Source organism: Lepisma saccharinum, chromosome 17, assembly GCF_977018435.1.
Source record: "Lepisma saccharinum chromosome 17, izLepSacc3.1, whole genome shotgun sequence".
Taxonomy (NCBI): Eukaryota; Metazoa; Arthropoda; class Insecta; order Zygentoma; family Lepismatidae; genus Lepisma; species Lepisma saccharinum.
In genome coordinates this window covers 2,940,079-3,056,062 of record NC_139245.1, presented here as the reverse complement: position 1 = coordinate 3,056,062, position 115,984 = coordinate 2,940,079, and the positions used below count along the sequence as shown (strand labels likewise).

Below are 115,984 nucleotides of genomic sequence, written 5' to 3'. Positions count from 1 at the left end.
CGCATTAACTTTCAAACTTCTGTGAAAATGCAATAAAACTTCGAGATGATATCTAATAATTGAATTTCAGAAGAAGAAGAATGTTTTTTTCTCTTTTTGAAATAATGAACATCGCTTAACCATTCCCGTATAGCGTCGTTTCTCAGCCTACGAGGCACGACCCACTGCTGGGTCCCGAGGGGGCATTTGGTGGGTCGCGGTACGTAGTCTAAACTCTTATTTCTTTCATTCGCGCTCTACCATTGCTTAGATTACATATTTACTTTTCTGAAATGAAGTATGTGTAATTTGTTTAAGCAAGCGTAAAATATATTAGCAAAATTATGATCATTAGGGAAAGAATTTTAAGGTCCAGAATTATGGTCGGGAAAGGGAAGGAAAGGTTCTGAAAATGTTTTCAAAATGGTGCTGATAAAATGCTCTTATTCAATGTTCTCTTTTTCTGCGCCTTCTGTATATAATTCGCGCGGACCGCAGAGAGAACGGTGGTTCTGACGAATAGGTTTTGTTGAAGTTTGTGTTTTCTCTCGCGGGTTTTGCTACATTATCTTGGGAGCTATTGGGGCTGCAATGATTATATTATACCATTTTATAGCTCTCATACTGATCTACAAAATGAGACAATAGGATTTTATGTAGCTGCTCAAGAAGAATGAAAATCATTTATATTTCTGTTCAATTTTCTTTAACAGGACCTGAAAGAAAAGGAAAGGAAAAGGTGCTGAAGCATCAAAGAGGGGGGGGGGGGTAAAAATGGAATAAATGTGCTAATCTCACGGAAAGATGCAAAAAGATGCAACAATGTGTGTTCATTTTACTTGATTTCATGTCCTAAAATACATATCTCAAACGAATTACAGGCCTCCCCTATGGGGCAGTGGTAGCGTCGTCGCCTTGTAATCAAGGGGTCGCGGGTTCGATTTCCGATGGAGGCACATAGTGGTTCGGATACCACTTTAAACTGTAGGTCCAGTCCCGATTAGCCTTACTGTGCACAAAGTGGACTTGAAACACTAAGTCAAACGATCGGCATGAAAACAGCTATATTTTTGGAAAGGTGTTGCACCTTAAAATCCGTTCCATAATGATTATAAACAGGGTACACACCCCTACAAGTAATTCTGCCGGCGCCCATGCTTACGGGTCCCATAAAGTGTAATATCCTTCAAGGTGGATCCCGGACTGAAAAAGGTTAGGAACCACTGCCCAGGCATTGCCAAGTGCCAACGAACGATCTTGATTCTCCGTTAGATTGTAGGATCTGTAATTACTAATTAGATACATGTTGAGTCTGCTGACAAGATTCTGGACGGTCAGCGTTGCCAACTAAGATTATATGCCACTAAAGTATCACTCTTTAATTTCTCTTATGAAATCAATTAATGAAGTCCTTCACGTGACCACTATTGGACGCAAATCATGATGAGCATAACACCAGTCACAAAACTTTTAATTATGGTCCAAAAGTAACATTTCGAGGAGAAAATATTCATTCTCACTTGATCTATTTACTAATTTATAGAATTTCCTGCACGGAGTGAACTTGCAACCAAAAGTATTTAAAAATAATATCTCAATGCGCGAGGCTTCATCATGCAGAAAACTCGCTAATATCCGTCATGGTTTTTTTGTTATAAGCGATCAAAGTTAAGGTTGCTGGGTTTGAAACACTTATTGTAGCTAACAGTATTACGAGTTAAGAAGACTGATAAAATTTATACAGAAAATAGTTACTCTACAAAAGAAAGTAATGTCAACAAGGTTCATGCAAGGTTTATAAAATAACAAAATGTTCTACAACACCTAGCTGAACGAAAGAGAAAAGCCTTCCTGCTCTGTTGTCGAACTTACAATCCTAAGCGAACGAAGGGTGATGCAATCAGCTGCTTGCCATGTAATCTGCCCATGCTTTGCCAAACTGTGCGGCGTTATTCAACACTTCGTCATCACCTTTCATTGTGAAGGGTAAAAACCGTACGCAACCATGGGCGTCCAGAAGGGGAGCGAGGAGGGGCCGTGCCCCCCCTGGAAAATGAAAGTCAACCAAAAAATATGTATTTCACACATATAATTTCATTTTAGCCACAATACTATGCGTTAATTATTGCATGAACACCATAAATTCAAATTTAAGCAATATTTTTTAGGGAACAACACTATTTTGGGGGAAAATTTGCCTTCGTTTGCTCCCCTGGAAAAAAATACCTTCCTTGCCCCTCCCTGGAAAAAATCCTGCGGACGTCCATGTACGCAACGGAGGCAGATACGTAATATTTAACGCTTTATATATATATATACACACAAAGAATGAAGCGAGGGAAGTTACGAATATGGCGGCACTCGGACAATGAATGTCAATGAAAGCAGAGATGAATATTTAGTACCAGGAATGGAAGATACAGAAGGTGTATTGTGTAACCAACTGTATATGGTAATCCCCAGAAAATGCAATGAGTAACATTCTGCTGAGCATTGTAAAGACGGAAATAAGTTCCACGTGACTTCCAGTGGTTACAAGAGAGAAGAGCCTATGCTGAGTCTGATGCAAGAACTCGCTTGAGAAATGAGAAATAGGTTCGAGTTGCGATTACGGCAGCAACTTCGAAACAATAGACTGTCCTGCTTTTCTTAGGGTATATCCAGTGAGGCACAGTGGCGTACGCAAGGGGGGGGGGTTACCGGGTTTAACCCCCCCCCCTTGAGCTTTTGAAATACTATGGAAAATGCTGTAGAAAAAAATTAAAAATGGCTAATTTACCACAGTCAAAGATCTGCGACAGTAATAGTAATAATAATAATAATAATAATAATAATTTGAATTATTATTCCCATGCAGCATTAAGAAAAACACAACATTCCAAACACAATCTAAGCAGCCGCAGAGTTCAATTTTGCAATTTTTTTTTGCAAAAAGTCGCGCAGTGACTCTCGCGAGAATTGTGAAAATTCCTTGCTTCGTCGCAGTGTGCCGACCTTATTGGAAAAACGTTCTTCCCGGTACTGATTTCACATCCCCTTGTGAACTCTCAAGTGATGCTGAGTCTACATCCACATCATTAAATAATGTTGAAGAAGTGCTTTGTGAATCACCTAGAAGTGATAAATGTGTTGGAATGTCTATAAACTTACTTTTCAACGAAAACATAGACTCAGTAGAATTTAGCAACATGTATTCTCGCGTTTCATCATCATCCTGGGCGAGTTCCATAGGTAAAGGTAATGTAAATTCCCCCGTGCATATAGCACCGTGCCATGAAGGCACACGTAGTGGTGTGATGGGCCCCAAAGATTCTCGATCTCGAACTATTTTGCAGGTGATGTGATCAGCACCATGCTCCGGCAGCCTCATCCCCCAGGTTTGCTCTCAGGTACCCATTGCTATGAGGCTGGGTGCGTAGACAAGGCTGGATAAATTCCAACCAATTCCGGGAATCTAACCCGGATATCCCACAAAGTTGTCACACTAGACCAGCGCGGCTCCTTGAATGAGTTTCATATTTCGATAAATTTAATATATTTGCTTGTTTTTATGGATTTTCTTCACACTTAAAATGTATCACTTATCATATACAAATAACAGTTGACTAGACAATTATTTTGTAACAAAGAAACAAAAGAAATGTAGTTTTGTTCTATTTCTTTCATAAATAGCAGCTGCATTAGTAGTAATTATTAGTAGTAATTAAACTAATTAATTAATTATAAGAATTATTAATTAATTTATTATTATTATTAATAATAATAATTAATTAAAGTATAATAAAACAATGGTAATGTGAATTTGTAGAAAGCTTTCGAAATAACACCCTCCTTGATGAAATCCTGCGTACGCTACTGGTGAGGCAACTGCCCACTCTTTGTCCGCCTTAAAAAAACGCTAGTTGAAAGAATATGACAAAATAAACAGTTGACTGACACCTCCTTCAACGAAAACTCTGGACACTCCGTTTTTAAAATCGAGGCCACAAATGAAATGTTTTACCGCAGCTTTCTCGCAGGGTTACTTGGCGCCAATTATCTACTTATATTCTCCTTTCATTTGTATCTGTTTTCGTATTTCGTGCTTATTTTCTTGTATATCCGTCTCTTTCTCCTTGCTTACCCCCTCTCATTTCCTTTTCTCTTTCCTGTCATCTTCCAAACACACTCTCGCCAATTCTCTATTTCTCTGTCCACTTCTTTCGTTTCGCTAAGTTTGCCTCATTTTTCTATCTCGATCTTACTTCTTCCATTTGGCTTAGCTTCTCTTTTCCTCTCATATTTTCTTTCTCTTTCTTTATCCCCCATTATCTTTCTCCTTTGAGTGTATTTCTTTCTTCTTTATACCCCATTATCTTACTTCTGTATTTCTTTCTTCTCTTCATTCGTTTCGCTTCGCTTCTCTTTTCCTATCTTTTTTCCTACATATCCCATTTTCTTTTCTCTCTCATTGTTCTATTCTCTCATTTCATTTAGCTTCTCTTTTCCTTCTATTATTTATCTCTCATTCTGTTTCTCTTTCTTTCTTCTTTGTTCATTTCTGTATCTCATCTTTCTTCTCGTTCTCTCTCTTGATTCTTTTACTTAGCTTTATTTATTTGTTTCTCTCTGAAAGGCAAAAAGAAACGGAAACCAACTATGGACTCCCCTCGCGCGGGGGGGGGGGGGGGTAAGGCAAGGGGCGCCGCGGGGAACGAGTTCCACAGGCTTCCCGCGACAGGTACCGCCTCGCCCCACTCCCCCCATCTCCTCCACTCCCGACGCCCATCGCGAACTTCACTTTCAAAGCGTAATGCAGAAAATAAATTTCATCATATTAAACACTCGCGCAATCTTGCCATTGGATAAAATTAGGAAGGCGTGTCGCGCGCGGAAAAAAATGTGAGTTACGTTAACATGTAAGTGGCTGACGATAGATGTCCTTCCATTGCAGCAGGCCAATAGCTTATCTTGTGCGTGTGTGTGTTTATGAAATGACGTTTCTGCGTTCTATGTTTTAGCCTCAGCCAAGGACTTCAGAGGCGGATCAAGAACGAAAAGGAGGGGCGGAGGTTGAAACCCTCATCCTTGGACATAAGAATGCAGAAAATAATTTAAAAGAAACAAATTATCCAAACTGTTTTCGTTATTTTGTTCTACATATGTTGAGTCATGTTGCAGCCATGTGGTACAGTCTCGGACACTTCTGGGTTGTAACAATCCCATTGAAAGTCACAGAGAAGTGTCCATGATTGTGCATGCTGCTTTTTTTTAAGTTCACGTAATGCACAGAAACGATAATCGCGAGTGGACCTACAGTATAAAGCTGGGCTCGAACCACGAACACGGGACCCCTTCATTACAAGGCGACGACGTTACCACTACGCCATCAGCATGGACGTCCGGAAGGAGGGAGGTGCAAGGGGGTGCCACAGCCCCCTGGGAAAATGAATGTCCACCTAAAAAGTATAGTTATAATTTCATTTCAGTCACAGTAATTTATGTTAGCTAATTATTATAAGGGTGTTGAAGGAACATGATAATTTCAGTCCGAAACCGTGTTTTTCGAGGGGGACATCACTATTGTGATGTCCCCTCCTGCAAAAAAATATCTTGCTTGCCCATCCATGGAAAAAAATCTGCGGACGTCCATGAGCATCAGGGAGGACAGGTTGACCACGGAGGACAGCGACTCGACCGAGTTGCTTCCTCCACCATCGATTTTTTCACTCGCGCGTAAACTCTACAGACCACTCGGTCAATGTAAACGCTTTCTGAGGACAGTACAGAGTCTGTGTTGTGTGAGTGTCCATGGAATTTGTGTCCTTTATAGGAACAAATAAAACAAACTACGGGCGTATGAGACATAAGTGTTTTTTAAAGATGAACTTGATGTATTTGAAGTAAAATTAAAAATAAAGAATTTACGTTCTACGTACAACCAAGAACAATTGAAAGGAAAAAAATCAAGGAAATTAGTTTTCTTTTCCGACATGTCCTCGTGCAATTTTATTCATTTCTCGTGGAAAAAAAATTGTGTAAACCGTTTCAGAACTTTTTTTTTTCAAATCGACAACGACGTCGATGGGTTCATTCTGTAAAAAGAGCACCAAACAGCTGCAGCTACTACCCCACTTAGCTGGAGCCGAGTAGAAAGTGTGTAAACAGCTACTCGCCATAGAAGGGTCGAGTCGAGGAGACAGGCCAGTAACTCTCCCCCTCACTCGACCAATGTAAACCAGCCTTTAAGTCTGTAAAATAACTGGTTGCACCAGATTCACCAGCCCAGTTATTTTCATTGAATGGGGCTGTTCATTACCAAACTTGTCCGGTGGCGGCACCACCCCCGTTGCGTCCCTAAATAAATTCGTTCGTCATTTGGTTGCCCTAAGCTTTACATTGGAGCTCGATGGGATGGCTATTCAAACTTTCAATGAAGGAAAGAAATTCTCGTGTAAATCGATAATAAAAATGGGTTTAGCAAAGCTTTAAGATAATGTATTTTTTCATAAATTTCGGAAAATTACATTCTCCTGAAGCTAAGAATTAATATATTAAAGCGCAACGGAATGGTTGAGAGAATGTGCAAAATATAGTACGTTTATGCACAAAGAACACTAAACCTGACGTCACTTGGGTCGTCTCTAGCTGCCATGGGTCGATAATACAAAAATTTAGATTTTTACGCTATGCTTTGCTTTTTTTCTGGTTGCGAGCATCTGTAATTCAACGGTGGGTAGGAATCGAAGAAACTCCCAACATTATAAAGAAAAAATGTATTAGCTAAGTGCGTAAATGCATGACTGGCATTATGCCCTATCCGATAATTTAATATTAACGTATGTTTTCATTGTATTAAGCAGATATTCTCCCCCTCGAATTTTCGTCCTTCTTTTTCTTGGTAAAAACAATTTTAAAATTATAGTATCTGTAAATAAGATAGCCTTAGAGGTTGCGAGACATGAAACAGAAGAAAAAAATATTTTATGTAATAACTAGTCTTGACGATAAATGTGTGTATAGGGATCCTTGAGTATTACCGTGCAAATTGTCCATGACTATTTTCATTTATTTTTTTCTCTTACATCCGATGTGTTTTTAAGCCATGGATTTTTATGTATGATGGTGCAGAAGTTGTCAATAGTTGGTTTTGAGTTTTCTTTTAATTCTCGAAGCTCTTTTTGGGTCAAATAAAGTGCACGAACATGGTGATGGACAATTTGCACGGTGATACTCATGGATCCCACTGTACTAGCTACGTGGAAAAGTATTATATCACGTGAAAAAAAGTCAATTATTAAAAAGAACTATAAAAATAAAAGTACAGTCGCGCGGAATTATTATGCATTATTCTTGACCGGATTCTTAACAATAGATCACTTAAATTGTGAAAATTGCAAGTGACGTAAACAAGTGCTGTGAAAATTTTAAGGCTTCTTTGAGTTCCGATATCTTTTCTGTTGTTGACGATTGTCTTTTCGTCTTACTCTTAAAGCACTGATTATTCAACTATCATGTTCAGACATCATTTCTGAGGTTAAGATGATATTGAACTTGCAATTTAATGTAATAGTAGCATGTTCGGCATCAAATTCCTCATGTATTTAAATGGGAAAACAATTGCCGATCAAAAGCGTGGGGACGCAACAGGGGTGCTGCCACCTACAATAGTCTGCTTTGACCAGGCCCATTCGTTCGTTTCGTTAACACTTTCGGAACGCACCCAATGTAACTGCCCCCTACAATATTTTCTCGCCCCTTCCTTCCTCCCCAGTCACTGGTTTTGCTGTGCATTTGCTTGCATGAACTGAGATCGGGAAAATCCCGAATCCTGGGTTTCTATATTGATTTCTGAAATGTAAGAGCCCGCCATGTCTGGCAGAGAAAGCGTCACAAGATAATGTGTTGCCTCCATTGAACTACATGTATGTATATGTATATATAAAGTGGCGGCCGGCGGCAAGTATGATGGGTAGTGCCAACGCGATCAAGAAATCGAAAAAAAAACAAAACAAAAAAAAAAACAACTCCGCAATGCCCCCTCCTTGAGGTTGCCCCACTGGCCAAGATGTTTATCCTCGTTTGGTAACGTGGAAAACAGTGTGTGTTTAAGTAATAACACACTAATACGATTCATCTTCACTCACTAACCTATCTTTATACACTACAGGACACTTCACTAAAAACACAATTACAAGAGGAAGGGAAAACAAATCACCTTCTCCTCCCCCATGCACACGTATTCCAACTGGATGTTGAAAATATTCTAGATATTTGATATAAAAATAAATTGTCGAAATGCTAAAGGAAACTCGCATCACCATAGGATTTTTTACTTTTATATATTTAAAAAGTCTGGATGGCCCTCTAGGCGCATCTATCTATTATCAAAATGTTCATTTAACTTTGGAAAAATACTAGGTTTGTTTCTCCGAAAGTTGGCAGAAAAGTAGATAGTACCTTTTTCACGAATTACTTCCCCAACGGGTCTTACAAATCCGTCGTATTTAGCGACTTCTCTCTGAAGATGGCAACTGTGTTAACACTGAGAAAGTTCCCTCGCTTTGCCAAGCGAAAACGGGCACGGCTGGTGTCTTATGGGCTAACACCACCCCCTGCCACCTTCTTCCCGGCTCATGGTGGAAATGTTCCTCTCCGAGATTTCTCCAACCCTCTGCACGTGTTTCAACTTCGTTACGCCAGCTCTTGGGTGGCGTGGATCGCTGCCTCGCCGAGGATACGAAACAGCTGGCGATGAAGAGGAGGTTGGGGCGGTCGTCACGTCAACTTGACCGATTGCAAGATTCGAATCTACTTGTCTGTAAACTATCAATTTAACAATACTTGGGCTAGGTATGCATTTCTTCTGAGGGTAGTGCCATGGCACGGCAACTCTCCCCCTTGAGCCGCCGCTGCGTATATAGTAGTTCAATGGTTGCCTCAGGAGACCAAGTACATAAATGAAGGGCTTGGGTGTAAAACATGCTAAGTGACATTTTGGTAACTTTTGAGTTACAAAGTAAAATGTGCCGTCCTTCAATTTTCGAGTGAAATTGCCATGTCATACAATTTGCATTGGACTCAGTGAAGCCTTCTGAAATTAGTAAACACAACACGAAAACAATTTATCTACAGTATAGCTTCTAACAACCTTTTTTCTTAAAAAAACTCGCAAATAATCAAAATGTCACTTACCATGTTTTAAACCTGAGACCTTCAAATATAATAATTACAAAAAGGACAGCAGAGGCAGACTTTTTTTTTTTTTTTTGGAGGTCCTCGCATAAACGACTCAATAAATTTCAGACAGTTATAGTGCAGAAAATATCAAGAATTAACCACTTTTAAATAGGCCAAGTCTGCTGCCATGCAGCAGATGAGAAAAATGCAAGTTTATGACTAATGGGAATGAATGTACAGGTAATTTAGAACTTTTTTTTTAAAGCATTTAGCGATATTATTTTCATGCTAACAGAACCTAACCTAACTACGAGAGCATTTAGGTTTGTTATTAGAAGATTGATAAGGGACCTAATCTTAAAACATTTTTGTGAAAGTAATCGCTAAAACTTCACAGTATGTGTTACAGATGTAATTGCATACATAGCATGATGAAATCACGATAAAACAAAGACTGAGTCTGCTGCCACACACAGGTCTCTTTTGGGTTCCAGCAGAAAAAAAAACGTGGCAGCAGATACTACCTTTTAAATATGATCCTTTGGAATTTGTCGACAGTTTGGGATGAACATCATCACCAAAGGGGGGGGGGGGGTGGGTGCATTCCCCCAATCGGACACTTGCCCCCTCACCCAAATGACATCGAATGATAAGGGTTTTCATTTCTAAGAGTATGGTGACTGTGTATTTTGCATATTATCACTTTTCCTGATTACAATATCAACTCGACTAACAACAATTCATTTTGTTTTAGTTATGTGTGTGTGACCTTCGTTCAAGATTCCAGCACCGACCTGGACATAGGTGATTTCTCATTTATTTATGTCCTGCAGTCCATCATGTTTAACCTAAGTTTCAACCAGTTTTAAGAACTGAAAAAAAAAAGGTCTTAAATATACTTAAAAACTAATGAAAATTCTGAGCACCACAAAACACCATCCATAGTACGGGCAAATAATTCTTCTATATTCTGAATATATATAATTCTGAAATATTCTGCGAGACATGATACAGGATACACGGAAATTTCAAAGAATGTTGAGGTGGGAAAGCTGCCGAGATATTTGGATATTTCATTTTAGGACACAAAGCAGCTTAAAAATAGATTAAGTGCAGTCAGTAGCGGTCTGGAAATAATGAGTTTGTAGTTGAAACGTACAAGGGATAGTCAGAAAATAAATTTTCCTAATTCTGCCATCTGCAGAGTTTTATTCTGGCGAAAGAACATGACACGAGGAGAAAGATACATCATTGAACTATTTTTCCACATAGTCCCCAGAGACAGTGAGGCACTTGTTATACCGTTTCACAAGTTTCAAGGAATACTGTTCATAAAACTGTATCCTGTTTAAGTTCAATTTTGAGAAAAATCAAAATTTTCCCTTTCATTTAATTTATTTGTCCATCACATGACGCACCGGAAGTCCCACCCATTCCTAGCAAACAACAGCTCACACTTCATCTTTGTCCACAATTGCAACACACCTCTGAACTCCATACCGGACGGGCACACACTTCTCAACTCTTCCAGTCTTCAACACAGCAGTATCCTGGAGCTCTCTGCCAGGAAAAGGTGGTGCGTCGGCCAACGAAAGAAGGATGATGCACATGTAACCAGAACATATTAACAACCCTAAATTTCCACTTTTTCCAGAAATACACATGCAGGAAACTTTTTGCGATTATCCCTCGTATATTTATACACGTGACAATGTGTATCATTATAGATAACCTTTGTATTAGTGTTGAGTATTACAACATATTGAAACCTGCAAACTATGTAGCAGAGTTTAATACAGGCGTGGACAGCATTAATTTTGCTTCTAGAAATGAACTTTGGTGGGTGTGTCAAAGCCAAGCTTTTTGCAATTTCCTTTATATGGCATGCCTTCTGCTGAGAGCTTTCAGAACTACTTCAAATGAAAAGTTAAGGGAAGTGGCAAATTTTATTCATGCAACGTCAGTTTCATCATCATCATTTTACATACAAATATGCATTATTCCTTAAACATTACGTTTACAGTAGCAAGCTCATGTGCTATTAGAAGATAACTTACGTTTCTAAGCATTTCTGTAGTTCCTTTATTACGAAGTTGGAAGGCAACATATCAGAGGCGTATTCTCCCATGTTACCTGGCTTACCGGCGGCAAACCAACTTTTCTAACATATATAGAAATTGCCGTAAAATTTGAAGTTGTCAGACTTACGTTTTTGTCATTGGTGTTTCATTACTATTATATCTAAATTAATGTATAATAAATAAGAATTATTGTAGTAAAACAGGTCAAATTTTCAGAGCAACATATAGTATATACTTTTAACTATAAAAATTTACATTATTCTGACTTAGGAAAATTCATATAATTCACATTTTTCACAGTAGCATTACTCTTTTCATTAAATTGGCCTAAATCAAGTCTGGGGAAAATGACCTGGAGATCATTGTAATGACCTTTCCACAAACAATAATAATAAAATGGGGGCTGTTGATTAATGTATGAACTAATTCTTTAACTTCAGCTCTAACTTGCTTTTCTTTCCCGCCTTGCGAGGTAAACCTGACATAACTTTCCTGAACAGACCATATGTTGCAATGTCTTCGCCTCTTACAATCATCAAGTTTCTTCTAAAAGTGCCCAACGTCTCCTGGCAAAGAAATCATTCGACTTGGTCATCCAGTAACAAATTTCAATCTGACAAAATTGTGGCACAAACAAATTCTCTTGCTACTGTATGTCAAATTGTTAGTAATAGGAAGTTTTCCTTGATGTTGACTGTGTCATCTTCAAAAATTGGCTATTTATTGTTGTCAAATGACTGCTGATCATCATCCACTGTTACAGATTGCCCCGTGGCAGAGTGATTAGCACATCGCGCTATGACGTCAGAGGCCCTGGGTTCAAATCCCGGACTGGGCATGGATGTTTGTAAGTGTCTATTCATCAATTTCATCATATCGTCACTCATCCCCATCTTCGCAAATTAGCCGAAAGTGGCACAAAAACCAAAGTAAAATAAAGCAAATCAATTAATCTTTCCCCTACTGTGTCAAAGGGGAAGTTGTCAGCTGCGATCATGTCACTGTCATCGGCTTTCTTCTTTATCTGTAAACTTCTGCTGCCTCTGGAGTAACGTTTTCTTCCACATCTGATGAATATGCAAGCATATGTAATGCTGGAGTGATTTTTTCTTTTTTACTTTGCTTTTCTGCCACTTTTGGCTAATAGTAAAGATGAGAATGAGTGACAATATGAACAAATTGATGAAGAGACACTCGCAAAGAACACACATGCCCAGGACAGAATTCGAACCAAGACTCCTGGAATCGTATCATGTTGTGCTAACCACTCCATCATGGAGGTCAGCTATTGCTTCATCAAATGTGATCACCCTTCCACAATACATAGTCTTTGTGTATCATACTTACTTCTATCAGAAACGCAGCATGAATGTGTTAGGACAGATTCCTAGATAGAAAGTTTAACTGATTTTTCTAAAGCCTGTTACGCTGACGTTGCACACATGGTACACTAATAAATATATCAAAATAACTGCAACAAATCAAATCAGCGGTGAATTCCTTGCAGTGTAGTTTCTAGCAGGATATGTGATGAACACAATGAAATGGAGAACAGTTTGAAATATGACAGTGTTGCCGGGTAAAAAAAAATGAAAGCATGAGATCAACAGAAAAAAATACTACTTTTTGTAGTGTAATAATACCAGCACATGAACACATTTTGTACCGTTTGAAGCAAAATAATGAAGAATAAGACTTCACTGATGTTAACAACACAAAATTCAGAAAAAGTTACCATCCTAATATGATTTTAAAAATATGTTTTGGGATGTTCCAGATCTGCAACATTAGCGAAAATGGAGCATAGGCATATATGGTAGAAGGTCAGGTGGTCCAGAATAGTAACTTACAATGGACCTTCTTCTAGTATTTATGAAACATAAGTGTTATGACAATGCTTGCAAAAAAAATATTCATAACAAATATTATAAGTAGATTTGTGATTGTGATTTGATTTTTTTACTTCGCCTTTTGTGCCACTTCTGGCTAATTTACGAAGATGGGGATGCGTGATGATATGATGAAATTGATGAATGGACACTCACAAATATCCATGTCCAGGCCAGGATTCGAACCCGGGACCCCTGGCATCATAGCGCGATGTGCTAACCACTGTGCCACAGGGGCCGCCTATTATAAGTAGAGGCACATACTTTTGGTAAATAGAAAAGCAAAACTATTTCAGGTTCAAAAGCGGTAAATAAAATAAAATTTTACTGTTATAGCGGTGAAAAAGCAATATATAAAATTACATTTTGGTTCTAAAATTGTGAATATACCTAAAATTTAAAAACTGCACTTACTACACAAAATAAACAAATCCCTTCTAATAACACATTTATGTCATCACCAGAATATTAAGTTTATTCATGCATGAAGGGGTCCATTTTTGCTTCTCACACATTTACAGAAGAATTAATCAATTTTCCGTGAATTGCATAACTAACAGGATAATTCTGACTTCAGAAAGTGAAGTGGTGGTAAATAAACTCTAAATTTCGTGTTTAGGAGTGTATTTCGCATTTTGCAGTTCATTTCGCATTATTTCGTGACAAAACAGGGTAGGAAAATGCACCTCCCACCTTTCAGAAACATGAAAAATTAACATTACAATGTATCATTTCACATTTAGTTTTTTCGCCAAAACGAAATATGCATGCCTAAGAGATATTACTTGGAAAAATGTGACTGATTGGTAATTGTATTGTATTAATAGCTTGTTTCATTGATTTCATTTATTTTACATCACTTTTCCCCCACTTTTGGCTAATCATGAAGATAATAATGAGTGATAATATTAATATGATGAATTTGATGAAAGGACAGCCATGCCCTAACTGAGATTCAAACCAAGGACCCCTACCACTCCATCACGGAGGTTGGCATGCATTAATAGTGTGTGCCCATGTACAAACCTCGGGGAGGGGTACAATATTTTGAACATGGAACATCTTAGTTTCTTTTAACAGGTGTAACAAAAAACACAGGTAATTTCAGAACAGATGAAGCTCTACATCTAATTCTAGGCTCATTTGAAATTTAATGGAATTGACAACCAGAAATCTGTATTATGGAAGTTGCGAGTAAACATACATGTCTTCCTTTTATGTCATGTCAGGCGGTTATATATTTTATATTTCTATCACATTTCTAGATTTAGAAATGGATAAATTCAAGGGAAACAAAGAAATGTAGGTCAATCAAGGAAAGTTCCTTGGCTGGATTTATGTCCGAAGAACAAAATGGCCAATTCACATTTCCAAACCATGCTCTTTAATAAATAAATAAGTTTCATTCAGAGTTTTTATTATGAAGAAATAATACATGCCATAAATATAAAGTAAAATAATGAATTACAATATGCATTTACTGATTCCCTAACAATATTTCTTTTATTTTTACTATATTCCATCACAAAATCTATGTTCTCCATAACAGGTTGCCTAGTTGCACAACATCTAACACTGTTGCACATTGTAACACACTCTTGGTGGCTAACATGATGAAGATTTTTTTTAATGTAGATTCTTATTATATACAGTAAATATAAAAAAAATATGTAAATCAGATTTGTGCAAAACATCTTTTTATAATCAATGAACCTCTTTCACAAACAGGATAAAAACTTAACTCTCATAAAAAATGACTTAAAGCTACTTAGCGATCACAAATGCATCATCAATATATGTAATACTGTGTATTGCATATCACCAAATGTTGATAACAAAGGGAATATAGTGTGTGTGTACACACACACACATACATACATGCACACACCCATGCACACACACATACGCACAAACATACTATGTTCATTTAGACTATGAAAAATTCAACAAACTTATTTTGCTTCACAAAGGTAGATCTTTTTTTCCAAACAGATTTAGTTTCCCAAGTAAATGAATGGTGATAAAATGACCCTCTGGTAAAAAAACAACAGAAAAGTAAACCATTTTCAACAAAATACAATACAAAATACATTTCCATACAATTGCAACTGGAGACTTATCTGGTAACAAAACACTTACCTCAAAAACTATATGCATTCTCAATTGATTATCAACCAAAACACAGAAAGAAAAAAAAATACATGCAATTGAAGACAATGCACAAAGTTTCATCATATCACAGCTAAGTTGATAAATTGCATAATGGAATTATTGTTTTCACTGAAAAGACTTTACTCTCCTGGCTTCCATATGATAACCTTGCGATCTTCTCCTCCAGTGACTACAAGTTTACCATCTTCTGGTACTGATATTGATGTTATAGGGCCTAAATAAATAAAAACAATAATAAATAAATATAAAAAAGTAACATTAGCAGAATGCCAAAAGAGTTTATTTTGAGATTGTATAAAGATATTACTAATACTGATCAGAGTATTAGATCTTTGTATGTAACCATGGCCATTTCATATTGAAAAATAATAAAAAAAATACCGTATTGGCCCGAATGTAAGCCGCACATTTTATCCAAATTTCAATTGTGAAAAATTAGGATGCATCTTATATTCGCGACCTTAAAAAAATTACGACATTTCGTCAAATCGCATGCTGTTAAAAATGTGATGATTTCTCATTTGAAATAATGGTAATGCAACATTAGCATTGTAGATATCATAATGTTATCCAACAATAGCATTGTTGTTTCTAACTGGGCATTGTAAAAACTGTCGACATTCTTGATAACATACTCTTTGATTTTATTAAGACTGTATTCGTTCTTCTGAAGTGCATCTACAGATTTGTCGCCAATATGAAGAATAAAGCATCATCAAGCCTGGGAATAACGCGTAGTTATGATGCAAGTTGTTTCTTACGCTAAAGGCACAAGCAACAGAGAGGCCAGAAGGAAATATGGCCTTGAAGAATCTAATGTGCGACGTTGGTTTGATGCTGAGCCAAAACTGAAAAATGCACTTTCAACGAGAAGATCTTTCAGGGGACCAATTTTCTTTTCTTCCCTCGGCTTATATTCGGGAATCATCTTTTTTTCTTTTCTTTCCACTCCTTCAAATTTTAGGGCACGGCTTATATTCGGGCCAATATGGTACTTTTGACAAAGATGATGCGAAGAGATTTTCTTCTTAGGAATGCCAGCATTACTGTCAACAGTGGAAAGCTGTTAAGTGTAAAATTATTAACATAAATGAAAACACCGACTGTTACGAATTAATAAATCCATTCATTTATATAAAATAAAAACACTGACCAATTAAATGGTGAAACAAAGTAGGGACAAAATTGACAAGAATTTTGACTTTATAAAGAGTTATTTTCATTGTTACATATTCTTATTACTGCATACAACACGAGTTGAATTTAAATTGTTAAAACAATTATCTTAGTAATTTAAATGTAATAGATTTTTAAGACAAAGTAAATAAATTTTAAAGCCAGACTTCGGAACCCACCAAACGTCCCCTTGGGACCCAGCAGTGGGTTGTGCCCCACAGGTTGAGAAACGACGTCCTAGTGCCCTTCTCTGCATGTGTTTATAATTCCAAGGATAACTAAACACTGCTCAAGCGTCAGGTGGTAATGATGCAGAGCGTGTGAGCAATCCTGACAGCAGTTAATACAGATTGATCGACATTAGTATAGGCTCAATCGTAAAAAGTACCTGGGGCCTCCCGATGGCATAGTGGTAACATCGTCACCTGGTGGAGGGTACATTGTACAGTGGTTCTGATTTCACTTTAATCTATAGGTCCAGTCCTGATTAACCTGTATGTGCACAAAGTGGACTTAAAACAACACATCATTATCTAAACAACTGACACACCATTATTATCCAGCACACGAATTAATAAGTAAAATCATACATTTCCAATTTACACTATTTTTGAAATGCTTTCCTTATTCACATGTATGAGGTGTGTCTGTAAAGAAAGGTTACAGCCCGTATAGGCCGAAAGGTGATGTTTTCGTCTCAGTCATTCGTCATTGTTACCTGGAGTCTAGTTCAAGTAACACGTACTAACAATGGCTGTGCCGGTTCAGAATCTCACCAAATGTGAAGTGCGCTCCGTCATACGTTTTCTTCATGCGAAAGGAGAGTGCCCAGCGGATATCCACAAAGAAATTATTCCCGTGTATGGAAACTTTATGAGTTGCCAACATGTAACGAAGTGGTGCCGTGAATTTGCTGCAGGCAGGACCAACGTTCTTGACAAACACAAGAGAGGTAGGCCGTCTGTGATCACGGATGAACTTCTCAAAAGGATTCAAGTGGGAAGTTTTGGTGAATGGCTGGTTGGGGATACACTTGCATTAATTAAACCCTACAACTTTGGACCATCTGCCATAAATCCCAGACCTTGCACCCAGCGACTTCCACTTGTTTCTTCACCTTAAGAAATATCTTCCAGGTCAACACTTCCAGGACAATGAAGATGTCAAGAACGAAGTTGAAATGTGATTCCAGCAGCAGGCGGCAGAATTCTACGACTGTGGAATACAGAAGCTAGTACCTAGACTTAACAAGTGTTTCGACAATGCCAGACATTATGTGGAGAAATAACTCATGTAACACTAAATAATCTGTAGTGGATGTGTTGTAAATAAATACTAGTCGTTGTAACCTTTCTTTCCTGACATGCCTCGTATATAAAGCTACACGTGGGAAATATATTTCAACCAAATATTTTTACTGCACCAACATTACCAACATTGAAAGAAAAATATTGACACTTATAATTTGTTATAAATAGGGACCTGAAAAATTTGATATCCAATCATTTTGACCCAAATGTATAAATAAAAATGTATGAAAAAAAAGCAACAAAAAATAAATCAAATTTACTGTGAAATATGGCAAGAAGGAACCCTCCAAAATCTTCTATGCTTTCGACACTCACTTTTTGTTTTATGAAATATAAGAAAGGAGATGCACAAAGAACACCTGTGCCCAGGCCGGAATTCAAACCCGGAATGCCTGGCATCGCAACATGCTGTGCTAACCACTCGCCTTGGAGGCTGGCATATATTTCCTTGCAGGAAAGCTGCTGTCGTATATTACAAAAGAAACACCTGTTTTGAGAAATTAAGTTCTTCATGTCTATTTGAAATGATATGCTTTACAATGGAATTCAATGATTCCATGTGAAAACTTGCACATAAGAATTTGACTTTCTGTGGTGTACATGTCACCTATGTGACCTTTCGGGGAAATCAGATTAGCTCACACACATACGAGGGGCATCCACGATGAATTTAGAAACTCACACAAAGCAGGTCAGGTGTGTACCGTTTTGCTGTGAAGCTGACGAAGCCATCAGACGGGTGGCGAAATCGATCGCGAGAAAAAAATTTACGCGGAAAAATGAAAAGTAAGCTTATCAGAGTAAATTACTAGTCATGCATATTTCGTTTTTGACGAAAACACGAAATGTTAAATAACACATTCTAATGTTAATTTTTCATGTTTCTGAAAGGTGTGAGGTGCATTTTCCTACCCTGTTTTGTCACAAAATGATATGAAATGAACTGCAAAATGCGAAATACACGGTTAAACACGAAATTTACCATTTATATACCAACGTGCCACTTTCTGAAGTCTGAAGTATCCTGTGAGTGATGCAATTCACGGAAAATCGATTAATTCTGCTGTAAATATTTGAGAAGCAAAAATGGACCCCTTTGTACAGGAATAAACTTAATATTCTGGCAACGATTTAATGTGCTATTAGAAGGGTTACGTTTCTTTTGTGTAATAGTGCAATTTTTAAATCAAATTTGGGATTATATTCACATCCTTTAAAACCAAAATGTCATTTTATATTGTGCTTTTTCACCGCTATAATAGCGAAATTTCATTTCATTTACTGCTTTTGAACCCGAAATTGACTGTTTTTGTACCGAAATTTTGCTCTTTTATTTACCAAAAATATGTGCCTCTATTAATTACCAATCTCCGCATGTAGATCATATTGTGCTAAAGTACTCAATTTTTTACATGGTGCTATATCTTTCCAGGTAATTGCTGGGACCATTGAAAGTTACCCTTGCGACTCAATTATGGCTGAACAGCAATTGAAGTATCAAGGGGTGATAGAGCTGGTTCATCTTGAATGGATTATATTCCTCCCTTGAACTCGTTAACCCAGTTGTAAACGGTGGCAAGGGAAGGGAAGTGTCTTTGTATACCTTGACCAAACGGGTGTGGATGGCCTTAGGTGGAAGCATCAAAAACTCTTATCACCACACGATACTTCAATTGCTGTTCAGCCATAATTTAGTTGCAAGGGTAACTTTCAATGGTCCCAGCAGCAATTACCTGGAAAGAGATAGCAGCATGTAAAAAATTGACTGAATGTGTAAAGGTGTTAACATTACATTAGCACAACATAATTGATCTGATAGTTTTTCTTGTATATACGTATTGCTTGCATTGTAGAATTATTTTCCTGTAGTTTACGGTTATTACAAGCAAAAGAAAACAGTTTTTCGTTGTGACGTTTCAGGAGAACACACGCTCCCTTCATCAGACATTTATTTTCATTTTGACTAAGATAGTTATAACAATGGTTAGCAATTTTTTAAACAACAAAAATCCGTTATATAATGGATGTTGTCAATGTTACATTGTTGTAATATAGCAACTTAACTGTGAAAAGAAGCAGTCTGTTTTATTTTTATTTCAGATAAAAAAATTTCGATCACATTATTTTTTATTTAAAATTATGAATCCCAAATATCATCAGGTAATTCAAATTCATCATTGTTTTCACCAAGTCTCTTGATGTTTTCTGTTACATTAAATTTTAAAGATGGTGGCTTACTCCATTTGTGAAAAAGAAAACTCCATACTGGATCTACGTTACCATTTTCATTATTTAATTTATTCCAGTGTTCTTCTGCAATGAACGAAGCTTCCCAGACATTCAACTCTATGTTTCCCGTCAATCTTTTTAAAACGCTTCTCTTTTTAATCAAATGCTTTTCTTCGATGATGTGAGCTGACAAACCTGTTCTTGGGTTTAGATTTATAATGTCCAAATCGTGTTCGTGCCATCTTATTGCCATTTTCCTTGCTGTTTGTCCTACATAATCCTTTGAACATGAACAACTTATATTATATAACCAGTGGTTTCCACATCTGGTAGAAAGTTTCTCATTTTGAATTCATTAAATGTACATTCCAAACTTCTTGGTGATCTAAAAACAATTTTGAAATTAAATCTTCTAAAAATTTTGGCAATTTTATATGAGAATCCCATGTAATAACCGTAAACTACAGAAAAATAATGATTGATCTGTCAGCATGGTCGCTTTGTGTGAGTTTCTAAATTTGTCTTGGACGCCCCTCGTATTTCTGAGACAGCTCAGGCAACCGTAGTATTGGGAAAAGAAATGACAACTGAATGCCCTGTTGTCGCTGAAGAGAAACTGGAAACTAAGCATGTCACCATCAAAAGAATGTAAAAAGAATCATACAGATCACTTTTTACACTAATTATATATAGCACATTAGGTTTTGAAGTTTTTCATGAGAATATACACAATGACACAAAACCACTTAGAATTTTGACCAGTATAGTTTCAACTGTGTGAGCAAACCTTTCAATAGGCCAGAGGAAACAAAATCTTTACATGCTAAGCTAAAAACTTCATAATTTGGTATATTAAGTTTAAAAACCAAATAAGGCACACATGTGTTGTTTATACTGTACATTCTGAAAGAGAAAAAAAAAACTCACCTAAATACAGGGGATAGGCCAACATGTAATATCTGCCTGAACATGGCTGTGCTTATATTTGCCCCCAACCCACCTCCAACAATACAATACAATTCTTTTCATCATGTATCCTTGTCCGGAATAACTTAGTGATACACAAAAGCTATGTAAAAAGGAAAATACAGGTCCCCATGCATAAATAAATTCTAGTATCTTACCACTGTGAGCTGCAATTGTTTTCAATAATTTCACATGGACAAGATCCCAAATGAACAAATTGCCTTGACTTCCACCCAAGAGTAGGGTAAAACCATCCCATGAAAGACATCTGTAAAAAGAACGTTCAACATAAATTTTTACACTAATTAGGTTTAAAGTTTTTTTGTGACAATATGCATAACGAAACACAACCACATACAATTTTGACCAGTAACATTTCAACAATGTTTTTTTGGGATCTTATTCACAAAACAACACAAAAATATCATTTTATGTATAAAGTTGGCAAACAAAATATAGTTCATTTTAGTATAAAAAAAAAGTATTTTTATGCATCACAAATATGAAGTCTGGTAATAACAAGTACAAAATTTTGGCATCATAAATTCTACTGCAAAAACCATTATTATTGCATACTCTAACAGAGAATCCAGCAAGTCTTGAAAGGATTTTTTTTATCTTGTTTTTTTCAGCATAAAAAAGAACCAAGTCTTTGCATTCGAGCCTTTACTCTTCACGGTTTTGGACTTCTGATTTCACTTTTTCTTTCTGCTTAGAAACCAACTATGAAGAAATCCTAATGTTCATTTTATTGTTAACCATCCTTACCTAAGCTCTTCTCCAACCCCTTTGCAGTACACCTGCATTCCTGTTGTCAGATCAAGAACCTTGAATTTTTGGTCATCCCCACAAGAAACCAACTTCTGCCCATCGGGATTGAAACTTACTCCATTAACTGTGCTTTCGTGCCCTGAAAATGAAAAAAAAAGGTTATTATAGATTCCTTTTGTTCCTTAACTTCTTGAATATGGTAGATACTGAATTGAATTCCCAGATATCACTTTCTCGCATTATACATTCAATTTCATGGCCCCAATGAAGCAATGCATCATAACATTTTCCTCGATTTTATATTTTATCCACATTTTAAGCTTATTCATCTCACCGAAAACTGTCGAATTGAAGTTTAACTAGACTTTACCATCATGTTTCCCAACAAGGACCTTGAAGGCTTTCCCGATGGTGTAATGGTAACATCATCACCCTGTAATCGAAGAGTCCCACATTCAATACCACTGTAGGTTCTGTCCCGATTAGTCTGTGCATAAAGTGGACTTAAACATCTTAATATTATCTTGCAAGTTAATTTGAAGGTTTCCATTGATTTAATATCAATATTATGTGGAAGAAAAACTGTATTTTGTGATTATGTAACAGGTATTCTTATATTCCAACATATTTTTAAAAAATACTTTAAAGCAAAATTCTGGTAAACTGATACTTATAATTGGAGTGGACTACTCAGTTAATAATTTTAATCAATATTTTGAACAATTTATAATTGTTTTAATCTCTCCATAACAAGTAACATTTTACAAACTTCTCGCTTGCATCATAAAATCAAGCCTTATGAGGCAAACAAGATGTTTGTGAAACATTATCCATTATACATAACTCTAAACTATACCCCAAGGCACAATAGTCCTTTCAGAGCCAAGGCCTCACGTTGGATGATGCATGATCAGCACATCGAGTACCATCGCTATTGTTTTCTGGCTTTTGAGACAAAGCGCAATTGTCCTTGTGATGCTGGATCAAAACAGATTTTTTGAGCTCTCACTGGGAATCAAACCTGGGACCACATGGCGAGACAGCTAACCATACGGCTAAATGGGAGCCAACTGTTTGTAAATATATAGTGAATAATAATATATGGATGAAGGAATTGGGAGCATAAAAATCGAAATATCCATTTTGTTAAAACATTGCTCTGAAGTTCGCCTGTTGAACGCAGATGCAGAGCCAAGCAACAAGAATTTTCCACTCAGCTCTGCACAGTCAGCAAGGCAACGACCCTTACCAGCGGTGAGTGCACCTCCACTGTAACTTTCCACCAGCACCAAGGGATACCCCAGGTGAACAGCTGGAGGTGCAAAGACCACCATGTCACGAATAAATTCTGAAGTATAAAAAACCCTGGAGATGGTAAATCGATACCACATCATCTACAACATGATCAACGCGACCACTCCGAGAGATAGCAACATCATGAGCCGGAAAGAAGCGTACATTACGATTGCAGCGGTCAGGACTACAGAGGGCCAGAAGCCAAGAAGCAGCCCGTGTCCGGTAAACTAACGCTCCTACGATAAAGCCGCTGAATTTCCTGCCGTCTCATATCGCCGTCAACGTCTAGGCCAGCAGTCTCTCCGGCATCTCCAGAGTACCCGTCTCTGTCCAACTATCGACGATGCCAGATGCCGAGGGCCAGATCATCGAGCAAGGGGTGAGTAGCGTTCAACCGACTAAGGCTCCCAACACCCTTCATCCACACCATTCAGGGTAGAGGTGGCCCAGCAAGAATAAAATTGAAACTTTAGCCCCGGTAGCTCAGTCATTAAGGCATCTGACTACCATGCGAGAGACCCGGGTTCAATCCATGGCGGTGGAGAACCAGGATTTTTTCCACCTGTTCATGTGGCTCCGGCACCCACCCAGCATCCTATAAAGTGGGTACCTGGAGGAAACTCTGGAGGGTAAAGGCAGCCAGGGGCATGATGCTGATCACATCACCCCATCTTCGGTCATGATCAAGAAAGTGTGTGGCCCTCACTCCTCACCCTCTATACGCCTTCATGGCATGATGCAAAACACAGGGGAGCACTTTACTTTTTATAAAAATATATAATTTACACCAGCTGAAAGAAATTATAAATATGACATTTTTCTATTCTATATACTGTATGCACAATATCACATTGAATCCCCCTCCCCCAAAAAAAGTACATTTTTCTTTGATAATTAACTGCATGAAAATTAGCACTATGATGTTTTCAAAGGACTTTTATGTTCTTACCTGGCAGCTGCTGAATGAGCCTGTGTGTGTCCATGCACCACAGAAACATGTCGCCATCTTGAGTTCCTGACACTAGCTGATTATCGTCCCTACAACAAGAAGCTTTGTTTCAATTCATTATTAAAATGTAATTACCAAATATCACATACCTTATCATTTATTAAAATTAAGCAATCATTCTGGGATACATTGTTTAAAACTAACAATAACCCTTCAATGAACATAACGTGCAAGAAATAATAAAGTCACCCAAATCCACAAAGAGCTAATTAATCTGTTACTGGTGTATACAGCTATGTGATAATTGCATGAATAAAACTTTTTTTTAATGCTGCTATCTGCAATCTATACTCTTATAACATATTACTGATCCACATTAACCTTATATATACAGGATGTCGGAAAAAGAACTTGAGGGTTTTGAATTCAAGTTATTTGAATACATTGTGAATCATTCGTGTATGTAATGTATTAGATGGAAGCACAATGTTCAAAGTTTCATTACCTTTAGTGTAATTCAATGTGTGAACCATTTACAGCCATACATACATCAAGCCGATACTCCACTTTGGTCCACACTTGTGAGAGCATATCTATAGAAATGTCTATGGTTGTGGTTATTATTTGGTGCAGGTGGTCAAGTGATTGGATTGTTTCTTGACACAGAATCTCTTTTACGTAGCCCCAAAAGAAGAAATCCATTTGTGTTAAATCGTGACTTGCCGGTGGTCAAGGAATGGGACCTGCTCAGACTATCCATTTCCCTGGGAATCGGGTCAACAGCTTGTATGAACAGCTTAGCCATCTGGTGGGGAATGTGTGAAGTAAAACTTGCTTATTGTTGCTTCACGATTATGCTCAAAGCACCATTGTATGTTACAACAAAAATAACACAGTTGTATTTGAAACACCGGAGTTCTCATTTGAACACACTGTACAGATTTCAATCTTTGCCACTGTATACTCTTCACATATTTCTGAAATATACAGTGTAACAGACAATATATACATTTATTATTCAGAGGCCAAGCTGAAAAATGTAAAATACGGGAGTGTAAAATTGGGGTATAAAAAAGAAAAGTCCCATCTAAAAATATCAACAGGGTTGGCACCAGTGGCACTGTAAATAGTACATCATGCTGCAAAGGCAGATTATGATCAGTTTAAGTCACAGAATAATATCACCATGACTGTGCAGTCGTTATGTTCCCACGACTGTGGAGTGTGATTGGCTCGACACTGTATCTGTAGACACACAGAGTTGCAGAAAAAGTTAATTTCCCTCAGCTCCTGTAGTCAGCATCATGGGAACTCCAAAGGTCCTCACTGGAACCATCTCAGGTGGGCAGAAAGAACGACTCGAACCACCGGATATAGGTTTTATATCGATTTATTAGGGTAAGACAGTTTGTGTACATCGGGGTAAAAAGGAGCGCAAGATTCAGAAACTGGGTAATTACAGATTTAAACACAGTAACTTCTTAAATATCCACCTGAGATCGTCCTTATGAACTTTACTCAGTATAAAAACCTGCGGGGTGTGAGCGACCCACGCAGGCACGAATACCAAGATTCAACTCCTTTAGCAATGAAAATTCAGCGTATTTATACCCATTTTCTTTAATCTCGAAGCCCTGTCTAGCAAGTTACGAAGACAACATCTTTCTCAATTTACAATAAAATGTGCAGTTAGCTTTGATAAATTATCAAAAAGGTTCTGATATATATTTTCGAGTTAACAAATATTTGCACATTGATAAGTATAAAATTTAAACATTCTGCCATTAGTTTCATACATAAAGGTTAGTACAGCTACTTCTTTCTCATTTATAATTAGGCGTTCATTCGATTACCTAGCAAATCGGAACAATCAACTCCACCCTCTTGGTCATAACATAACTTTTAGTTTTCAACTTTTAACCTTTGAACCTTATACATTTTTTCTTTCTTTCTTTATAAATGATCTAACAAATTTATCAAATTAAGCAGGGTATAACACGGTCTAAAGCATCATGTTTTGGGTTGGTTCCCCCTACGGGACACACACAGGCTCCGAGGGAAGCGTAACAACTTTTCTCCAGATTTCAGTACGGGACAAGTGGCCACCCACCATCGTGAGGAAATTGAGGAGCTACGGATGAGTAGCATAACTCAGTAATGAAAACATACAGCAACAGCTGGGGGTTCATTGTGCTGACCACACATCACCCTGTAACTGCTTGGATGTTCTTCCACCTTGGCAGATGGGGGTGAGGCTGTACAAGAATTATGAGATGACTGAAAAGTAAGTCTGGTCCTCACATCAATAAATAGTAACTTCACAACTACCTCTGATGAAAAAGTTAGTTAACAATTATAACGTAGGTCCTGGCCCTCATGGGCTGTTGCACCATGGGTTAATTTTATTTATATTGCATCATTATTTCTTTGTGTTTGTCCTATAATCCATTCCATACATTCATCTTTCGTCTCCATTACTACAACGAAACTACATGCACATGACAAAAATACACAAGTACAATTTAAAGAAGGGCAGTCACATTACATACCTGCTGAGCGCAAGACACGTAATATGTGCATCGTGATCTAACTCTGCAGCCAGTGATGATGCCGGCCTAATTCTATTCCAATTAGCGTCTTTGCTCTGCCAAACCCTCACGGTGGAGTCCCAGGATCCAGAAATGAGAATCTGCCTCCTTGATCCGTACACTAAGCACGATACAGCATCTTCGTGTCCACGTACTGAATCTACTATACGGCCAAATTCCAGATTGTACAATGTGCTGCAAGAAAAACAACAATGATTACATCCACATTAGGACTCCTTGTTCACATGGGCCTATGGCCTATAGACAAAATTATAAAATTTAAAGCCTGCAAGTATTGGTTACGGAAAGGACAGGAGGATAAAATACAGGAAATCTTAGGGACGCACATACCCATAATATTAGATATCAAATGAATAATTATACAACAATGGCACCAGGATGCAACTCGGCACCACAAGCAAGAAGTGTGGTTCATTTCATACCAAATATCCAAGAAAGACTTGATACAACATTCTTCCAACTAACAAAGGGACTGATCCATTTTATTACAGGCCATGGGCCATATGGGGTCCACTAACATAGGTTCAACCTGAGGCCGTGTCCGAAAGGCGCAAGACCGTAATTGAAGCGAGCATCCTCTGAGTATGGTCTTGGAGTGCGGTCTTCAAGTCGTGACCTGGAAGTGAAAGTCTTTCGAATTGCACTTCAACTGCAGTGCCAAATACGATCAGTAGATAAAACTGAGTACTCGTTTTCCCCACGTTTTAAATACTTGTTTTTCACCATAGAAATCACATAGCATTTTAAAATGTTCGTACACATACACTTCCACATATTAGAAGAACTTTAACCAACAACTTGCTGGACCATAACGTTTATTTAACCTGTGTTGCTGGCTTTCTACTTCCATGATTTTAAACAAATGAACAACGAGTGCGAAGTGACCTAGTCAGCAACCATCTGTACTGTGAGCTGTGCACTTGCGTGCTTCTGTTCTTGGCACTTTCGAACTGTACTAGGTAACATCACTTCCATCAAGACCATACTTCAAGTTTGTACTTAGTACTTTCGGACAGAGCCTGAGATGAAGCGAAACATGTCCATCGTGCAATAACATCGACAACTCTCCGGAACACAAACTCTTTCATTGTCCTCATACCAACACCCTCAACACTTAATTAAGAGATTTCTTACAAATCTTCGACACCTCAACTCACAAGATCCAAAAACTTCTACCAACCTAACCAATTAGTGGACCTAATCTCAAAAGAGGAAATCTAACGTTTCAGAAACCAAATTTCTAACCCTCCCCATATTCCACCCATCATACCCAACCAACAAGAAGATCTGAATGCTAAGAACACAGAAAGAAACCGAGATAAACCCTCCATAACCCCAATACGATCCCGTTGAGGAAGACGTAGAAGCACCAGAGGAACCAACGTGCAGAAGATTCTTCACTGTTTTATTCAGCAGGAAAAGAAGCATGAAATAGAGGACAAGCAATGAGACCAACCAGGCTCCCTAATAAAAGCCATGCAGCTAACACGGCCATGATTCTACCAAGAGAATAGGCTAATACAGGATGCGCAGAAAACCTTCCCTGACCCTCCCCACAATTTCTGCAGTTCACATGGTTCGTGGACGTTCTGGACTCTTTCTTCTTGCTTGTGGCTGATGTAGTTATTCTCAAGTTCCTTACGCAATTCAGAATTATCTGTCGTGTCGGCACTTTCCAATTTCTCCCAATGCTGAAGTGGCACCTGGATCTACTTTGCGTTATAGTGGCAGAATCAGTTATTCTCAAAGTACCATTCCACTGTGAATGCACAATGCTCACTCGACCAACGCTCCATGGCTACTGAAGGCTATGCACTGCTGCACACAATGACACATGAATTTGCGCGACATGTGTCTGGAGATTCTGGTCGTGCAAGTTTTAAATCATCTAAATATTTTGGTCACACCCTGTATCACAACCAATAACATTAACCCCTCGTAATACTTTTTGAGAGACTCACTCCTCACGTATCTAGGTATTCCCATTCATCTGGCCTCCAGGAGGTTCTTCTCATACTAATGTCATCCAGTACCCAACTCTCGTATTGTGACACCAGAAGACACCATCTTCTATTTTTTTTTTCAACATTTCTTAGTCTTGTATTCATTCATCTCCTGACTTCTTTCTAGCCCTTATACAAGGTGTCTACCAAAATAACAAATCCAAAATTCTTGACTTTTCCATGACATTTTCTTGACTTTTTTTTTCTTAACATTTATCAAGCGCCCCCTACTTAGGTATAATTGGAAAACGTGTACAAGAATGTAATTCTTAAGAAACAAAATGAACAAATCTTAATCACAATTCAATACAATTTTAGATTTCAAAATATTCAATTTTATCAAATCCAAGTACAGGTATATAATAATGTAAATTCAATGTACTGTAAAAAAAAATAGCAAAAATTCTTGACCACAAGCATAATTTCTTGACTTTCTTGATATAACTGTTGATTTCTTGACTTTCTTCACTGCTAGACACCATGTTAAACAAACTCTTGTAAAGTAGAACTTTGAATAGTTACAAATTAAGAACTAATATAGGCTTATACAATACGTATCATACCCAATTAAAGCTTTATATTAAACTTCAACCCCTAACCCAGTATATTTTATTTAATATCATATCCACAATACTCTTATTAATCTTACTCTTACTAACTTGTCCCTTCTAATTTTAAGACCTAATGATTAATCAAATTTAGACAAAATACTTCCAAGCTTTAGTCTCTATTACACAGTAACCAAGATTAAATGCAAAAATATTAACCCTACTCACACTTTCATTTATCGTGGTTTTATATTCAATCATATCATCATGTATAAAAAATGGAAAATTGCAAATAAAGGATAAAAGAATAGAGATAAATGGGAGAATCTGGTAAACACTTCATGAAACTGACGTTCTGGTATAATTTAAGGCACAGGGACAATAGTGATTACATCCCAATATATGCAGGCAGAGGAGGGCATTTTTGGAGGGTTCCCCCCCCCCTTAAATGAGATGGAGTAAATTCTTCAATAAAGTGTTTTAGTGAGGTGGTGATTACAACTCCTTTGTCTGTAGAGGATTAACAACGCAAACAAGTAACTGAAGAGCAATGTGTACACAGAATAAAACATTAGCACAACATTTATAATATTACATACATGCTATTGTCCCATGATCCTATGATTAGCAATTTTTCATCCGGCATTGCTATACATGATGAAAGTGCCATTGAAGATATATTCACACTTCTCACTTGTCGGTTCTCCTCCAATGAATACATCTTCAGCAAAGAGTCCTGAGACACAGAAAACACGTAATTCTCTCTTTTCGACACAGCTACAGAAGTCACAGCCTCTTTGTGGGCCTGAAACGTCCAACCAGCTTTCAACGAGTCAAGTTCTTTCCACACAGGGTATTCTGATGCACTATACACTCTCTCTCGAAACCTGTCCCCTGCCTGATCTGAAAATATAAATAAAAAACAAATCTTATTACATAAATCAAGGAACTTATAATTAAAAATATACTGAATAAAACACAAAAAGTAAATTATCTAGTTCTAAACTACTAATGGGTGATCCATAAAGAACGCCGGATTTGAAAAGGATGCCAATTTTTTTTTTGTTTGGTTGGCAGCATTGTTGGTGCGATTGTTGTCATCAGTTGTCATTGAGTTTTTGTGTTGAGAAGCGTTTCAGTTGTTCTACTGTTTGTGTGTGTTGCTAACGCCATGGAAAGGTACAGTAAGAAACAGCGAGTTTTGATTGTCAAAATGCACTACAAGAATGGTGAAAGTTTCGCGGTGACTGTTCGGAAACTCCGTACGATACTTGGTCATCTTCATGCACCGAACGAATCAACTGTTCGTAGGTTGATCAAGAAATTTGAAGAAACTGGATCAACAGAAAACATCAAAAGCCCTGGATGCCCTCGAAGTCGCCGGACTGAAGCAAACGTTGCTGTTGTGCGTGATTCTGTTGCTGTGAGTCCTGCAAAATCGTATCGCCGTCGTGCTCAAAAACTGCACATGGTGCCAACAATGCAAAGAATCTTGACGAAAGATCTGCACTTGCACGCGTACAAAGTGCAGTTAATGAAGGAACTGAAACCAGCGGATCATGGAAAATGATGGCAATTTGTTGACTGGATCCTTGAAAGGGAACGAGAGAACAGGGTTTCGCAAAGCGCATCATTTTCAGCGATGAAGCTCATTTTCATTTAAACGGGTTCGTAAACAAGCAGAATTGCCGAATATGGGGATCTGAGAACCCAAGAGTGATTCAGGAAAAGGAAATGCATCCTCAGAGAGTTACGGTTTGGTTTGGGATTTGGAGTGGGGGTTTGGTCGGTCCTTACTTTTTTGAAGACGAAGAAGGAAATGCTCCGACAGTGAATGGAATTCGTTACCGTGCAATGCTAACTGATTTTCTTTGGTCTCGTTTGGATCAAATGAACATCGAAAATGTATTGTTCCAACAAGATGGCGCAACTTGCCACACTTCAGAAGAAACAATCAATCTGCTGCGTGAGAAGTTCCCGGACAGAATAATCTCGTTGCGAGGAGACCAAACCTTCCCACCTCGGTCTTGTGACTTGACACCATGTGACTTTTTCTTGTGGGGGTACACCAAGTCACAAGTTTACCAGAACAAACCCCGAAATTTGTTGGAACTTAAGCAAGAAATTCGACGTGTCCTCAACACACTTGATGGGGAAATGTGTGATTGGCTCATGGTGAATTTCATGGACCAAGTGATTGCGTGTAGGGCTAGTAGGGGGGGTCATATGCCTGATATTGTTTTCCATGTTTAAACCTTAATATCTCCTGAAGAGAATGGTATGTGTTTTGTGCTTTTTTTCCAAAAATAAATTTCATTTATAGCAACTTCAAATCTGGCGTTCTCTATGGATCACCCTTTACTACCAAGGGCATATCCAGGGGTGGGTCCAGGGGGTCCAGACCCCCTCAAATTCGTTTATTTTTTGTGGATTCTGAAAATAATATCCACTAAGGTTTTTTTTTAACTGTTTGGTACAGTAAGTGAAGTTGATGTATTTTTTTTAATAATACATGCAGAGCTGAAATACTAAACAAATACATTGCATTATGTACCAGAAAAAAAAAAAGTCCGAGTGAACCATCCCAAGCAAGTGATCTTCAAGCCGCAGTTGAAAAGAGGACTTTCTTAATTGTACTCTTTATCTGAGAAAAGTTTTTCAGATTTACTAAACAGTTGTCAAAGTATTTAGAGCAATCATCACAATTTAGCTTCTGCTTTTTCTTAGCCAAGAGATGTCACAGAACTGCTCCAGAGAATTCGGAAAATTTCAGATAAAGAGTTCAGTGAAATATTTCGTACTGCTTCTGAAAAATGCCAATTGACATTCAATTCTGAAATTACGATTTGAAGAATAACAAAACACAATAATAATAATAATAATAAATGAGATAACTATCATCATATTATTATAGAGGGGGACACATTATTGGTCTTGGAGGATGGGCAGCCCTGGCTGGAAACCCCCCCCAAATTTTCTTTCTGAATACGCCCTTGACTACTACATCATATTTTTACGGTTTTGGGGACAGGACTTGCCAAGAAAGAGACTTTTCATTGGATGACATGTGTTCAGTGCATCCAGGTCCCATCACTACTCTTATCTGTCTATACCAGAGAACTTTTACTCTGCTTCACATAGCTCTGCTCCCCGCATGTTCTCACGATGCTTGGTCAACATAAAAAATATTTTGGTTGTATTTTATTATTTAGTTCCACATATTTGCTAATTACACACATTTTTATATAAATTTACCATTTTTCCACTTAGACACACTATTTTCTTTGCAATAACATGTAAACACTTTTTCACGGTACTAAATTTATAAAAACCTTTCTACTAAGCTTACCATCATTTGTCCAGTACTGACTCTCTGTATCTGTCGACAGCAGTGGTGGAAGCCCCATTATTCTCTGAGGGTGGGGAAGGGTAAATATTTGTTTTGGAATCTGACCAAACTCCATAATCTGGACTTCAAGAGCATGCCGCTGGTTGAGGTCAGTGACAGAATCTAAATCCACCGAGCCCTCGTAGCAGAGGTAATAAAATACTGAAAAGAAATGGATTAAAATTATTCCACGATTTTACTGAACACTTCAGAAGAAATAGTAACAGGAACAGTATAGTCGAAGTCCTAATTCGAATGCGTTCGGTATATTTGACAGTCATCCAGTTTCTAGCCAGCACTTGTTTTTCTGAGAAGCACTGTTGGCACTTTACCTTTAGACATCCAACATGAATGACATTACACTCCCTAGGTCTCACCATTGTATACATAAAAAAATAGCATAACCTAGCGAAGATAACCGCAACCTCACGTTATGAAACTGAGTTGGCAACATTGCATTTACTCAACGTGGACTGGGCAAGTACTGTCATTTCCTAAAACAAATGCTATTGGTGGGTAGATTTTTTGCTCATAACAATATTAGTTTACTTCATTGAAGAGAAGATAGTTTCAACAAAAGAGCGTCTCATTAACATCATCTTATCACGAATCCAATCTGCTATAAACTTAGTACGCATGATTAATTCTAAGGTGAGAAAAACCAAGCAATGAAATATTTTATCTTAATAGCTTTGTACACATCAGTTCGTAAAGATAACAGAGTTTCTTTTTAACCTCTTTCTTGGGTTACAATACGTGAAATTATGCCAAATCCTGGTAAAATTAGGATTAGTAATGTTGCTGGAGATATGATGAAGTATGTAAAATATATGATTGTTAATACTTGCCCAGGAAAGGTTTGAGGGGAGGGTATACTGGTCTTCAATGGACTTGACATATGGTTGTCAGAGGGAAACTGATCTTTCGGAATTTTCTTTGAAGTAAAGTGGCGTTTGAATCAGGACTTCAACTTTAACACCAAATTAAGTTAAATTTTCCCTCGGGTATTGTTCTGTGCCATAAGGACACACATATCAGGTGCATTCAGCTACACACTCTGACTGCTGCTCACCACTCAGGTGAGGACATTAATATAAAAAACTAGCATCTTGATTTTGCCCATCTAGGGCATCAAAATCTGAATCTCTTATGTGGCAATCAGATAATATTTGGTAATCACTCTGGTTAGGATTTTCATGACTTGGCATATATTTTTTTTGATAAGGGTAATGTGTTCCCTAAACTTATAGAAATTCATATTGTGAAGAAACTAATTAAGGTTGAAATTTTGCATTGTGCAAAATACTCACTTTTAGCAAATAAAAAATATATAAAACCCTAAATTACTTACGACCAGCGAGTATCATCCGTCGAAAAATGCGAGGGAGTTAGGACGGGGTTTTTCCATAAAGCACTAACTGGGGATATGTATATCAGGAATGATTCCGAACATGCGGAAAGAACAAAAAAAATAATGTATTTTTGAATTTCTACATTAGGATGAATATGCAATCGGAAGGAGGAACTGGAAAAAGAAGAAGAATGGATTATGAGGATAGGCAAGAAGAATGGATATAGAGAAAATGAAATGCGAAGGATACGAAGGAGAGCTTATAAAAATTGTAAAACGGAAAAAAGAGGGATTTTCAAGAAGGGAGGAAGTGTTGAATGGGAAGGTGGAGGAGACGAAGACCAAAGGAAATATAAATACACGGGGATCCCATATTTTAAAAGTGTTTCAGAAAAAATCGAAAAAGTAGTAAAATAATATAATATTTAATGTGGAATGAGGGCCCCACGTAACATCGAAAAACACTTCACGGAATACAAAAGGGCAGCAATGGAAGGAGTCAAGGATGAAGAAATGAGGGGAGTATATAGAATTAGGTGTGTCTGTGATAAGTAGAGGCACATACTTTTGGTAAATAGAAAAGCAAAATTTCAGTACAAAAACAGAGTCAATTTCGAGTTCAAAAGCAGTAAATAAAATAAAATTTTGCCGTTATAGCTAACTAACTAACTAACTCCCTAGCCTTAAACCCGAAGGTTCATGGCTGCAGCAACACAGGCCTTCCATCTTTCCCTATCTTGAGAAAGATCTATATACTCTTTTCCATCCATACTGATTTCCCTTAGGTACATCTCAACGTTGTCCCTCCATCTTCGTCTTGGCCTTCCTACAGGTCCCTTACCATCAGGTTTCCCAACAAGAATCCTGTCAACTCCTCTTTCCTCTCCCATTCGTGCCACATGGCCTGTCCACCTAAGTCTTCTTGGTTTAATTATTCTAATAATATATGGACATGAATACAAATTATGTAGTTCTAAATTATGTAACCTTCTCCACACACCTGTGTCCTCATCCGTTTTAGGTCCAAAGATTTTCCTAAGGATCTTATTTTCAAATACTCTCAATTTATGTTCCTCTTTCAATGTAAGGGACCAAGTTTCACATCCATATAATACTACAGGCAAAACTACTCTTTTGTATATTTTAACTTTTAGTTTCTTAGATATTAAACGAGAAGACAAAAGTTTATGAAGAGAGAAGTAACATGCATTTCCTGAATTAAGCCTACTTTTTATTTCCTCTTTAATATAATTTTCATTTGTTAATATTACTCCTAAGTATTTGAATTTGGAAACTGGTTCAAACGAGTTGTTATCAATAATTAGATTTTGATTATTACCTAACACTTGGTTTCGGCCTGTAAGCATATATTTAGTTTTCTCTTTGTTAACTTCCAAACCTATCTCTTTAGCAGTTTTGAAAAAATATTTTAGCATTATTCTTAATTGTATTCACATCATCCCCCAGTAAGTCTACATCATCTGCATATGCTAACAACTGAGTCACACCATTTAATTTTAGTCCTTCTTTAGTTTCTTTTACCTTCCTAACAGCATATTCTAAGGCAAAATTAAAGAGCAATGGAGATAATGCATCTCCTTGTTTTAACCTATCATGAATTGTAAATTTGTCAGACATATTAATACCCACACGAATTTTACTTTCTGTTTCACTGGTGCATATTTATATCATAACAAGCTTCTTAGGTATTCCAAACTCTACTAATATATTATATAATTTATCTCTTTTGACCGAATAATATGCTTTTTTGAAATCAATGAATAGCTGATGGACATTTTGATTATATTCCCACTTTTTTTCAAGTGTCTGTTTGATGTGAAAAATGTGATCTGTAGTTGATCTGTTACGTTTAAATCCACATTGATAATCACCTATAATTTCATTAGCATATGGGGTTAGTCTTGTTAAAAGAATGTTAGACAATATTTTATATGTTGTTGAGAGTAGAGAAATTCCACGGTAATTATTGCAGTTCATTTTATCACCTTTTTTAAACACAGGAACAATTATGGATTCTTTCCACTGTTGAGGGATTTCTTCTTTATTCCATATTAAACAAATTAATTTATGAATTTGACATATTAATGAATTTCCACCATATTTAATTAACTCAGCTGGTATTAAATCAATGCCAGGTGCTTTGTTATTCTTTAGCCTTTTAATAGCATCTTTAACTTCAGTCAAGTTAGGTTCTGGAACTAAAGGTTCTGCTGTGTGTACTTCATTCACTTCTGATTTATCTCCTACATGAACATTTAAAAGGTCATTAAAGTAGTTCTTCCATCTATTTAGAATATCGCTTGGGTCAGCTAGAAAATCACCGTCTTTATCTTTTATCAAGTTTACTTTAGGTTTCCACCCCTTTCTAAACTCATTTACACCTTTATATAAATCTCTGATATTTTTATTTTTGCTGTTTGTTTCAATTTCGTTAATTTTGCTTTTCAAGTAATCTCTTTTTTTTTTTACTTCTAAATGTGTGGTTAACTTCTTGCTTTATTCTATTATAATTGTTTAGATTTGTATCATCAGAGTTATTTAACCACCTAAATCTAGCCTGATTTCTTATTTCTATTAGATTATGACATTCATTATCAAAGCATGGCTTACTTTTTCTCGGTGTATAGTATCCTATACTTTCTTTAGCTGCTGATTCTATTGCATAACGTATGTGCTCCCAATTCTTATTTACGTCTGTTTCATTTATATTTTCATCATCATTTAAATCCTGCAAAACATCAAATCTATTTGACAGTTTAATTTGGTAATCTTTCTTAATTCTTTCATCAGTAAACTTTCCTGTATCAAATTTTAGAACTTTTAGATTTTGTTGCTTATGATTTATCACTGAAAGTGTTTCTCTTAATTTAGCAATTACTAAATAATGGTCACTGGCACAGTCAGCACCTCTATGTGTACGAACGTCAATTATACTAGTATGCCTTCTCTTATCAATGAGAATATGATCTATCTGATTATGAGTTTTACCATCTGGAGAAGACCAGGTATATTTATGGATATCTTTATGTTTAAAAGTGGTACTTTTCACAATTAAATTCTTTGAGGTTGCAAAAGTAATCAATCTTATACCATTATCATTACTTAATTCATGAAGACTTTCTTTACCAATCCTGGGTTTAAATGTCTCTTCTTTGCCAATCTGTGCATTACAGTCACCTAACAGAATTTTCATATCATACTGAGAAAATTTATCAAAATCATCTTTAGTATTATCATCTTTATCTTCCGTTGGTGCATGTATGTTTATTAAAATAATTTTACACCACTTACCCTGTAAAACTGCATATGATATCCTATCATTAATAAATTCTACTGTTTTAAGAGCCAAGATAATTCTATTATTTATGAAAAAGCCTGTTCCAAAATTATGATTTTCAGTACCACCGTTATAGCGGTATATAAAATGACATTTTGGTTTTAAAATTGTGAATATAACTCTAAAATTTGATTTAAAAACTGCACTTACTACACAAAATAAACAAATCCCTTCTAATAACACATTTATGTCATCACCAGAATATTAAGTTTATTCATGCATGAAGGGGTCCATTTTTGCTTCTCAAATATTTACAGAAGAATTAAACAATTTTCCGTGAATTGCATAACTAACAGGATAATTCTGACTTCAGAAAGTGTCGTGGTGGTAATTAAACTCTAAATTTCGTGTTTAGGAGTGTATTTCGCATTTTGCAGTTCATTTCGCATTATTTCGTGACAAAACAGGGAAGGAAAATGCACCTCACACCTTTCAGAAACATGAAAAATTAACATTACAATGTATCATTTCACATTTAGTTTTTTCGTCAAAAAGGAAATATGCATGCTTCTAGTGATAAGGAATACAGGGTGGGAAATAACCTTTTGCTAGGGGTCTGCAGGAAAAAGTAACAACAATTAAGAAATTATGGTAATACCAAATGTTTACTACGACAATTGTGGTTACAAAAACAAAATTAAAAGTTAGTTCACGACAAAGCCCCTTGCTTCAAGGCAAATGCTAAAATTAAGACCTTCTTCGGTGAAGTGGTATTGACTTCTTCAGCAGTTCTGAATGGCCGGGTGCATCACCGGACCTGAATGCAGTGGAGCATAATTTAGGGCTATTCTGAAGGACGCATATGAGTCCTTGATGATAGTGGAACGCGGACCGGACCGCTATTCCCGGCCAACACTCCTTGCACATCTGGAACAAGTCCTCCGTGACATGGAATGGAATACGGACTGTTTGCGAATCTTCTGAGCTCCTACCCTGATTGTTTTCGTGCTGTGAGAGAAGCAAATGGCGGACATATTAACTTTTAATTTTGTTTTTGTAACCACAATTGTCGTAGTAAACATTTGGTATTACCATAATTTCTTAATTGTTGTTACTTTTTACTGTGGACCCCTAGCAAAAGGTTATTTCCCACCCCGTACGTTGGACAAACGGGAAGAAGTATGAAGGTGAGGTGGAAAGAACATGATAAAGACATTAGTGAAGCAGTACCTAGAACTGGATTATCCGAGCATATCATAGAAATTCAACATGATATTAAGAAAAGAGAGGTTATTAGAAAGGAAAATAAAACCATTAATAGAAAGAAACGTATATGAGGTCGCCAATATTTGTAAGGAAAGAAATAAGAAACTTAATAGGGAAACGGGAATTTAGATGACTTCTGGATTAGTATGTTTGAAAGATGGGAAACAGGTAAAAATAAAAATAAAATAGGTTCCAAGGTACACCACAGGTCGTCCGCGCAGCACAGAAAATACAAGATTTTAACTCAGAAATGACTTAATGGAGAGGCGAGGTGAGCTAATTGGGAGGGAAATAGTCTGTTGCAGGTTCCTGCATTCTATAAGGAAGTAACAGCTGTTGGCCACACGGCCATGTGGGGAACTGGAATTTTATAGTTTTAACTGCTTTTATACACTCTAGTGTTTTTTTTGTTTTTTTAAGTGAGATGGTAAGGGATAAGGTCAATATATTTGAGTGAAGACAAGTTTTATCAAAATTTGCTTTACCACTTCAACTTGCACCCTTTTCCTTGTTTGATACAACTTGACGTGGCATGGTGGCGATTCGTGCCTAAGGAAAGCCTGAAGAAGGGGGCAGTAAGACCCCCCGAAACGTCACACTTTTTGACAGATGATACTCACTGGTTGTAAGTAATTTAGGTTTTTTATATATTTTTTATATTTTTATTAATATAAAAACATTTTAACATTAAACTAAAGTGTTTTTGAAGGGCATATTTGACCATTTCTGCATGATAGAGCACACTTGGATGGATTTTCGGTCATATTCAGCATATTTTCGCTTTTCAAAGAAATATACAGTCATTTTCAAAGTGGATTTGTTCTTACCATGTTCACTTGAGGTTTTCTATTTGGACTGCAGCAAAATCTTCTTCATTTTCATTTGAAAATTTAGAGAAAGTATTCATTGTGCATTGCAACTCAGGGCAATAAAGTGAACTAAAAATAGTATGTATATGAAAATATCTCAGCATAGGTTAGATATTAATGTTTGAAACAGTCCAGTTATAAGGAAAATATATTATTTTAATTTGACCCACAATACAGTCTTTCATAATTCTCTGAATGTTAGTGACAATGGTTCTACATTAGCATGCAATGTTAATTGGACATTATCCATTTACTACTACTTTAAACTGTATTTGTCTAACACATGGAGAAGTAGAATAAGTATAATTAAAATGTACTAGACAATGGATAATGTTGAATTAACATTGCATGCTAATACATACAGTCTTTTTCTAGAAAACACCTTTTATTCATTATTTAGATTCAAATATCTAGGAAGCATAATTGAGAGAAGTGGAAGAATAGATGAGGAGGGTAACAGATGAGGACAAATGGGTGGTGGACTGTATCAAAGTGTTCAAAGATTAATATGGAACAGGGATGTATCTATGAAATGCAAGAAGGTAATATACAACACATACTATGTGCCGATAATTATGTATGGAGCAAAGACTTGGACAATGACAGAGAGACACAATAGAAAGATGCAGGCAATGGAGATGAAATTTTTAAGGAGTATATTGGGGAAGACTAGAAGGGATAGAATAAGGAAAGAGGAGATCCGACAGACAGTACGGATAGTGAAGCTTCAGGACAGAATAGATCAGGCACAGATGAGAGGATGGGTGCAGAAAGAATGCCAGTAAGAGCTTACAATGCACAAGGAGTGAGAATAGGACCAAGGGGGAGACCAAGATGTTGCTGGAAAGCGCAGCTAGTGAAGTGTTAGGAGAAGAGGACAAGATTGGAACACCGTGGAAAGAGAGGAGTGGTAGAAGACTAGGAAAAACTGAAGAGGCTTGACTTCTATGCTGACCCAGCCAGAGGCAGGAAACTGCAAAGAATGATGATGATTTAGCATCATAATAGAGCATACTTTGATTTACAACAGTTGAGTTCATTCTTGGATTCAATCCCTAACAGATGCACATTGCAAAGTGGTTCAGATCCCTTTCAAACTGCAGGTCTATTGAACTACTACTACAGTCAACTCTCGATTCTACGACCCCGGGTATAACGACCCTCTCGAAGTAACGACCCTTTTCCCGGGAACCGTGAAAAATTTAGAAAAAAATAGAAAGATTTGGTGAAAAAAAGTTGAAAAATTGAAGAAAATCGGCCGAAAAATGCGTTGTTTTTTCCTCCACTCATTCCCTTTACGAGCGCTCTACCGCTCACAGTTAGGTCTGAACTAAAAATAGACACCACCACACCATGCTTGAGTGATATCCAATAGAACTTGACCTCTGCCCTCCCCTCCCTCAAGGGCACCAATGTTACCCCGCACCCAACTGCCGCTACCCAAAGCGCTAGGCTTGTTTTGCCACGCTTGCTCTTGGATACGCGAGAAGAGAAGATCGAATGTGCTTGGATGTTATTTTAAATCAACTTGACTTGTTTCCTTGTCCTAAGAGCTGCTGAAAACTTGCGGGGGAGGGTGGGAGCACCCCGAAATGACTGCTGGACTTGCAGTCTTTGCCAATGTGTATGGCAGGTCAAGCTCTTTCATCGATAAATACACCACCTTGAGAGATAAGATCGCAGGAATGTTCGAAAATACAGATGCGTGGCGCCTGGAAGTGTGGCCCATCTGTCCAGCTCTGACCTAGAGTTCAGTAGGTTCCCGTGAGTGAGCAACTTTCGGCCTTGTAGCCGACAACTTCCGGTAACCGCTTTCATTCAAAACGTGCTCTTTGTTCCCTGCAACACTTCATAAAAAAGCGAAACTGTTAGAGATAATCAAAACCACATAGGTGAACTAAAGATCGTCAACCTGCTTAATGCGTTGTCATCCAGGTTTGCACAAAAGTTTACTTCGATCTTACGTGCATCATAACTCCCGTTTCCCACTTCATACGTTTTCCTAATTGTGTCGATGTCGTAATATCTGCCAAAAAAGTGTTCCGTTAAACAACTGACTTCTCCCTCTTTTCCTGTCAGCAAACGTAAGGGGGGGAGGGGGGCGATGCAGATTGTTTCAGCCAGGATTGTCTTGCCGATGCGGGCTGATTACAGACGAGGGTGGAAAAGGAACCACCCTCTTCCTTTCCTTTGACGTCTAAGATGGGGCAACCAGTTCTGGTTATATTCTTGAAAACTAACAAAAACCATAGAACAAGTAAAAAAAAAAAAGTGACGCTCTACCCTTCCCCCAGCTCATTCTCCGCCACTGGTGTGCACGGCAATGTTGATAATTGCAGATTTCAGTTTTATTTATTTATTATTATTTTTTTTTAATGCTGTTGTCTGCATAGGAAATATTGCCCGTATTATTGTCTGTTGCATGGTAAAATGTAAAGCAAGGGTAATTTCTTTCTTCTTTACACTGCTGTTAAAAGTTCCGTCTTCGACAGTTGCCTTATCTTTAAAATGCTGGGACTTTTCTCTTCCGCCACCTGTTGCTCGAACTTCCAGCCGGTCTCCTTGTTTTTACGATGCAGCTGGCGCCAGTGTTTTGTCTAGCGTCTGCAAAGCTCTTGCTTGCCGATAACAGCAATGACTCATCCAGCGCGAAGGCAAACATTATTGTTTTGAATCTCGCAAAGCTGTTTTGATTTGACGATAACGAAATAAAACAAGAGTTAAAATAACTTCATGTTCTGCGCCTTCTGATAAGCAAATCTGTAAATTTAATTTGCATCCGCTTTTCAGAACCATTGATGTGGAGGAAAAAAAAGTGTGTTCAATGTAGGAATGGTCGCTGAGACTGATTAAAAAGACATTATTCAAGGGGAAAACGTTTGGAAGGGTGGGTGTTTGACATCGAGAATACTCCTAAATCCAACATTAAATGGTCGACTAACGTGAGAGTAAATAACGATCTACCATTTTGATATGTGAAAATGCGCAGTTTCCTAAAGCTTGTTTTCAGTTCATTTTATGCTGATGGGCTAATCGGGACTAAATAAACAGTTTAAAGTGAAATTCAATTCCAAACCCGAATGATTATGGACTGCCACGCTGTTTAATGACTTGTCCTAGAATACGCATTGGGTGAAAACAGATCGCAAGTTGCACGTTTCCTTTTCCACGCTTGATTACAATGCAAGTCAAGGAAGGAGTTTGGACTGCTCCCTTGAATGGGAAAGGAGGGTGAATGAAGTTGGTTGAAGCAAAGAAAAGTGACTTTTTTTTACGATGTATTTTACACAGCCGAACCAGAACGAAAATTACAGCCCTGCCTTTATTTTTTTTTGTCTGGTACCTAGAGAGGTTGTGTTGTTTCTCCCGAGAGATCTAATCTTACCAGTTAATCTTGTAACAGACAATGCTCCAGTAAACCCGTATAAAATCCAACATTCATTCTGCCCGATTATCTCCCGACTTTTGCTGGCATCAGTCTGACTGGTGTCAAGATTCTTCGAGTTTCGCTTGCAACAAGCGAGAGATTGTTTTCCTTTCCATTGGTCTCAGTGCAAACGGGTTTGTCATGAACTAGAATTGTAAGAATTTCCTGGAAAAGCAACGACTGTGCACAATTGAAAGTAACATTATTTTAAATTATCTTTTGTGAAAACTTTTTCATGTTCTATTTTCCTTCTCACAACATGCATCCTGTGCATAACAGGTTGTATAACTACCAGGATAAATGGTGTTACCATCTCCTAGGCATCTTTGTGTCCGTTTGAGCTCCGTTTAAGCTGAAAATTGGTGCAAATTCCAATAACGACCCCTTCGAAATAACGACCCTTTTCCCGGGAACTGTGAAAGGTCGTTGAATCGAGAGTTGACTGTACTGAACTATTGGAGTCAATAAAAAAGTTCCTTTCAATCTAGAGTAATTTGCAGTACTTACTATTGTCAAATTTATGTGATGCCTCTCCTGACTGCTTGTAACCAAAGATTAAGTCTATCCAGTGGTGTAGATTTGTGGATACATAGTCAGATTCCAATGCATCTCTCAGCTTTCTAACTAAATCCTGAGGACCTAAAAATGTATGGTCAATGCATAAGAGTATGCAAGCAAGGTGGATATTATTTTTATTTAAATTGATTTTTTAAATATTTTTAAAAACCACTTGCATGGCTTAAAATAGCTGGCATGGTTTTTGGCACCATATAAAGATATATGTTTTTCCTTGTTTGTAGAAAGGCTTTTTTCAATGAATGGCTCTGTCAAATATTTCAACAGTTTGGTTAAAGCAAATAACAAAATTATATGTAAATATACATTTTCCTGTTTCTGATACAATATATATGAAGCTAGTATGGAAATGTTTGTTGAGTGTGTTAATGAAATCATAATACATAATTTCAGTAACTTTTCTTCTGGTGAAAATGAAACATTCTGGATGTACTCCATAATTGTAACTTAAAATATTTTTTAAAGTCTTTGTAGGCGAATTTTTTTAATGATAGATTGCCAAAATATCAGCTGCCATGCTTATTTGCAGTTTAATGATAATGACACTATTAGCTATATCAAGATCAAACCAACGTCACGTTAAATATATTAAATTAAGAATAGAAAAAAATATAAATTAAAACATGCTCCTTATATTTTTTTTAAAAAAAATATTCTCTACAATAACAAATGGTAGAACCTAAATTCTTAGGGGTTTGTGACCAAAGAACATAAAATGGAGGAAAATGTAAAATCTGGGAAAGAATTCTAACAGTTTGTAGCGTTGTGATTGGGAAGATTAAATACATTATGTGGGAAAATAAAAATCTGGCAAATAAATACCAGGGTTCCACTACAGTTTTGTGTAAGTAGGTCATTATTATTTCTCTTTTTAAGTTCATTTGATGAAAATCAACATTCTCATTACAATCAAGTCTACATTACTTTAAATGTGTACTTGCTAATATTGTTCTATTTTCCCAAATCTTTCTCTGATATGCCAGCATAAATAAAATGGAACTTTAAAGCAGAAATATGCAAAATAATTTAACATGAACAATTACCGTTTGCCCATGGTGGCAGTTCCACATCTCCAACCTTTTTGCCATCGTGCCTGTATCCAAAGTTGATTCCATACGAGTTGACTAAGAAATCTCCTGCCTGTTGTACATCATAGAATTCTGGTAACAACTCTTTGAAGTCAGACATATTTACAGTCACATTTTTCCATGTGTCGGACATACTGAAATAAAAATGTTGGAAGTATTGTCAAAAATGACACTTATGCTATTCAAATTTCTTGTACAACTAAGTTTTAATATGCATTTTTATGCTGTATTTCCTTTCGTTTCACAACTCGGGTAGACTGATACAGCACAGCATTGCCTATTGCCTAAATACATTACAGTATTTACTTATGAAATATAGACTGACCTGTTAAACATTCGGTCTGGATGATCAAATCTTCCATTCTGAAGGCACAGCATGTAATGTGGATATTTTCTCACAAGATAGAATAACACAAAGCCAGGAGCAGAATAATGAGAGCCATACAGAAACTTTGGAGGTGAGATTTCTTGATACCTTTCCTGTATAAAGTAAACATCCATAATTAACCAAAATTAAAATAACATGTAACATGACCATTACGTTATACCACTGCAAATCTCTGAACAAATTACAAATGGGTGTTACAAGATGTAACCATAATCTCATTAAGTAGGAGATCTAAGTTCATAGCACAAATGATACACAATGAATAAAATCTTATAGTCTGTTGAAATCTGCAAGCAACCTGTACCATGAATGGCCAAATATTGTAAGGATAAAATATTGATAGGATATTATGATATGGTGAGTCTGGATGTGAAAATATGAGGCAAATAAATCAATTGTTTTCACTCTTTGCAAGAACTGTCAAAATCAAAGTGATGAGCACAGGTTCATTTATACCTCAACAATATTATGAGAAAGATAAAGATCAAATTTGTTTGACATGAATTTTGTTTTTATAGTAATACAAACAATACCAAAATCAAATAATTACATAAGCTACTTATAGAAACATTAGGCCAGTAAAATTTATCAGCAATTTTTACCAAGGAACTGAGTAGGGATTGACCAATAAGAATTTTTTGCAGATACTGATAAAGCACCAACACCAATATTTTACCGATCCAATATAATTCGTGGTGTAATTCGCTTTTTGCAGGTGAAAGGCCATAGCACAGCCGAAATCCAACGCAGTATGGGCAATTCAAAACAAGAGGCACCTCAGGCATTGTTTTGGTCCATGATAATGCATGCCATACACAGCCGGACTTCCCGCAAGTGTTACTCCAGAAATGTTGATGGGCGGTGTGTGACAACCCTTTCTACAACCTGGACCTTGCTCCGGGCGACTATTATTTGTTTGAAAAGATGAACGAATGTGTCGTTGGGGTCGCAGCAATTTGAGAGCAATGAGGAGCTTATGGACGGTGTTTGGGAGTGGCCGAGTTCCCTGGCAGTAACATTCTTCAACAAAGGGTATACAGAAGATGCTGCAACACCATGACAAATGCCTGAATTCAGGTGGAAATTATGTTGAAAAATAGTTCATGTGTGAGTACAACTTTTGTGGATAATAAATGTGAGTTCTCCGTATTTCTGTTTCATTTCATGCCTCTCGGAGGTTGATTTTTGAATAGCCCTCGTATATTGGATCAGTAAAATTATTGGTAATTTTACTAATAAACTGATATGTTCATATTGACCGTGAGCACCAATTAATCTGTCCCTACCAGCAAAAAAATTGGTTCCGTCCCTAAACCACATACTCACACATACTAAGCTTCACTCTGAACTATTGTCAAACTTCTTGATATGACATTGACATTTCATGATACATAAACTTCTGGAATGGATGAATTAGCTTATAGCACACAAGCACCAACTCACAAATGACCCACCTTCAATCGTTTTAATCTTAGCTCGTTCAAAGCTCCCACTGGTTTTGTCAGATCTCGAAAGCTCCTATGGTTGCTTACATCTAACTCCTGTGACGTGTAGTCTGATACCACCCAAGGGAATACTGGATACTGCGTCAAATCATTGAAGGTCCTATCAGCCAAACTAAAACAAAATATATATAATTAACAGGCTATTTCACTTATTGTTGTCAGTGTGTTCATAAGCATGTTCTCTTAAATGGCTATTACCCATTGCCTATTTTTCCTTCTTTAACTATTCTATACAGATATTTAGAATATCGCTTGGGTCAGCTAGAAAATCACTGTCTTTATCTTTTATCAAGTTTACTTTAGGTTGCCACCCCTTTCTAAATTCATTTACACCTTTAATAAATCTCTGATATTTTTATTTTTGCTGTTTGTTTCAATTTCGTTAATTTTGCTTTTCAATAATTACAGTGGAATTTCTCTACTCTCAACAACATACGAGGGTCACTATTTATATTTTGAGCCTAACAATGAAAAAACAGGAATTTGGCATTGAAAACTGCTTTATTGTTTTTTGAAGTATTCTCCTTTATGGTCAACACACTTTTGCATTCGTTCGAACAATTTTGTCAAAGCAGTTTTTCCAATCTTCTTGAGACACCTCCATAATATGGTTTTTGAACGCATGAACGGCATCTTCCGCCTACGAAAATCGTTGTCCACGCAATTTATTCTTGACATTCGGGAACAAGAAGAAGTCATTGGGTGCCAAATCAGGACTATACGGCGGATGACCCATCAATTCGATTTTTTGACTGTTCATAAAGTCGGTTGTGTGACAGCTGGCTTTGTCTTGATGAAGAATGATCCGACGGCGTTTGTTTGTTTTCCGTATTTGACCGAAGACCTCTGGAAAACAAATTGTTGTGTACCATTCAGAGTTAACCGTTCTACGTTCCTCTAAAGGCAAAGTTGCAACACGGCCAGTTTTCCAGAAAAAAACAGGCGACCATTTGTTTCGATGTGCTTCGAGCGCGAACAACTTTTGTTGGATTGGGTTCATCTTGAAACACCCATACAGTCGACTGCTGTTTACGTTCCGGCTCATATGCATATATCCATGATTCGTCACCTGTTACAATCTTATATACGTCTTTTGAAGCACTACGATTGTATTTATTGAGAATTTGTTTGCACCAATTGACGTGAGCGTCTCTTTGAGTTTTTGTCAAATTGTGTGGGATCCAACGAGAACATACCTTTCTCACAGCTAAATGATCATGTAATATTTTATATATGCTGGTGGAACTAATGCCTATGGTTGCCTCAATCTCACAGTATGTCACATGACGATCTTCCAGTATTAGGTTTTGCCCAGCATCAATGTTTTCTTGAACAACTGATTTTGGACGACCTTCGCGAATCTCGTCGATGAGCGAATGGCGGCCACGATTAAATTCGTTATACCAGCGTTTCACAGTGGCAAAGGATGGGGCTTCATCGCCAAATGTGGAAGTAAGTTGATCGATGCACTCTTGTCTTGATAATCCACGTCGGAAATCGTAAAAAATCATCACACGAAAATGTTCACGAGTTAATTCCATTTTATGGTTGTCGCGCAATCTCCAAGGTAATATAAACAACACAAATGAAGCTATTGCCTAAACATTTGAAGTACGTTATGGTCAATAATGCCAGACGATTCCGTGCAAACGTCAAATCACGCCTAACTTCAATCAGTGTTGCCAAGGCTCAAAATATAAATAGTGACCCTTGTATAAAATATTATCTAACATTCTTTTAACAAGACTAACCCTAAATGCTAATGAAATTATAGATGATTAACAATATACATAACATAAAACACGACATAAAACTTTTTGAGTTTGTCTTATCTGTCATTGTGTCACGTACACAAACTGCATTGTTATTCTTTGAAATAAAGGATCATAGATGGCAGCATGCAAAAGGAACAACGGTTATATGAGGTGATGCATAAAGCAGTCTAGAAAGTGGGTAAGAGATGGCACCACCCAGGAGAACTTGTGCGATTGTAAATGGAGACAACGGAAAGAGCAGATATGATGAAATAGTGATTGTATATATTAATACTAATTATGAGGAAATAAATAAATAAATTTAACATAATAACAGGATATAAATAAGGAGAAAAGGGGAATTATCATTCAGTAATGGCATAAGTGATTAATATACAAAAGTAATGAAGTCGAATTGTAATTTCAATTTTGCGTCTTTTTCGGTTCCCACGAACTTAGAGTTTCGTGTGGCTTTTGGGTTGTTTTGTCCCAGGTGTAGCGCCATCTCACGGCAGCACCCAAGCACTTTTGGAAGCGCATACATTGTAGCTCCAAGTTAAGGTTAGCGCCGGCCAGGCGGCGATCTTTAACTAACCCCTTTCTCTTTGTTTGTCTGGGAGATCGATTTTATTAAGATTTACGTCAATTTGAAAGGGATCGATAAAGAAAAGAAAGAAGAAAAGTACACAATATGTATTAATTGCAAGAAGAAGCAGCCTCAGCAATTATAAAAAGAAGAATCATTATTAATTATAAGAAGCAGCAGCATTATTAAGAAGGCAATTTAATTATAAATTGCAAGAAGAAGAAAATTCATTAATCAGAAGAAGTAGATGCCATATTGATCAGAAGAAGAAGATGCCATATTAATTAAGAGGTTGTAAGAAGAAGATGCCACATTAATTATAAGAAGAAGATGCCATATTAATTAAGAGGTTGTAAGAAGAAGATGCCACATTAATTATAAGAAGAAGATGCCATATTAATTAAGAGGTTGTAAGAAGAAGATGCCACATTAATTATAAGAAGAAGATGCCATAAGAAGAAGAGGCCATAAGAAGAAGATGCCATATTGATTATAAGAAGAAGAAGCTCGAAGAAGATTGGTTAGAATTAATAAAAAATAAAATTAGAAGAAAATTACTGTATGAAAAGACTTCAAAGATATTTAATATTTGTATATAATTAATCAAGAATATAGTACGAATTGTACCCTCAGTAGTGGGTTAAATCTGTTGTTTCCTTTCATATATTCTTAGCGTTGGTAACCTTGGTCTGTGCCCAGAGGTATCTCATTGTCTCTCCCCTGTGCTAAGCTGGTAGGTGCTTACGTGAGAGGACGTGGCACAGTTTAATGGCGACCAACGTGTGGGGCTCGATACAGACCAGAGGTTGAAATAACGCAAAGAATAAGATTTTGGAAACATAAGTAAAACAAAAATGGAAGAAGGAAAATATATATGTTGTGGCGAAGATGGAAATAAGGAAGAAATAATACAGTGTAAGATATGTGAAGAAATGAAACACTGGTTATGTGAAGGAATCCGCAAAGAAAAATATGAGAAGATATGTGAAAGGGGAGAAGGATACGAATGCAAGGAATGCAGAAAAGTAAAGTTAAAGGAAAAGGAAGGAAAGAAAGAAGAACAAAATACGATGGAGATGTTGATGAAAATGATGATGGAAATAAAAGAAAGTCAAGATCATAACAGCAAAAGGTTGGAAGAAAACAATCGAAAAATAGAAGAAAACAGCAAAGAAGTTAAAGAAAGATTGGAAGAAGTGGCAGAAGTATGCGAAGAAAACAGGAAAACATTTGAAAGAAATATAGAAGAAATGATGAGGATGTCAGATAAAAGATATGAAGAGACTAATAGAAAGATCGAAAGGGAAGCTTCAAAGGTGAATGAAGAATGTCAGCAGAGGAGTACAGGTTTAGAAAACAAAATTTTAGCAAATAAGATGCAGATAGATATTAACATCTGCAAAATAGAGGAAGTAGAAAACAGAGTAGAAGAAATGAAAATTGTGACAGAAGAAACAATAGTAAAAGAAACTTTGAAATTCAGAGAAATGATAATTAGAGAACGACAAGAAGTTAGGGAAGAATTGGAGGAGAGTAATAAGAAAATACAAACCCTCGAAAGTAAGATCGACAAAGGAAAGAAAGAGAGTAAAGTACAATGGAGAGGAATAATCCCTAAAATAGAGGATATGAGAATACAAGATAAGCTAAGAGGTTTCAATCAAGAAGGAAATGATGGAAAAGAAGAGTATGAAAAGATCAGAATAAAAAAGGAAAGTAGTAGCGACGAATCGAATACAGAGGAGGAAATAAAGCATAAAAGGAATCATCAGAGGAAGAAAAGGAAATGGAAAGGTAGTGAAGAAGGGAGCGACAATGGAAGATGGTTGGACAAAGTAAACGGAAGTAATTTGGAAGAGGAAGGATATAAGACAAGAATCCCTAAACCTAATGAATTACAGCACTTGCCCAAGTTTAATGGAAATATATCTGACAAGTGTCCACGAAAATTCCTGAAGGAACTAACTACTAACGTGAAGCTATTGAGGATACCAAGAAATATGATACTGGACTTAATCGAAGGATGTTTTGAAAAGTCTGCGGCAGGCTGGTATCAGTTAAATCAGCACAAGTTTGGAACATTCGAAGAGTTTAGTAAAAGATTTTTGGAATATTATTGTAGTGAGGAAATTAAGGAAAGGCAATTGGAGACATTAAAAAGAAAATATATAGATTGGTCCAAGGTTGAGAGTTTGGAAGCACATACATTGGAAACGTTAAGGAGCTTCAGAAATTTGAATGAAAAGTGGAATGAGGAAGAGTTGGTTAGGCAAGTGATACAAACACTACCAATATGGACGCAAAGAGCGGTGGCTGTAGTAAAAATAAGGAAGGTGGAAGAATTGATGGAATACCTTAGGACAGATGACATGCTGAAAAAGACTCAAAGGTCATGGGATAAAGAAAAGGAAGGTAGATATTATCCTAAGAGGCATTATCCTGAAGAGGAACAACGTCAAGAGCAGAAATTCCGAAAACAAGAATTCGGGATTAGGAACATAGAAGTCAGAAATGCATATAGAGGCAGAGGAAGAGGATTCTTAGAAGATAACGGAAACGGCAGAAGGCGAACTAATGTTGAGGAAGAGCAAAGAAATTATGATAGAAGGAATACAGGACCGTGGAGAGGAAATCGCGGATATAGAGGAAGAAATGATTATTGGCAAAATGTGAATCGAAGAAACTCAGAAAGAAGGATGGAGATAGATGAAAGGCAACATAGAGGAAACAATTACAACGACAGGAACGAGATGGGAAATCCTGAGATAAATGAAGAGCGAAGAGAAGCAGTGGAATTAGTCAGAAGCCAAGTGCAGAACGAAGTAGGAAATGCTGGATGGCAGCAGATAAATGAGGAGTCGAGGAATGTGGAATCGGTCGAAAGGCTAAACTTGTAGAGCTCTCGCAGCAACTCCCAGGTGTGAGAGCAAAGGAAAATGATGAATATATGAAGGGAGACCATACGATAAATGAAGAAGGAATTCTGAAGTTATTTTTAATTGGAGAGCCGAGTTTTGAAAACCTAAAACCTGGAAGATCATTATATGTGGAAGCAGAAATAATTGAAATTAAGGTTAAGTGCCTGATCGATTGTGGGAGTGTCGTCGAAGTAATGAGCTATACATTTTGGCAGAGAATTAAAGAGAAATACCCACAAGCAAAATTAGACGCTTCTGAAAAAGACAAAGTCAGATTAGTTATGGCTGCGGGAAACGAAGACTACAAAATTCAGGGCACGGTACGCATCATGATGAGCATCAAAGGAGCGAATTTCGAAGTAAAATTTTTGGTGATAAAGGGTTTGAGGTGTGATATAATCCTAGGAGTACCATTCTTAGAAAATTACAATGGGCACATACACATAAAAGAAAAACGGCTAAATCTAGAATCAGTGGAGAATATGAAAGTAGATATCCCTATGGAAGATGAAAGAAAAGGTTCTGAGAGCAAAATAGGCATTAGGAAGCAAAGCCTTGTATATCATAAACATGATGCAGTATATAAGAAGAAAGACTACGATGATATACTTGAAAATGAAAATATAAAAGGTGAATATGAAAAAGAGGTCGAAAGAGAGGACCATAAATATAATGCATCGAAAGAAGAAATACAAGCCAAAGTGGATGAGTGTCATTGGATCTCAGAAAATGCAAAAGAAGATTTAAGATATATTTTGTTGAGACATAGGGGAATATTTAGCCAGCGCCCAGGGGTGACGGATGTATACACCTATAGGATTGAGGTAGACACAGCTAGTCCAATAGTGTCAAAGCAATATCCTATACCCTTTGCAAAGAGAGAAGCGGTAGAAAAGGAATTGAAGAAATGGTTAAGTTGGGGGATAATAGAGAACTCTAATAGCGTACACGTAAGCCCAATGCACGTGGTAGACAAACCGGACGGAGGTGTGAGGCCCGTACTGGATTTAAGGGAGCTAAATAAACACGTGCTACTCCCCAGAAATCAAGTAGAAAGAATAAATGAATTACTACACACTTTTTCAGGCAGCATATACTTCACATCATTTGATTTGACTTTGGGATACTTTCAGGTAGAAATAGAAGAAGAGTCTAGAAAATATACAGCGTTTCGATATGGATCAAGGTTATTCCAATTTAGAAGGCTCCCATATGGTCTAAATTCATCAGTGTCAGCTTTTATGACGGCTCTAAATAGAATATTTAGTATAGAAACGAGAGAATGGCTTGCTATATATGTTGATGATATGTATATACATACGAAAGATTGGGAGACACACATAGAAAAAATAGATTGGGTATTAAGTAAATTGGCAGAAGCAGGATTAACTGTCAAATTGGAGAAGTGCTCTTTTGCAAGGAAGGAAATACGTTTCCTAGGACATGTACTATCTGGAGGTGAAATAAAGATGTGTCCAGACAAAAATGATGCTATAAGCAAGTTCCCAAGGCCAAACACAAGGAAACAACTCCAAAGATTCCTGGGAGTATGTAATTGGCGATCAAAATTTATACACAATTTCGCAAGCAAAGCCAAGCCATTGTACGAACTTCTAAGAAAACATATAAAATGGAAATGGGAAGAAAACGAAGAGGAGGCTTTCCAAAGACTTAAGCAAGACCTTATACAAGCACCAGCTATAAGCCAACCTGATTTCGGGAAAATGTTCTTTTTAGGTACCGATGCATCAAACATTGGATTGGGAGCATACTTATTTCAGAAGAACGAATCCAATGAGGATAATGTGATACAATATGCTAGCAGAAGCTTGAAGAATTTTGAAAGAGCATATACGATAAGTGAGCTAGAGTGTCTGGCGATAATATTTGGAATAGAAAAGTTCTCGGCATATCTGAAAGGCAGAAGATTCAAGGTGGTGTGTGATCACAAGAGTCTAGTTTGGTTAAATTCTGCAAGACAGTGGAATGCAAGGCTTACGAGATGGGCGATCTTACTGCAACAGTACAGTTTTGATGTTATAGATATAAAAGAAAAGGAAAACCATGTTGCAGATACTCTAAGTAGAGCACCTTTGAAGAGAAATCAGGAACCAGAGGAAGTTATTAGGCTGGAAATCAACGCTATCGCTGAGGAAGAAGTAAATGGTATCAAAGAAGAGGAATGGCGAGTTGGAATAGAGGAAGATGAGGAATTAAGGGATATTATCAAGGTGTTGGAAGAAGAGGAAGGAAACAAGAAAACCAGGATGTCTAAGATAAAGAACAGATATAAAGTTACAAATGGCATCGTTTTCCAAGTCAGTTATGAGAATCCGAACCAAGTAAGGATAAGGGTACCACGAACCTTGATAAGAAGAGTACTCGAGGTCGTGCATGAAGGATCTGGCCATTTCGGAGTTGACAAAACGTTGAGATTAGCTAGAAGGTTTTACGTATGGAAGACTATGAAGAGTGACGTTGTTAACCATGTGAGAAATTGTACAGTTTGCGTACAAACTAAACCTTCAAAGATAAAATTTAGGAAAGAAGAATTACATATTATCGCTAAATGGCCATTAGACATGGTTTCTATAGATCTAATTGGACCATTACCTAGGTCTAAGGGATTTTTGTATATATTGACATGTGTGGACATATGTAGCAAGTTTATCATGTGCTATCCTTTAAAGAAAGCCACAACCAAAGAGATAGTCAAGAAGTTGGATGAAGGATTCATCAAACATTATGGTAGTCCAAAGAAAATGTTGACAGACAACGGGACTCAATTTACTTCAGAGTATTTCAAGGAGTATCTATATTTTAAAGGGATAAAATTGATTAATGTAACAAGATACCATCCAAGTTCAAATCCAATTGAGCGTTACAATGGAGAGATTGTGAGGTTACTCAGAATGTACTGTCATGATCATCATACAAGATGGTATGCAGTAATTAACAGGATAGTTCTATTATTAAATAACTCTATATCAGCTGAGGCAAATATGAGTCCGACAGAGATTTTCTTGGGATATGAAGCAGAGCCGATGATTTTCGATGACTTAGAATGGCCAAAGAAGGTTATGGAAAGAGGAACAAGGAAAGAATTTTTCAATGACCTGTATAACAAAAGAAAGAAGAGGACGTCAAAAGAGGAAGCGAAAGGAAAGAAGATAGAAGTAAAGAGGGGTGATATAGTTTATTGTAAAACACACCCAATAAGTAAGGCCATTGACCGCACAATTAAAAAACTGTTTTTCAAGTACGAAGGTCCGTATATGGTATTAGAAACGTTTAGGAACACTATAGTTATACAAGATATGGTGACAAAGGAAGTAAGAAGAGAAAACTTAGATAATGTAAAAAGATATAATTGTACGGAAGATGTTAAACAAATGTTGAAAAGTACACATGAGAAGTGAATAGTAAGAATGGATGTTGAAGAAAATTTTTCCTTGCATACGAAATTTCTCAAAAGGAAAAATTTTGCCCAGAGGAGGGGAATTTTGTGTCACGTACACAAACTGCATTGTTATTCTTTGAAATAAAGGATCATAGATGGCAGCATGCAAAAGGAACAACGGTTATATGAGGTGATGCATAAAGCAGTCTAGAAAGTGGGTAAGAGATGGCACCACCCAGGAGAACTTGTGCGATTGTAAATGGAGACAACGGAAAGAGCAGATATGATGAAATAGTGATTGTATATATTAATACTAATTATGAGGAAATAAATAAATAAATTTAACATAATAACAGGATATAAATAAGGAGAAAAGGGGAATTATCATTCAGTAATGGCATAAGTGATTAATATACAAAAGTAATGAAGTCGAATTGTAATTTCGATTTTGCGTCTTTTTCGGTTCCCACGAACTTAGAGTTTCGTGTGGCTTTTGGGTTGTTTTGTCCCAGGTGTAGCGCCATCTCACGGCAGCACCCAAGCACTTTTGGAAGCGCATACATTGTAGCTCCAAGTTAAGGTTAGCGCCGGCCAGGCGGCGATCTTTAACTAACCCCATTCTCTTTGTTTGTCTGGGAGATCGATTTTATTAAGATTTACGTCAATTTGAAAGGGATCGATAAAGAAAAGAAAGAAGAAAAGTACACAATATGTATTAATTGCAAGAAGAAGCAGCCTCAGCAATTATAAAAAGAAGAATCATTATTAATTATAAGAAGCAGCAGCATTATTAAGAAGGCAATTTAATTATAAATTGCAAGAAGAAGAAAATTCATTAATCAGAAGAAGTAGATGCCATATTGATCAGAAGAAGAAGATGCCATATTAATTAAGAGGTTGTAAGAAGAAGATGCCACATTAATTATAAGAAGAAGATGCCATATTAATTAAGAGGTTGTAAGAAGAAGATGCCACATTAATTATAAGAAGAAGATGCCATATTAATTAAGAGGTTGTAAGAAGATGATGCCACATTAATTAGAAGAAGAAGATGCCATAAGAAGAAGATGAAATATTGATTATAAGAAGAAGAAGCTCGAAGAAGATTGGTTAGAATTAATAAAAAATAAAATTAGAAGAAAATTACTGTATGAAAAGACTTCAAAGATATTTAATATTTGTATATAATTAATCAAGAATATAGTACGAATTGTACCCTCAGTAGTGGGTTAAATCTGTTGTTTCCTTTCATATATTCTTAGCGTTGGTAACCTTGGTCTGTGCCCAGAGGTATCTCATTGTCTCTCCCCTGTGCTAAGCTGGTAGGTGCTTACGTGAGAGGACGTGGCAATTGCCACCAGATTATTTGAATCTTCATTAGTTTCTGATATATTAATGATTAAAATGTGTCAAGGCACTTTGTGTGCACCCTGTATATTTATATTAACAAAAAAAAATATTAATAAAATAGCAGAAGTTTGCACCAATTTCAAGACTATTTACAGAAATATCAGATAGGTAAAATTAAAATCAATTTTACCAACAAATTGATATGCCTATACTGGCTGATATCAATTAGAGTACCAATTAGTCTGTCCCATCTCTAAAATCTATTAATTTTATGTTTGTTAACAGCATCAATAAATTACCTGTTGAGGTACAAGAGATACTCAAAATTCGATATTACACCATTCTGCCATTGCAAAGTCATCATCTCTTGCTCCGTATTCTCCAACTTCACAGCTGGCTGGTCAATGATGCCGTTGTATAACTTATCCCTCTCGTCTTGACTCTTCAGTGATAAATACAAATGGTTTAAAGGCCTCATGTTATTGCAACATATTTCCAAGCCCTGTGATCAAAGAAAAAACTCGTTAATCCCACATGTAATAAATGAGCAAAGCCAGTTGCTACTGTCTCATCTGCAATGTACATACAAGATTATAACAGTTTCATTTTCCTTTCGCTACGAGAACAAGTGAAATAAGAACTGTGAAAGATTTTTTTAAACATATCCGCGAACATGTATTTTCCCTCACTGCCACAGGCAATGCCATAGTCGAGAAATGGCGACTCTCCAGCAGAAAGCAGTGGCCCCCACGTTCTCCTGACCGCACCCACGTGATTTCTTTCTTTTGGGATTGCCATGTTTATGTGCCACCACTACCGACCGATCTGTCTGAATTGAGAAACCATATTGTTTCAGCCATTCAGTCCATCACATCAGACATTATGGTACAATTTGAATTTGAATTTAAAATTTTGGGTGCGTCAGCACTAAAGCTATTTTGCACCCGTCACATTATACGGGGTCCAATCCCTTATCGTTTCACAGAACAACTCTAACGTTGCATAACTAAAATCATAAAATATTAAAATCTTCTGACTTTTGTTAAAAGCTGAGGCTGTAATGGAGCACTCAGCACAAATAAGGACAAAACACAGGACAACACAAACAAAATTATACTGGCCATGGGGCCAGTCGCCAGAGCCTCGTTAGTCTGCAGTCTAGGGTGTACTATGTGGAAGGAACACCCCTTACACCTCCATTATGGTACAAGTGCGGCAGGAAATGGTCTTCCGACTGGATGCATGACATGTCAGCAAGGGATCACACATTAAACACTTGTAATGTAAGTTGCACAACCTTGGACAGTTCTTCTTTCATCCAATGTATAACTTCAATTTTCACACATTAAAAGTAGTAATGTAACAAAAGAAGCAACTGATGGGTTCTGTTGTACTTGTTGATTACCATTCTCTTTCCAATATTTAAACAATTTAAACACAAAAAAACACATTTTGTTCCAAGAAAATCCATATTACAAATTAAAGTTCATTTATGTAAAATATTTATTACAACTAAATTTGACTACAGCATGGTGCTCATTACACTGGGTAGCAAAATCATTTTCTTTTTTTAGCATACGACGAAAATTCCTGATTTTAAAGAACATTTTGTGCTGAATTCAAATATGTAACTAGTTTTCCATTACACACCGATATTTTAAGTAACACCAGGTGAAAAATGAAAGAACGACCCATAAAATGTCATAGATGTTGCTTTTCTTCTGTTTGGCACCTGAATATCGTAGCAGGAAAAATAAAACACTAAAAATATTGTTTTATACTATTTTGTATCTAGCCGAGTTTCAACCTCGCAAACAATGCAATGACTTTATCTTTCAACAGGATTTTCAAATTTGCATATAATTTTTTCATCTTAGTTGCATTAGATGATGTCACAAAAGAAAATTTCTTATGGAACACGACAGCCTTCAAAATAGTTTTGGGGGTCAACGAATAGTCTCCACTCCATTATTTTTATGTTTATAATCAAGTTCATTCGCTTCTGCACAAATATTTTTACAAGAGAATTATCAGAACCATCAGAACTGAAATCTTAAAACTCTTCCTGGAATTTACAAGAGACAGAGAGTTTTAGTTTCCTGCTTAAGTAGCCTTTCAGTTTAGAACACAAAAGTTTCATCCATTTGTTTATACACTTTAAAATCCTGAACAACTTCGTTAGTGTTCCAACTATAATGGCTGTCGGGTATAATCAGATGATTTTGTGTTAAACTTTGGTGGTACAGTCAGTAGGGTGTCTGCCTGCCATGTAGGAGACCAGGGTGGGTGATCTGAGGTTGGAATGTTTCTGGCCTTGTCACCGCATAAAGCAGCTCCGACACCCACCCAGCCTTAAATCAGTGGGTATCTGGGGGCAATCCAGGGAGTTAAAGGTAGCCGGAGCATGGTGTTGATCACATCACCTACAAAATGGTAGCAATTGAGAATGTGTATGGCCTTACCCCCACATCCCCTAAATGTGCCTTCATCGCATGGTGCTATATGTACTATACCTTTGCCTAGGTGAAACATGAATATCCAATTATCATGCAATGTTGGGCAATACAAAAGTAAAAAAAAGCTTCATCACAGAAAAGCCATGGGCAACTGAAAAATTCTAACTGCATTTTTGAATCCAGCATGAAAAGCTTAAACTAGATACTCTCTCTCTCTCTCTCTCCCATGTACCAAAAATCATATTAATGAGAAGTGGTTGTACTAAAATAATATTAAACGCAACAATTTGATGCATTTGCTAAGACATAACTGCAGGGACGCCATTATCCTGTCTTTAATTTTAGAGCTTATCTTTAACAAATGTAACAACTCTAAAGAAAGTGGGACTGTACTTACAACTTGTCTCAACAGAAATCTTCTCTTTATTACTCTTCGAATATCTTGCAATCTTATCTTTAATACAGGATACTGAAAGAAAAATACCACAATGAAAAGAACACAGTGAAAATGTCAAAGTATTATAGGATGCTGAAAACTAGGGATGCATGATAACGAAAATTTGATATCACGATATATCGTCAAGAAAATATCGTTACAGATGATACGATATATTTTTTGGTATCTTGATATCAGCGATATATCATATATATTGCCAAATATCATGATGATATATCATTTATGATATATATCACTAAAATATTGTGCCAATATATCACCAACATGATATATATCACCAAAGATCATGACGATATATTGCCATCATGATACATATCACCTAATATTGTGATGATATATCACCAACACAATATATATCATCAAAATATCGTGATGGTATATCATCTAGTTAATATCGCCAGGACGATATTTTTTCAATCGTCAACCCAACAATACTGATAACTCTGTTATGCACATTCTGAAGAATGAGACGACTAGTTAAAATTTACAAATAAAGCAGTCATCATTCAAACTACTCTGGCAAAACACTGTTCAAATTCCAGGTTAGATTAGGTTCAAACATAATTTTCACATAATTATAATTTTTTAAATGTTCATATTGTTTATATATTGTTACATGATCTATCTTTTTAAAACTCATTGCCTTGCATTCAAATTATTAACATGTTTTCATTCTGTACATTAATTCATGATGAAATAAGGTAGGAAAATACATACCATACCCTTTGGAAAACAGCATTAACTGGCTATTTTTATATTGTGATTCTGTTATATTAAAAAAAAATGTTTCTCTTGGTTACACTTCCAGAATACCTTATTGTCACATCAAATCCTTTTCAATCCTGGTAAGAAAAATCCTCGACTTTTCGAAGTTTTTGAAAGTTTTTACAATATTTCCTATTCTTTTTAAAGCGATTTCTTCACTTGTAAGTTGATTCAAGCTTTTCGTGATTTCCAAATCAGTGATGACTCTGTACTGAGATGTACAAAAAAAAAATAATGACCACAATCTGTCAGATGGTGGACTGAGCCAATACTCCCTCTCTCTCTCAGAGGGAGAACCACACTTAGAAGTTGCACTGAATTAATTTATAACACACACACACATACACAAAATATTTAAATTGCAATTATACATCAACTAACAACAGTTCTGCTTTGAAATATAAAAAGAATTACATCACAGTTGAGACTGCTTTATACTTAACTCAGTTCTGCATAATTCTGTATTATATGTAAATTACAGTTGGTCCCGGCAAAATATAATTTAAAGACATGTTAATTAAACATTATTTGTATGTAATGTATTTCTACTAATTTGCATAAAATACAGTTGACTTGTAAGTAACCAAGCTACAAACGTGACAGTTCCAACTGGTCGGTACGCCATGGAGAACAGAAAGAGGAAAATTTACATGCTTGACCAGAAAGTAAAATTTATGTGGGAAATGGATACTAACCCGCACAAAACTAAAACTGAAATAGCTGCAGATTTAGGCATCACTTATACCACACTTTGAAATGTTGTTTTAGACAATTTTTTTAAAATTGGGCAGTAAAACTATAGTGTCTACTGTAGTAATTCACTGCTGAAGTGTTAGCTAATAAAGTGGCAAATGTAATGTATTTAAGAATCAAAGTTTTATATTCGTTAATTTACCACTTTATGACATAAATAACCTGTATTACGTATATCTTGTTCCTCAAAATAGACACATTACAGTATTTTAATAATGATATGACAGGGTATCTAAATCTGATTTGTAAGCAATTCTCGGTTATACATATTATTATTTTCTCTTCACCTTGACATAAGTATAACTCAGGTTCAACTGTATTAAAATAGCTGTCATTTAACTACAAAATCAATTTTTACACCAACTGACGCAAAATACAGTGGAACCTCGATTTTATGTTTTTCAGGGGACCAAGCTGAAAGAACTTAAAATCTAGGAAAATTTTGTAGCATTTTCCTACATTGGGACCATCAAGATTGAATGCATAATGCAGGAAGATGTAAGATCTGGGAATTTAACATTGGGGTTCTACTGTATTTGGCAATTTTGAATGTTGCATAATTTTCAGGATAATTAGATGCTGAAAGTGTTGTGCAGTTCTTGCAAGATGCCCAGACTCTAGAAACGTACTGACAGGTATTGGTGATACCACTAATACTAATACACCAGCATCAAGTCAGTCCTATCCAGATTATTAACACATTCATTCAAGTAAGCCTATTATTTAATTACCGTTCAACTCACAGATTCCAATTTGTTGTACGGTTGAAAGTACAGCCTTGATGACGTGAGGAGAATTCGTCCTGGGTTTATTACCAATGGTGTTACCTTGCTGCCCTGAGTTTCTAAGATGACCTTCTCATAGAGGTCTTCCAGCCACATGGTATCGAAACTGACTCTTGACTGTCTTGAGTGCACTATTGCTGCAATCTATAATAATAATAATAAAATTGTATAATACATTAATACCATGAAAAAGCATATCAGCAACTCCACATTACATAATCACAATGAGAATTTGCCAGTTCAGTGGGCGAAAATGTTGAGGCTCGACTGGACCTTTGGCAGCTGTAAGGGTGATTTTTTTCAAATTTTCCTCTTCATTCGAAAAACTGCTGTGATATTCCAAACTATGAAAAAATACATAAGCTTAAAATTCCTTTTAGAGCACTGACGTGAAATTTTGTGTAGTTTTCTTTCACTGTTATCTAGATATTATCAATAGTTTCGTGATTACGTAAATCTATTAAACTATGTAATTTTTCATATTTTGGCACAGCGGTTTTTCGAATGAAGAGGAAAATTTGAAAAAAATCACCCTTGCGGCTGCCAAAGGTCCAGTCGAGCCTTAAGTGCTCGACTTGCGATCTCACCAGCAAAGTTCCCAGGTTCAAATCCCAGTAAGTGCTTGGGTGTTCTTTGCGAGTGTCCTTTCATCAATTTCATCACATCAACACTCATCTTTATTGTCGCAATTAAGTAGCAAAAACCTGCTAAATAACAAGAAAATGAATCCCAAATGATTGGAATAGTAATCACTAGTGCTTTTTTTCTGGTGGTACGGAACGGTACGTCGTACCGGAACCTTTCTACAGGTGTTTATTTATGATCATACTTCAGTGTTTTGAGTAGTTCTTATGAATAACACAATAATATTAAACCAACTTGAGGAGTACTTTTCCTCCTAGAATAAAAGCACCGGTTATCACTAAAAGTTACTCCAAGAAAACACAGCAGATGTATCTGCAAAACATTACAGATATCTTCAGACAACAGTACATTATTATTTTTAAAAAATAATTTGAATGTTGAAATGTAATTTTGCCTATAGTATTATATGGATGTGAAACTTGGTCCACTATATTAAAAGAGGAACATAAATTAAAGAGTATTTGAAAAGAAAATTCTTAGAAAAATATTTGGATCTAAAAGGAATGAGGAGACAGTTGAGTGGAGAATGTTACATAATTTAGAACTGTATAATATGCATTCACGTCCTGATATTATTAGGATAATTAAATCAAGAAGACTTAGGTGGGCAGGCCATGTGGCACGAATGGGACAGGAAAGAAGAGTTTACAGGATTCTTGTTGGGAAACCTGATGGTAAGAGACCTGTAGGAAGGCCAAGACGAAGATGGATGGATAACGTCAAGATGGATCTAAAGTGAATCGGGAAGATGGAAAAGATTTGATTGATTGATTGAGTTGGTGTTTTAAGTAAACTTTATGCACAGTAAGGCTAATCGAGACTGGACCTACAGTTTAAAGTGGAATCCGAACCACTATGTGCCTCCACCGGATATAGAACCCAGGATCCCTTGATTACAAGGCAAGGAAAGATTGGATTAATCGTGCCCAGGAGAGGGACAGATGGAAGGCTTGTGTTGCTGGAGCCATAAACCTTGGGGTTTGAGAAGGCTAGAGAGTTAGTTAGTTAGTTGAAGCATAAAAGATGACATGTCAAACATCTAAAAAAAAAATAATAATAATAATTAAAGTGGTGCCTCATCTACATAATATTATTTACTCAAAACTGAGTTTCAGAGTTTTCAATGGTAATTATTTAATCTTCTGAAATGAATCTGATCATTACATAGTTTATTTGCATTCCAAGTTATATCTGATTATAAAGAAAAAACTAAACACAGAATAAAATTATAACCAACAAACAATTAACCATCTTCCATTTGATCAGCAAACTATATAATATGCAGCATTGTTCTTTTCCTTCAAACTCTAGTGCATCTGATTATGCAAACAAGACATCTGTAAAACATTGATTGTACATAAACAGAGTGGCCACTCTAGTGACATGAAAAAATTCAAGTATGTATAATTCCCAGTTTTCAAGGCGAACTTTCCAAAAATTCAAGGGTACAAGCAGATATTCTCTCTATTTCAGCTTTACGTATTACTGCCTCTCACTATACACACAAACTATTACCGCCTCTCACTATCCACACACAAACATACAAAAATATATTTATCATATAAATGGTCTGTGTGATTCCCATGCATCCCTAAATTCTAATTCAATTCAATTAAATGGTACAGATACTTCAAATATTTAATTTTGGGTGCGGACTTTACATTTGCCATTTCAGACACTCAGACTCGAAATATGTCTACAAACACAAGTCACAAATGTTACGGGATATACTAATCTACGAAAGATTATTAATTGTATAAGAATTTCAAACTCAATTTAGCTAATGAACTTCAGGATGTTTTATCTTGCAATAATCTTCCGTTTATCAGATTGTCCTGCAAAGGACACTAACAAAGCAAACGGATTGAGATAATTCTGTTTCATTTTCCAGACAACTTTACATTCCTTCTACCATAAAAATAAAGGCTAAACTGCGAAAAGCTTCCCTCAGGGAATTTATAAATATGTATAAATTCAATGGCATTTTGAATAAATAAAATTTGCAATTTTTCACATCTATGAAGACAAATTCACGCAGAATTCATGTATAATTCCCGGAGCCAATAATTCATGCATAATTCCTGGAATTCCCGGCGAGTAGCCATCCTGAAAAACAGCGAAAAATAAAGAAACTCATAGTTACCATGGTGTTTTGTTCAGCGGCAGGCAGTGTTGAAGCTCGATGTAATTGACATATTTGTGGCAAACAGTCTCCAACTCGAGCATAATTCAAAAGAAATAGGAATCTTCGCTTCTCCTGAAATGAGAGAGAACAGTTGCAATTCAACATTTCTCTAAATAAAACTATAATTGAATCAGTCACACCAACCACGTTGTAACCAACATTTTTGCCGACAGAGACTTTAGGTTCAAAAAAGTAGTGTCTTTGGTTTTGGGAATATAGCAGCGACACGACACGTTTTATGAACAGATGGAAGATTTCTCTGCATCGTAGAAAAATGTATAAGAACAAGCAACAGGGTTACAATTTTTCCTGTTTGTGTGGCATTTCGTTTTTGTCGGATACAACAATGTTCATGTGACAGGTTCAATTCATCAAGTTTTCACAATTGCAATACAGAGGAAAATAAAGATTTTTAATAATGTTTTATGTCATAAATTTCAGTGTAATATAATTATTTTATACAGTTAGTGTGGAAAATCATTTTTATGTTCCTGGACTTTACATTTTCCCTGCATTTTAAGTTTTTATTTTAATCCTCCGAAAAACATAAAATTGGGGTTCTTCTTTACATAGATTGCTAGTGATGCACAGGGTTGGCACTGATTTTGCCAAAACTGGCTTTGTTTTAACGTTTCAAGGTCTTCCAGGTATCCAACAATTCATCAAACACTGATGTTAAAAGTGCAACAGGGTGACCAATTGTTGAGACACCCAAATGTGAACCTCCCTTCCACCCTGAGCTGCATTTTACAGAATAGCAAGGCTCTGGTATCTAAGCCTACAGTCAGTATAATCCTTTGTGGAAATTGCGTTGTGTTCTATCCATGTGTATTTGTTTCACTTTTTGTTGCAAGTCCAAATTTTGCAAAGAAAAGCTAATCAGGGCTGGACCTACAGTTTAAAGTGGGATCCAAACTACTATGTGCCTCCACCAGGTAATGAACCTGAGACCCCTGGGAAGCCTTTCCAGAAACTGTGTGTGTGTTTGCAATTGTTTTGAAGGTTTCTTTAACAAACGTTTGAAAGGAAGTATTTTAAACATTTTTTTTTTAGATTTGTTTAAAACACACTTTGATACTTGAGAGTCTGTGGTTATTTGTGGATTTGGTAACTTGGTCTTTTTATTCAATCCATGTAATTTTGTATATTGCGGCAAAAATGTATATTCAGTTAACAAAGAAACATATCATAATGAGTAGCTGTGGGTCATATTTAAAACACCTAGCTATGTTTTTTACAAGTGTTTAAATCATTTTAAAAATTGAATAATATATGGAAGGACTGTTCTGCACTTAACGTACTGTACGTAGTTGTTAATGTCAATATTTTGTTGCATTCACGATCCGGGCTGGATTGAGACTAAATTGGGCGATCCTTGAAATCTTCGGTGAACAATAAACACAACGACGTTATAGTTACGTCACAGTGCAAAGAATAATAGTAACTGTATAATAAGTAACGCTGTGTCTAGACGTCCGAAATTGGGGCTCCAAATTTCATTCTAAGATTTATTTTCAGGTTATTTTCACCGCACATAATGCTATGCAGGAAGCGGGTATTTCAGGATCTAGATTTCCTATTATTATTGCCAGTGACTGTACCTATGGAGCAGAGACGTGGACAATGAAAAGAGGGAGATAAAAGAGAAAATAAATTCTTATGAAGTATATAAAAAGGGCAGGGACACCCCCTCCCGAAAAATGCCCAACCTCCACCCACATACACTCAGGGGTATGTGCTTATCGCCCTGGTGTCCCTTTTGATCAAAACCAGGGCAATATCTGCTGTCTGGATTGCTGTAACAACTAGGAATTGTCATTCCCCCATTTTTATTGTGTTCTTTATTTATTTCATTTCTTATTAAGTATATTAGGGAAGACTAGAAGAGACATAATAAGGAACGTGCTAGAAGGACTAGCAGTGAAAGTATACTGCCCGAGAAGTGGAAGTTCAGAAAATGAAGAGGCAAACCCACAGCAAGCTGGAAACAATGATGAAGGATGATGACTTCATCTGAATTAGATAATCCTACTTTTGTAGACAGTCTAGTCGAAATATTAGAATGACATAGAAGTGATGCACAGCTTCAGAGAAAACTTCTGAATAAAAGCATTAGTAGGTTCTCACGTTTTCTGCGAAGCTGTTTCGGTAGCCACTGCCACTCGAATTCCAACAAGGATCATGGCAGTGGCTTCCAAAATTAATAGAAAATTACTTAAAACAGCTTCACGGAAAACGTGAGTATCTGAATTATCTATTACCGCATCTCTCATTCCAATAATACAGCGTGTTCCGCTTAGGAGGATAATAAAAGAAAAATTCATAAAACTGTAACAAATAGTTGGAATGATGGATAGTTGGCAACATTGTGAAGAGTAACTGAAAACATTTTAAATGTAACGTGCTGTGGCAGATCTTTCAAGCGCAGAAGCTATAGGCTCGTTCAAACTGCTGCGAAGACATCATTCGTGATTGGAAGGCACAACAGAAGGTGTTTTGTGTTTTGGCACTTGAAGAGTTCAAATCTGTAAAACGTGTGCAGCGAAGTTTTTGCACTCATTATAATGTTGGTGCAGTGGGTGATGTCCCAACGTATGTGTCCATTATGAAATGAGCCAAGCAGCTGAGAGAAACAGGATCTTTGTTGCTGATATCATATCTGGGATATGTGAAGCGGAAGGATTCTGAAGATAACGTTGAAAGGATTCGAGAGACATTCAGTAGAAGCCCTGGAAAATCAATCCGGCAAGCAAGTATGCAGCTTCAAATCCCACCAACAAGAGTACATAGGGTACTCTATGAAAGGTTGCGTTGCATGCATACAAAATATAAATTCATGAGCATCTAAACCCAAGTGATAAGATAGCAAGAAAATAATCCGCGGTAACAATGCTGGACAAAATTGACGAAGACAGTGCATTCCTGGACAAGGTGTGTGTTTTCCGATGAGGCGACATTCCACATGTCTGGATGTGTAAACAGACATAACTGTAGGATCTGTGAGTTGGGAAATCCACATGTTGTGCACGATGTAGAACGGGATACTTCAAAATGTAATGTGTGGTGTGGAGTCATGAAGGATAAAATCATCGGTCCTTCTTTTTTCTTGGAGCGCACTGTAAATTTACATTGACATGCTAGAGCATTACGCTGTGCCTCAACTTCCAGAAGGAACAATTTTCCAGCAAGATGGAACCCCATGCCACTTTGTCAAAGTAGTTCACCGTTTCTTACATGAACACTTTAATGCACAATGGAATGGTAGAGGATCGCGGTTCATAACGTGGCCACCAAGGTCACCGGACCTTACTTTACTGTGCTCAACTTTTTCTTGCAGGGTTTTGTGAAGGACGAGCTGCATGTTACAAAGATTCTAGATTTACGAGACTTACAGGAAAGAATTTGTGCTGCAATCAACAATGTGACACCACAAATACTAGAAAAGGTATGGGTTGAGGTGGAATACCGATTAGCCATTCCCCGCGCAACCAATGGTGTGCATGTTGAAAAGAAAATATGGTATTCTCTTTTATTATACTCCTAAGTGGAACACCTGGTATAAAAGCACTAGATTAAATAATTACTTAAAACTTACTCTTCTGAAATTATATGGAGCTATTAGATTTCCTTCCAACATCTCCACACATTGGTTACAATCAACAGCTATCACATTTCCCTCAGAGGACATCCTGTTGAAAAGAAAACCATACTTATTGAAATGAAACATTAAAGCAGTCAATCAATTCCCAGTGTGTACCTGAAAGTAATGCATTATGTAGCTCATATGAAACAATAGTTCACGTTATTTAGTGTTCCAGTATCTTACAATGCTAGTTTGGTCCCTGTCTTGGCAATCCCAGTTGTATCCATCCTTCTGTACATCAGTTCACTATCTCAGAAATAACCATTGATTGATGAAACATACATGTTCAAGTAACAAGAGTTGCTAAATTAAAGATACTGATCTTTCTTAGACGTGGCTTACAAGAAACTGGGAGGAAGCTTTGAAGGAAGGTTCAGTGAGCATGAAAAAGATGTAAAGGACCAGCCTGATCGAGCATGTGGTATTTATGGGTTATTCAATTGGGGAGTGCAATATACAAGAAAAAGAACTTGAAAGAAAAGTACTTGGAACCAGAATGATTTACAAGAACCGAACAATAACACTGAAAAGAGACAATTACAACGTCGGGGAAAAATGAATGTATTTAACCTTTATGTAGGTAGGTGGCCAAATTGTACACAAGTGGGTAGTGGGGTGCTCACGACACCCCACAGAAAAAATACACTTACAGTTATATTTCTAACAATTATAATTGTAATATATGTAATTTTACATTATTTGTACGGTTGTAAGATTGTGAATAATGAAAATAACTAAATTTGAAACTTTTTAAGGACATTTTTATAATTTTCCTTTTTCCTTCTATTTTATAGGGACAATTCCTTATTTTATTATATTTCTTTTCTTCTGTCCTACTAACCACGTCCAATAACTCTACTAGCTTTTTGACATGTTCCTGTTCTTTCTCGTATTCCATTTCGAAGAAAAGAAAAGCCACAAGTATAGCAACACTCAAGCAAAATAAAGGTAGGTGGGGTGCTGCTAACACCCCAGAAAGCAGAGCTCTTTGTTATTGTGGACCAGCGCACGACAATCAGGCGACTAAAAGACCTACCCCTCAAGGAGTAAACAACATGAAGGTAACGGAAAGATGAACAGTGTTGCCAACTTTTAAGACTATTTTTTTTAACAATATTTAGACCTGGGGTGTTGTGGCCACCCCACATACCCACTTAAGCGTTAACAAAAAAAAACACATTATCAATTCCCGATAAAATTCCAGCATTCCCCACCAAGTCTTAACCTTGAGAGGAAATTCAGTTTATCTAATAATGTAAGAAGGGGGGAGGAGAGTGCTGCAAACAGAAAGCAATGATGTGCATTGTTAATGCAAGACAGCAAACAACCATGATGCACTTTTTAATTAAGTGACTTAATCCTTTTATCCATTTTCTATCCGTTTGTAACTTTTCTACTTTAAAATGTGATTTTATTGGAGAGCTCTGAAGAAGGATTCGAAACTTCAACTTTGACAAGAACCTTGTAAGTCATGTAAGAAAGATCTGTATCTTATCTTTAATAGGATACATATTGTTGGACAAATAGATGAATCAAAAAGTACCCCACCATGGCATAAATAACTTGTTCACCCTGTCTGTCTGGGTATGTTTGTTTTATGATTTTTTCAAATTCTCCTAGTAGAAACCACTAATTATTGTAGAATTTTGGCAATCTTTGTCACACAAAATTTGAACTGTCCTTAAAGTAATGAGCATTGATTGTATTTTGAAAAAAAGTTATTTATGTTGGGTAAAAAAACTTGAAAATTACCTTATGCAAGCATACACGCTACCCATGGACAAGGCATCCTCCATTGATAGAAGGTAGAATTCAAACCTTTTGGCCGCGAACAGTGGTAGAAAGCTTTTAGTGATCTTATTGTAATGCTAAGTGAACTAAACCTGACCCACCTAACCTAATTACAAAAGGATTTATTGGGAAGCGATAAACCAGTGTCAAGGAAACATGCAGTAAGTAATCTCTAAAACTCCACAGTATGTATTAACAGAAGTAAATCGAAATCGAACCACGTAAAAATTCCACATGTAGCATGATGAAATCGCAATAAAACAAAATGAACTTGGGCCAAGACAACGATCAATATAAAGTGACCTGTCAATATCTCAGACTAGCATATGCAAAATTTTGAAATTTTCTCGAATTGAAGACTAATAATTGCTAAAATTATTTTGATTTGCCAACCCATATGTCTATGTTAGTAAAAGAATCAAACATCAACAATTCATTTATTTTCAGAAATGTTGAAATGCTTGTACATACAAAAAAAAAAAAAAAAAAAAATGTGCATTATGAGCTTCTCGGTCAGTCCATCAATTTGTCTGTTCCAGTAAACAAGTTAACTGTTAACTGCCGATTGCTTAAAAACTAGTAGAGATACGACAATATAAGTCAGTGGATTGACAGATATATCTAGTACTATCTTATTTCAAATTGCGACAAATAATAATCTCTTTCAGTATGTTCTTCTGTTTATGGACAACAAATTGTCTGTTATGTTCTCACTAAATTACATTTGCCACAGACATATATCGTTAAAGAAACAAAAGTAGAGTTTCAATAATACAATGTTTAGAATTGTAAAACAAATAGTAAATTGTTTTGCTACAAACCTTGAAGAAAATTCTTCAGACCAGTCGGAAATACTTGTACATTCTCTCAACTGGAACTTCAATATTGGTTTAACATTATCCTTGGGATCAAATACAATAGATTTGGAGCATAAGCGAAGTCTTCCCAGCTCCTTTTTACTGTCAAAATTGCTCACAGTGACATCTGGCGGAAAGACAAAGGCACTGAAATCTTCGAAGTAAATTTCACCAGGCTCAAGCAACAATAGTGAAAATCTGAAATAAAATAAAAGTAAAGTAACTCCTACAAGTAGAATACATCTAGCAAAACACCAAGTATAATAAGTATTATAAGAGGAAATTGACTTCCTTGTTTATATATATTTACTTATGAATATATTGTGTCAAAGAAAACCTCCCAGAATTTAAAAACAGATCCACTATACACGCTATAATACAAGGTGGTACCAGTTTCATAGATCGGAGACACCTCAAAATCACATATTTTGTGTTTCGCATGGTTCGTACTTAACAATTGTGTATTGTGGAACATAGTTCAAGGTGCCATTATGCCTTTTACACGAAAACAAACGCAATTTTTCACATTCTGAGTGCTTTTTTTTATTCCTTTCTTTGCTTCCGGAACACACAATATGGCGGGCACATCTTGACTCACGTTGTGGGTATGCAGTGTTTCAACCTTCTTCACCGAAAGAAACCTACTATCGTGTTCGTCACCGGTGGAAATTATACATTATGCACGGGTAGCTGACGGATAGCCCCACGGACCATACATGGATAGCCCCACAAACCATTCACGGATAGCCCCATGAACCATTCACGGATAGCCTCATGAACCATTATGCACGTAGCTGACCGATAGCCCCACGAACCATTTCTGATAAGGTTAGGTTAGGTTAAGCAAGCATAGTAAAAAAAATGGGTTGGGGGTTGGAACACTGACGGGGGCTTATGTCATCAAACGTACGCAGCATCCGGTTGTGGTAGGGCAAGCAAATGAAAGCAATGGCAATTGTGCATCGGTGAAATATTTATCTTGAAAAATACATGATTTCCCGGTCAAATATATTCCACTATGAAAGAAAATACCTCGACGAACGTTGTAAACCTTGGAGAAACTCATTTCCGTAAGTAGTTTCTTGTGTAAAATTGAAGAAATGTGTCTCCGATGTATGAAACTGTTACCATACAAGGTTTAATATTTTTTTTTGGTACAACTTATAATCAACATAGTAAGAGTATTAAGCATCATTATTAGCTACATATAATTATTTCTTTTTTTAAAAAAAGGAAAGAAAATGCTTGTAGCAATTAGAGAAATAGAATATAACAGATATATATTAAACATAATTGTCAAAATGTCTACATGAGTATATTCTGAATTTATGTAAATATATTACAATTTGAATATTATACAATTTTGAAACACGTTAACACTTCACTATATCACTAATGATATGTGTACATTTCCTTAATTGTCTTATTACCAGGTGTAGAAGTATGAAACCGGAATTGGCCGATAGATAGTGCTAGCCGGCAGTGGAGGGCGCGGAAGATTGCGTAAGCAGCGCCAGCTGCTGCTCGCCACTCCCGAGGATGTTATATCGGAACACAGTAACCCGAGTGCCAGACAGAGGAAGGTGTTGCACACACGGAACATGTCGAGTTTTGTGCCTACGAACTACGATTTGCGGACAGCATTGGTGTTCTGTTATCATTTGAAGAAAACCACCGCAGAATCGCATCGAATGCTCGTCGAAGCTTACGGCGAACATGCTCTCGGGAAAACACAGTGTTTCGAGTGGTTCAAGAAATTCAAAAGTGGCGATTTTGACTTGCGAAACGAGGAACGTGCGAAACCTCCGAAAAAGTTCGAAGACAACGAATTGCAAGCTAAAACCCGGTGAAACCGTTAACGCAGATCGATACCAACAGCAAATGATCAATTTACATAGAGGATTACGTGCCAAACGGACGGAATATGAAGCAAGGCAACACACGGTCATCCTGCTCCATGACAACGCCTCACCACACACAGCAAAACGGGTCCGGGAAACGATAGAGGCGTTCAAATGGGAGATACAAGGGCATGCGGTGTATTCTCCTAACTTGACTCCTTCAGATTATCATCTATTTGTCTCACTGGGACACGCTCTTGCAGAACAGCGCTTCAATTCGTATGAAGTATGAAGATCTACGAACATGGCTCGCGGACTGGTTCGCTTCAAAAGAAGAACATTTTTTTGGCGTGGCATTCATAACCTGCCGGAAAGGTGGGAGAAATGTGTAACTAGCAATGGAGCTTACTTTGAATAAAAATATTGTTTCTCAGTTGCAAACACCAGCCATTTACTTCTTGCAAACAAATTCCGGTTTCATACTTCTACACCTGGTATGTATTTTAATAGGACCAAGTTCTGATTGCTTAATTCTAAAGTTATGTTAGTACACATGCATTTTTTCCATGGTTCAATTTCTCTTTATGTCTGTTAACACATACATCAGAGTCTTACTGACTACTTTCTGCATGATTCTCTGTTTGTGAGCAGCCATTAGTTTAATTTCGTCTGCAATATGGACTTCTGCTACCATTTATTTTCTGTGTCAGGTGTGAACACGTATTACATTGCTAAATGCTTTCATTGTTAGGTTTGGGGCTCTCAGCATTAACAAAACACTCAAATGCACTTGTTGTTACGTGGATTAGTTTTAGGGCTCTTCGCATTAAAATAATGTCCCATAATACTTCTAACACTGCACCCAATGCCTATTGCACTGTGTCTTTAAGGGATGTGGTGGGTAGTGCACCACGCATTCTTGATCTCCACCATTTCAGAGGTGATATTATCAGCACCAGTGGCACAACTACAGGGGGGGCGGGGCATTGTCCCCTCCAACCTTGGACGGATTTGAGTTCTAGGAGGGCAAGCACTGATGGCCAAGGGTACCTACAGGGAACAATTTCCACTCCCAATTTCAAATTTTATGCAAATAAAAATACTTTTCGTAAAATTTTCTTGCTCGCTTCGCTTGCAATACCTGTATTTCTTAGTCTTATCAAGTTCAGAACCATAGCTAGGGGGTGGTGGGAGTCGGCCCTGGGCACCGAACGATCTAAATGAAAAAAAGTTGTAAAATTGATTGATCGATTTGATTGAATTATGGTTTTAAGTCCACTTTATGCAAACAAAGGCTATTCGGGACTGGACCTACAGTTTAAAGCGGGATCCAAACCACTGTGCCATGTGCCTCCTCCTGGTATCGAACCCAGGACCCCTTGGTCCCAAGGCGACGACGTTACCACACACCAGCGAGGAGGCCCAAAAGGTGTAAGAGAGAATGCATTGATGCCCCGTGAAATTATTTGCACCCTATTAAATCAATATTGATTTCAGTCTGCAAAAAAATTGAATCTAAAAATTTTCTCCCTCGGTTCGCTCACAATATAGGCTTGTTTTCTGTAATGCATTGTACATTACCAGAGAGAGAAATAAAACTTGTCTTAATTGATTTTGTCTTAAATGCATGAACAATTGTTTTGAGGAAAGGGAGCGTTCACATTTTGAGAGACAATTTATGTAATTCTTGCTGTTGGTTTATTGTGAAATGGATGAATTGACTGTGTAACGTATAAATACATTAAATTTAAATAATATATGTTGTATATAATATGTATTGAGGAAACTTTGAATATGTACACAATTTAGTGTCCACCTCGCTCCATGTTGCATATGTGTGAAACATTATAACATGCATGAAAATTATACATGTTAACGTAAAAAATAATTATATTCAGAATGCATTTATCAAGCATTTTCTGTCTTTCAAAAATAGTTTGTGTCCTTGTTTTCCATTATTGGTACTAATCTGATATTCCCCGGACAGATTTCTTCATTTTTCCAGAATAAACAACTTACGGTAATAAGTTCCTGTAGCATTGTCTAACATCTGGAAGGTGTTTTGTGTGATGTAACGGATTTCTTCAAATTTAAAAGTTTGGAACTCATTTGAGGGCAGATGACTCAGGCCAATTTCTAACATGCCTTTCACAGAGACTCTATAGATAAAGCCGGGGAGCCAGAGCGGAGGCAGGGCCACGTTAGCGGTTGGGGGCGGTAGGTCAATTACCTCAGGGGCAGAGCCCGGAATCAGTGGGAAATTTGGACTCAAAAATTTCAAACAAAAATAATTTTTTAGTTTAAATTTCCCACCGATTCCGGGACGAAAAACGTGAATACACCTTAAAGAATGTTCCGCAAAGCAGATAGGTAAGTACAAATGTCAAAAATTGACAAAATGAAGAAGTTATAGGTGTCCGGGGAATATCAGATTTTTACCCCATTATTAATGTGAAACTGAACATGTTGAAAAAATAATTCAAATAGTTTGTTTGCACACAAATGCTATAGCACCAACTTCTACACCCTTTTTGTGTAATTTACGAGAATAATAATGTCTTTCATACTACTACTACTAATAGTAATGTTATTATAACATTATTATTATTAGTACATTTAACGTGGTACTGGTCCCCCACCCAAGACAAAAATTTGTGGTTGAGCTTCTCTGATCAGCATGACATCCTGGTTGCCTTTATCTCCAAGTATCTGTTAAGGGCAGGGGAACAGTTTGTGTCCAGCCATATGCGATGACCCTATACCCTAAACTGCTCCTCTCCCCTGGTGAGCTGGGGAAAGAGAGGTATAGTGGGAAAGAAAAAAAACAAAAACAAAAAAAAAAACATTAAAATTATGATCTTCGGGAAACGTAACAAATTCATTAATTTTGTTATTTTTCACATTCGTACTTACCTATTCTGCATTGTTAAGGATTCTTTAAGGTGGGATTTCGCTTTTTTCACTAAAATAGTTTCAATTTTCAACATATCGAGTAATTATTGTTTGTTCCTTTTTCACTTGCGTTACACACAATATGGCGGGCAAATCTTGACTAGTGTTGTCTATCATAAGTGGGTATGCAGTGTTTCCAACCTTCTTCACCAAAAAATACCTAGTTTCGTGTTACTGATTTTGTACTTCCTTCCGGGTTCGAAAACCCCATGAAACATGCATGCGTAGCCCCACACATCATTTACGGAGAGCCCAAATCATTTGAATAGCCCCACGAACCATGCATGGCAAGGTTAGGTTAGGTTAGGTAAGGCAAACATAGTTAAAATTATGATCTTCTTGCAAAACGACGACATGGTTGGAAAGACTGACTGGGGGTTATGTCATCAAACGCATGCAAGATCTGGTTCATGTAGTCGAAGGTAATGGAGGCAAGAGCTTTTGTGCATCGGAGAGAAATTAATGTCGAAAAATACATTATTTACCAGTCTAATATATTGAACGAAGGGAGAAAACACTTCCACGACCTTCAATGGTTTGTGATGACATAATGAACACGAAAGTAGGCATTTTTCGGTGAAGAAGGTTGAAAACTGCATACACCACTCCAAATCAACAAAACAAGCACGACGCGTGATGATCCATGATGAGTGCACGCCATATTGTCTGTTACCCAAGTGGAACAAGGAAGACAAATAATGACTCGTAATATGAAAAGTTGACACTATTTTATGGAAAAAGGCACAACTTCACCTTAAAGAATCTTCCGCAATGCAGAATATGTAAGTATCAATGCAAAAAATTGGTAACGATTATATATAGCGAAAACACATTTCTTGAAATTTACAGGACAAAAGATGAGAAGGTACTTACGGAATTTTGTAAATATGCGATAACGCCCAGACACCTTTCACTCATTTTTCCTTAATTTTACCACTGGTACTTACCTATTTTGCCTTGCGGAACATTCTTTAAGGTGAAGTTATGCCTTTTTCCATAAAATACTGTCAACTTTTCATATTACAATTGATTATTTGTCTTACTTGTTCCGCTTCTGTAATAGACAATATGGCATGCACTCGTAATGGATCATCGCGTGTCATGACGCGCCAGCTTGTGTTTTGTCGATTTTCAGTGCGCAGGCAGTGTTTCAAACCTTCATGACGGAAAATTACGTACTATTTCGATTTTTTTTTCATCTTTACCTCCACAAACCATGCACGTTAGCCCCAAAAACCATCCACGGGTAGCCCCACAAACCATTGACGTTAGCCCAAAAACCATCCACTGATAGCCCCACAAACCATTCACACAAGGTTAGATTAGGCCTGTTAGGTTAGGTTCCATTAGCACTCATTTCGGTAAATATGCAATAACGCCCGGACACCTTTCACTCATTTATTTCCTTAATTTTACCACTGGTACTTACCTATTTTACAAACCATGCATGTTAGCCCCGAAAACCATCCACGGGTAGCCCCACAAACCTTTGACGTTAGCCCCAAAATCCATCCATGGGTAGTCCCACAAACCATTGACGTTAGCACCAAAAACCATCCACGGATAGCCCCACAAACCATTCACACAAGGTTAGGTTCCATTAGCACTCATTTCACCCCCAAATTTTTCGAAAAAAGAAAGCGCGGCGAACAGTTAAAAATAGAAATTTTCGTAAAAAGAAGGCATGTTTGGAAACGCTGCAGAGATCGCGTGACTTTCAACGCTCTCGCCATCTGCACGCACACAATGGAAACAACGGCATAATGTGGCAGGCAATGCCAATTTCTTACGTAAAAAGTAATTAATTCTTGTTGGGCAGCATTAAACTACGAAGTTTTTACTTTCCGTGAAAGAAAATACCTCCAAGAACGTCCAGAATGCTAAAGAAACTCATTTCAGTAAGTACTTTCTCCTGTAAATTTGAAGAAATCCGTCCGGGCGATATCGCATTTTTAAATGTAATTTAGTTCTTGTGGACTTTCTGAAGCTGGGAAAAGTGTTTTTTCGAATTGTGTAAGTTATTCGGCCTGTAAATAAGGTATTTTTCGACATTTATGTATCTCCGTTGCACGAAAGCTCATGCCACTATTACCGTCGACTACGTGCATCAAATGTTCCGTGCATTCAATTACGTAACCCCCAGTCAGTGTAGCAACCACGCGGTAGTTTTACAAGATGACGAGAGATATTTTTTTTTTCCAATTCAATTTTCTGTTTGCCTAACCTAACTGAACCTAACCTTACCTTCCGTGAATGGTTTGTGGATCAATTTTCGCTTAAAAACCTTTTGTGAATAGTTTGTGCGGCATTTATCGGTTCACAAGTTTGGAAACACTGCATATCAGCTGACGATAGACAACGTGAGTCAAAATTTGGCTGCCAATTAGCAACGACCAATAAATATTTATAATGTTAAAAATAACACTTCTTTCATTGAAAAAAAAGTAATCCCTAGTTGAAAAATGTTCCGCTATGCATATGAGGTAAGTAGAAATGAATTTTATTTAAAAATAAACGAGTTAAATGTGTTTCCGCTATATCTAACTAGTACCCTAAAATCAACAAAATAAACAAGAGGTGTTCCGGTGATATCGCTTAATTACCAAAAATTCAACTTACATCACCTTTACTTGTTGCAAAACAACGGCTTGGTTGGAAACACTGACAGGGGGTTACGTCATGAAACGTTCGGAACATATGGCTCATGTAGAGGAATCAAATAAGGTGCGTTGCAAAATGATAAGCACGGTACCGCAGATAGCGAAATGGGGAAAACAAAAACGATGGCCACGGACACAGATAGACGTGTGTATTATACGAAAACAGTTACTGTTCGCACAGACGGGTATATGTACGAGCAAGTACGAAAACATGGCACATGAGGTTGGCCGAGTGTTGCAAAATGATAAGAACGGAGCCAGGTAACGTCTTTCCCGTGACACCAGAGGCAGCGAATTAACATGTCTCAGCATGCACCAACGGCAGACAGTTGTTAACAGTGATTTGCCCAGGAAAGGTGGCGAGGAAGTCGTGCGGACAAGTGTAGTAGAATGGGCCGTGGAAAAGCGTTGTCAGAACGTGAAAAAGGCCAGATATTGGCTTATAAAGAAGAGGGAGTGGCTGCGAATGTGATCGCACGTCGGCTTGGGTGGAGTGCGTGTGTGGTGAACAATTATCTGCGATTAAGGGAACAATATGGTATAAAGAAAGTGCCGGGAAGGCCGCGAAAATTAACGCCGCGTCAGGAACGTTCTGTTGTGAGGAAGTTGGCAGCTGGGAACACATCACTTGGACAGTTGTCTCGCGATCCGAATATACATAAATCCATGCTCTGCAGGACTGTCAAACGGTGCAATCGTCTTCTCTATCGCAAAGCCAAGGTACAGCTGGGACTCACTGCACAACATAAAGATCGGCGAGTCGACTGGGCCAGGACTTACGTGATGTGGAAGGAGGAATGGCGGCGTGTCATCTTCAGCGACGAGAAAAAATTCAATAGACAGTCCAGATGGCTGGCGGTATTATTGGCACGATCTATGCAAATAAAAGAGGAACCGATCTTCTCCAAGCGACAGCAAGGAGGGCAGTCTCTAATGGTGTGGGGTGGTTTCGGATATCATGGCACCACCAACCTAGCATTACCTATGGGTCGTCTGAATGCACCAGCATACCAAACCATACTGGAGGACAACCTATTGCCTTTTGCTGCACACATAGCTGGCACCCCATGGGTGTTCCAACAAGACGACACAATACACACGGCTGAATCCACTGTAATGTGGTTTCTGGAGAAGAACGTCTTTGCAATGGCTTGGCCTGCTAATTCTCCAGACGTTAATCCTATGGAGAACCTTTGGGGTATTCTTTGCCGAGCTGTATACGCCAATGGTACCCAGTATGACAACATCCACAATATGCTATTGTTGCTGCATGGAACAATCTCGATGTTACTCTGTTGCAAACACTTGTGGATAACATGTGTGATAGAGTTTTCTGTATTGTGCACCGACAAGGTTCCTTTATTGGCTAATAAGTGATAGTGTTCGTATCATTTTGCAACGGTCGGAGTGGCCTGTTTTGTCTTTTTTTCTAAACTGTACATATTGCCCTTGTTGTCACATGCCTGTTACTTTTCGGAACGATCTTATTTGCGTTACTTTGTACACTTTCCCACAGCGTTCTTATCATTTTGCAACGCACCTTACAAGCAACGGCAATTGTGCGTCGGAGATATTTTTCTTCAAAAATACCTGAATTCCCCGTCGAATAGATTACACGATGGAAGAAAATACGTCCACGAACTTTCAGAATGCTACAGAAACTCATTTCCGTAAGTAGTTTCTTCTGTAAAAATGAAGAAATCCGTCCTGCTGAAATGGAATAGTTACTGAAGATAAATGTCATCAATGAGATGTGCTTTGAATTGGATTTAATTATAACATGATCAAGCGTTTACCTTTCTTTCTCCATTCTGTTAGTTTATGCAAACTCCAGGTCGAAATATCGGGTACGTTACGTATTTCACATACGTAGCACTTGCATACCTTCGCCAAGAAAAAAAACAACACAAGCATTACAACAAAATCATCAAGGAGAACCATATCATTTTTCCACTCGATTAAGAGTAAGAGTTCCACTGGATGATCTACTAATTGTTACAGCATAGTTTGTATACTTTTCACACATTTATTTTGCATAGATACATATATTACTTTCAAGTAATGTGTAAACGTATGTTTTTGTCATATGCTTGTCCCAATTTTATTTATTTATTTGAAACAGAATTAAGAGAACTGATAGTACACTGTATAAAATATATATTGTTTTCTGGGCAAGTATCATATTAAATGTCCCGCATGGTACCTACAACAGTCCAAATTAATATCATGTAAATTAAGATAAATAAATAGAAAATGACATACTTTTAATCAAATTACATATGTAAGCAATATCTAATTCGGACATTTTTCGCCTGTGTTTATTATTGTTGCTGTCACAAGACCATTAGTGCCGTAGTGTATGTGTTGCATATAATCTGTGTGTGATTACTAGTCTGTGTTACTAGTGCTGTCCCAGAGATTTGTTGGGCTGTCCTATGCTTTTTCGCAGATGAAATTGCTGCACAAATTAAGGTAAAGTTATAATTTATATTCCAAATCTGAAGTATTTGAGGAATTTGCATTTAGGAAGAAGTGTTATACTGATTTGTTTTCTCCATTACAGGAAAAACTTCTATTAGTTTGCAAATGATCTTGAAATGAGTATAAATCGTCAATTGTAAAAAAAAAAAAAAAGCTGTTGTTGCCAACTTTTGTATGTAAGGAAAGGAAACCATCTGCTTTTGCGTGTGTGGTAAGAACGACAAGAATTAAATATGTCTTGTAACTGTCATAGGATTATTTACAATTTACTATTATAAATGCCAGTCATTTTCCTGACTCACCCAACCTAACAACTAAAGTATTTAGTGACGCAATATCTGTTCACGCCCCATTCATGTAAGGTAGACGGCAGCAGCAGCAAGGATTTCGAGCTTATTATAGGGTAGGCTATATATTTATACGCCTGCTGTTCCTTGTAGTATAGGAGTGTACATCTTGTCTACTTTGTAGTTGTGGCAAATTTTTCTTTACATACAACACCACAGTATAACAATTTATCACTGTCATAAATAACCGTGGCTTACAAAGCAGTAATTTGTGTGAGTTGGTAATTATTCTCATGGCATTTTTCTACAGTATTAAAATGTCCTGTACATAACTGCAGTTCCCCTAAAGTAAAATTCCATGTGAAACAATGCTTTGAAAGAAAGCAAAGTAAGCTGATCTTATGTAATCTTCAGGTACATGACTGTTTAGGTTCCTTACCAAATATATAACCCTGGAGATCTTGGCAGTTATGAAATTAACATGTGGCTCCCATGATAATTTATTATCAATGACAATACCTAGAAATTTCAAATTGTCTGCTATTATCCATCGGCGTGTCTCGATGGATAATATCATTACCTTGTAATGAAAGAGTCACAGTTCTGATACTCAGAGGAGCCACCTAGTGGTTCAGATCGAATCCCACTTTAAACTGTAGGTCTGGTTCCGATTAGCCTATCTGTGCATCAAGAATTTCAAACAAACTGACTTATTTATCCAGAATCCTTCTAGTACTTTTTTACATATATATATATATAACCCTTTAACCCTAGAACACTACCATATGTAAAATTTACGTATCCTTTAGGCTCAAATCCTTCCCCTACCTCCCATCTCACACCCACTCATCCCTCCACCTAGCAATGCCTTGGGCATTCTGTCAGATGGGAGGCAGCACTACGGTAAGGAGGGTGCATGTCTTTAGTTTGTTCGTTATGTTGGTCTCTGTACGTCAATTTTACGTAGCTCTAGTAAAATAAGAAAAATCTTTCACATAATTTTGACATTCAATTTTGATAGATTTTGAAAAACATACGTTTAGAAGCATGCACTATTTCTTTGTAAGGCTTTAAAATTACATTCATTCCTTATTTACAGTATTATAAATATTATTATTGTTTGTTTTTCATTGTTTGAACTGTTTTGCCTTCATTCTTAATGTGCGTAACCAAGACATTCTTTTAAAATATTCTATGTTTAATAAAACCATGTTTACACATTTTTTAAGTGATGAATAAAACCCCAATATAAGGAGAATAAACAAAATAATGTTAAAAAAGAATAGTGATTATGTTTTCATGATGTAGAGGTTCTGTTGAAAATCAATTTCTTCATGTACGTAAAATTTACGTAGCTCTAATTACAATGTAATATGTGGACACAATAGTGTTCTAAGGTTTAAGTAAAACTGCATACTCAATACGAGATATTCCTAGTTTGAATAATTTTAGTGCCTAGCATCCAGACTCTAATTATAAGATAGTCATGATGACAATAAATAATAACTTATACAAAAAAATGACTAAAGTTTGTTGACTGGATTATGTAGGTCTGGCATGGGAAGTTTGATGGCATGTAACAAACTTTTCCAGATATAATGCTTTCTCCATAAATATTAAATAGCAACAGCTGCTAAAAGAAAAGTTACTAAACTCTGGTGCAACCTATCTTGACAGTGACGTAGTAACAGCATTGCAAACTTCCATCGTTGATACTTTCACTGTCTGCACTAAGAAAAAAGACAAACAAGGGAAAGAATTTCAATAGTTTGAAATGCAAGGGAAGGAAGTCCAACATGTCGCAATGCGAGGTTTCTTTTAGAATGGAATCATGTAAAATAAAGAGCAATTAAAACGAGCACGATGTATAAATACAAGAAAATGAACGGAATCGGATAATGACTACGAGATGGCAACGCGCCTTTGAACGGAAAGTTCGCGAGGCTTGAGCACAAAAATATAGTTCCTTAATGAAAACACGTTACAGCGTATACAGAGCATATAAATGTGTTAAAAATATTAGATACTTAAAAACTTGTTGAAATGTAGAGTATTCGGCACGATTATTTTGTTACAAGTCAAAGTTAAAATTATATATACTGCTCAGCAAAGAAGAGAAAACACCCGGAAAATATGCGAACTAAAATCCACCCCCACCTGTTTCTGTCGCGGTGAACGGCAGCAGACGAGAATATGGGGGAAATTTTTCTTTTTCTTTGCTCTCAAATGGCACGCTGTTGCCACGATGCCTCACAGCTGTTCTCTGAGCAGATGAAATTCTGGTGGACCTGCCGCAAAACGCGACGTTCAAGGTGGCGCGGTCAGTGGTTGAAGAAGTATGGATAGCGTTCGTGACGATTCGTTGTCAAAAAAATTAACAACATTGGAAATCACCTCTCGGCTCTTACTATGTACGGTTTTGCCCTTCATTTCGGTACAAACAACATACACAACAGACGCACTCGAACTCTATGACCTTTCGTCCATGTAAGTTTGGCAACATTGAAAGGGTGTCAGAAGTCGAGCAGTTTACTACCCCCCACCTCCCACCCGACCCAATCCTCGATCAGCTGTACACAAAAACTGTGGTTCCGTTCCTCCAGTGTGTTTTCTCTGCGGACTCTGAGATACAACTGTGACGGAGAGAATCTTTCATGCTTTGCGCGCAGTGATACAATGGTTTCGCATCAACCTGTAGTGCGGTCCCAGATGACTTCACTGTCAAGATAGCTTGCACTTTAGTATATGTATTACAGGGCTCAAAAAATCCCTGTTGCCAGGTCACCATGGCGACTAAAAATTTCAGCCTGGCGACTGATCTTTTGCTGTAATATTGCAGTTTTTTTTTAGTTTGCATGTACGAAATTTTGAAGACTTAAGTTCAAATTGCAGTACAGCGTAAGTTAGCAAATGATTCTTTTATCAATGTTGTGTACATTCCATAGAATCAGAAACAGTTTCTTACTCTTTGTCCCCCAACCCCGCATTTCCCATTTTCATGCATGATTTATCGATGTGAATATGGTGATGCTCAACTTCTTATAGTATGCACAATTGCTAGTAAGTGGTTTCTTGGCGTGTGATTTTCAGAGCTGGCACCTAGCTCTGAAGAATATTTTTCGAGCACTGATGTATTATATTAACATTTCAGATGCATTTAAATGATACACCTCCAATGTCACCAAATGGTGGCAGTGGTGATGATGATGATGATGCTGACATTGAACTTGCTGATGAGGATATAGAAGAAGTTATCGACCCTGAAGATGAAGGTGCTACTATAGAATCTGACAGTGAAGAAGATAATATGGATGGAGAAGGAAATTCTGAGGATGATGCCGATTTTGTGTTTTCTAAGCATACAGGTATACACAAATTTGGAATAGCAAAAGACAATAATAGAATTTAAAGCATTATTATGCTAGTCTAAATGATTTGTGGATTTCAATTTCAAGTATGCACGATTGGGAAAATATAGACTTAATTGTGCTTTTCTTGTTAATTTATCATGTTTTGTGGTACTACAAAATGTGAGGCCAATCTGTGAACCTAAGGAAGTAATAGCGGATACAGAAATGTATTTTAGTTTTATTTTAATTCAGTGAAAAAGATCATAGAAATGCAATTTGCATACTCGGGTTTCTATACCCCTTTATAAAAACCTGGCAGTATTAATCTGCTCTCAGTGCATTGTAGATAAAAATGTGTAAAGGAGAGAATCAAACATGTCTGGTACAACAAGAAAGTAGGGTATTTAACAGTTCCATATGATCACAACGTATTTCTTCAATTTTACAGAAGAAACTACTTATGGAAATGAGTTTCTGTGGCATTTTCAAAGTTTGTGAAGGTATTTTCTGTCATCGTTGAATGTATTCGACGGGGGATTTATGTATTTCTGAAGAGAAATATATCTCCGACGCACAATTGCCGTTGCTTCTATATGCATCCTCTACGTGAACCGGATGTTGCATACGTTTGATGACGTAACCCCATCAGTGTTTCGAACCATGCCGTGATTTTCTGATGTTGAATTCCACTACGAACCCTTTTTTTATAACTATGTTTATCTAACCTAACCTTACGTGAATGGTTTGTGGGGCATTTTTTGGTTACGAAGGTTGGAAACACCGAGTTCCACAACGCTACTCAAGCTGTGCCCACCATATTGCATGTTACGGAAGGGAAAAAGGAAGAACAATAATTACTCTTAATGTGAAAAATTGATATTATTTTTGTGAAGAAAGCAACATACCACCTTGAAGAATGTTACGCAATGCAGAATAGGTAAGTACGAATGTTAAAAATGATGAAATAAACGAGTAACAGGTGTTGTGCCCATAGGGAACTGGTAATGAAAGTAGAACTGGCTTTTTGGGAAAAACTCAACAAGATTGCTTTGATTAGTGAAAACTTTAATTGGTAAAAGTGATAAAGGTAAAGTGCTCCCCTGTGCATAGCACCATGCCATGAAGGCATATAGGGGGTGTGGGGGTAACGCCCCACACTTTCTTGATCCGGTCGTGAGTGGGGGTGATGTGATCAGCATCACGCCCCTGACCGCCTTTACCCCCCCCCCCCAGGGTTTCCCCCAGGTACCCATGTCATTCGACGCTGGGTGGGCACCGGGACCGCTTCCATCGTTAGAAAAGTTCCCGGATTTGAACCGGCCGGGGATCGAACCCGGGACCTTTAGCATGGTAGTCAGACGCGTTACCGACTGAGCCACCGCGGCCACGAAAACTTTAATTGAAAAGCAAATTTTTCAACCTCTATAAGAAATACATGGGGAGCCAAAACAAAAATATTAATTATATTTTTTCATAACCTAAATATAGCTTAATACAAGGTAACCAAAAAAAGTTCTTGCCGTTCTAGAGTAGTGATAAACAAAGCAATACAGTGGACGGTACGTACCTTTAGGTTTCGAAGTAATCTCCATCCGCATCCAACACCTTTTGCCAACATTCCTGCAGCTGCACAATACCCTGGTGATAAAACTCGGCGGGCTTGGATGCAAAGAAGTCCGTGAGTGCATTCCGCAGGTCTCCCTCATTTGCAAAGGATCTCCCACGGAGGTGGTTGTCGAGGGAATGAAACGGGTGGTAATCTGTTGGTGCAAGGTCCAGTGAATATTGTGGATGGCACAGTGTCTCCCAGCCAAGTTGCTGAAGGGTCTCCCGGGTCCTCTTTGCCACATGTGGCTTGGCATTGTCGTGAAGGAACAGCACACCCTTGCGATTCACCAATGCCGGCTCCTTCTGCCGCAATGCACGGCGCACCCTTTGCAAATGCTGAGAGTAGAGGTCAGCAGTGATGGTCTGACCAGGTGGAAGGAGCTCGTAATGCACCACTTGCCGACAATTCCACTATACAGAGAGCATAACCTTTCGTGGTTGCAGGGGTGGTCTTGAGGTGTGAGGAACAGGGTCACGTGGCGACAACCAATGTCTGGTACGTTTGGGAGTGTCATAGAGGACCCACTTTTTGTCACCAGTGAGCAAGCGATCAAATATGGGTGTGTTCAGGTGCCGAGTGAGCAAGGACAAACAGGCTGTCACTCATTGTTCCTTGTTGGCTGCCGAGAATGTGTGGGGTACCCACTTGCTTAACTTGTGTGACTTCCCTATCCCATGCAGGTGCAGTCTGACTGTTTCAGCGGTAACATGGAACCTTTCTGCAAGTTCATCACACGTTAGACCACTGTCCTCCTCGATCGCTGCTTCCAGGGCCTTGTCATTCAACACATGTGGTCGTCCTCTGCGAGGTTCATCCGAAAGGCTTGCTTCTCCCGAACCGAATTTCTGGAACCAATGCCTGGCAGTGCGTTAGTTCACGGCATTCTCCCCAAATGCCTGGCAAATGCGGCAGCTGACAGGCCCACTTTAAAGTCATACAACAAACACACGCGAACAAGCTGCTTCGATACCTCTATTTCTCTTCGACACTCAATGAGCTATGACTGCTGTGTGTGCGCAAGGTGCCTGTATTACTGGCAGTCGATGGTCAGACTAACTCCCGATCGCTTGGCAGGTACGTGCATCATTTCGTTTCCTCTCTGTGAGCGCATGATTAATGGGATGTCAAAAACGGCAAGACCTTTTTTGGTTACCTTGTAATTGGCTTCAAGATATGTTGACAATTGAAACAGGAGCCGGTCCCCGTGGTGGAGTGGTTAATACTTCACACTACGATGCCAGGGGTCCCAGGTTCAAATCCTGGCCTTGGCATAGATGTTTGCGAGTGTCCATTCATCAATTTCATCATATCATCACTCATCCACATTAATCAAAAGTGGCAGAAAAAGCGGATAAAATAAATCAAACAATTGAAACAGGAGCTGAAGTCCATGACTTAGGACTCACAATTTTTTTTTTATATATATTTCCATGTATTTTGGCAGAATTGAAATTGTTCTATCCATATACATATTGGTGATTTATTTACAGGGCTATTGGCTCAGAGTATTTATTGAATTTTTGAATAGGTTCCATATTCTGCTGTCATCTTGATCCGAGGTCAGGCAAACTCGCTGTAACTGGAGGTGAAGATGAAAATGTATATATTTGGGATGTACAGTCCGGAGAAGTTATCTTTCATGGCACTGGACATAAGGTAAATTATATTCTCGAATTTAATAATGCATCACTAGCAAAGAGAAAATTAATTTCTTAAGATTCCATTGGAACACCAGTTTTCCCTGTATAATACAATTAATCTTCCTGATCGAAACACAATGAAGAATTTGCGTTTACCTGAATTCTAATGCTTTTATTTCACTACAATAAAAGTGTTAGTGATAGTAACAAGAAAACACACCATGAGCTAAATTTATCTGAATTCTATGGTAGTTGACATTATAGTCAGAAAAATCACTGAACTCCATTGTTCACAGTACAGCCAGAGCGTATAGAAGAAATAGTGTGCGCACTCCCTGAGTTGCCGTGGTCCACCGCCTAGATGGCAGTGGTGACGTTTGAGAGGGTGCGGAAGATGCTCGCGTTGCTTACATAACTAACTACATAAGAAACAAAAATGCATGTTACTTACGTTTGGAGAAAAGCTCAGCAGCTGGATAGTTTGGAGAATTTCCGAGATGATTTTGCTGTCTTCGAGGCACTTAATTTCTTTCTTATCTCCTTGGTGCGGAAGAAAAATCGACATTTCAGATAGTGAAATACGAGTTTAGGTAGCGTACGTAGCATATACTGCTCTGGGTTGAATCCAATTATACAGAAAAGGAACAAACATAAAAACTAGAGCATGATTTGCTAATTGATTCTTGCTTTTGTCTGGAGTAAGATTTCCCAAATCAACAAAGCCGTCTATTTTTAAGGAATTCGAGTTAAACTGAATTGCTTCCCTAAGTTTAACTTCATCAAAAATCAGCATTCCGCTACGCTCATTCTCATTCTTTTCACTAAAAAAATGTGTTATAGCATCGATGGCATGGGAATTTATGCCGTAAGGACATTTAAGACCCTTCACCAATTTTCTCAAGTGAGCTTCAGAAGGCAAAGGTAGCAAATCGTGATGCAAACAGTGTCTATACCCCTTGGGGGACTTAATTTTTAATAGAAGAGAATCCAGTGTAAACTCAGAACTGTATCTCATTCCTGTCTTACTTTTCACTTGGCATTTCTTTAAGATTGTATCAATTACAATTTTTTGATTTTTGCTAAGAGACGCGAACTGTTTTGACTGTGTGACGGTTGTCTTTAATTTAGCATCTTTAACGCCTTTTTCAAGCAAATTTATTTTAGCCTGTGCGACCTTTAGTTTATTCTGCGTTCTAATTAAATTGCGTTTCTGATTCTTAAGTTTTTTCTTTAGCAATGCTATTGTATTGCTAGCATCCGCAGTGTGAAGCAAATCATCCTCTACTGATAAGCTTAATGATACATTGCGACGAGTACTTACTTTATTATCATCTGTCCGCAAGAATTGCCTTTTCATGGGAGATTTTCGCTTCTTAACTGTCTTAGAGAGTATTTGGCCAGATTAGGAAATATATGAGGAACTGCTTCTGGTTTTAATTTCCACCTTTGTCATGGAATTTCTACTGTATCGCCATCCACTATGAACGAATCCACTTTCACTAAAAGGTCAGTGGAAAATGAATATCACACACATAGCAATTATCTTTTCTAGGGATGGCAGTCTCCCATTTTGAGAGACCATTACTGTCTTTAGGTGGCCTAAAAAAATGTCTGCTGCCTGAAGAACAGCGGTCATATCCAGATCTACACCCGGGTACGAAACACGTAGGCATCTTGTACTTTTCGCTCGCTGCTGTCTCAAACACAATAATAATGCGTTGAACACAACACAAACTAGTCACAACGGGTCAATCACAAATCTAACGACACTAAACTCAATAACGTAACAACGTTGTCATTAATAAAAGTACACAATGTTATTCTAGCACAACAAAACACAACGCTGCCGCATTGCAAGCAGAAGACGCTCGCAAGCGAAGGTGCTGCCAGTGTTTCGGCGGGGCACCGCTCTATTCACTTGGCTTACGGGAAGAAAACGAAGTGCACACACTTTCTCTTCTATACGCTCTGGTACAGCTATAAGTAAAATGAATTATATATTTATTGAATCTGATGGATGATGGTTTAATGTTGTAATATGTGTGATCTCATAGTTGCTAATTTTCTTTTTGTAATCATATTTTTATCTTCTGTCACGGTCTTGACTGTTTGGCACCCATGCAAATAAAAATGTAATTCAATATTACAATAAATTCTACAGTGTAGTCACGGAATGTAACGTCATTGACTTTCAGTGAGATCATTATAACCCAGAAGTATCCTTGACTACAATATATTCAGTATCATTTTAGATAATTTTTGTTTTTATTAACCCTTCAAGGCGGAATGACGGGCGTGTGTATGTTCGCTGAATTCTATGTTAATTGTTAGATGTACACGAGTGCATTCAGTGCAAGGTTGACGTCAAACTGCTGTTAGATGCCATGTATCGGAGGTAGACATAAACTGTTTTTACCAGTTGAACAGAAAGGTGTGTATTTACTGCCATCTACAGAGAAATAAGAAAACTACTTGCACATCTACTTTTGTCAGTCATACATCGACAATGGCTGCTTTGTTCTAACTGGTAAGCTTTACAGAAGAATATCACAGAAATATTGAATTGCAAATTTTCGACATCAACACTCCCCTACAAATGTATATTAATTTTTCACATTTGTAATGTCAAGTGTTAGTTTCCATCATTTTTTAAGTGTTAGTGTGATAAAAACTGTTAAGAGTGACGATCTTTCTTACTTTCAGATATTAGTCGTAAACACAATGCATCTAGAATGCATGCAAAATGCTTTCCAACAGCATAGTGAAGGAGTGCACCGTCCTGTTGGAATAAGAAATGTTTGTGTTCAATTGTTCATCACTTGCACTACAAGTTGACGAAGGATTTCACAGTACCGATCAGCAGTAACAGTTGCTACTGCGAGTCCTTCTATGACTTTTCTGGATGTTTTCCGTTGTAAGCAGCCGTTTTGCCCACAGTCGACGGCAATATTGTTACTTTAAAATCACGTCTTGCCAGTCTAATGGCCTCACGATCATTCTGCTATGCAGTTGCCCACACTGCAACTTTAACTTGCTGCTTCATGTTCAGCATCATCTTGGCTAATGACGTAAGCTCGGATTCGTGCGTCTTTCATCTGATACGAAAAAATGAAGTTTCAATTTTAATATACCATTCACCATTTCCCTCTACAATGTACAGTAACACACTACATTTACTTCAAACGTGTAGCCATATTTGTGACTCATCCTGTATATGTGTTAAATACCTCCTCCTTATTTATTATTTCAGGATTCTGTAACGAATGCAGCTTTCAGCCATGATGGAACCCTTGTTGCAGCAGGAGATCTGAGTGGAGTTATCCAAGTGTGGAAAATGTCAAACAAAAAGTTGATATGGGACTTTTCTACAGATGATTTGTCAGTATGTAAAGTTCTGTAGATTATAGTATGTATAGCTGTGGTTACGGTTCCTAGAAATGAAAGCTTTTCTCATTGCTTTATAAATAAAAAATGAATCACAGTGAATTTCACAGCTCTCCTCCTCTTTGTGTCCATTGCTGTGGCTTATAAGAAAACATAACATGTAGAAATAAGCATTGCAGAACTGGATATTTCAATAATTTATAGTTTTGTGTTGGTGATGAGTTTTTTTTAAACATTGTAGAAATTTAAGGGCAGGGACACTTTGTCTCCAGCCAGACGCGAGGGCTCTAAACTGCTCCTCCCCATTGACCTTTAAACATGCTGGCGAGAGAAAGGTCCCTGTGCTGGATGGTTGTAGAACGGGAAGAAAAGAGCATTACATGTATGGGAGTGTTATTTTACTTGTTCTCTTGGGAATACCAAACTTCCGATGGCGTAGAAAAACACATGAACACATAGATGACATGTTGAAGATTTGATTTGTTGTGGGGGAAGTGGAAAATTCACATTTGATTAGCTGGAACTTGAAGTTTGTTTTCTTTTCTCCATAAGGAATACATGAGAATCTGAATTTTTTATATTTTTTCAAATATTGTGTCCAGGTTACAGATAAAGAGTCAAGCCAGAAACTGGTGTGCAATCACAGTGCAGAATGGTTATTTTGACAAACTCCTGTTTGAAACGTTTCCACTTTTTGCCCAAAGAGGAGGACAGCAGTTGGTCTAATTGGCTGTTTCACCACAAGTTCCTTTGTCAATAAACGTGGCAAATAGTGTGCCACTGCCTAAAGATACCGCGATTTCACTGTAATAATCAACTTGAAAAATTGCTTACTCTCACAACATTGGGAGAAATTCATACTCTCTCGTATAGTCTTTTTTTTTTTTTTTTCATAGTAGCAGTGCCCATTCCGATGATATTGAAATAAATGCACATCTGGTGCAAAACTGTCCCCATTGAAGCAAAAGATGCAGGCTTGGGGGCAGACTTGAACCTGGGTCTCTGGCACACTGTGTCATTGTTCTACGAACTAAGCTGCTGAACCAGCTGTGGTTTCACCTGATGTTTCACTTCTGCTGGAATTGTCTCTGCCAGTGATACGGCAACCGAATATGTTGCCTTTCAAGCACTGATGATTTCAACGATGCCAATTTTCACCCAGGGTGGAGCTTATAATTTGACACACACATGACATGTGTTGTGTAGAAATTCTACATTTGTCACTTTTTGCTATGTATAATTGACTATACAGTAGAGAGACACGAGCACTGAGCGAATTCAGCTTGATGCTTTGGGGGGATGCCTGCTCAGTGATGTATTTGTGATTTCATTTTGGGGGTATGCAAATTTATGTATTTGTGAAAACACTAAAATCACACACTAACAGCACGATAAAAAACACTTCGGAGTTCTTCCAAGCTTTCGACTCCTTCACGGAGTCATCTTCAGGGCTGGTCGAGGACAGATGGAGTAGACGCGGTTGTCATTGCACAGCGTCTACTCCATCTGTCCTCGACCAGCCCTGAAGATGACTCCGTGAAGGAGTCGAAAGCTTGGAAGAACTCCAAAGTGTTTTTTATCGTGCTGTTAGTGTGTGATTTTAGTGTTTTAACAAATATGTTGCCGGCACGTGACGTAAGAAGTTTTCTACAATCAAATTTATGTATGTTAGTAAAAATAAACTATTGTTTTTTTTTAATATATTTTGGATTTTATGCCCTAGTTCATTAAATCTTATACTACCATTTAAACTTAATTTAGAAGCACTTAATACATACATTTACATTTTAATAAAACCCAAATTCGCACATAGAGAGAGCGATTGAAATAGTAACACTGAAAATTTTACCAAATTTCTATTGCCAAGTTCAAACTTAATGTCCATATAAACTACCTACAAGTTTCTTGTGAACACTGTAACATGTCCTGCAAAAAAACGCTGATCCAAGACAACAGCAGCTGTTTTCCCCTCGAGTGTTCATGCCATAGTGCTGATATTGTACATGTGTCTTGGCTCTTTTGAGCTATATCGTGCATAAGAAGAAAATGCAATTGAAAAGTATATAGTACATAGTTAAGCATATACTATGCTTATATATATATTTCATTTTCTTTAAGGGGGATAATAAAACCTTCCCTGGCATAATTTTCTTTTGATGGGAACAAAATTTGTTGTGCATGTCTGTGTGTGGGGGGAGTCCCAACATCCCCCCCTTTAATTCATACACTGGATGGAATCAAAAGCTTGGAAGAACTGCTGAAGTGTTTTTTATCATGCTGTTTGCGTTTTTTAGTATTTTTAACAAATATGTTGCTGGCATGTGATGTAAGAAGTTTTCTACTGTCATACAAGTATTTATCTTTAATCACTTGAGATTTGCAGTGAATCACCACTAAAGAACCCACCCACCTTCAATGCACAAGTATTTAAAAAACAAGAAATCCTGTTAAAAATATTTTTTTGGAATTTGGGCTTGTTCTGCCAGGTTCCTAATGTGCACACACATTGTGATGGGAGTCCACACGACGTTGAAGATCAGTCTTTTGTGGTGATTCCCTGCACATCTCAAGCTATTATCATCCATATGGCCGATACAAGTACCGAATTTCCCCAGCAAACTTGATACAATGTTTTTTCATAGGTGCCTCATTAATTTTAAATATTTTCCCTCGAAAATTATTAAACTATTTTCATTGAGACTTTGCACAATTGTAGGAACATAGCAGGTGCCACACATGGAATTTTTTTTTCATTTATTCTGGTGACCGTAGCAACCTTCTGAATATGTTTCAATTTTTTTATTATTGGGATATAAAATGTTTATGAATTTTTTTGTGCAGCAGTTCACATTTGAAAAGCACCTGTCTCAAAAGACTAGCAAGCATCAGAATTGGCCATCTGCTAAACGTTCATGTGTAAACAATTGCTTTACCCATTAACATGCACAAAATACATTGTTACATATTAACATAGTATTTGTCCTAATGAATGTACAGTAAGATGTTTATTTTCCATGCAAAGAAAATTATACTAGTATTTGCTTCTACATAATTTATATTTCATTATTTTTATGTAAGAATCGGTCAAAATTTACAAATAAGAAGAATGTATACCTGCAAATCTGTTCTTAATGTCAATATATGCAGTGTTTTGACATTAAATTTTGCTTTACAGTGGCTGCAGTGGCATCATGGTGCTCATGTTTTGCTTGGAGGAACTGTTCCTGGAGACGTGTACATGTGGAAGGTCCCAAGCGGAGATTGCAAGGTGTTACAAGGACATGGGGAGAGAACCGAATGCGGTGTAGTTATGCCAGACGGTATAGTAATTTGAAACTTGGTGTGCACGTTTGAGATGAATGGGGTTGGGCTGAATTGTGAAGAATTCTTGCTACCAGTTACGTGTGCACTAATCACAAAGATGGAAGGCAGGCATCCCAGTGAGAGACTGGTTAGCATAGCACGCGACAAAGCCACAGGTCCTAGGTTTGAGGCGTGGATGTGCTACAGTTTTCACTGACCTGCAAATCCTGGAAAACCTATTTTTTTGTACTTGCCAGAATTTGGGAATGAAAACAAATTCCAAGTTTCGTTGAACCACTTTCTTGATGGGGCATATTCTGTGTATTTATTTCTATCAATGTTGTGTAAACTTTACTCCCTTGAATAGAAATTTTAACACTTAACTTTTTCTATTGTTTTTAGATCGTGGAGATGTCTTATGGTGAAATAATGTATCTCTGTTGCCTTAGCCTGAAGGTTAGATGCAAGTGATTATATATATAGCACGTTACACAATGGACACCGATTGTAATTTTACATTGTTCTTCAAATTTCCACATGTTTTTGTACAAGTACAGTATGGCTGGAAAAGAACTAAACCAAAAGTTGGCAACATTGTGCACTGTCGGTAACAGCAGAGACTTAAAAAGTACTAAAATGAAATAATGGAAATGATAACATTATAAAGTAACGAATTAAATAACTACTTGTTGTTTAATCGAGTTATTTATTTTCACCAAACTTATTAGAAAGAGAGGATTATATTGAGATCGTACGACCAGGAACTTTCTTTTTCGTCAACTGAATTTCACATCCTTTTTTTATGTTCAATATATATTTAATTTTTTATCCATTTGACATTACTTTCGTTGCTGTTGTTTATTTTACAAATTTTGCAGACCTTAACTATACGTAAGCTAGATAGTAAATACAAGCTGTTATATCACTATCCTTATACATAGAGGCACATATTTTTGGTAAATAAAAAAGCAAAATTTCGGTACAAAAACAGGGTCGATTTCAGGTTCAAAAGCAGTAAATAAAATAAAATTTTGGTGTTATAGCGGTGAATGATCACATCAAAAGTGCTATATAACATGAAATTTTGGTTTTAAAATTGTGAATGTAATCCTAAATTTGATTTAAAAACTGCTCTTATTACACAAAATATACTTATCCCTTCTAATAGCACATTTATGTAGTTACCAGAGTATTAAGTCTATTCCTGTGTAAAGGGGTCCATTTTTGCTTCTCAAATATTTACAGCAGAATTAATCGATTTTCCGTGAATTGCATAACTTGCAGGATACTTCAGACTTCAGAAAGTGTCGCGTCGGTATATAAACGGTAAATTTTGTGTTTAAGAGTATATTTCGCATTTTGCAGTTCATTTCGCATTATTTCGTGACAAAACAGAGTAGGTAAATGCACCTCACACCTTTCAGAAACATGAAAAATGAACATTACAGCATGAAATTTGCATGCCTCTACTTATGCAGTCTTTTTACCTGTTCATGTAATAAAATTATTTTAATTAATTTAATATAATAACTTTATTTTAAACATTATTATTATTGAGACACTTGGTTTGGATCCCCCGCCCCCTCCCCTGAAATACAGTAGTGGCAATAATTCTGGACACTTTTAGTAAAATATATTTTTTTTTAAATCTTGAATGTAAAAACTATATTGTGTAGAAATATTAAACAAGTTTAAATGACATCGTTCAGTAACTTCAATAATTGCATCTGAGTGCAGCATTGTAATTGATCATTATTGTTATTGTTATTTTCAATCAAAAGATAGCTTGTGTGCGATTGTTGTATAGGAGGTCAACTGTGAGCATCATTCAGTAACTTCAAGAATTGCATCTTACTGCAGCATTGTCTGATTATATTAATAATTATTGGTATTTTCTGTACTGTACTGTGGACCAAGTGTGAGCTTCATTGTTTACTCAGTTGGTAACTGACTTTTATGAAGTGAACATCTTTGAGGTGCTGTACGTACGTATGGTACGTAGAGCGAGTTGAAAAGTGATACTGAAATAATTGCAAATAGTGGCTCCTAACACAATAATAACACTCCTTTTTAATGATTTTTCAACGTTATTTTTGAAAATGATTTTTCAGAATATGTTTTTGAATTTCTCATCATTTACAAATATTTATATACAAATTACCCATGTGTTATATTCGACAAAATGTCATGTACAGCGGAAGGTGTCCTGCTGAAAGATGCACCGCTGAACGTCACCCCCAAACAAATCAGGAATAGTGGGTAGCAGTTTTACCTCTAAGACCTGTTCTTGGTATTGTTTGGCATTAATGTTGCCCTCTAACACTGCCTGCTTCCCCATACCATGACTTTGACTGGATGCTTCATAGTGACGGTGGTGCACTCAGGTAGCATGTCTTCACCTGTTCGGTGGCGCACAAACCTGATGCCATCACTTCCAAAGATGCTGATCTTGCTTTCATCGCTCCAAATGACTTTACCCCAATATTCTTGTGTCCACTCCCTGTGTGCTAACGTCCAATCCACACGCTTATTTCTCTGCTTTTGGTTGAGATAAGGTTTCTTTCTTGCGACCCTCGCTCGTAAACCATTTTCACAAAGTGTTTGTCTGGCTGTTCGGTCAGAAACGTCTACCCCGTAAGTTCTCACATGGCATTAACATCTTTTGCCGTACACCGGCGATCTTGTAGAGAGAGGCGGCAGATTCTACGACAGTCTTGAGAGTTAGTTTTGGTCTCCTGCCATTTCTTGGAGCAGTTTTTGTACTCCCAGTTGCTTCATACCGCTTGCAAACTTTTCTAACGCCTGACTTTGTAGCACCACCACCCAACCTTTTTGCTATTTTTTCATAAGAATAGCCTTCATCACGAAGTGTTACTGCCTTAATCCTTTTACTTGGTGACCAATCAGCATGTTTTATTGTGTTAGGAGCCATTATTTGCAATTTGAGTAACAATTTTTAACTCTCTCTATGTACCGTACGCACCAGCACATCAAAGATGTTCACTTCACAAAAGTCAGTTACCAACTGTTGTAAACAATGAAGCTCACACTTGGCCCACAGTACAGTACAGAAAATACCAATAATCAGATAACAATGCTGCAGTAAGATACAATTCTTGAAGTTACTGAACGATGTCATTTAAACTTGTTTAATATTTCTATACAGAATATAGTTTTTACATTCGAGATTTTTTTAAAACATAACATTTTACTAAAAGTGTCCAGAATTAATGCCACTACTGTACATAGATACGTGCCTGGTTGTAGGTTATGGACCACACTACACAGATAGAAAGCAAACGTGGACAACATAAAATCAGTCTCATTACTTAATTGTCATCTTCCTAAAATTGACCAGAATGTTTCTTGTAACTTGCTGCAGGGTTACAGGTTCAAATCCTGGGTAACGTATAGATTTTCGTTTGCGTTTGTCCCATTATATGTTTAATTTTAATTCTTTGTATTAACTTAGGAAGATAGGAAAGAAACCTGAAATAACCAACTTACAATATGAGAATGGTTTGCTTTGCAGGCAAGCGAGCTGCAGTTGGCTATTCAGATGGTGCCATCAAAGTCTTTGATTTGAAGGAAGCAACGATAAAACACCAGATTCCGATAGGCCAGGCACACCAAAGCACCGTCACAAGTATAGATTGCCTCAGGGACAATAACCTCATTATTACTGGAGGAACAGATGGAAATGCTGCAATAACGAAAACGCAGACTGGAAAAGTAAGAACATGTTTCTTTTTCTTTGTCGTTGCTTGTGTTGTCACCATAGTTGTCTTAGGAGAAGCATGTATGGGGTATCAAAATATTGATAAAAATATAGTCACAACACATAAGCAAGTTGATCCATTGTTACTGTAATAGACATTCAATAGGGTGTACTAATATTTTTTTGCCAATACTGGTAAGTGGTAGTGCTCTGATCCGACATAAAATGCCAAAATTTTGTGTCTTTATTTCATACAAAATGGCATGCACTCATTGTCAGACTATTTTGTTAGGCATGTGACCAATTGAAGGTTATTGCAATATTTTAAAAATATTCAATATTTAAAAAATAACTAAGCTACAGTTACTTTACTGAAACTTCATTATGAATAATTTCAAACACTGCACTCTACTGCAATGCATGAGTTAGTTAGAATCGCTTTAATTCTTCCATAACCTTCAAGCTAGTTTCTCTAGCTATAATATGACAATAAATATAATACATTGTCATAACTACATTTGAAAATGGTTAGGCTAAGTCCAAAGTTCCACATTTGTGCAATATTTATAATAATTTAGTCATAAGATTGCTCAAAATTTTATTCAAATAATACAATTAAATGTCTGAAATTACTACTTAAACCTATTCCATTAAATATGATGTTTAAAAAAGCCAATTTGTATATCATGACAAAATTATCAAGTTGTGAAATATTCTGAATATTGTGAATATTCATATTCATAACAGTTATTTTTGACTGACAAAATGAAAAACAAATATTTTAAATCATATGTTTTCTTTCTGACAAGAAAGATATGATACTTTCAAATTTATAATTAAATTTCTTGAAATTATGTACATTTGCATTGGCATCAAGGTTTATATACAAAGGTCAACTCTTTAAAATTGTTCAATGTATAATATGATGTCATACTTGGTATTTTGTATCAACATTCAAAAAATGGTATTTGTAATCATTAGATAAGTATATTGTGATATACATAGTAAAATAGCTGTAACAGAGCAAATATGTACATTTACTAAACAAACATTCAAGGTGTTAAGCAGTTATGGACAAAAATATAAAACAAAAACAATTGAAGATAACTCATACTAAAAAATCTGGCTTGAACTAGTTGCTCTAATACTAGTTGTCTGTGACTTTAAATGAATCTCAAGATGGATGGTACATAAGTAAAAATGGGACGATTGGTGAAGGTTTGATATCATTAAAAATCTGGATATTTTGAGAGATTATACTTGATAAGTTAATCTTTAATAGTTTGTTTAAACTATATAGAGACATTTTGTTGATAACAGAAGCTTGGAAATGCTTTTATAATGGAATAATCTGTAAAACGAAAAAGAAAAGATTTGGAACTGGTGTAAAGTGCCTAGTTTAATAATTGGGAGCTGGAAATTATTATCTGCTGGCATCAGCATTAACTAGCTAGTAAATGAATATTGCATTATCTAAAATGAAATGTTATGAGAAATAATACTAAGTGAGTGTAATATTTTCTGCATTTTGAATGTGAACAAGCCAAATGTGAAGTTTTGAAAATTGAAGGAAGCCATCTTGTGGACCTGATTGAGGAATCTGACTTGTTGAGTGTGCTCAGATGTAGAACTGACGCATGCCCAAATATTTAGAGTAGGACTTGCTCTGCCTCGCAAGGAGACAATAAAGAAGTGTTTTCTTCATATAAATGTTCTTTCAAATAATTGCATAATTTGATGCTATTGTAATTTTTGTTGTCTCTAGTTTTTTTTTTCTTTTCATTTTTATCAATATAATAATTATAAAGTTATCAGTATATGTAAATTTTAAATTACCTTTTCAACATAGCACCATAGTTACCTATTGTGCCGATACTGAGTTTAAAATATACTGACAAAGTTGTTATATATTTAAGATTATGAGACGTCAGGTGATTAGTTGAAAAGGTTCAAGCTTATAATAATCTTTGTATTGTTTTGCATCTTGTTATTGTTTCTGAGGATAGGTGTTTATTTCTTTAAATATGTCAGATCCAAAGGGTGATTTCTGCTTGGCAGATGTTATGGCTGGTCTCAATGCTATCAAGGATGGCCAAACAGAGCTCAAAGCTAATCAGGAAAAGACTGATGCTCAATTGATAGAGCTGAATGCTAGCCAGATGGTGCTTAAATCTGGGCTGACAACTCTTCAGCAATCTTCTGATGCTCAATTAAAAGAAATTAGAATTGATCTTGCTCAATATAAGAAGGAGTGTTTGATAAGAACAGAGAAAGTGGAATCTCATATAAAAGCATTATCCATGAAAGTGGATACTGATATTTCTGCAGTATCCTATGTTGTGGAACAAAAGATGGAATATTTGGGTAAGCAGGTTGGTGCTGTACAAGAAGCACATGCAGATTTGGCTGAGCGACTGCATGTTGACATGAGACACATGCAAAAGGAATGGTGTGAAACTAAACAGCATTTAGCAAATACTTTGTCCTCTCTTTCAAGTTTACCTAAACCTTCAGTGTGTGATGGTGCTTCTTCTCCACAAATTCAACCTAATCAAGAGATGAATTCTGATCAATTTCAGTACAAAGTGCTTCATAATGAAGAGGATGGTTCAGCAGGAAATATGCCTAATGAACTTATTCAAACCATGCAAGGACTTGTGACAAGTGATTGCAAATTAGTGAATAATGATCTCTCTCAGGACCAGGTTCTGCAGGAACAAATAATGGGTGTAAAGCTAGAAGTTTTAACATTGGTAAAAGAAGTGTTGTCATTCATTAGTCAGTGTAGGTTAGAATCAGCTGGCAGAAGAACTCTTACAAAGAGAAAACGTGCAAAAGTTCCTACAGTAGTGAATAGTTCTGATAGTTGTGTTGATGAGGATGTAGTGCGCAGGCATGTATCTAAGGTATGTGATAAAGCCACTAATACTGAAACTGAGTCATCTGGCTCAGAAGAAAAGTTATTTGATTCTACTAATGACCGTAGAGGAACACCATCTGGTCATCGCCAAGATTATGTAAAAGGTGATTCTTGTTTGCATCATAATAAGTACATAAATAAGAGTGATGTAAATGGTCCTTCTCAAAGTGCAACTTTTGCGACTAGTACTCAATATGACAACTCTTTACCGCACCGACAATCTTTCATAAAGCCACAACAATTGTGCAAGTTTCCACAGTTTGATGGAATCTCGATGGACAGTATGCCATCGGAATTTTTGGAGAAAGTTGAGGAAATGATGGATATTTACAATATCAAGGAAAAGGATTACATGCAATATATACCTAAGTTACTCAAAGACTGTGCAAAAAGTTGGTACACTCAGAATAAATCTTCCTTCAATACTTACCATGATTTTAAAAAGGCCTTTCTGTCTCACTATGAGAATTCTAGGTGGAAGAGTGTCACATTGACTCGGATACTGAATACTCAATTTTCTAGAGCTGCACATGGTAACTTACAGAAATTTGTAAACAAGAATTATAAATTGCTCAAATCCATCCAGCCTCATGCGGAGGAAGCACACTTGATTGCACAAGTGGCTACGCTTTTGCCATTTAAGATCAGAGAGCACTTTGTGGTAAATAATGTTTGAGACATTGCAAAGAGCATTGCAAGCCATAGAGAATTTTGAATCACTTAGAGACATCCCACTTAGGATGAGCAATTCAGAATATGGTGTAAAAAATCGAAACTTTAAATCTAAAGTAGCTCAAGTGGCTGTGGAACAAGCTTCTAGTGCAGATAAAGAGAATACATACTCTCGCAAATCAAATTACACAAGAACTAATTTTCATAGGAACTATGACAAAACAAACCTTGGGGTTAAGAGCTACAATTGTGGAACAGATAAGATTCCCACAGTAGCTAATGGTGTTGTTTCCCAAGCGGAAAACTGATGAGGACTCATGTTGGGGGAGGTAACATGGGTGCTAATAATGTATTAAAGCCTCCAAATAAGAATAGATTTGACTATAATAGAAACACAATGGAAACAGACATTCTAACTCCTATACTTGACAATAATCAATTAGTAGGAGATAGCATGATGCTTAGACTTTCACAAAATATCTTAGGTGAACCTGTGAAGGTGGAAAAGGATGGTACACGGCACATTGGATTATGTGTTTTAGGTCAAACAATAGATCAGCTAAGACAAAGAATGGAATCTTATAATAAGTTATCAGACCAGGTAATGTTAATGATTGGCAAGAATGATCTACTGAAATGGAAAAATGAGGATGATATCAAACAAAGCTTTAACAGACTGATACAGGTCATGAAAAATAAGACAAGGAATATAATTGTACTTACCTTACCACCAATTCCGAAAGTTATGCATTCTAGAGGGGATCCAGAATGGGTCAGATGGCAAAGGTACAATTCTCACCTGTTATCTCTTCAAGATGAGGATAAGGTCAAAGTGCTAAATATTGCTCCTCTTTTCTTTGATGATGATGACAAGATAAATGAAACTCTGTATGAACAGTACATTGGTCCTCGTATACAAAATCGTCTGGATATGATTCATTGGAATCGTGCGGGCATGTGCAAGTTGTTGCAATTTTTATATAGTATGAGTGTCATCCGAAATATGCAGTTGCCTGTCAAAAGTGTGCATAATACTTTTAAGACTGAAGTGTCAGTTCATGCAACTGAGATAGGTGACAAAGAGCGCAACAAGATTGGACACTTAAATCAGGGAAGATCTCACGTTCCTGAAAATCAAAAAAACTAGTCAATTCCCTTTGCCTTGAGGCAGGTGACAGAGGGTATGCTATAAACCCTGCCATAGCAGTTGTTAATGTTGGGGATTGGGAAAAAGAATTAGAAACTGAAGATCAAAATTACATGAAAGAAAATTACTGACCAATCAATAATGTTCCTAATGGTTCGAATACTGCAAAAATTTGGGTTAATATTCTAGATCATAAACATTTGGCTCTATGTGATAGTGGAGCAGAAATTAGTTTGCTTTCCTATCAGGTGTGGAAAAATATCTCTTCTACAGCCAGTAGGCCAAGATTATTGAGTACTAAAAACATTAGACTAGTGGATTTTACAGGCTCTAAAAAGAACAAAGTTTTAGGTTTAACTAGGCTTATGATTGTTATCGGTTTGCAAAGTTTGTTGGTACAATTTTTAGTGGTTCAGAATCTGCAGGTGGATATGATCTTAGGCTTAGATGTTCTATATGCATTGCAAGGTACCTTAGATTTCTCTAAGAATAAATAAATATGATGTACTTGCCCGTTTCGTTCCATTGGAAAATACTGTAGATGTGGATCATTATTATGAATGTTCTTTTGTGTCAAGTTCTGAGGGTAATAAGGTGGATGATGAAACAATATTAAAAATTTCTGGTCAGTTGGATCAAACTGAGATGTTGTCGGTAGTTGAAAAACAGAAATTTTTAAATATATTGTATAAATATAAAAAATTGTTTTCCATTAAACCAGGTTTATGTAAAAATTATGTGCACACAATGGAACTGGATACAGACAAACCCGTGGTAGGTCGAAACTATCCTATTCCATTTGCATTCAGGGACGAAGTTAGAGAACAGATCAACACCATGTTGGAATGGGACGTGATTGAATTGTCCAACTCTGAATACTTATCCCCTCTATTGGTTGTACCTAAGCCAGGTGGAGGGATAAGAATGTGTGTTGATCTAAAAGGGATAAATAAGCATGTAAAGTTGATGCAAATTCATCCCGTAAAAATAGATGAGTTATTAGTACAGTTTCAAGGTTGTAATTATTTCTCATCTATAGATTTAGGTAATGCCTTTTGGCAAATTGCTTTGGATGAACAAAGTAGAAAATACACAGCATTTTCATTCGAAGGCGTGTTATATCAATTTAAACGTGTTGTATTTGGATCAGTGAATGGCACCACTGTCTTTGTAGATGCAATGAATAGAGTTTTGGCTGATTGTAAGGATTTTGTAGTGGTGTATGTGGATGATATCATTATAAGATCCAAAGACTTTGATTCTCATCTGATTCATGTTGAAAGTGTATTTAATTGTCTACTGAAAGCAGGCATGACCCTTAAAATAGAGAAATGTAAATTTTGCTGCAGGGAGATAAAGTTTTTGGGTCACATCATTACCCCAGAAGGGTATCATAAAGATCCAGTTTTTGTCAAGTCTATAATAGAGTTGCCGGAACCTAGCTCAATTAAACAATTGCAAAAGATATTAGGTTCCTTAAATTGGATTAGTAAATACATAAAAAATTATGCAATGTTTGCCCAACCCATGTATGAGCTTCTCAAAGCTAAACAAAAATGGTGTTGGAATAAAGAGGCATCTGAAGCATTTCAGCTTTTGAAGGAAAAAATTGCTGAACAAGTAATGCTTGCATTTCCCGATTTTGAACATAATTTCTTTGTTCAAACTGATGCTTCGATTATTGGAGTAGCGGGTTATTGTTTCCAGATCATAGAAGGAGGGTTCAAGCCTCTTGGATTTGTCAGCAGGTTGTTAAAAGATTATGAGAAATCTTATACATCTACTGAAATGGAGGTGTTGGCGATCCTATATACTATAGACAAATTTGCTTCTATACTAAAAGGGAGGCATTTTGTCATTATTACAGATCATAAAGCCCTCACGTGGTTGGAAACTGCCCACACGTGGAATGCTCGTCTCACTCACTGGTTCATCCAGTTACAGATGTATTCTTTTGATGTTCAATATTGCAAAGGCAAGGAAAATGTAATCGCTGATGTGCTAAGTCGATCTTTTCCTTGGCAGTTGGACATGCATTATCATGTCAACTACTCCGAGTTGGAATTAATGCTGCAACCTTTGTGTGACTGTAAGGAACTTGCGAATGCACAGAGAAATGATATCGAATTGAATGAGATCATTTCCTATCTCTCTGGAGATGTTGATACTGATAATTCTCGCTGTAGGAATTGGCGGAAACAGTATTGTCTCAGGGAGAACATATTATGTGTCAGGGATTTTCACAGACCAGAAAAGTTAAGGATATGCTTACCTGCCTCCTTAATTGGTAATATGCTCATCAAGTTTCATGATGAGAGTGGTCATTTCGGTGCATCTCGGACAATGGCACAAATATATAGAAATTTCCGATGGAAAAACATGTTTAAAGATATAAAACAATATGTTGCTGATTGCGATACTTGTGTCAGGTCAAAGCCCAATAAACATCCTGCAAAACATTTAGTTAAAATACACCTGACCAGTAAACCTGGAAAAGTCCTTTTTGTGGATTTGCAAGGTCCATTCGTCATGGGTTCTAAGTGGGAGAGATTTTTGTTGACAGTGTTGGATGCTGCAAGTCGGTACTTGTTGGCTTATCCTATTGTCAACAGTAATGCAAATACAGTCATCAAAAAGCTTATCAATTGTTATTTTGTCCATTTGGGTATTCCTGAAAAATTGATTGCCGATAATGGACCTCAATTCAGATCTCATCAGTTTGCAGATAAAATGAAACACTTAAGCATCATGTTAGTGTTCACTCCTCCATATCATCCGTCCTCCAATATGGTTGAGAGATATCATGCAGAGCTTAACCGCTTAATGAGAGTTTTGTGTCAGGATAGTCATACCCTATGGCCTGAAAAGGTTAATGTTGCCCTTCATTGTTTAAATAATGCAATTTCATCTCAAACAGGTTATGCTCCTATAGAACTGCGATTAAATATGGAACCTAACATGAGCATATTCAATAATATCACTGAAGATGAAGTAATGTCATGGGATAATAAAATTCACATGGCACATCTAAAAAGTTTTGAGGCCAGAAGTAAGAAAACAAACCAAATCAACCAAAAACAACAAGATAAAGTTTCCATATTAGTTGGTGATTTGTTGTTTGTTAGAAACAGACATAAAGATTTAGAAAATAATCCCATTAAGAAATACTGCTTCTTGTTTGAAGGACCTTATTTGTGTGTTGAGAATCATGATAATTCAACAGTTACCTTGTTAGAATGCAACACTGGTAATCCTGTGAGTCAAGTGGCCATTGAACACATCAAAGTGTGGAAGTGTTCTAATGCCAAAAGGTATAAATGGCTAGAAATTTTACAAAACTGCAACAAGTCACATGAGGAGCTAATAAAGAGATTGTTGCAAGGATGCAAGGTAGATGACATACTTGTCAGATCTTCAAAGGAAACAGATATTTCTGTAGTGAAGATGTAAGATTAAGTAAGCGTAAAGGGTTGGTTGGTTGGGAGTTTCTTATTGACTGAGTGTCAAGGGTGGTATATAAGACCTCAGTTCTTTACTTTTTCATTCTTCGTATATTAATTTTGGCATTATGAAATTGCTTATGCTAACATGTTGTTTATTTTGTTTGTTTGAAGGACAAAAGATACTCCTTCATTCCACAACCATACCCATAAGGGTTGGTTGGTTGGGAGTTTCTTATTGACTGAGTGTCAAGGGTGGTACATAAGATCTCAGTTCTTTACTTTTTTAATTATTCATATATTAATTTTGGCATGAAATTGATTATGCTAACACTTTGTTTATTTTGTTGTTTTGAAGGACAAAAGATACTGCTTCATATCACAACCATACCCATGAGAGTTGGTTGGTTGAGTTCTTCTCTTAGGCTGTTGGTTAAAGGTCTTACTGTGAGTCACAGTACTTTGTGCAGAATTTTTCTTTTGTCGGCTGTCAATGTAAAAATTTTCTCTTTTTCGTGCTTCTTTTCTTGAGTCAGAAACATTAGTTCAGGTGTGAAGTATTCCTCTGTAAAGTTTGCCTTAAGTTGATCTTCATGATCCGACATTGGTCCTCATTCATATTTCTTGATCCTTAGTTGTGTTGAACGGTGGAAAAATTTGATATAACAAATATTCTTTGTTATTTGTATTTTGGAGTGCAAAAAATGTATAATATAATGTGATGGCATGTGCATAATAATTTTGAATGCTAAGATTTAGCTTTGGCTTGAAAAATATTTACTAGAGCACAAAGATTCCAAGAATTGAATCGTAGGCTCGAATAGGAATGAACTTGACAAAGAGCAAAGTGATTCACGTGTTGATCCAAGCTTCAGTCAAGTAGTTGTTTCCTTTAAAAATGCTAGAATGCATTATGGCTCCAAAATGTGTTCACAAAGGGCTGAATAGTAAGTTCGAGCCGTGACGCTGCGAGTTCAGTAACAACAATTATTTATGATTTATAATTTTAGTGCGCACATCATAATTTATACATTTCTTGCATGAATTCATTTGTGATGTAAAAAATCTTATATTCAGCACTCCGTAAATCTGAGGATGTTTGCTTTTCGATGCAGGGACTTACATTTTTGTCTTGTTAGCTGATGTTGCTAGATGAATGGATCAATTCCTAAGGGAAACTTAGTTGGATCAGAGGTTACTTACTCTACATGTAGAAAGTTATAATTAATATATTTTTTTGGCTAAATAAAGATTAATATAAAAATTATGCTCTCAGGTTGAAAATTAAGTTCTGAATGGTGCTTCATGGGTTGATAATAAATAATAATGTTATGTAGGTACATTGTTTATGTAAAATTGGTTCATGTGGTACTTCACTAGATAATAATTGTTGGTATGTCGAACTTGATTTTTTTTTTTTTCAATATTATTAAGTACTAAATGTTCATTATGGGTAGTTGCACTGTATTGGTTCATGATGAACAAGTTCTTGTTGTATTGTTGGAAAACAAATATTCAGTCACACTCAATTGATTATAATGCTGAACATGTAAACAGATTGTAAATATAGAGGCATTATATTAATTATTATATGTTAAATGTCTCAGTAGGGCTCAGATCTGTTGTGGGTTCGTCCCTTGTTGAGCGCCAGTATGACAATAAATATAATACATTGTCATAACTACATTTGAAAATGGTTAGGCTAAGTCCAAAGTTCCACATTTGTGCAATATTTATAATAATTTAGTCATAAGATTGCTCAAAATTTTATTCAAATAATACAATTAAATGTCTGAAATTACTACTTAAACCTATTCCATTAAATATGATGTTTAAAAAAGCCAATTTGTATATCATGACAAAATTATCAAATTGTGAAATATTCTGAATATTGTGAATATTCATATTCATAACAGTTATTTTTGACTGACAAAATGAAAAACAAATATTTTAAATCATATGTGTTCTTTCTGACAAGAAAGATATGATACTTTCAAATTTATAATTAAATTTCTTGAAATTATGTACATTTGCATTGGCATCAAGGTTTATATACAAAGGTCAACTCTTTAAAATTGTTCAATGTATAATATGATGTCATACTTGGTATTTTGTATCAACATTCAAAAAATGGTATTTGTAATCATTAGATAAGTATATTGTGATATACATAGTAAAATAGCTGTAACAGAGCAAATATGTACATTTACTAAACAAACATTCAAGGTGTTAAGCAGTTATGGACAAAAATATAAAACAAAAACAATTGAAGATAACTCATACTAAAAAATCTGGCTTGAACTAGTTGCTCTAATACTAGTTGTCTGTGACTTTAAATGAATCTCAAGATGGATGGTACATAAGTAAAAATGGGACGATTGGTGAAGGTTTGATATCATTAAAAATCTGGATATTTTGAGAGATTATACTTGATAAGTTAATCTTTAATAGTTTGTTTAAACTATATAGAGACATTTTGTTGATAACAGAAGCTTGGAAATGCTTTTATAATGGAATAATCTGTAAAACGAAAAAGAAAAGATTTGGAACTGGTGTAAAGTGCCTAGTTCAATAATTGGGAGCAGGAAATTATTATCTGATGGCATCTGCATTAACTAGCTAGTAAATGAATATAATAATTATAAAGTTATCAGTATATGTAAATTTTAAATTACCTTTTCAACATAGCACCATAGTTACCTATTGTGCCGATACTGAGTTTAAAATATACTGACAAAGTTGTTATAATAAGAAGAGCTAAGAATGTGTTTTGCACCACGCCACAAAGGCATATAGGGTGTGTGGAGTTTGGGCCCCCATACTTGCTTGATCACGACCAAAGTTGGAGGTGATGTGATAAGCACCATGCTCCTGGCAACCTCTACCCCCCAGATTTTCCTCCAGAAACCCACTTTATACAATGATGGTGTGTGCTGGAGCCGCTTGAACATGTGGAAAAAATCCTGTTTCTCTCCCACCAGGGATCGAACCTGGGTCTCTCGCATGGTAGTCAGATGCCCTGATGACTGAACTACCGGACCATAAAGAACCTTTTTATTTTTAAGTATTTCAATTCGGTCCCGGAACCTTTTTCCGGATCAATTTAAACACAGTCCAAGTTCAGTATTGAAATGAAACAATACACAACTTGAGCCAAAAAGAAATTGAGGCAGAAAAAGGGTTCCGGTGTTGTTACCCAATAGAACCCATGGGTTTCTGGACCTTCAACAACCGTGATTATAGCTAATTTTTTTTTTTTTTATCCAGGTTGCTTGTATTCTTCCGTGCGGTTCTGAAGGTGAAGACAAACACTCTGTGGAAGCTGTTGGATTTTGTACAGATCTCGGCCTTGGTCTTGCAGCTACTGGGAATTTGGGAGGAGATTTGGTCATTTGGGATATAGCCAAACAAGTATGTATATCTTACTCTTTCATGATAGCAGATATCCGACATATCTATAAATATCTTATAATTTAGTGTAAAATTCTGCCATTTTGTTATAATTGGATAGTCTCCATGCCCTACTATTTAAAAAAGTAAAAGTCTGATTCATTCTGGTTCTTAAGGGCTATTTGGAATGTTATATCGGATCGGTAGAATAACAGTTATTGTTATTAGTAAATTTTACATCAGTACTTTAACGGTATCAGCCCATCCCTGCTATGAGTTGAGTTACAGTAAGTTGAAATGCTTACAGAATGAACTGGAAAATTATTTTAAAGGTCTGGAAAAGTCAGGGAATTTAGGTAATCTGAGTAGGAACCCTGAAACATCTTTATTTCTTGAATGAAGGGAATGCTGCTAATGAAGAATTAAGTAGTGATTGCATTCTATGGATTTCCTAATTAATTCCATGCAAATGAAAACATGGTACCATAATTTATAGTTCCTGATGATTTTCTATCGTCCTTTAATCTGTTATGCAAGCTTGTTATACTGTGATGTGTTTATGTATCATTGGGTTTATTGTAGTAAACTAAGGTGTTCCTCATTTCATATACATATATGTACAGGGTGAGTCAGAAATATGGCTTCACGTTTGAAGTAAATGTAGTGTGTTACTGTACAATGTAGAAATAAATGGTGAATGGTATACTCAAGTTGAAACTTCATTTCAGATAAGAGTCAAGCTCCCAGGCGTAGCCAAGATGGCTCAGAACAGCAGAAAGTTACAGTTGAAGCATGGGCAATTGCATACCAGAATGAGCGTGAGGCTGTGAGACTGGAGAGATGCTATTTTAACGTGACATTGTAGCCGTCGACTGTGGAAAAGTGCAGAAAAACAAGTGCATACATGAAACTGTTGTTCAAGTCCATTGCTATACACATGGCTCTCATGATCATTCTGGTATACAATTGCCCATGCTCCAACTGTAACTTTCTGCTGCATGTTCAGAGCCATCTCGGTTAATGGTGTATGCTAGGTAGCTAGACTCTTTTCTGCATACCATTCACCATTGACTTCTACATTGTACAGTAACACACCACATTTACTTCACACTTGTAGTGATATTTCTGACTCACCCTGTATGCATGTACGTGTGTCTGTCATGGAATATACTTTTTTCGTCCAAAAGATAAAACGCCATGGGTGCAATCAAGTGAGCGGCATCACAAAACTATTGTGGCAGAATAACAGCTCCTTGGTTGTGACAGCAGGTTTGGATGGTAAAGTCAGATTGTTTGATGCGCGAAGTGGAAATATGGAGAGCGTACTTGCAGGCCACAGTGGAGATGTTTTAGACATCAGTTTGTTAGCGTAAGTACATGATACTTTATTCCTTGCATGTGTGTGCATATTAAGTTTGTTGTCGAAATAATTATGGTGTAGATCAGTTTATGTATTTGCCTTCATTTCCATAATGTTACCAGGGATGAGCCAATATGAAATTTGTACTACAGTAGAGTCACGCTAAAAACCGGTGCGCGATCACAGCGCAGAATGGTCATTTTGACAAAATCCTTTACCTGCTGGCTGCTTCGAGGAGGGCGGGAGGGTTGAAACATTGCCACTTTTTGCCCAAAGAGGGGCAGCAGTTGGACTAATTGGCTGTTTGACCGCAAGTTCCTTGATAGGTAAACGCTGCAACAGAGGGTCACTGTCAGTAAGGCAAGTCTTGCCCCTGGAGATACCGCAATTTCACTATAGTACCAATACTGAATATTCTATCACACATTTTCATTTCCTTGAAACATAAATATGGATTATCTTGATCAAACAGTTTGGCTATCTGTTAGAAGCAAACAATATCTGTAAAACTGCATAGCATAACTTCAGTCAAGACAGATCATTCCAAAGCTTAATAATGAAATTATCTCAATAGTTCATGGACCTGCCTGCGAGAGTTTAACATTTGATTGTCAACTATTGGCATAACTTTAGCATAACTTTAACCTATTGATATCTAAGTAAATACAGTGGAACCTTGATTTTACGTTTTTCAGGGCACCAAGGTGAAAGAACTTAAAAACGACGAGGCCTTTTGGCGCAAATTTTAAATTCGTACACTTATTTGACAAAAAATGTTATAATTCATAGACTGTCCAATCTACTTCGGGTAACTTTTGTTTTGCATCTAAAACATCAGGGCATGCAACCATGCAGAAATCAAATCGTGGCCCACCCAACCCCTCTTATTGGCTTTGGCTTTTGATTTCTGCATGTCCATACGTAACTTTGGAGTCGGGGGGAGAGCATCCACATTACGTGCCAAAGCTTCATACCCACTGCAAGTGTTTCCGACCTATAAGAAAAGTATCAAGATAATAAAATCGCAGGAATTTTGTCATCAGTTGCATGGTCGATATATTGACCAACATACGAGTAGAGGTTAAACTGCATTTTACCTCATCCATCATGAACTTAAAGTACATTGTACTCTATTGGGACCAGAAGATTGAATGTATAATGCAGGAAAATGTAAAATCTGGGTTCCACTGTATTCAAAACTGTCAGTTGATGTATGAACTTGAAATCCTTTTCGGGTATCAGGTTATTGTGATACAAATTATTCTTATTAGTCACTTTCTTCATGCGAGATAATGAGGTCATACAGTAAATACAATTGTTATTTTTTTTTTTGCTGGTACAACCAGCAAAAGTTAAAAAAAAATAGTACTCTTTTCATTGCAGTGAACTATTATTTTGTAGGCCTATTGAAGTTTCTGAGATACTAATAGTTGAATTATTTTTTTTTTCCCCCAGAGATGGAAGTACCCTTCTCACAGCATCGGATGACACAACTGCAAGAGTATTTTCACTTACAAGACTTGACAGGTGAAATTTAACCATCTTGTATCTATGTTTTGTTAATAAAAATAAATTATAAAGTACCTTGTATTTTTCCTAAAAAATATTTGCAGTCGCCTTAAGTAGATATGGGTTTGTATGAAAGGTTTATGAAACACATTTGTATTATCGATTTACTCAAGAAACTGTTGACTTCTGTGAAAATAGGGTTTGAATAGCACACAGCATCATGCCCTATACTCTATCCTGTGAATCTCTGGGGCAAGGCCATGCATAAAGGCAGAGAAGGGGAGACAGTGAGTGGGTGGACGGAAGCAGTACACTCTGCTGCAAAAGTTGATAACTAGTTGCTTTGCCCCTCTACATAATCACTTTTGCTCAAACTCGTTCATTGGTCGAGCCCTCTCGAGTGACTACTTGCGCAGAAACTTGCTTTCGTTCACTCGTGACAGAGTACAATGTTAGGCTTAAGTCTATAACATGATGAATGAAATTCTCTTGACACACAATAATGCTGGTCCTATTATCGGAAAAGTTTGCCAATGTACAGCCCCATTATTAAAAATGGTGTCATCTCATTTGAGTAGTGCCACATACGGTGATTAAAGGATTAAGATTTTGATACAAAACATATCAAAAGTGGTATATAAAAGGGCATTTTGGTGTTAAACTGGTAAATGTAACCCTAAATTTGATTCTTAAAAATACTTATTTCCACAAGATAAACATTTTCCTTCTACTTATTAAAAACAACACAAACAGCATAAGAAACACAGTTTTTCCAAGCTTTCGATTCCATCTCGTCGGAATCATCATCAGGGCTGGCTGCGAGATTGCAAAGGGGACGCGGTTGAGTTTACGCTGGCGCTACTTACTGTGTCTGCCGGAAGTTGTCATTGCACTCTTGCAGTGCTGGTAAGTTCCTGTTTGTTGAGATTGACAAGTTTTTAATTTGACCATGTTATATCATGATAACTAAAGATTTACACATAAATTGTGATCGAGATTATTTGTTTTTAATAGGGCTGAGCCGATACTCATCGATTTTCCACCAATACAGATACTTTAAAAAATTGCAATAATTAAAATTTGTTCAAAATATTGATCAATATTGGTGTGTAAATATTCTTTCCAATTAAATACATGAATTTACCAAGATATCTGCTTTAGAACATTCAAGAATTTCATCAGAATATGAAAAGAGATAGTATGTAATCACACAAAATAAAGATTTTCGTGCAAAATAATAATAAAATTTCAATTTTGCATAGTTTCCCAGATAATTACTCCACGAAAGTGTTGCGTGGCATTTTTGCAGACCTCGTGAAAGACTTAATATGTCGGAAAAGTATCGGTAGATGAATACAACCAATACTTTACATTGTGTACACCTTTCTTAACATCCTATTATATTTTTCCTTTAGCATGTGCCAAAAAGGAAAAACAATCCTGTGGTAATTGGTGGTTGGGTTCTATTATGTGTTTGGCCAACCTAGAGAAATAGTAGGTTGCGCCAGCAGAACCTCAACTGCGTCCACTTTGCAGTCTCTCGACCAGCTCTGATGATGATTCTGATGAGATGGAATCGAAAGCTTGAACATAGTGTTTTTTATCGTGCTGTTTGTAACATGTATGTTGCCAGCAGGTGATGTAAGATTTTTTTACTGTCATACTCAAATAAATTTGTTACTAATTTGAAAATTCAAACAACGTTAGAACTGAACTTAGCTCGAGAGCATATACTTATAAATGAGATTACTGTTAAGTCGGTTACTTATTCCTCTCTCTCAAATTTCCAAATTGCACAACCGTTACTTCTTCCTGAAATATATGTACTCCAATTTTTATTTTTTGAAACCTCAAAATCTGCAAATTACATTGAAATTTCAACATTAATTTTCATATTTTCATTAGTTACATAGCACTGAAATTGTAGTCTGTACCTAACTGAAAAGAAGGGTCTCTAAACGTAACAGTAGCTAAGATATAAGAAAGAGCGTATGTCAGAATAGTGACCCATTAAGTGTACACAGAAAATAATAGAAATAAAAATCACACATTTTTCTTCAGACACACCAAAATATCCCATTTGGTGGCTTTTTCCTTTGTATTAGAAAAATACTCCTTTGCTATAACCTTACATAGAATAACAATAATCATAAGTATTGAATTCAGTCATATGAAATTTGTAATAAACATCCACTTTTTGGGTAGGTAAATACCCATGTTTAAACCCTACTGGGACCACACAAACCATATTTTGCATTTGCTTGCAACTTTCTCTGTTCGCTTTAGGTACAGCAGTACATAGTTGTACATGGAAATTGAACAGAAAACCCTTGATTACAGTCCAGCTATTGCAGAGAATGAATCATATCACAGTTTTCTTTACCTTCATTTGCAAAACCTACACATGGAATTATTCAAATGATTGTGTACTTACGGAGGGTGTCTACCAGTCAGTGAATTTACTTTTTCTGGAAAAGTAATGGAAATGTGGGGAATGATGTTTTGAACTAATTCCATGTAGAAATCTGTCACAAGAGACTACTGGTATTTACCACTTTTTTGTTGCAGTTTTGGGGGAAATGTTTGGTAGATGATTTTTGGGTGCAATATTTTATTGTAATTATGTATTATTTTGACTATAATTATGAATTTTTAGAATAAAGAATTGTTTTTAATTTTTAGTCAATACATTTCAAGAATTACATAGAAACGCATCCTTGCTTCTTGCTTCCCTCCCCCCTCCCACAAACTATTCAGTTTCTCTTCACATTTTCATCTTTACATGTGAAGTTAATATTCTAAACCTTGGTTAACTGGGATTCTTCAAAATACAGGGAGTAGCATATTGTATCTACCAATGTCAAATGACAATGGAAAGATGGATGGTGAGAGTTTGTATAATGGAGCCGCTGTACTAACCGGTGTGCAATCAGTGCAGAATGGTTATTTTGACAAAATCCTGTTTTCCTAATGGCTGTTTTGGGGAGGGGAATTTTAATGCTGCCGCTTCTTGTCCAAGCAGTAGGCCTAATTGGTTGTTTGACCGCGAGTTCCTTTGAAGGTAAACAGAGGGTTACTGCCATAAAGGTGGTCTCCGTGCCAGTTCCTGGCCCGGTGCTCTTATAGTAACTTTATATGATTATGCAATAAAAATACACGTAAGTACAGGGCTAGCATAAATGATTCATTCGTTTTGAAAAGGCTATATTTTCAAAAGTATTACACGTACACACATGAAAGATATATGAAAAGAACCACAAACTCACCAAGTTTATACACCCTCTACAAATGTTCGATATGTGCCCGTTTAGTTACACGACACACGTCCAGACGATACTCGAGCTCATTCCATACATTTTGTAGCATAGTCCTGTCAATGGTCTGCACTGCAGAACTGATGCGTTCTTTGAGCTCGACTAAGGATTGCGGTAATGGGGGTACGTAAACAAGGTCCTTAACGTACCCCCACAGGAAGAAGTCGCAGGGCGTTAAATCAGGAGATCTGGGAGGCCAGGGGAACAAAGCTAGGTCATCCTCACAAATACGCCCAATCCAGCGATGTGGAAGTTCATCGTTTAGGTAGTCACGAACTGGGATGTTCCAATGAGGGGGTGCCCCGTCTTGTTGGAAGACAAAATCCCTGAAGTCAGCGCTGAATTGCGGGAACAACCACAACTGCAACA

The 115,984-nt window shown here is 36.8% G+C and overlaps 2 protein-coding genes across 2 annotated transcripts; one reads left to right on the top strand and one right to left on the bottom strand.

Moving 5' to 3' along the window:
• Positions 1–14,514: 14,514 nt before the first annotated feature.
• Positions 14,515–80,042, bottom strand: LOC146001476 (protein FAN-like). Its single transcript, XM_083138839.1, has 18 exons — positions 79,888–80,042; positions 70,603–70,836; positions 67,943–68,036; positions 64,306–64,419; positions 61,476–61,661; positions 59,155–59,226; positions 56,601–56,803; positions 46,243–46,405; positions 44,726–44,880; positions 44,356–44,534; positions 43,244–43,375; positions 32,487–32,687; positions 29,737–30,040; positions 26,527–26,760; positions 23,978–24,066; positions 21,730–21,871; positions 21,120–21,229; positions 14,515–15,494 (listed from the first exon to the last, which is right to left on the bottom strand). Exons 1-18 carry the CDS (start codon positions 79,899–79,901, stop codon positions 15,400–15,402), a joined length of 2,721 nt encoding a protein of 906 aa, XP_082994965.1. The 5' UTR covers positions 79,902–80,042; the 3' UTR covers positions 14,515–15,399.
• Positions 80,043–80,490: 448 nt separating this feature from the next.
• Positions 80,491–112,393, top strand: LOC146001475 (angio-associated migratory cell protein). The gene is made up of 9 exons (XM_083138837.1): positions 80,491–80,563; positions 84,011–84,224; positions 87,347–87,474; positions 90,709–90,840; positions 94,018–94,162; positions 97,678–97,877; positions 109,310–109,453; positions 110,620–110,801; positions 112,248–112,393. The coding sequence occupies exons 2-9, from the start codon at positions 84,011–84,013 to the stop codon at positions 112,321–112,323; spliced, it is 1,221 nt and encodes a 406-aa protein (XP_082994963.1). The 5' UTR covers positions 80,491–80,563; the 3' UTR covers positions 112,324–112,393.
• Positions 112,394–115,984: the final 3,591 nt, after the last annotated feature.

What these genes read in the sequence shown, in the direction of transcription:
- LOC146001476 (XM_083138839.1), bottom strand. An exon ending in ATCACATAAATTTGACAATA is followed by an intron (nt 32,688 to 43,243) that starts GTAAGTACTGCA and finishes ATTTCTTTTCAG; the next exon opens with TATTTTATTACCTCTGCTAC. An exon ending in GGGGTTGGAGAAGAGCTTAG is followed by an intron (nt 21,230 to 21,729) that starts GTAAGGATGGTT and finishes TTCTTTTTACAG; the next exon opens with ATGTCTTTCATGGGATGGTT.
- LOC146001475 (XM_083138837.1), top strand. Translation starts at nt 84,011, where the DNA reads ATGCATTTAAATGATACACCTCCAATGTCACCAAATGGTGGCAGTGGT. An exon ending in TTTCTACAGATGATTTGTCA is followed by an intron (nt 90,841 to 94,017) that starts GTATGTAAAGTT and finishes TTTGCTTTACAG; the next exon opens with TGGCTGCAGTGGCATCATGG. An exon ending in TTTGGGATATAGCCAAACAA is followed by an intron (nt 109,454 to 110,619) that starts GTATGTATATCT and finishes TTCGTCCAAAAG; the next exon opens with ATAAAACGCCATGGGTGCAA.